The sequence below is a fragment of the Canis lupus genome, chromosome 33, assembly GCF_048164855.1.
Source record: "Canis lupus baileyi chromosome 33, mCanLup2.hap1, whole genome shotgun sequence".
NCBI classification, from domain to species: Eukaryota; Metazoa; Chordata; class Mammalia; order Carnivora; family Canidae; genus Canis; species Canis lupus.
Genome location: NC_132870.1, coordinates 13139731 through 13283909, shown reverse-complemented (window position 1 = coordinate 13283909; position 144179 = coordinate 13139731). Strand labels below are relative to the sequence as shown.

The 144179-nt window shown below is 35.0% G+C and overlaps 1 protein-coding gene across 2 annotated transcripts; it reads right to left on the bottom strand.

Annotated features, from left to right (window-relative positions):
• Positions 1-61391: 61391 nt before the first annotated feature.
• MMRN1 (multimerin 1) lies at positions 61392-134212 on the bottom strand. Of its 2 annotated transcripts, XM_072810794.1 has the most exons (9): positions 134057-134209; positions 119370-120192; positions 100039-100158; positions 96662-96768; positions 84959-85063; positions 83485-83658; positions 75338-77326; positions 63476-63628; positions 61392-62228 (listed from the first exon to the last, which is right to left on the bottom strand). In XM_072810794.1, the coding sequence occupies exons 2-9, from the start codon at positions 119942-119944 to the stop codon at positions 61807-61809; spliced, it is 3645 nt and encodes a 1214-aa protein (XP_072666895.1). In that variant the 5' UTR covers positions 119945-120192; positions 134057-134209; the 3' UTR covers positions 61392-61806. The 2 variants fall into 2 exon arrangements, with proteins under 2 accessions (XP_072666895.1, XP_072666896.1); XM_072810795.1 differs by lacking the exons at positions 61392-62228; positions 63476-63628 and adding an exon at positions 73820-73989 and having other exon boundaries at positions 134057-134212.
• Between the last annotated feature and the right edge of the window lie 9967 nt (positions 134213-144179).

The window sequence follows — 144179 nt, the reverse complement described above, 5'->3', positions numbered from 1 at the left end:
TGAGAATAATAATCATAATCCCAATCATAAGCCTAATAACACGGGGGTGATTAAATATCACTCTCTGGGGAAGAAATAGATGAATTCTGTTTCATAAAGGGGAAAAAACCCACATCTTCCTCAAATATGGCATTAACTATATAGCTAAAGTTGAGTTTCAAGTGGAGGTTGGTAAATTGCGGAGAGATAATTATCTGCTTCTCTGAGGTATAAACACTTACCACATGCAGAGGTGGTTATATTGAGTAAGCATCTAATTTGGTATTAGCACATTTTAGCTGCTGAATAGATATGATCTTCCTTTTGTTTCCAACCGGCTAGCAACCACCTAATTAGATTCTTTCATCACACCTCCTATCCACCACTACCAACAACCCCTTCTGTCGAGATATACTCTCTATCTTTTGAATAGCCGACCTCCATGAACCTGATGGCCATCAGAAGGTTCATCTAGAGCTGGTGACCTCTAGTATGCCTGTCTCTGCCTTCAGCCAGTTCCACACTTAAAGAAAGTATAAAAAATTACTTTTTTTTAAGAACAAAAATACTTGTCAACGGATGTACCATTTCCTCTTCCATGTGTTTGCAATGTACTCTGAAAGTCAATAAATGGATGACTGTAAGGGAAGGAATTCTATTTATTTATGTATGTATTACAATCCCATTCTCACATATTTTTCTTAATTGACCACTATTGTGGAAGGAAAATAATAAACTGATCTCATTTATTCATGTCATCTCTTGCAAAGATTTTTATCATGTTTTAATTATAACATATATTGTAGTGTTTAATTGTGAGCATAAAATCATCCCAGAGCGGCTACCAAACAGGCACTTCAACAGGTTTAATTTGCACTAAGGCAGATTTGGCATAGGACAAAATAAATATATGCCCATTTTTGTCACTTCCTTCAAAGATGAGCAATACTTCAAAATAATATGCTTAAAAGAAAAGTTACCCAGGCAACTAAATATTCTTTTTTCAAGCTCTTTCAGGTGAAGGTATTAATTAACTTGATTCATTCACTTTAAATTGTTGGTTCACACACCTGAGAAGTCAAAAAGAAAACGTGAACAATAACAATTAAAAACATAAATTTAATGATTAAAAATTATAAGTAAATTCATTTAATTGGTGCAGTAACCAATGTTTATGTTCCAGTTCTCTTTCTTTATTTCAGGATGAATCACATGGTGGAAAACCCCGGTAAGTTCATACCTTAAGGAACCACAAGTTTCTTTCTACTTCCTTATTACTAAAGGAGAAGTCAATTGCTGCACATTTGAGAATATCTGTATAAGCCTGAGTAGTATAATTTAAAAAAGAAAATATTATATGACCAATTTAAACTAGGCCATAGAAATATGAGCAAGGTTTTGTGTTTTTTTTAAAGATTATTTATTTATTTATTCATGAGAGAGAGAGAGAGAGAGAGAGAGAGGCAGAAACATAGGCAGAGGGAGAAGCAGGCTCCCTGTGGGCAGCCTGATATGGGACTCTATCCCTGTACCTCGGGATCATGCCCTGAGCCAAAGGCAGAGGCTCCACCACTGAGCCACCAGGCTTCCCCAGGTTTTATTTTTGGAACTGAAGCAAACTGAGACTAAAAGAAGGATGATTGTTGGGGCTCCCAATAGTTCAGTCAGTTGAGCGACTGGCTCTTGATTTCTGCTCAGGTCATGATCTCAGGGTCTTGAGATTGACTCCCTTGTCCACTCAGAGCAGAGACTGCTGGAGATTCTCTCTCCATCTGCCCCCCACCCCAATGTGAGCATGTGCACACTTGCTCTCTTTCTGAAATAAATAAATAAAATAAATAAAATCTTTAACAACAAAAACAATACAACAAAAGGGTGATTGCTTTACCCAGTGCCATAATATAAATTTCTAAAAAGAGCACTGAATTCTGATCCTATATCTCCTCCTGTAGACCTTACTCCTCAATGCTTGCCAAAGGGTTATCATATTAATTTTCAAGGATATGGGTCAGGTTTTAGAAATGCAGCTAAATTATTAGATATAAATTCAGCAAACTAGGATCCTAAAATCCAGCTTAATAAAGAAAGATGAAAGAAAGAAGGAGAAAGAAAAAAGAAAAGGAGGAAGAAAAAGAAGAGAGGAGATCAAAGAGAGAAAAAGCAAGGTGTAGTACCAGTGAAGCATTGTATGAGCTTGATGTTTGCCAGCTATGTAGGAAACAATGCACGACATATGTACTCAGTGTGCACAGTCTGTTTCTTTGTGAGGTATCCAACATTCCTGACTATTCTGTGTTTTTAAAATTTCTTTCTCTATTCTGCTCAGCATTCCAAAACCAAGATGTGAGACAGGTTCAATGTCATAAGACTTTAAAATCACTATCTTATCACAAAGAGAAAGACAAAAGCATTAAAATACTAAGGGCTTCAGGGCACTAGGTCTTTTTAAAAATCAATAATTAATAATGACTATAATTACATATGTAAATGTTAACTAAAGCTATACATTAATGTGTAAATTTAAAAACTGTCAACAATTTTAATTGCTTAAGATTTTTAGACTTGACAAAATATTTGGTATCATTAATTGTAATCTCAGTGGCCTTACAATTAGGGTTGCAGTTGGGATTGAGCTTTATTGGAAAAGACTTTATGTGTGAAAAAACAAAAAACAAAAAACAATTCCTTATGGAAGGAGTATTAGAGTTTATTCCTAGTAGAAAAAAGACTACTTAGAAAAAAAAAAAAAAGACGACTTAGGAACTGAAATACTTTCATATTTTCAGAGTGCTTTTGCATCTTTTGTCATTTTGTCTTTCCTCTTACTATCATTACTTTAGCTATCTTATGCTAAAATATTTTTAAAATAGCAGAATCTAGCCTTGACCTGAACACTGTACTTACATTATTATTCTTTTTCCATATTTAAGATTGAAATAAGAGAAGCTCAGAGGGAGAAGCAGGCTCCATGCAAGGAGCCTTGATGTGGGACTCGATCCGGGTCCCCAGGATCACGCCCTGGGCTGAAGGTGGCACTAAATGGCTGAGCCACCAGGGCTGCCCTGAAATAACTTATTTTTTTAGATAAGCCCCAAAGTGCACTGATTTATACATCTCAATAATAAAATATGATGGTGACTCTTTTTTCTATTACAAATTTTTATTTAAATTCCAGTTAATTGGGACACCTTGGTGGCTCAGTGGTTGAGCATCTGCCTTTGGCTCAGGGTGTGATCCCGGGGTCCTGGGATGGAGTCCCACATGAGGCTCCCCAGAGGGAGTCTGCTTCTCCCTCTGCCTATGGCTCTGCCTCTCCCTCTGTCTCTTATGAATAAATAAAATCTTAACAAAAAAATTATAAATAAATAAATAAATAAATTCCAATTAGTTAACATGTAGTGTAATATTAGTTTCAGGTGTGTAATATAGTGATTCCATGCTTCTATACAACACCTGGTGCTTAACACAAGTGCACTCCTTAATCCCCATCATCTATTTAAACCATCCCCCAACTTCCCCTTTGGCAACCATCAGTTTGCTCTCTATGGTTAAGAGTCTGTTTCTTGGTTTGCCTGTCTTTTTTTTTTTTTTTTCTCCCTGTGTTCATTTGTTTGTTTCTGAAATTCACATTGAGTGATATCATATGGTATTTGCCTATCCCGGTAACTCTCATTCTACACACACTAACATCTAGAAAAACCTGTAAAGATTATCCTTGATCTCAGTCATTAGAATTTTTTAAAAGCTTATAAAACATTTGAACTTCCATTTGTGAGTTCTTTGGATTGGTTTTAGTATAAGTTAGGCTGTACAGTGGCTTATACAAAATGCTTAAAATTTATGCTTCTGGAGATAGATATTAGCACATGAGTCTTTGACTTCTGTTTTTCAACATCATTTTTCCACTTTAAAAGCATAACCTTTTGATGTGTGCAGGCACAACATATCTGTAATTATATAATTACATGATGCATATGCATAATATTGAAATTATAGATGCTCCTCTAGTTAGCTGACAGTGTAAAAAATGCCTCCATTCTATCAGTTCATTGGAAGCAGCCAGAAGATTAAAATGTTCACTAGTATTGTGAACAAGTATTCTTAAGTCATTTACCAAAATGACTAGTCAACAGACTAATGTTTATGAGTGTGCTCCAACTTATTTCTCTTTAAGAATGTTTTCTCAGAAACATTTAAATAGCTGTCCAATTAAGTTCAATATTCTGCAAATGTATTTATATTAACTTCCAGCTAAAACATAGAGCATTAGTTGTTAGAATTTTTGCTAATTCTACAAATAAATAAACATATAAGTAAATATTAGTTGACTACTTCTTTGCTAATTCTAGGATTAGAATTGAATACCAAAAGCAGAAAGGCTAGACTGAAATATGATCAGAACAAAAGGGGTAGTGAAATTCCTAGCCAAATTTTATAGAGCAAGAATAAATATATTAAATCAATGTTCTGGTTCAGTGACAGCAGTATCTGAGTGTCTTTTGATCTTCATTCAAGCATTAGACTTTTAAGACAAAAATCTTAATGTGGTAGTGGTGGTATTTAATTTTTAAATTAGACTCAGTTCAAAGAGGTGGATATTAGGGAGCCTCAAATGTAGCTTTAAATTTTTTTTTATATCCTTTTTGGAGATTAGAAGAAACAAAGCAGGATATGTGTATGTGCCCTCTGCTGGCAAATTTAAGATCATAGTCTCATTCTAGAGACAATAGAAACAAAATCCTGGAAGCAGAACAGCACATTATATTCAAAGACATTTTACAGAAGGCACAAAACAGATTTGAATTAATTAAGGACATCTTTTGAAAGGACTGGAGGCAAGTGTGGTATTGTGGCCTATAGCAAGGCTAAATGAAGTTATTGGAAAATAACAATGTTTATTTGTAGAAAAATAATTAAGCCTAAACATCTAGTTTGTTTAATTCTATTAAGGTTCTGGAAGAACCTTAAAATAAAACTAAATTACTTTATGAGATTAATTAAAGCTTTGTAAACCTCTGACAATAATTATTGTTCATTTGTATTTGAATCTTAAATACTATCTAAATTTGTTGTTCTTAGAATTAATAGAATATTGATCCTTTTAACAACTGAGCTGACCTAATATTTCCATCTTTTAAAGTCTCAGAAAATAATGCATAAAATGAATCTGTATAACCTCATCGATTTGAAGAAGCAAGCTTTTAACAAAGAAAGATACAGAAAATAAAATTAATCTACTTCAGAAATTTTGTAAAACATCAACAAATGCTCCCAAAACTGAAAACACTTGCAGAGAAAATAAATGAGCAATAGGGATGCGGTCAATGCATTAGTGTCAACTCCAGAGAATATGACAAATGGTGTCCTGAAAAGTTGATTTGGGGCCTGGTGTTGGTTTATCTTCTCATCAAGTGTCTGGATGATAAAGTACAGAACATATCCCTTAAATCTGAAAGTGGCATTAAAGAGTCAAAGACTGATTTCATCCCAACTTAGAAAGGAGTGTCTGGGAAGTAAAAAGTGCCTCCGGAGTTAATCTACCCCAAATCCCTTATTTTGCAAATGAGGAAACTGAGGCCCAGAAAGATTAAGTAAAGTAAAAAGATTGGAAGAAACTATAATTGAATAATGAAATGCAGATACAGATACAGAATCAGATATGGATTTAGCTCAATAAAGACAATTGTGGAACTCTGCATTGAAGAGGGAAAACAAAAACATCCCATACATCTGGCAGAAAAATGGCTCAGGGTCAAAGTTCACAACAAGCTGACCATGAATCATTAATCTGAGAGTAGAGTAGGAACACTTTCTTTAAAAAAACTAACCTAACAATATTGAAGAATTAAAAGTAATTCTAAAGGAGGGAAAATATATAACAAAAATGCAATAAATGTATTTAAAAAGGACTCTATTCTCTATGCTGCCGACAATTAGTTAAAAACTTTGATTAGCTGCTTAATGAATCTCTCCTCCACCTTCTAAATATATAAACAAATTAGTTAGGTGACCATCCTCCATTATTCATTTTTTTATGAATAATGCAGTATTAAGTGGCACACATACTGAAAGTGGGTTTCCTCTACCAATGAGGGGCACACACAATGATACGTTATTTTTATTTTAAAATTATATCACTTTATAAATTTGAAAAATGGTCATAAAGCTAATTAATGACCATGAGAAAAGAAATTAAGATATTTAGAGAATTAAGGTTAAGGAAGAAGAAATAGAAAAGGAGAAATGTAGTGAAGCCATGTCATCACAGAGTTTTATGACTAGCATAGGAAATATACCAATTCTTTCATCTTAAATATGCACAAGACAGGAATGGGAAAGTTAAACAGTGTGATTAAAAGTTAGCAAATGGCAGGGAAGTGGAAGCCAGGTCTGAGTGATCCACCTCTGTTAATAAAGTAGCAAGCTCTCTTCTATTATTGCAGCTAGAATGATCAGATTGAAGAACAGGGGACTTAATTCCAAAAGCATTCTCTCTACCCCCCATTTTTTAAAGAGAAAAACAAAAAGAAAAACCCTCAACAACTCAATGTTGTTGAGTCTAAACAACATTTCAGCATCTAAAGTCTGAAAAATCAAGGGAAATTAGCTGATGAAATTTCTTTTCATTTTCATTTCACCTGCATATTTATTTTCTTAATGGCATTGGATATTTGTCCTTGCTAATTATAGCTGTAGTTAAATTTTGAACATTAGATGAACTTTTCTGAGAGAAAATAATGGAGTCTATTTTATAGAAATACATTGAATTCACTATATAGCCATATTAATAATCAATGAATCAGAGTGTAGGAGACTACAGCACTGATATTCAACAGTTGGTTTGTTTCTTACTGGCCTAGCACCATGTTTTTAGACGGAGGGAGAGGGTGAGGAAGGGCAAAGGGAGAGAGAGAAGCTTAAGCAGCCAGCATGGAGTCTGATATGGGGCTCAGGTTACTGACTCTGAGATCATGACTTGAGCTGAAATCAAAGTCACTTAATCAACTGAGCTACCCCAGGGTCCCTGGCTTAGCACCTTTAACAGACAACCAACCTATTCAGGTTTCATGTTTCTGTTGCCGAAAAATTAAAAAAAAAATAAAAGCATAAAAGAATTATCTTCCAAAAAGTAATGTTATGGAAATTTTCAATTATTTTAATGTATGTGGAAAATGCATACATAATAAACAAAATCTCCAGAACAAAGGAACATGTCATAACTGATGAGTATAAAATCACAAAGGACCATTTGCCAGAAGAAAGGGTGGTGCTACAAGATACAATAGTGTCTTAGGATGATGAAGTACAGCAAAGGATACAACACAATTAGATCAGAAAAAAGACCATGTGAATGGAGTCTGAGCTCTAATAAATATAACAAAATATGATCAAGTTATGAACCAAATAAAAGGAATGGGAACTCAAGGAGTGATAGTGCAGTGTTCCATGGCAAAAGCATAAAAAAAAAAAAAAAAAAAAAAGACAAAGATATAACTAATTCATGGTATTCTGTCTTTGTGAAGATGTTGGAAAGGCCGAAAGTAAAATTTGAAATGTTCAAGAACAAACAGATTCTCATGGAACACATCCACAAGCTGAAGGCAGACAAGGCTCGCAAGAAGCTTCTGGCTGACCAGGCTGAGGCCCGCAGATCTAAGACCAAGGAGGCCTGCAAGCACCGTGAAGAGCGGCTCCAGGCCAAGAAGGAGGAAATCATCAAGACTCTGTCCAAGGAGGAAGATACCAAGAAATAAAATTCCCTCTCTCGTCTGTACATAGTGGCCTCAGCATGAATCAGATCAGTTATTCAATAAAACAAAACTTTATCTGCCAAAAAAAAAAAAAATAAGATCTATTAACAGCAGAGATGCCCAACTGAAACAGGAGCAGATCTTCACATTTGTGAACTATACGGGCCATTTGCAATGAATCATAAAGTGTGGTAAAATCTAAAGAACACTAAGCTAAAGGGAATTAATGGCTGCCACGTGGAATTGCAAAACAAAAACACAGGTATAAGCCTTCCACTTAATAACATATACAGAGCTGAAGTTTCTAGAACATAGTTAGGCTTCCTCTTGGGACGGTCATTTCTTTAGGAGGAATTTGGATGGGGAGGCAGGCTCTATACTACTATACTTTCAGAAAGAGGAAGATGACAAGTCTTACCACCAGTGAAATTTTGCTAGTGTGAGTGAACTAATATTAAAGTGCCTTTTCCAGTTTGCTATGTGAAGACAAGTGAATGCTTTTTAATCTTACTTCAAATATCCCAGAAGGGGGATCCCTGTGTGGCTCAGTGGTTTAGCACCTGCCTTCAGCCCGGGGCGTAATCCTGGAGTTCCAGAATCGAGTCCCGCCTTGGGCTCCCAACCAAGCATGGAGCCTGCTTCTCCCTCTGCCTGTGTCTCTGCCTCTGTGTGTGTGTGTGTGTGTGTGTGTGTGTGTGATGAATAAATAAATAAAATCTTAAAAAAAAAATCCAAGAAATACTCTGGGAACCACAGCTGGTCATTACAATATTGGAATGTTACAGACAGTTTTGTGCTTTATTAAGATTAAGGATTCTGGTTTTATTTCCGTTTTCTTTTCATTATTGAGGTTATTTTGGTTTTCTATGAAATTCAGTAGTGCAGGGTAGATACTCACCATAACACTCACTGTTAGTGGATTTTCATGTTTCTTAAAAAAATAAATGATAATGTTCACATGGTATAAGCTTCTATAGTCTTGGTGAGTTTTAATTTTTAAAAATTAGATTAATTTTACCAAGCAGCCACATATAATGGGGGGGGGCGGGGAATCAGAGTCAGTGGATTCAGGCAGATCTAGTTTCACAATAAACTTCTCCTTGGTAAATACTCTAGTATCAGAGAGCTTTAGAACCCGAGTTCTGTAGATTTTGATGAACAGCACCAATTCTTTCTGAAAGTCAACAATTTGTTCCTGCATTGCTCCCTACAATATTTATTTGACTGTTTTTTTTTTTATTTTTTATTTTTTTTATTTTTTTATTTTTTTTATTTTTTTTATTTGACTGTTTTTGAACAGTGATTGGATCCCCTCCCTCCTGGTCTAGCTCTGTCATTATCCAAACACCCACTACCTTATTCCCTGACAGCAGCACATACGTAACCTTGAAGAGTGGTCTGGATGTCAGTTTACACATCGAGCAGGGACGATTCTAAAGGGTAGTAATGAAAACTGTATCTTTATAAAAACTTATAACCAGATATAAGTTAATACTTCTCCACACTTCCTCTGTGTGGACAGTTGTGGGTAAGAGGATGGGCTTGGGACGATGTAGCTGGCTGCTCTCAGGGCACAGTGCTGGAAGTTCTCCCAAACTTTCTGCTCTTAATTTGAGGCTCTATGTCCTGGCAATTCAAGAAAATCTTTACTCCCTTCAGGAGAGACAAAATGAAACTCATACTGTACTACATTCTCATCCATACTACTTTAATCAGAAATATAATGAAGTCTATAATTATAATTAACCCATCTATCCTGGTCTGTTTGGGCTACTAAAACAAAACTATCATAGGCTGGATGACTTAAACAACAAACATTTCTCACAGTTCTGCAGCCTAGGAAGTCCAAGATCACAATGTCAGTAGATTTTATACCTGGTGAGAGCTTACTTCCTGGTATACAGGCAGCCACCTTCTCACTATGTATTTGAAATACATAATACAATGTATTATGCCCTCACATTTCTGCAGGGGCAAAGGTCTCTTTTAAGACACTAATTCCTTATAATGGCTCTACCCTCATGACTTATCACCTCTCAAAGGTCCCACTTCCCAAGACTATCACACTGGGGATTAAGTTTCCATATATGAATTTTGGAGCAAGACATTCAGTCTATGGCATTACCACTCCTATTTACTTCTTTTCATAGCCTCTAGATTGCAAATCATGTCTTTCCATCTAATCGTAAGGTTTTCCTCTCAATGTTTAATGGGTAGAGATATTCCACAAATAAGCAGACAGTCTGATTCACCTACTTGGGTTAAGGTGCCCATGCTCTGGCTTGATTTAAAGTCTTGCCAAGATCATACACAATTCAGTTGTGCCAAAGCTCTGAAATGAAACTTAGCTGCTCTTACCAGAAAAAGAGAGAAAAGATGTTGGGAAAACCTAAAAAAACATAAATGCCTTCACTTTCAGCTTCTGGCTGCTAAACTTGAGTCAGTACTATCATTTTCTTCTTTGTCTCTTGGAAGGTTGAAAATCTTCTCTTTCTTTAGTGCATATACTTCATTCTTTTCTAGGTGGTAAACCATGAATTTTGTCATTTCCTTTTTTATTAAATGGACCACAATCAAAGCTTTCTCAAAATGGCAAGGAGTAAATGTATCTTAAAGATAAACCTGGATAAAATATTCTTCCTTCTCGATCAATATGCAACCTAGGATATCATAATAGTTCTGAGTTAAATGAATATGAATTGTTGCTCTAAAGAGATATTCTGTAATAAGTACAGCAGTAACAGATTTCCATTGTCTAATGAAATTAATCTTCCATGTAAGGGTGTTTTTTAGTAATTTCACTATTAAACACAAAGATGATATAGATTAGAAATGTTTGACTTTTATTGATTTCCTTAGAAACACAATGTGAATAAAATATTATTTAAGTATATTTTAGGAATAGGAACTACATTTCAGTAAGATAGGAGTTGAGTGGCAAAAACTAGTTTTTGTGGTATCTAACCTTGAAGACAGGTCTGGATGTAAGTTTACACACTGATCAGAGACTATTCTAAAGGCTAGTAATGAAAACTATACCTTTATAAAACATAATCAGATACAGGTTACTACTACTCCATGCAGTTGCCAGGCAGCTCAGCCAAAACACATTCCAAATCTTCTCAGAGAGCTGAGAAAAGTGATTATTTTAAATAGAGGCTATTATTAATGTGTTAACAATTAGTGATATTGGTAAAGTCTATCATTTTAATCATAAACAGAGTGACATAATTTGTATTTAGAGTCTTAGTCAATCAGTAGTCAGATATTGAAATAAAATGGGTATTTTAAACTGCTTCCAAAACAAATGATAATTTCTAATCACATTTAATGTCAATAAAAACTTATTTTATTCATAACAGTCTGTGTATGAAATGGAACTCAAAAAGAACTACATTTCATTTTAGGGCTGAAAAGAATTCATGCTATTCAATATTTTCAGATAAAAATACAAAACAAAAATAGTGACTGTGAAAGAATAATCTATACCTCATTTTTAAAAACATTTTATTTATTCATGAGAAACAGAGAGAGAGAGAGGGAGAAGCAGAGACACAGGCAGAGGGAGAAGCAGGCTCCATGCAGGGAGCCCGGCATGGGACTCGATCCCGGGTTCCCTGGATCATGCACTGGGATGAAGGTAGCGCTAAACCCCTGATCCACCCAGGCTGCCCCTCTATACCTCATTTTGAACAAATTTGACTATTAAGATATTTCCAACTATAAGAGAAATTCAAAATGCAAGATTTAAATGATTTCAAACAAACAGTATTGTTACAGACTACATTGTGGAGGATTACTGCTAGATTCATAAAGAGAATGGAATTCTACCTTTGCATTAATTCCCTCATACTGAAAACATTAAAAATATTAAATGATTATGCTGCATTTGAACTTCTTTTTATTTCTTTGAAGTTTTTTGCATAAAACATATTAAAGCATTAAGGACCTATGAACTTACTCTTCCAAAGACTATCCTCTAGGGTCTTGAGACTGGACAGTTCACACGGCCAGTAGTGATGCATAGAGAAATCTTACTGGCTTGGAAATCTTAGGAAAACCATTAAGTTTGCTGGTTTCATATTCCCCACTGGTAGGATACTGGTTCTCGAAAAGTTCTCTTTTGGTTTATACCTAAGATGGGAATACAGTTGGGACATGGGAATGGCAAATGAACTGTAAAAGATAACTGTAAATCACAAGTGAGAATGAATAAACTTTAACAAAACATTTTTTTTTTTAAGTAGGCACCACACCCAACGTGGACCTTGAGACCAAGAGTCACACTCTGGACTGAATGAGCCAGTCCAGCACCTCCTAACAAAACAGTTTTAAAAAGTGCATATAATTTTTTAGCATTAAAAATATCATTGACTGGATGGCTTAGACAACAGAAATTTATTTTCTCACAGTGCTGGAGGCTGGAAGTCCCAGATGAAGATATGGGCAGGATTGGTTTTTCTGAGGTCTTTTTCCTTGGCTGGTAAATGGTAGTCTTCTTGCTGCGCCTTCACACAAGTCAACCCTTGATCTGTATTGTCGTGTCTTCATCTCTTCTTTTTATAAGGACACTAGTCATATTGGATTAGTCTTCACCCATATTACCTCATTCTACCTTAATTAGCTCTTTAAGACTGTCTCCCAATACAGTCTCATTCTAAGGTACTGGTGGTTAGGATTTCAACATACACATTTTGGAAGGGACACAATTTAGCCCACAAAATAGTGTATTTACAATAATATCTGTTCATAAATGCATTAGCACAAGTAGTAATATATTAAATCTTTGATATATTAGAAGGCAATAAAATAAATCTTTCTCAGAGAATCACCAGATTATATACCCTCACATGATGTTGGAGGTAACTTAGTCCTTCTGCCCATTTAACATGGGAGGAAAGAGGTCCTTGCACATGGCAGTGATTCACTCTGCTATGTCATTCTACTACATTCACTCTGCTATGTCATTCCATAATAGGTGCTATGTACCTATTATCAGCCTATTAATCAGCACTTGCTGATTATCTCAATGCAATTTATCGTACATGTATAGGTTTCTGACAGTGTGTCGTGTACTATGGAGTGTGTGGCAGACACAAAGAGAAATAGCTCTAGTCCTCGTAGAGCTTACAGTCTTGTAGAAAGTCAAAATATTACAAAATAAGCATGCCAAAAATTTAGAACAAAATCGCAATACATAATAGAGAAATACATAGTGTTGTAAGAACCTACAGTAGAGTGACTTACTTGACTTAACCTGACTTACTTGACTTAATCAAGATGATTTTTCAGCAGAAGTCAACTTGAATTGAAAGCTGGATGGAAGTAGAAATTAACCACATAAGGAAGGGCCCGGTCTGCAGCCTCTGTTATGCCTTCGACCTTTCTTGACTGCCTTCCTCCTCATCCACACAGTGTCAATCACACTGTCTGACTCCTGCCATTCTCTGAGCATGCTGGGCTTACTACCACCTTAACACTTCAGCCGTCTTCCACCAGATACCTCCTTAGCCACCTCCTTCACATGTATCAGATCTACTATTCTCGGTGAAGTCTATTTTCCATAATATTATATCCTGCTCTAATCCGTCTTCCAGTATTGCTTTATCCGGCTCTGTTGTTCTTTTTTCTTATCCCTGCAAGACTTACCACTTTTTTACATTATTAATAATTTATTTAAATATAATGCTTATTGTGTATTGATTGACTCCTCAGCTAGGATATATACTCTTGTCGATAGCAGCAACTTTTATGTTTGGTTTGCTGATGTATACCAAATACCATGGACAGATACAGAATAGTCATTCAAAATATATTTATTGGTTGAATTAATTGATTTATTGATTGCTGAAGGAAAGCTTGTGTCTGGAGAACAAAGGTTAGAGAGTTAGTACTTAGGGGTCAGACCTTGCAGAGGCTTGTGACATTTTTGTAACTAAGATACAGTGAAAAAAAGGGGGTGCAGGAGCCATTAAAGAGTTGCAAGAAAGGGACAGAAGCAGATTTAAGTTTTGAAAAAATATCACTGGTGTTCCTTGCTGTAATAACCCAGGCAAATGACAGCAGCTTGGACTAAGGAGCTAATAGGCAAGGTAGATAGTAGAAGAATGAGTGCAGAGAAATTTAAGGGGTAAAATGTTGATTACATGAAGAAAGTCTGTGTAGTCAAAAATGCATCCAATTGCTGGCTTTCTAGCCCAAACTCTTTCCATTACAGAAGAGACAGGGAAAAGAACATAGACTTTATATTCAGTAGGTCCCTGTTTTACACCCAAATTTCATAACATAACTATGTGACTTTGGACAAGTAACTTAACCTCTTGACCCTCAAATTATTTTCTATCTAAAAGTAGTAATAATTGGGGATCCCTGGGTGGCGCAGAGGTTTAGCGCCTGCCTTTGGCCCAGGGCCCGATCCTGGAGACCCGGGATCGAATCTCACGTCGGGCTCCCGGCATGGAGCCTGCTTCTCCCTCTGCCAGTGTCTCTGCCTCTCTCTCTCTCTCTGTGTGACTATCATAAAAAAATAAAAATAAAAAAAATAAAAGTAGTAATAATTGCTACATGGCAGACTTTCTGGAAATATAAAATTAGAAAATGTATGTCAAGCACTTGGTAACCTATAAACAGAAGCTGTTCTTAGTAACATGTTTATCTGAAAAGTATCTTTCTTTTAAAAAGCTGTTTTGTAAGGTTTAATTTGTATTTTTTTTCAAAATGTCAGTCATGTATATTGCAATATCAAATGTCTAATTACTACTACTGTAAGTGAGAGAGTCTATTATAATGTCACCTTAACAATACACACCATTTGTAGTGAACTATTGCAGCAATGGCTCCCAATTGTCTCTTCTCACTCTGACTCTGGGCTTGGCCACATGATTTGTGTTAGCCAATACAGTAGCAAATATGACTTAAGCTGAGGCTTGAAAACCACTTGCACTGTGGAATTTCCTCTCTTTGCTGCTCCTAGGATCACTGTGATCAACCCCTGTAAAGAAGTTCAGACTTGTTTTCTCAAAGATGTGCCCACAGAGAGCTAAGGGGAGTTTTCTCAGATGTTGTTCTCAAGGCCATGTACACTGCCAGTAACCAGACATGCTCATGAGGTCATTCTAGACAAAACAGCCCCAACAGAGACACTACATGACCACAGAGATCACCCAAGCTAGTTCGTTTTGGAAAAACTGCCCAATGGATCCACAGATACATGAGAGAGAATAAAGGTTTGTTGTTTTAGGCCATTTTTTGTGTAGTTTGTTATGCAGCAAAATCTAATTGATATATCATTGTATCTTCAAGTCCCTAGCAAGATGCCTGGAACATAGTAGATGATCAATAAATATTGAAGAATTTTGAAATCTTTATTTAATGTTTATATAATACTATATGGTTGGATTAATCACTGAAAACTAGTGTTTTCTGTAAGAAACAACTTTTCTTCCATATTTACTAGAACATGAGTTATCTGCTATGATTTCTTTCTTTTTACCTTGGTAACTGTGAAAAATATTATTTTCTTAAAATTGCTTATGATTTATATGCTATGAAAATATTACTTTGGCATGTGTTAATTTAAAAATTTTAGTTTGAATGAGCTAATTACTAGTTATCAATGTCAGAGAAATATTTTATATACATATCTACATATTCACTTAGAAATATGTATATATACACGTGTGTGTCTGTATATATGCATATATGTAAGCAGTTAAACTTTATACTGTGAGGATTTAAAAAAAATTCTGTTAGATGGTTTGGAGACTAGTCACAGTAAAGACAGTAAGTTGGTTAAAACCAGACTGAAGAGAGTCTAGGTGTTATGTGTTACTCTCTGACTCCATTCGTAACTACTCACCTTATTCTTCACATTACAGCTCTAATGTTTTTTTGTTTTTTTTTTTTGCTTCAACATTGCCAAGCATGCTTACTGCAGGGTTTCTGCATTTGCTAATTTCAATAGCTGTACACTATCCCCAAATAGTCATATGACTTGCTCACTCACTTCCTTCAGATTTCTACTCAGAAACCACTTTGTCAGTGATGGCTTCCCTGGTTAAGCTATTCAACTTTGCATCTGCCCTTCAGCATTTTATATTCCATCTCCCAGATTTCTATTTTCTCCTTAGTATCCATTATTTTCTTGCATACGTGCATCTCTCTTACTTATTTATCTCTTTATTGTCCAGAACACAAGCCAAATGAAGGTAGGAATTTTTGTCTGTTTCATTCATTATTTTATCCTTGGCACCTAGAACAGTGACTGACATCTAGTAAAAGCCCACTAATACTTGTGGAATGAATGAAAGACAGGGGTTCTAATTCCTAGGTATTTCAGAGCATCTGTGAATTAGCTGAAACTTATATAGAACTTGGATGTAGATGTAAATATAATTGCAGTTTTGTTGGGAAAGTGCCCATAACTTTCAGCAGATTAGCAGATTTATTGGTGCAAGAACCCAAAATGCTAGAAATAATTGATGTAAAGAATTTAAATTATGTTTTTCAGGTGTAGAGTCAAGAGTTATTGAAGCTTTTTGAGAAGGGTTGTGATGAGAGTAGAATGGAACTAACAGAAGATTAATCAGGAAGAATGATGGATTCAAGTCAGGAGAGATTAAAGGTAAAGAGACCAGTCAGGAGGTTATTGGAGTAAGTAAGACAAGAATTAATGAGGTCCTGAACTGGGAGCATGGTTTGGGAATGAAAAGAAGCGTTCCATCTCATTATGTGCAAATATTGTCTGTACTGTTACTATGTTAGTGTGATAGCATTGCTGAAATCGAAATCAAGTATCATATTCAGAAAAGTACATTCTTATTTTAAACTAAACAAAACTTCAAATAATGGGATGTTGTGAGCTGAAATAACCTCACTGCATTAAAGTGAGAAAGCTTTCCCTAACAATTTGAATCTTAATCCAAAGGTCATCTTTTCCTTCTGCCTACCAATACCACCATGAGTACATTTGTTTATGAGAAAGATGAGGAAGCATTATTTGCTGAATCCTGTTAGAGATACTGGAATAAGACTAAATAGCACATTATTTACCAGTTCCGCTCCTTTGATTTGACTAGCCATAAATGCATTCAAATATATTCATTTTCAGCTAGAAATCTAAAATATCATTTGGAAAATATCTTAATGGAAATTATTTGAAATGTTTCCCTGAAATGTTCCCTGCAGCAGAGAGGGCATATAACCTTGAGAATTGGCTTTCACATTAAATTAATTCCATGTCCTATGTTTTATGTGCATTTTGTGTTCACATCAATAGTTTATCTGTGTAATGTTGATAGGAAACAATACTTAAAATTATTCATTGGCTTGATTCTGATGGAAAAATTGTTTAAGAATACTGATGCTCGGGGATCCCTGGGTGGCTCAGCGGTTCAGTGCCTGCCTTTGGCCCAGGGCATGATCCTGGAGTCCCGAAATTGAGTCCCGCATCGGGCTCCCTGCATGGAGCCTACTTCTCCCTCTGCCTGTGCCTCTGCCTCTCTCTCTCTCTCTATGTCTATCATGAATCTATCTATCTATCTATCTATCTATCTATCTATCTATCTATCATCTATCATGAGTCTATCATTTATCATGAATAAATAAATAAAATCTTAAAAAAAAAAAGAATACTGATGCTTTCTTCATAAACCCCCAGCACAATGCTACCTACTCGATTTGGGGAAAAAATGGTCTTCATAAGAATTAGTTTCCTTTTTCTCAAACTTTGCAAAAGGGCTACAAAAAGGTGAACCATGAGCTGCTTTAAAATTAAAAATTAAATAATAAAATGTTATCTGAGAAATCTGCTATTATATGGAAATTCTTAGTACAATAATATAATTGTGCAATTGGGAAACAGATGCCTTTCACACCGGATTTCTTTGCAGACATATATGAGTTTGATACCCTTACTGCCCTGTTCCTGCATGCTCAAGTCAGGTATCTCTTCCCTTCCATGAAAAAGTCCTAGTTTACAATCTTGTCCCTTAAACTTACCTATAAAACTGCTATTTTTCTCCAATTCCTGCAATTTAATAGGTGACTGATCCAAAGCATATGTACCTCATTCTATGTCATGGGTGTTTTTCTTTTCTTTCCTTTTCTTTTCTTTTCTTTTCTTTTCTTTTCTTTTCTTTTCTTTTCTTTTTTTCTTTCTTTTCTTTTCTTTTTTTTTTTTTGTCATGGATGTTTTTCAAAATGTGGATTCCTTCTGTGGTATTATGATTTATAACAATATATATTGAAGAAATACATATTTGATCTTCCTTGTTTCTAGCAGAGAGCTCCTAAAACTTAGGATTTCTTAAGTGATAGAAATGATAAAGTTGTTTTGATATATATAACAAGCCCTTTCAATCACACCTGAATCTGTGTTATTGAAATGACTTTTGGACACCGAAGAGCAGGGCTGATTCCTGGGAGAACCAACCTTGTGAGTAGAGGGTTGGAACTTTCAGCCCTATCTCTTTGATCTCTAGGGAAGGGCAAGAAGCTGAAGACTGAACTGGCCATCAATGGTCAATGATTTGATCAATCATGTCTATGTAAGGAAACCTCCATAAACACTCAAAATAATAGGGTTCAGAGTGCTTCCAGATTGGCCAACCAGAGTGCATCCGTATGTTGCTGTGTCGGGCCCCAGTCTTTATGGAGACAGAAGTTCCTTAGTTTGGACCTTGTCCCATGTATCTCTTCATTTCACTGTTGGTTTATATTCTCTAAATATCCTTTGTAATAAACCAGTAATCTTGTGAGTGAACTGATTTCTTGAGCTCTGTGGGATACTTTGGCAAATTAATCAAACTCAGGTGGGTTTTGGGAACCTCTGATTCCCAGTTGGTCAGAAACATAGGTAATAATTTGGACTTGTGTTTGGCACCTGAAGTTGGGGCAGTCTTGTGGCATTGAGCCTTTGTGAACTCTGAAGCTATTTCCAAGTAGACAGTGTCAGAATGGGGTTGAAATATAAGACACCCAGCTGGGCCAGAGAATTGTTTGGTGGTTTGTTGAAAACACACATATCAGGGGGTCCCTGGGTGGCTCCGCGCTTTAGCGCCTGCCTTTGGCCCAGGGCACAATCCTGGAGTCCTGGGATCGAGTCCTGCCTCGGGTTCCCGGCATGGAGCCTGCTTCTCCCTCTGCCTGTGTCTCTGCCTCTCTCTCTCTCTCTCTCTCTCTCTGTGTCTATCATGAATAAATAGTAAAATATTTGGAAACAAAACAAAACAAAACAAAAAAACCCCACACACATCAGAATTGGATGTAGAATTTGGTCTCCCTCTTACTTGTGGCCCTTCTTCTCCTTGTTCATTGGCACTTGTCCATCTCAGCCAGCTCTTTGCATCAGTGTCCTAACTGCTGTCTTAGCCTTCAACATTCAAATGTATCTTCCTTGTTGCTGGAAATCTGATCACACTATTCATTGACTTAAAATCCATCAGCAGGTTCTCAAAACTATAGGGTATAATTGAGATTATTTATGCATTCACACACACCCCTGATATTCTGACTTTGCCTTACACTTGTCTCATATCCATTATTTTCATAGGTTATGTATTTTCCTTCTTGTTTATGAAACACCATGCTGCTCTCCCCATGTGCACTAATTCTTCAGCCTTTGTTTCACTGACTCTATCCTCTTTCCTAGGCAAATTCATCCTTTTCTATTTCTCAGTACTGTGTATATTTCTTTTTTTAATACTTTGCTCTCAACATAAGTATTTTTTATTTTAATTCCAGTATAATTAGCATACAATATTATATTAGCTTCAGTTGTACAATACAAGGATTCAGCAATTCTATCCATTACTCAGTGTTCAGCACAATAAGTATACTTTTATCCATTCTCCCTTCCACCTCCCCTCTAGTAACCGTAATTTGTTCTCTATATTTAAGAGTTTGTTTTCCTATTTGACTCTTTCTTTTTGCTTGTTTTCTTTCTTAAATTTCACATTTGAGTGAAATCATATGGTGTTTGTCTTTCTCTGACTTATTTTACTTAACATTATACCCTATAGATCCATCCATGTTGTTGCAAATGGCAAGATTTCACTCTTTTTTATGATTGAATATTATTCAACCATAATATATAATATATAATATATTCTGAATATCAATATTACAAATATGAATATTTTATAATATATTATATATTTAACCTATATATTATATATTATATATAATATATATTATGGAAGCAACCCAAGTGTTCGTGGGAATATATATATATATTGCTTCCGTAATTTGGCTATTATAAAATAATGTGGCAATAAACATAGGGGTACATGTATCTTTGTGAATTCATGTGTTTATATCCTTTGGGTAAATACTCAGTAGTGTGATTACTGCATCATAGGATAGTTCTATTTTTTTAAGGGTAGTTCTATTTTTAATTTTTTGAGGAATCTCCATAGTGTTTTCCACAGTGGCTGCACTAGTTTGCATTCCCATCAGCAATGCACAAGGGCTCTTTTTTCTCCACATTTTTGCCAACACCTGTTGTTTCTTGGATTTTTGATTTTAGACATTCTGACAGGTGTGAAGTGACATCTTATTGTAGTTTTGATTTGCATTTCCCTGATGGTGAGTGATGTTGAGCATCTTTCAATATGTCTGTTAGCCATCTGTATGTCTTCTTCGGTAAATGTCTGTTCATGTCTTCTGCTGTTTTTAAATCGGATTATTTGTTTTTGTGAGGTCTTGAGTTATATAAGTTCTTTATATAGTTTAGATAGTAACACTTTATCAGAAATGTCACTTGAAAATATCTTCTCCCATTTTATGGGTTGCCTTTGAGTTTTGTTGACTGTTTCCTTCACTGTGCAGAAGCTTTTTATTTTGGTGTAGTCCTAATAGTTTATTTTTGCTTTTGTTTCCCTTGGCTCAGGAGACATAGCTAGAAGGATGTGCTATGACCAATGCCACAGAAATTACTGCCTGTGCTCCCTTTTAGGACTTTTGTGGTTTCAGGTCAGGTCTCACATTTAGGTGTCTAATTCATTTTGAGTTTATTTTTGTGCATTGCATAAGAAAGTGGTCCAGTTTCATTCTTTTGCATGTAGCTGTCCAATTTTCCCAGCACCATTTGTTAAAGAGACTGTCTTTTTTCAGTACTTTGTGTATTTCTGTTGAAGCATTACATCATCATATACTAATGACTGGACAATTCCTTAGTCGTTTTTTACCTCCAATCCTAGAATAGTGATTAGTGCATAATTTATTTTTGCAGAGACTATACCTTCAACCAAATAATGATTCTAATAATTGAAATTCTAGGTTACATTCCCGTAGGTAGGAAAATAAATATTTTTCAACCGTTCACTTGTGTTTAAGAGAGTCTAATCACTGCTATTTAACTGCCACATTTGGGAAACCTCAATCCACCTTTGGCTGATTCATTTTCTGAGTTCTGGCTCTCATAATGAGGCCATGTGGACATCTAAGAATGAAAAAGGATAGAAGGAAAAGTTCTCAGGGAAAAATCGAGGAAATTGCTACTTGGCTTCTATAACCTCATGCATGATGACTTCTGGAACTACAGACAGCTGGGCAGGGAAAGTACTGGCTCTCAAAGGAGATAAACAAATGCCAACGATTTTAATCCTTGCTGTGACTATGCAGGTAAAAAATACAACAGAATAACAACAAAAATCCCACCTCTCAACAAAGAAGTGACATTTTTTCCTCTGTACCAAGGAAATTTCAGCGGCCATGACCGCTACCTTTATCCAGATACTGCTTTTCCTAAATGCAAATAGTAGACCATCCCAGGAATTTCTTGGCAGCCTGACAAGAGAGGCATCTAATCTCACTGTCTACTCAAGCTAACCATCTGGAAATGGAATCTGTTTGCTAAGATGAGCCACCTTGTGTGTATGACATCCAGACAGACTGGCAGAGTATCCCTGGCTTAAAACCAGGGTCCTGGTATAGTAGGCCCAACTGCTAGAGCTACAGAAAATACTCTAAATTTCTGGAATGGAGCCCTAATACCTATGAACTGATAGACTGAATTTCATTTGTTAAAGGGTCATGTTTAATTTACAAAAAATGAAACAATGATTATTTTAGAATAATGACATTCAAATCATTAATGAGTATATAAATCATACATCATTTTTAACTTTTAAACATATTCCTTATATTTTTGCATAAAACCAAATTTAAAATGTATTACCAATAATAAAGCTACTTTTTTTAAAAAAAGATTTTATTTATTTATTCATGAGAGACAGAGAGAGAGGCAGAGACACAGGCAGAGGGAGAAGCAGGCTCCATGCAGGGAGCCCAACGTGGGACTCGATCCCGGGTCTCCAGGATCATGCCCCAGGCTGAAGGCGGCGCTAAACCACTGAGCCACCTGGGCTGCCCTAAAGCTACTTTTTAAAGACATAATTCCACTAGTTTTCTTTTTATTACTATTTTTATATACAGCAAAGTGATATACCTATAATGTGATCGATATTTTCGTATCTTTATAATAAAGAAGCAATGAAACTATTCCAATAAGAATTCTATTGAAATCATTCTTATATTTTTCCTCCCTCTCCTCATGAGGATTTGAGGGAACGATGTGAAAAAAAGATAAAGCATGTACTACATTCAGTGCTTCCTTTTCTCCTTTCTCTTTCAGTATTCCAACTGGCAGCATTTGTAAATCATGCTTCATTCAAGATTTGAGAAAAATAAGAGGGGAAGAACGTAATTCATATACATAAACAGAATAGTATATTATTTGACCTTGAATTTTGCCCAGGATGTATTTTATTATGCTATCATCTAAGTTTGAAAATGAGTCTGTGCAGTTCTAAGAAACAAAATTTAGAATAGAATTACCAGGGTATCACCCAACAAAAACATCACTAATTAAGAAATATGTTTATTTAAAAATGATCTAGCTCTACTCCACTAGGAAGGAAAAGATTCATTCTTGGCTCTTGTCCTCAATATTTTATAGATCTCTGCTTACTTCTGAAAGTCTTCTCTATTTTTAAAAACTTGAGACCATATTACAAAATATTTTGTAACTGCATTTCCATTCTATTTACAGAGCTTAGCATCTATACATATTAGTTAAGCAATACTTTTCTTAATAAGGAAAGAAAGGAGTGTTTTGTTTGAGGCAAATTATGCTCAGAGACAGAGATTGTCTTTGCCAATAATTTATCACAGGTTCGCTGTGAGAATTATAATTTAAAGCTACAATATTTTACAAGCCAGTAGCATAGAGGATAATATCTCTTAATAAGCCAATAAAGAAATAACATACTCCAAACTAATGATAGGTTAATTACACTCCTGCTCCAGGCAAAGGGGAGATGAAAGATCTAAATTCCAACTTCAGTTGAGCCATACCTTTCTACTAGTTGATTCTCAGTGGAATTGGCCCTTCCAACTAAAAGCTGGGGATCTGCTGCTGGTGTCGGTCCCTCACTGCTGGGTACACAGTTAGCAGATGACGGACCTCGAGTGGCAGGCAAAGTAAGTGCCCTGAAGGTTATTACTCCAAGGACCATTACACAGTTTGTACACTGCCTACGAGGAGTAGCCTCACCAACATAGACACAGATGTCCCTTCTCCTGAGACTACTGCATGATTTAGCCCCACTACCGACCAGGAGTGTCCTGCCCGCCACAGAGAAGAGTGCTGCCAGATCTTTGAAGAGCTATTTAGCTCAGCAAAGAGTAGACTGGCCCAGACTGAACACTCTTGGTTAGTCCTCACAAATTCTTGGTGTTTAAAACCAAAGTGTCCGTTACATCAGAAGAGCTCTTCCATACATTATCGATAGTCTTTAGTGGTGCCCAACTGAATCAACATTGAGCTACTGAGTGCTTATCAACAATAGATGTTGATGACAACATCTTGACACAGCTCGATGTCAACAAATTCATCCTGGGATCAAAGTAATTTCGCTTAAGTGGGAAACAAGGGGATTTGAAATCATAACAAAGCAACAGACAACAGGGAGGGAGGAAAAGAAGAAGGAAGAAAGGAAAGAAAGGAAAGAAATCTAGATCTGAAACCAGGAAAGGATTTTTACCATTGTGCTCCAGTGCCAAAACCACAATACCTTCAACGGGCAATGGCAGAAGTGATCATGTTGACCAGTCTAGGGCTGGCATCTGTGATTTTTCTTGGTACCAGCCACTTCAGCAGCAGCAGGAAGCAGTGGTGACAGGGTTGGTAGGAGACGTGGCAGTGGGTAGTGGTGCTGATACAGCCGATAAGAATGCTTCTTGTGGGTTACTTAACAAAGAAGGTCTCACATAAAAGCATGCAAGAATGACTTCTGGAGGACTCTGCCTAACATCCACAAAAGTCTTTGAAGAAGCTAAAGATACTACTGTATTATGTTTCCAATGAAACAGTTTTACTTACACTGAATATGGCACCATTTTTATACCTGGACCAGAGTAACTAGAAGAAATGGAAGTTAAATTTATGAATTTGTTTTTCTAAAGAAAAATAAGTTGATAAAAATGTGACAGTTCCAGAAGTAATTCCTAGGAAAAAATATATACTTTCAGGGACACTGCAAAGTCCAAAGCCAAAAGAACCAATCTCCAGTTTGAGATCTCATTCAATAGTAATCAATGTAACATAATTGTGAGAGATACAAAGACCCTTTGAGGACTCCTAAAATCACAGTCTGTTTTTCTCTGCCCTAATCATTTAATAAATGTAATAGTCACATGAAGTCTCCTAGAAAGGCATTGCCTTTCTGCTTGACGATGTGTTACAGACATTTTTCTTATAGAACATGTATTCATTCTTCTCCTTTTAAAAAAGTTTATAAGTAGTTATAAGTTTATTAAAAGAAAATAAAATCTTTCTTGGGAAATCTGACGGCTGCTGATTAGGACTACACTTCACCCTTAAAAAGGGAGAAAGGATTGGTAGAGCAGATGGAAACATTTTACCTTTTGTGTACTCATTTCAACTCAGGTGAGTTTTATAGCAACTAAAAGCAATTTCATTTGAACTTCTCAGTGACCTTTATGAGATTAGGTATTGGCAGCTTGAGGTTACCTCCTAGAGGACCTGGCCATATTTCAAAAGCACCAACATAATTGGCACCCCTTCCAATAACCTTTTGAAGAGTCATAAGGTTAAGTGGAAACAGGGACCAAACCAAACATCTACATTGGTCTTTCATGGACAAGGTTAAAGTCTTTTTTGTTTGTTTTTGTTTAATTTTGGTTTCTTTTGTGGTCATTTTTCATTACAGAGTGGTTTATCCACAATTCTGCCAATCTAGAAACTTTTATAAATATGGAGACAGAATAAAGTCAACTGAATGTTATATGTATTACCTGTATTATTTACAAACATCGAAAGAGACGTGGAGAAATAGTCAAAATCTGACGACAAAAATGCCCATTTATTAAGCCTCTTCATAGTCCACGTACTACAGAACGATATAGTTAAGCGCTGAATGTGAGAAGAGCCAGAAAAGCTTTATTCTTTTCTATTTTTCTGTGCTGGTAAGTTGTACAAATAGTATGAAAGTCATGGGGTTGACAGTTTATCATTCTGTTCCTCCACGATTTGGTAATTAGTGGAATATACCAACAGTAAATTAATTGGAAGTATTTTTTTTTTTTTTTTAATCCTAGGCATAGGGAAAGTGAAATTGTTCCTGCTTCTGGCCCAATGTGTTTTGCCATCTGGACTGCCACTAACTGCTGGAAGTGCCCCCTTCCTCCCAAAATAAAAAAATCAAAGATAAATGCTTCTGAACACCACCTTATGCCTGTTTAAACATCAATTTCTGACCCTACACAGTAGTTTCCCCACCCCTCCCCCTCATTCTCTTCATTTCCCTCCCTCCAACTATCCTGACAAGGAGACAGAAAGAAGGAAATCTTACATGTAGAACATTTCCTTTATGATCTCCAGTGCGGTGCCATTAAATAGTACCCTTTCTGAGTGGGTCTAATTGGCCAATATATGGTGCTTTCTATTGATGCTTTTTAGTTACTACAGAGTTCGATATATGTATATAATTCATCACGCAAAGGTCACTTTCTTCTCTCTCATTGTTCCACTGTTTAAATTGTTATTCTATGTGAATTTCCATGTAATTAACCAGTTTGGTTGCAATTTCAAGCACTTCAGAAAGACAAAGGGAAAACTGGAAAAAAAAAAAAAAGCACCACATTTGTGAACGGTTTACATTCAGAAGCATTACTTGTCATTTCCCTAGACCACCAGATGTCAGCCTAAATTGAAGAATGGAAAAGAAACCGTGTATCATGTTAGTGTCTAGTGTGCCAGATGGAGTTTTACACAGCCCTGCAGGAAGAGTTAGCCAGCAGCAGTTAAAATTCAGTGTTAGAAATAGCACAAGTGACACTGCATGCACTGTAGCGTTTTTTGATTATGGAACTTAATTGTATCATAGATCACTGATAGCTTAATTTATGAGGATTGATTTTGTTAATTCAAGCAGTTCAAAAGTCACTGTTAAAGCTTCAGTCCATTTAATTGTATCTGACTTAAGCTTTACTCATGCTATCAGAAGATAAATGGCTGCATAGAGGTAATACATTTTTATTTTTCCTGCTGTTTGTCCATTTATTTCTACAAGTATCGTTGACTGTGATTTACATTTCAGTGAACAGTATTAGATACACGGGGTAGACTTTTCTTTTTGCTTTTCATTGAGCTAAAAAACCAAATGTTAAACTAATGTTAAAAATGTGTCACTTTTGATTTCACTACCACAGGAGTACCCAACACCATAGAAAGTTAAGATTCCCCTCCTAATATTACCATCCATTTCACACTGGGAGATTATAGATGGTACTTCTTAGCACCAAATTGTGCTTTGGGCTAATCTAATAGAAGTGGTCTGCTGTATTTCTTATTAATATATGCAACATTAAACATGTAGGGAAATTCTAGTAACGTATGTGCTAAGAAAAGCAGTCAGGAATACATTTATAATGATTTTACTTATCTTTTGAATTTAACATAGGAGGATGAGTAATATATTAAATTGAGTAACAGAGGAATGAATTTTGAAGATTGAACCTGCGAGAGAAAAGAGAAAGAGAGAATGTGTATAATTTGCCCTGATGGTTTATTTAGGATTCAGTCTTGCTCAAGCTATCTCTCATCACTGATGTATCAATGAAATGAGGCTTTTCTCCCTGTCTCTTCACCTTCTCCTTGAATTTTTAACCCTGACGTTTATTTGAACACCAGCAGCCAGGCTCTTATCTTTTTTCACCCCACCGAGCTATGAAAGCCAAATTCCCTTTGAAGCCAATGATAATGATAATGATAATAAAACCTCACATTTGCTTAACATTCTGAAAATAAAAGAGCTTAAAATACTCAACAGACGTGATCTTATTAACCTTATAATAAAGTCCTTTTTGACATAGTAAATGCGAATTTCAAAAAGGTTAAAGGCCTACTCCATGGTTGCACAGTGTATCGATGGCAGAATCAAATCAAACTTCTTATTTTATCTCAACAGTAGCTTTGACATCTGAACTTCATTTTAAAATCAGATCAGCAGGAAAGAAGAACAAAATAGGAAGCTGGCTTTTTATTCAGTTTTACCTAATCCTTAATAAAAAGATCTTTTATGGTGGCTTTGTAGAAAATAAAATCTGAAGATATAGGCTTGATCATATCCTACATATTATGTTTGTATAGTTTGAATCTCAAACATCTGATCTATATGTCTTTCACTTTATCAAATATCACAATAGCTTGGAAGCTTATTAATCTCTAGCACATTACAAATAGCCTATGATGCAGATTTTGTATTATTTCCAAAATTGGTAATCTTCAGATGGTAGAGATACTAATATCCTAAAGAAAAGAGAATATTCTACTTTCCCAGCATAGCTGCAGCACACGTTAAGGAGAAGTAAAGAATAGATTTCATTCGATATTTGTAATTGCAGAAATAAATTACACAGAAAACAGAAGACAGAATGCCTAATACAAGCCTATCCAAATTATCTACACCAGTAGATGTGGAAGTGACATAATGTGCCCTATCACCATGGCTGCAGTTAGAGAATAAGTCTGAACTTCTGCTTCCAGGCACATAAATGTAACAGCATGTAGTGGTTTTGGTTCTGGTTTTTGTTTTTTTGTTTTTTGTTTTTCTTGTCCAAAGTGGTACAAGAGATTTTCTGGGTGTTTTTTTGGATTTTTCTTTGCCTATCTATGCTCTCAACAGTCTCAAGTAAAAAAATTAAAAATAAATAAATAAATAAATAAATAAATAGGGATCCCTGGGTGGCGCAGCGGTTTGGCGCCTGCCTTTGGCCCAGGGCGCGATCCTGGAGACCCGGGATCGAATCCCACATCGGGCTCCCGGTGCATGGAGCCTGCTTCTCCCTCTGCCTGTGTCTCTCTCTCTCTCTCTCTCTCTGTGACTATCATGAATAAATAAATAAAATCTTTAAAAAAAAAAAAAAAAAAAAAAATAAATAAATAAATAAATAAATAAATAAATAGCTTCTTGCTCTGCAGAAGCCACAAAATAGTTGACAGTAGCAGTTGAACTATTCCAATTTCTGCCAAGTAATTGCTTATTGTTTAAGTCATATAAAGCTTTGAGAATTTCCTCTAGGACCCGCTCACTTCTGTATTCCACACAGCCTTGATGCAAATGAGGACCAAGATTGTGGGGTTCCTTCTACCGCTTTGGACTCAGATCAGTAACAGCCCAAGTCCACCACAGATAGGAAATGAGCAATGATTTTCCCTCCCTGTCAAGAGTGCATAATAATCAATGCTCTTTTTCTTCCAACTCTCTATCTAGTCTCTCAATCAGACAAAAGACTTCTCAGAATGACATATATCCCTTTTGTTCTCTGCTCACGAACCTTCCCCATTACGCATCTTTGAGTTTATAATCCGCAACTTGCTTTATCCCCCTTTCCATACTCAGAGCTATTCAGCAAACATGTGCTGTTAGGCACCGCAGATGGGATTCAAGGGGAGTTACTCTTCCTGTCATGCACAGTCCAGCAAGGACAGTGGACATGATGAAGTTACTGCTTTATCAGTGTAATAAAACTGTGTTAGAGGAAACTGGCCAAAGGAACAATCTGTTCTTTCCTGGATGAGAAAGAGGTGTTAGGAAAGATCCCACAAAGTAGCCTTGAAGCATGGGTAGGATGTTTCAATGTGAACAGTTTATTCTAGGTGGCAAAGGCACATATTCATAAACATGCAGAGGATGTCTGAAGAAAGGTGTGTGTAGAGTGTCCTGGAGGAATGAGAATCTTCAGCACTGACTTTATCTAATTGTTTTACTTCAGCTTATAAACTTTCTTTTAAAACGCCTTTATTGGGGATCCCTGGGTGGTGCAGTGGTTTGGCACCTGCCTTTGGCCCAGGGCGCGATCCTGGAGACCAGGGATCGAATCCCACATCGGGATGCATGGAGCCTGCTTCTCCCTCTGCCTATGTCTCTGCCTCTCTCTCTCTCTCTCCGTGTGACTATCATAAATAAATAAATAAATATCATAAATAAATAAATCAATTAAAAATTAAAAAATAAAATAAAATGCCTTTATTTACTACAATTCTTATCTAATACCCATTAAGCATTAGACTATGGGGGGATAAATACATCTCATATATCTTAAATCACTCCATTTTTTCCCCATTCTTTATAAACCTCACCACATTTTGTATTAATTCATTACCTTCCATGACTTCGGAAAAATTGGCAATTCCAAACTTTACTGCCAATTAGGGTCACTAAAAGAGATTTTTAGATACCCATACCCAGGGGCACATGAGTGGTTCAGTTGGTTAAGCATCTGACTGATCTGATTTTGGCTCAGGTCATGATCTCAGGGTCACTATCTTAGGGTCCTGGGATGAAGCCTGGCGTTGGGCTCTGTGCTCAGTGCAAAGTCTGCTTAAGATTTTCTCCCTCTGCCTCTGTGCTTCCCTCCTCTCTCTCTCTCTCTCAAATAAATAAGTAAATAAATAAAACCTTAAATAAAGATATCAATACCCAGAGACCTCTTTGGACAGATTAAAGCACATATTTAGGTGATTTTCCTTGAGAATCTCTAATAAGGTGATATAAGGAGGTCTGGCTTTTTCTATTGTTCATAGCCAGAGCCACTGAAAAGAATGATCAGGGCAGACCCCTAATACTGGCCCAGGGCCATCAGTATGGAACAGATTAACATCCATCAATCTCTTAAAGCTGGAGCTGCTTCTATCTTTGCTGAATAAAATTCTTACAGTATCTTTCTCTGGGTCTCCATGGGCTTCAGAATCAAGTTAAAATTCTTAACAGAGCATACAAGACCCTTCATTAATTTCTCGTGAGATGCATGTTCATTCTCATCTGTCGCCACACACACACACACACACACACACGCGCGCGCCTGCACACACACATGCACACACATACACACACATCCCCAATGATGTGACACACTTGATGTTTTCAGAGTGTGTCAGGATCCCTCACAACTTTCAACTTTGAACATATTTTTCCTTCTTATCCGAGGGTTATTCCCTCATTCACTTCACACCTGTGCAAGACTAATGTTTTTTTAGGCTCTATAAGCAAGTGTTTTTAGCAGTGCCCCCCTTCATCAGGATGGATTAGTCCTTTCTTTTCTCTGATCTCCATACAGAGACCTACCGCAGTACTTTTTTTACTATAATTGCTAACTTTCATAGAAGGTGAGCTCCTGCTGAGTAGACAGGAGGTCATGTTTACTACTGAAATCCTTTATATGTATGCTTGGCATATAACAGAGGCTCAAATGTGTATTGGGGAAAAAAGAATTATATGACTTCCTTGAGACATGTTCCTATTCCAAAATATTTCCAAATCCCTACATTGTCACTGAATGGTTTTTAAACTCTTGGTACATTGATGAACCAAATTTGTGTAGCATATTTAGCAGTTGCCAGACATAAGCTATCTATTCGTGAATAAAACTCCTTTAATTTAGGATTATGTATCTGAAAATTATTCTATATATTTTAAAAAAAATCCCTGAAAATGCAAACTCAAGAAATGCTAAGTTGTGTAGTCATTTCTTCTTCATATGAATAGCAATTATGTGGATAAGCTTTTCTTTATTTGGAGGGAAGTTGCAAGATGAGAAACAAAGTCCTTTTCTTTGCATTTAATTCAGTTTCTATTTCAGCCTTAATAGAGCAAAGGGAAATGTGAAAAAATAAATTTATTTAAATTGGATAAGCAATTGACAGGTCAGTAAGAAAGAACCTAACTATCCTTGGAAGATCCCTTTCCTTCAAAATTTCTCCCATTAAAAGAGTAAAAGAGCATTGAAATTGCATAAATAATGCTAATTAATATTTAATGAGTGATTGACCAAATGCCAGATGTAAACCTACCGTGAGCAAACCCAAGGAAATATCTTTCAATGGTTTTCACAGCCAATATCTTTTGGGAATCATTTTGAAATAGGTTGTTAAAATATTCCTAGTTTGTATAATTAGGCATTTAACCTCTGTTTCTATATTTAGGTGAGAAGTAAGAATCTTTGGACTTGTAATCAATGAAGTAAAAATTGTCTTGTGAAAGTACAACATTGTGTATTTCAAAACTACTGGAAGCATAAGATAATTTAAATCCTACTATGCCATTTTGACTGCTGTACAGAAATATTCCTCTAGTGTAATAACACTTGAATTTAGAGCATTTCCTTTCTATTTCATCACCATTGATTGCTACTTGCTCTCCTATTACCAGACTGATACTGCCAAGATGTTAAAACTAAAATTTTCCTTCTTAAGTGTTGACAACCTTGGTTTTTCCACTTCATACTTCTTCCTCTCTTATCCTAATTTTTTTAGGTCTCTCCACACTTGTAGTTTCCCCATCCCTTTCAAATATCTTTTTACTTATTATGTATTCCTGATAAGAGACTATTGTTTTATTGTCTAGGAAGTCAACTTGAAGATGGAAATTCCATTTAGAAAGTTGATGAGAGAGTGATCTTTGGAATAACAACTATGGAAAGGAAAGGAGGAAAGCAGGATTGAGCACAGGGAGGGGTTGAGTGACAGCAACACAGTCAAAGCAAAGACTTTAGCTCAGTTGGTCAGCTGGTCACAAGAGGAGCACCGGGGCTAAGGTGGCCTGTCAAAATCTCCTAAGTTTGCAGCCAGGCCTTCATATGTCCATCCAGACCACTTATTAGTTCTGAGCTATCCCTAGAATAGCAGCACCATCTTGGCCAAGGAAAGGCTCTTCACCTGAGCCAATTCCAGGACTTACAAAGAAATCACCAGTGGGTGGGGAAGAAGTTTTTCCTGAAAGGGAATCTTGGTGGCACATCACAGTGCCCACTGCAAGACCAAATAGGCTCAACTATGGCTTTTTGGCAAAGAAAGCTAAACCAAAACTTAACTAAAGTAATTTAATGACTTGCTGACCAAAGGCTTTTGATAATACCATGATGTTTGACATTAAAGGCCTTTTTAAGTAAACAATTGGAGGGACTGAATTAAGAAAAACAATAACAACAGAACAAAATGGAGTGGAATGAGAACTGTGTGAGGTAGTTTATGTATAGGTATTCATTCTATGGAACAAAGTGTCAGTGAGAAACCCCAAGTACCATGGTAGCCAGAAGAATCTTAAAGAACTAGTTTGTCAATGTCTGTTTGAAAATGGTTGATGTGGTTACAGTATAAATCTCCCTCAACTCCACCACTCTTACCAAAGTATTTAATTAAGTTTACTTCATGCATGTGTCCTGAATGAGTGATGTCATTTTAGTGAAGATTAAGATATAAGCTTGAGATTCACAAATGAATTGACATAGTATGTGTGCAAATAAAACTCTGGAGATAGAACTGACCATTTAAATATCAGCTTTTGAGAATGTTCTTCAATCTTAGCAAATATTCTCAAATAAGTCTTTCTTAAATCTTGGGAAATTATACATGTGCACAAAATAGGGTTCAGGTTTATCTTAGTGGGTTTCAAGGGAGTGATAAAACTCCAGATGATACATGGATTATACTTATGAAAACATGCCTGGTAGATCTCACATAGTTAATGAAATATTGATAATATAGAATTTAGCAAAGAAACGGCTTTTGAATTCATCTGCCTCCGAAATACTGAAGACACATTAAATATGTTAGTAAAGGACATTTTTATTAGTATGTTCAAGCCACACTCAGCCTAGAAAGATTTTCTTTTCCCACATAAATTAATACTGAATAACCCTCAGCTGTGGCTACAGAAGAAGGTATTTTGTGGGAGAAATGTATACACAGGACTTGTCAATGGTGTGTACACACTTGATAGACCCTTGCTGCCAGAATTCCTTTTCTTACATAGACGTTAGTATCAACAATTTAAGAAATAGAGAAATATTTAAGAAATAGAGCAATACAAATTGGATTAGTAAGATTTGAGAAAGAAAATCATTGCAGTTTTGAGATTGAACCTAGAACAACTGGAGAGAGAGAAAATGAACCAAAGTAAACTCGCCACTTAATCAAGTACCCACTCTGCACCAGGACCTGAGAAAGGAGTCGCAAATCTTCACATGACTCTGAATGGTATAGTCCCATTTTGTACCCTTGGGTCCAAGGGTTAGAGGGGTTATGCTACTTGGTGCAATTTCTAAAATTAGAGGATACACTCTTTTAAATTCTTTTAACATTATTTTTCTAAAGAGGCAGAATAAATAACTATGTGACACCCCTTATACAAACTTCTTTTTTATTTTATTTTTACTTTTTAAAGATTTTAGTTGTAAAGCATCTTTACACCCAACATGGGGCTAGAACTCACAACCCCAAGATCAAAAGTCACATGCTCCACTGACTGAGCCAGCCAGGAGCCCTGCAAACTTCTTGTGACTCTAGTGTATGACTCTTCTTGTGACTCCACCACCCCCACTTTAGTACAACTCAGCAATACTTTTCCATCCTCTCTTCAAAGAACTATTCAGTCTTTTTTTTGTCTGTGTCCCTGGACTTTCTGTCTTTGTGACTTTATCTTGTTCCATTCTGCAACTCAAAAACATTAGGTGAACGAGTGAAAGAAACACTAGAATAGTTTCCTATCACAAAGCCAGTTTCAGTATCTTCACCAAAAGAAGATATTACCACACGGTTGAAAGAGAGCAGATATTTACCAATCAAATCAGGGCTGTCCCCTGTAGGTTCTAGTTCACAAAAGCTTGAATCTCCAATTACTCAGAAGTCAGGTCTCAAATATGTTTTCCTTCTAAGCAGGTTTTCAGTAACAGATCCCGTGCCCATAGGACTCTCCCTTGGGCAGAAGCAAGAACAAAGGCACCATTGTTTTCCTCTTGAACAAGATTCAAGGCAACAGCCCTGATTTCCTTGCTTCTCCAAGCCCTGATTTCCAACAGTTCTCCAAGCTGTTTGGAGTGACAGGAGGAAGCAGAGTGTATCTGTGGTCCTCCCACCTGCCACACCACTCCGAGTCAAATGGGAACAAAACTTTGGGTGTCCACGTCATGCTTTTGAAGTCCAGCCTACAGCTCTTAACAAGAATCTTAAAGAAAAAATCTTTCTTTTGGTTATAGTTATGTAATTTACCTAGTGCTATTTCTTGGTAAGTATAAAGACACATTATTCTATCTCAGAGGGTGGACATATTCAAGAAATATCAATAAATGCAAATTAACATTTTTCCACAGATCAGAAGGAAAAACAAATGCTTTTTTTCTTTATGTTTTACAAATGTAAAAGTTCTATGTAGCATGCCTTTCTTTCTTATAGAATGAAATCTTGACTGAGCTCCCACAAATGTGCATAAATGGCTGCTGATGGGATGGAAACCCCAGCCTCACACAGGGAAGGTACATGTTCTATCAATGAACGAACTATAGCCTTTAGGAATTATCACTTTGTTTATGTGCATCGTGGGCTTCCTTGCTCACTTCTGCTAAGTGGACTTCATATCTTCTATCCTTCCAACTTGTTTGGCAGCAGTTGCCAAATGCCATGCTTTCCCCTTTGTCATTTCCTGCATTTCTGTGTGTCTTGCATTTAATTTACATTATTCATTATGCTGTAGTCTTTTAAATTTCTTTGTCATTCTAAGGCCAAACTAATAATAATCTGTTTCTCTCCGGTGTTCATGTTTTTATAATCTTTCAACACTTCTGGTTTTAAAGGTTTTTACCTGTGCTTAGTCACCTTCACTCTCATTTCTCTCTTTTTTCATACTTGCTTTTGGGTTAGCATTCCTCGACTGTGATCCCGCTGGGCTACCGCCTGCTACAAAACAGCACAGGAATCCCCTGGGAGTAGCCTGTCAAAATTGTCTACTTGGTGATCGTTTACAATGCTTGGCAGGTGGTGTGTGACTGAGCACTGCTTGAGCAGAAATATATTAAGCTGCTACGTGGCCACATTAGAGTCACCTAAACAACCAATTCTAGATGATAAAGGAGCAGAAAAATAAAATTTGAAAAAAAGTGAAATTACCAACAAAACCAAATGGAATAATGATAAAATGTCCAAGGCTGGGCCAAAATATCCTTGTTTCTATTGTTCTGGGACATATGTTTTCTCATGCTATGAACTAATTTTGTATACATATGTGAAACAGCATATAGTATGGATATAATTGTGTAAACAGTGATTTTTCAAAATATTTTCTAATTCACATCTTCGTGTTTCTGTTCCCTGTTCTTTCCCAACATTCACTATAACTGACCTAGATACTTCACACTGAAAGCATTTAGTAGAAAAGAAAACATATGGCATTATGGGAACGAATGGAGAAGAGATAAAAACTACTAGGAATGTTAAGGGGGCTCCTGATGAGTCCTGGCATTCTGTTTAAGGAAAGCAGGTCCCCACAGTATAATGTTCTACATTTGGGCCTTAATAAAGCCAGAAACTATTATTTTATATACAGTAAATGAAGAAGAGTAAGGATTTCAATTTTGGAAAAACAGCAAAGCAACTATATGAAAAAGGAAATTCAATTTGAATATTTCTTCTCCTATAAAATCAGTAATTATATTTAATCACAGAAATGTTTGATTTTAAAGGCAGCCAAATAGAGAATAACTGTTGTTAGTGAGGACATGGGGAAATTGAAACCCTCATACTTTGCTGCAGGGAATGTAAAATGGTGCAGCCACCATAATACACAGTTGGGCTGTTCCTCAAAAAGTTAAAAATAGAATTACCATATGAACCAGCAATATCATTGGAGATGTATACCCTGGATAATAAAATAAAAACAGGTATTCAACAAAATATTTGTACATGAAGGTTCAGAGTAGTACTATTTACAATAGCCCAAAGTAGAAACCATCCAAATATTTCAACCAATGAATGGATAAACACAGTGTGGGGTACCCATACAGTGACATGTTTTTAGTAATAAAAAAAGAATGAAGTATTGACACATACTACAATAAGGATGAACCTCAAAAACATTATAGTGGATGAACTATATCAGATGCAAAAAAGTCACATATTGCATGATCTCATTTATATGAAATATCCAGAACAGATAATCCACCGAGACAGAAAACAAATTAGTGGTTGCCGGGGGCTGAGGAGAGAGAGGAACAGAGAATGACTATTTAGTGGGTACAGGTTTCCTTCTGGGATGATGAAAATGTTTTGGAACTGAATACGGTTAGGTGTTACACAACATTGTGAATCCAGGAATAAATCCTCCTGAACTGTTCACTTCAAAATATTATGCTTTGGAATCTCACCTTAATTTAAAAAGAGAGAGCCAAATAAGTCTTTTTATTGAGAACCAAGAAAAAGGTAAAAATTTTCCTTTTAATTTTTTAAAGATTTTATTTATTTATTCATGAGAGACAGAGAGAGAGAGAGAGAGAGAGAGAGAGAGAGAGAGGCAGAGTCACAGGCAGGGGGAGAAACAGGCTCCATGCAGGGAGCCTGACATGGGACCCAATCCTGGGTCTCCAGGATCTGGCCCTGGGCTGAAGGCAGCTCTAAACCGCTGAGCCACCTGGGCTGCCCTGTTTAATATCTTTTTAATACATTTTGTTCCTTTTAATTTCTCATATCTTTGTGCATTACTCAATCCCAGGACTCCAGGATCATGCCCTGGGCCAAAGGCAGGCACTAAACCGCTGAGCCACCCAGGGATCTCCCCCTTTTTCTTAAATTTTCATAACAATATGTAGAAATATGTATTTTCACAAAATTTCAATTATCATCTTATATTTGAATGAATAAATGAAATGATTGTTTTATATCTTTTCCTTAGACCTTATTCACCATTTATTTATTTTAAAAATATTCATAGGGTTCCCAGTATGTTCTGCTCAATTTTAGTATCAGTTGGTTCCTCCTGGGGAGATTTTATTTTTATTAAAACAATGTTTTATTACCTTTATGAATAAAAAGAAATAATCACATCTAGTTAAAATCTATTTTCACATAGTCATAAACTTTAAGAATTGCCAATCCATGTTTTACCTTAAAAAGGAATACATTTGGGGATCCCTGGGTGGCTCAGCGGTTTAGCGCCTGCCTTTGGCCCAGGACGCGATCCTGGAGTCCCGGAATCGAGTCCCACATCGGGATCCCGGCATGGAGCCTGCTTCTCCCTCTCCCTGTGTCTCTGCCTCTCTCTCTCTCTCTGTCTATCATAAGTAAATAAATAAATCTTAAAAAAAAAAAAAAAGGAATAAATTTGAGACTGGAATCCAGCCTAACCTATGATCCTCTCCCATTCTCATTTTTTCTTTCTTACTTCCTTTTTTTTAAATTACTAAAGTAGATGTATAGAAATTATTTTTAAATGATAGCTACAGAAATTTAAAATATTATATTCGTTGATATGTTATATATATGAACATAGCTATGTGGTATACTTTAAAGATGTTCCATCTTTTCTATCTTTAGAAGAGCAATGACTTCCTAATTTACTGTAAAGCAGAATCCTGCTTTTAAATTTAAGCCCATGTTGAAGCTCAATATAAAAAACAGATAAAAATGGAGCTTATCTATTTGAAGCTGCCTCGTCTTTACCCTTCTGCAAAGGCGCCTCTGACCTTGGAACACACTTTGAAAACCACTACTTCAACCAGTTCAATATATTTAATGACATTTATTCTTCCCCTATTTCTATATAATTTGTTGGGCCTGTTACTACAAGAAAGGAACAAATTGCTCATTTTCAGTGATACATGGACTCGGGGATTCCTCCAGAATACATTTAGTAATTACTTCTAGTGAACTAAATTGTACTTTAGTGGCCTGAAAGAGATCATGAAGTTTAGAAGAAAAAAAAAATCTATGTCTCATTCAATTATTTTTGTTAGGTTCTGGACACTCTGGGCAGTTTGAGTCTTTTAAGCTGCTTCATTGTTGTAGTTTGTTTGTTTTATTCCCTTTAGGACCAGTCAAGGATCAGTCTTGGTCTCTCTGTTTTTTCACTGTTAACCTCACAGATCATCTGCCTGCACTGTCTTCATCTAAACACATATGACTTCAAAACAGATTCTTGGAAAATAGAAATTTTCTATCCCATACAGGAGATACCGAATTCTTACAATTGCATAAATTGGTACTATAGTAAATTCAGGGCATCCAATCTTGATGAACAGACTCCCACTGCTGACTGGCAGTCATTCTGTGGGTCGTCCCCTAGGTATTAAGTCTCTATTATGTGTCAAGAGTTATTCTATGCTCTGCTGATGTAGCTGTAAAGAAACAGAGAGGGATTTTTTTTCCCTCATGACACTTCTATTCCAATTGAGGAGGCAGACTATAAGCAAGTTAACCAGTATAAAAAATAATTTTAGTTACTGTTCAGTGCAGTCACCAGGATGATATATGATCAAGGTATAGGAGAGGGTCACTTTTAGGTCAAGGCTAGAAATGGCATCCCTCTTAGAAAAGGTGACATTTGAGTTGATCCAGTAAGACAAAGAACACAAGGAAGGCATTTATAGCAAATAACTAGATTTGCAATAAAACAAAGGTTTTCAAGACAAGGACAGAAGGCCAATGAGGTCACAGCAGAGTGTATAACAGTAACAGTAGAGGCTGCAGGACTTGTAGCCCATAAAAATAATATTATTCTGAGTATAAAGGAAAGCCCTTTAAAGGTTTTCAGTATTTTTTTCACTACCAGAGAAAGGGATTACAAATAAGCAAAAGGTAGGATGAAACCCAATGATATTGAATTAGATCGGTGTCAGTAGCAACTAATGAAAAATACATATCTACAAGGAGATAGTTATATAAATACATGTAAATGTAGGTGTGTAAGGGTTGATATACATATATTTCCTAGCTTCAAACACTGAGAGGTTCTAGAAGCAGTGTCTAGTTCATTATCAAAGAGTACATCTAATGTCCAGACCTGGATCTTTAAATGCATTCTCCAATACGAGAAAGCAGAGCCCCTTGGAGAAGCCATGGCAGGAAAAATACAGGATGATTCTAGAGCATCTTGCAGGGCCAGAAAAGTACAAACCTGCTAAAAAAGGGGCAGTATGGAGGCTATTAGTGACATTTAGAAAAACAATTTTGTCAGAAAGGTGGGGGCGACAGCCAGAGCTGAGCAGATTAAAGAGGGAGAAGGAGGTGAGAAATTACAGACAACAATGGAAAACAGAGAAAGAGTGAGTTCCTGAGAAGTAGTTGTTGAGAATTGGATGTTCAAACAACCAATGGGTCCCTCAGTAAGTGTGAGATGTTGAGCAGACCACAGGATGAACTGTGGGACAGGAAATGACAAAGGTCAGGAAAGGCCCATATCAGAGGTGACTAGAGTGTAAATATCATAAATTAGACATTAGGCCAGTACCAGACTAACAACAAATGACTGGTTTTATATACTTCAAGTGAAAAACATTCACTATAAGTTAACAAAATTCAAAGCCAATCTCTCCATCTATCAGAGTCACAGATGTCAAAGAAGCTCTTAACTCCCAGTTGTACTTTAGAATTTTGGGAAGCAAAAGCAAGTTCTTCTGAATGCCTACTGACTTTCACATCTTCAATTTGTTTTTGTCAGTCAAACAATTTTAAAGGATCCCGTATTAGTGGAAGAATCCTGTGTCAATTTTTTATAACTGCTGTAACAAATGATCGCATACCTGACAGCTTTACATAGCAGAACTGTATTCTCTCACAGTTCCTGAGATCAGAGTTCTGAAATCAGCTATCACCGGTCAAAATAAGGTGCCAACAGCAGGGCAGCACTCCCTCCAGAGGCTCTAGGGAAGGATCTGTTTCTTGCCTCTTCCAGCTTCTTGTCACTCTGGTGTTCTTGGCTATGGCTGGCTCATTCACCTAGTCACATACTGTTTTCCTCTTTACCGAATACCCCTCTTTTCCCTCCCATAAAGAATTGTGGCTGTAGGGACACCTGACTGGCTCCGTGGTTGAGCATCTGCCTTCAGCTCAGGGCGTAATCCCAGGCTGGGATGAGTCCCACTTCGGGCTCCGACAGGGAGCCTGCTTCTCCCTCTGCCTATATCTCTGCCTCTCTCTGTGTGTCTCTCATGAATAAATAAACAAAATCTTTAAAAAAAGTTGTGGCTGCATTTAGGGCCCATCAGACAGTCCAGATTATTCCCACATCTCAAGATCCTTACCTTCTACATGAGATCAATCTTACAGGTTCTAGGAGTTAGGTTTGGGAGAGAGGCATGCTATCTGGCCTACACAAGTCCTCAGAGATCACTTAGTGTAACATTTTCTGATGAAGGACTAAGAGGCAGAGTTGAAGCAACTTATTTGGGCACACACTTCATCAGGGACAGGGCTGAAGCCAGATGCCAGCCTCCTTGCTGGAGACAGCTCACATTAAATTAGAAGCAGGTGACACATTTTCCTGTTTTCTGAAACTGGGCTTGTACAGGCAAACTTTACACAGAGAATGGGGATCAAAAATTTAGAAAGAAAGAAATAATAAATCACGGGTTTTGGTTTCAATGATAACCCTACAAACTCTTTTTCACAGTTATACAGATGAAGCTTCTCATTTATAGCACCAATTCGTAATTTAAAACCTTCTGTCAGAGTCAGAGTTGAGTATCTTCCATTAATGTTTATCAACTGGGATTTGGGATAATTTTCCCAAGGATTCTGAAAAATTTTCTTCTAAAGAAAAACAGTATTTGAAGCAGTGGTATAGATTTGCATTTCAGTGTATTAGTCATTCAGAAAATTAAATATTATTTCCCGTCAATTTCCTGGAGAGACAGAGTTAAGCATTCTGTGGCCAAGGTACTCCCTGGTGAGGCTGCAGGGAAGACTGGCAGGGTTTTCAGGCTTCTGAAACCATTTTTTACCGTCAGATTAGCATGCTTTTCCCCCCCATTTTATTTGTTTACACTCCAAAATAAGGTTTCCTAGCCAAAGGGAGGGGGAAAAAAAGCTAAAAACAGTGTCTTAGATGATTCAGTCATACCACTGGGAGTACCAGTGTGGTAAAATTGCTGTTGCCAGTCATCATTGCAAACTTTTCCAGCCTTCACATCAGTCCTATTAGGTGAAAAAGCATACAGTATAAGAGAAAAACGTGCAAATTTAAGTTGAATATTCCAGTCATTCAAAGCTGTCAGAGGGAGGGATGAAAAGACAAAATTGGCATTTCTTGACAATAACGGGGTGAGGCCTAAAGCTGTTTGAAACAGTTGTGAGTATCTATTGAGGAAGTTTTTCCAAATATGAATGTGTTCAGCCCCACCACACCACTCTTGAAAGATGAGCTTTGACAAATACCATGTTCTGATTCTTGTTTCCTGATTTTATACTCAGGAAAATTCTGCATTTCATTCCTCTGCATTCCACCAATACTTGTTATATTCAATCATTTTATTTTTAGTAATTCAGTGGTATGTACACTTATTTCATGGTCTTCTACTTTGCTTTTCCTGATGTTGTGCATTCCTGAAATGTTCTGTGCCCATTTGAATATCCTTTTCTTGTCTTGTGGAAGACTTATGCCCGTTTCTCTTTTAAGCTGTATTTTACGGGAATCCCTGGGTGGCTCAGCAGTTTGGCACCTGCCTTTGGCCCAGGGTGTGATCCTGGAGGCCCCGGGTTTGAGTCCTACATCTGACTCCCTGCCTGGAGCCTGCTTCTCTCTCTGCCTCTCTCTCTCTCTCATGAATGAATGAATGAATGAATGAATAAATAAATAAATAAATAAATAAATAAATAAATAAATATCTTTAAGCTGTATTTTCCTTGTTGGTTTATAGGAGTTCTTTGTATGTTCCAAATATAAATCCTTAGTTGGATATATGTATTGAAAATAATCTCTTCCATTGTGTAGGTTGCCTTTCACTTTCTTAGTGTCATTTTTGTACGTGGGCCAATGATTAATTTTAGTATCAAAGATTTTATTTATTTATTCATGAGAGACACAGAAAGAGAGAGAGAGGCAGAGACACAGGCAGAGAGAGAAGCAGGCTCCATGTAGGGAGCCTGACATAGGACTCCATCCCAGGTCTCCAGGATCACACCCTGGGCTGAAGGCCGTACTAAACCACTGAGCCACCCGGGCTGCCCTACTTTTAGTATCAAATAAAATCTCTGATATTTTTCTCTTATGGTAGGGCTTATACAACCATTTTTAATGCTAGGTATTAATCACATGATCAACCAGCCGCATGAATTTAAATGACTATTTTGAAACACCAGGTTTATGGAGTAACATCAACCTTAAAATAATGAATCTTCAGGTACAAACCCCAATTAGATTTCATTCCTAATTATTTTAATGGGAGTTATGTGTTAGTGTAGCATAATGGGGAAGAGAGTGGATTTTGGCATCAGACATGGCTCATATCCTCCCTGTGATATCCAGTTCAGACTAGTGGATAATCTAAATTTTGTGAGTGCCTCAATAATTTCTTATGTAAAATAGGAATAACAATGTTTACCTGGTAGACTCATTTTGAGTTTTACATTGTTATATATAAAATGTCTTAATATGATGTTATTCCAAGATGCCACTTTTGGAAGCATTTAAAAGAAAAAAAATGTACCAAAATGTTTTCAACCTGAACTATAGTAGGATCTGGTAAAGTTTCTTGCTGTCACTAAATATATGAATCAAAATGTCCCTCTAGCTGTGGAATAAATACAACTCACGTGAAAGTGAGAATTATAAAGCACCATCCAGGTGATGGATGGATGCTCACAATTTTACTTTACAAATGACACTCGGTCACTTAATCAATTTTTAAATTGCTTTTTGAGAGATGAAAAATAAACTCATATATCATAAACATAACAATGTCAACTGAAACTATACTTCAGAATTATGGCCTTAAAAGGAGAATATAACTTAGATGCCACAATTCCAGAGCCACCTTTATTCAATAATTAAATCCCACGGATCTTAATGGTACATTTAAGACAAATGGGAAAATTTTCGGCAATATTAGCAATAAGATGCTATATAAACTCCATGAGTAAAGAATAAACCTTATTTAAGACAATAACATATGTTATATAGAAATGTGTGAACCCATGATCAAGTGTGTCAAATACAATTGACAGGCCCAACAACGTGGAAGCTGACAACACGCGGTTATCAGCATACCTGAGCAAATGATTGGTACAATACTCTGAAAGAGGCAGCCATCATGCTGTGGAAAGATCAAAACACAGATAGAAATTTCTCATTAAGGTTGTTAGGTTGGAGGCACTTGTGTAAGTGTGTTGTCAGCTCTTTTTAAAATGCTCTTGCCTGGGGAAGGCAAATTGCTTGGTACCAAAGTAGAATTAAACATCCCATACAGGCTATCTATGAGAAATGATCTCTGTATTCTATTATTATTTCTTTAATTCACAGTTAGTGTTTTCCACTTTAGACAAATACTTATAAAATTTGCTTGCTGACATAAATAAGTTTTTTTGAACTCAATATCTCCTCCAAGGAAATTCACTCAACTGAAGCATTTATAGGTACAGATGATATAGACATAGATATAATGTTAATAAATAATATTGTATATTACATATTAATTTATGTTAATAAATAATATTGTATACTACATATTAATTTATCATTGTAGATAACCAATACATATATAAATGATATTATATATAATATATATGTCTTTGTTTGCTAGGGCTGTCATAATAAAATTCCATAGACTAAGTGGCTTAAACAACAGAAATTTATTTTATCTGGAAGCAAGAAATCTAAGATGTTGGCAGGTTTAGTTTTTTCTAAGGCCTCTCTCTTTGGTTTGCAGATGGCCACCTTCTCACTGTGCCATCACATGATCTTTCCTCTGAGAGAGTGGCCCTCTAATTACAAGGACATAGGTCAAAGGATTAGGCTAACCCTAAAGACATCATTTTAACTTAGTTATCTCTTAAATACAGTCACATTCTGAAATATTGGGGGTTAGGATTTCAACATATGAATTTGGGGGGGCACACAGTTCAACGCTAACAATATATTTTATATGAATTATGTGTATTATCATATGATTAATAGAGTTTGCTTATAGTTGTTAACCTTTATCATTAGGTTCAGTGTTTCATTTTCATTTCTAGAGGTGTCTTAAATAATGTGACATGGCTCTAGACTCATTTTAGATCTTAGCTGCCACAAAAGTGGGGAAAGATGCCTATGCTCTTATCTCAAATGACCTTTGAGTGCCACTTCCAGGAAAACAAAGTGTTAGGCCCCCGGTGGCTCAGCGGTTTAGCGCCGCCTTCAGCCCAGGGCATGATCCTGGAGACCTGGGATGAGTCCCATGTCAGGCTCCCTGCATGAACCCTGCTTCTCCCTCTGCCTGTGTCTCTGCTTCTATCTCTGTGTGTGTCTCTCATGGGTAAATAAATAAAATCTTAAAAAAAAACAAACAAACAAACCTGAAAGTGTTGAGAGGTGGACATTGGCAATCTCAGTATCAAGAGTCTGACAACCCGGACAATTCCTGTTCTGGGTTACCTCCCACATGACATTGAATTGTTCCTTGGAATACAGCATTCCCTTTGGGGTATGACACTCTGAAAGAGGCACTGAGGAACAAAAATAAGGCCATAGAAATTATCTTCTATGTGACTCTGTGTAACAGAATTAAACTCATTTGTGAGAATAACAGGAAATGCATTTTACCTTAATATTGAGAACAATGTATGTGCCTTAAAATAGAATGGGCTTCTCATTATGTAATAACCCCCACCACCCAATAAAGTATTTGGAGGCAGGATAATCTCTAGACCACCTTCCATGAAATACTCTTCTCTTTTAATTTCTGTTAATGTAACTGGATTATTTGCATATTATCTAAATTCTGCATGCAATTACTGATTTGTCTGTACCCAGAGAAAAGAACCCTGTAGATATGTGCAAAGCTGCATGCCCTTTTAATATCTGAAGGCATCCAGGGTTTTTGGAAGGTCAAAGACTGTGAAATACAATAGGCTAGTTACCATATTATTCTTCTTAATTTAATAATTTATAATTAAATTGATTTACTATGAAATTATTATTTTAATTTATTATTAAATTTGTTTATTTATTACTATTATTAATTTAATAATTTAAAAATCAGCCTGAGAACTTCTTTTTAATGACTTCTTTTTGTATTATGCAGTTGTGTTCTCCTCAATATAAAAGACACTATATACTGATGCACCCTGTTTTTTTCACCAGAGAATCAACTGTGCAGTCCATTGTGTGGCATAAGAGCTATATCTTACCATACTAAGCAGATGGATTTTTTAAAAAAATATCAAAAATGTTGCCCCACTCTGATTATATATCTACTCTTTGTATTGTCTCCTAATTCATGACTGATCAAATGACTAGACCAAAGGAAGAAATTTTTATTCTCAATGATACAGAAAGGCCTGTGCGAGGGAGCCACTCTCCAAGACAAAAGCAGGCATAAGAGGGAAGAAGATGGGCGATGAGGGTTAAGAAGTGTGACTGAATTAGATTCCCCAGGGTGTCATGTTCCCTGCATAGGATCTCAAAGTCAGGAGTTAGATTTCATCTGGAGGGAGCCAGTACTAGGAGAAAGGGAAACGAAGTTGACACCTGTCTTCCTGGCGGGTTGATACTGTTACACCTGACAAGTAGCTTGGTCCTTTCTTCATATTGAATGTTAAGGTGAATTTTTCCCCAATATTTTGTTATAGTTAAGTGAACACATATCCTAAAACAATTTAAAAATATTATCATGGTATTTTTTTCTCAAAATCTGGCCTTTTTATATAGTTTCAATCTATATTCATGTTATAATTCATGCCAGTGTTATTATTCTCAACTCTAAACAGAACAAGATATTCACTTATTTTATACAATTGCATAAAATAAGTGGAATTCTGAATTTCAGAAAATAATTTCCTATTACATTTCCCCTTGTCTATACTCTCATTTTAAATATCCAGTTTTTTCCTCACAGACTGACTGCTTTACTAGGGGTTAATGACACATTTGCATTTCAGAAGTAGATGGGAAATCCAGAGAACAATACCATTTTCTCTTGGTGCTTTTTTCCCCCCAATATTTGTTTTTCAGATGTATGTGTATACATAAATGTATATACATATATATATATGTATATACATGTGACAGAAAAACCATAGTGTCTTGTTAATTCATTGTCAATTTTCATCGTGTTGCTTTTCTTTCTCTCTACCAAAATCAGTAATCCAATAGCACAACTGAGTCAGTCTTAACCTAGTTAATTCTAGCCCCATCCTGCTCTACCTATCTATACTCTTTGTCAGTGGATGTTGGGTTGTTTTAATATGCTTATTCTTTCATGAATAGTCCTTTACTCACAATACCTTTTTACAGTGGTCTACTACTCTGATCTGTGTTTTATCTATACAGAACACTTCACACACCAAATGTGTAGGGTTTTCACACCGAGCAATTCTATATTCTCTGTAGACACCAACTGGGTGTCTTACAATTTAATTCAATTCTGACTAACTACTCAAGGTTAGTGCAGATCCGTAGGTTAAGGGTTCAGTCCCACAAGACTGCCTCCCCACCTTTAGATGCCAATCACAAGTAATAGGTCCCCAGATTACCTACATTTCTGTCCAACTTGGCTACAAACTGGGGGTCTCTATGACCTCCTCCTTAGACTTGATAATTTGCTATTGTGGCTCACAGAACTCAGGAGAAAAACTCTGCTTACTATTACCAGCTTATTATAAAGGATACAGATGAACAGTCAGATTTTGAGGTACATGGGGTGAGGAATGGAAGGGTCACAAGTGCAGGCGCTTCTGTTTCCATAAAGTTTGTGGTACACCACACTCCCACATGCAGATGTGTTCATCACCCTCGAAACCCTTTGAACCCCTTTGTTTAAGGTTTTAATGAAAGTTTCTATTATCTAGACATGATTGATTTAATCGTTGATCTTTAATGATTAACCCAATCTTCAGCACCTCTTCCCTCCTGGAGGTCAAACAAGTGGAGCTGAAAGTTTCAACCCCTTAATCACATGGTTGATTCCTCTGGCAACCAGCCCTCATCCTGAAGCTTCTTTGTAGGTTCCAGCCATGAGTCAGCTAACTAATATAAACTCAGGTGTGGTTGAACCAGGCTTATGAATAACAAAAGAAACTCCTCTCAACCATATCACTCAAGAAATTACAATGGTTTTAGGGACTTTGTGCCAGGAACCTGGGATAAAGACCAAATATTCATTTCTCATTATATCACCCACATCACAAGTGGATTTACCCACTCTGTGAAATACCTAATCAGAACATTTCTGACCTTCTGCTTCAGTGACAGATAACTATATCAAGCATGCAGGAATCCAAGTGGGTTAAGTTTGAATCCTGTGATTTACCTGTAACATAGGCAAGGAACTTCATCATGTAAAAAAAGCTTTAGCAGGACAACAAAGATAGAAGGAAATCATGAGTGGGAAATTGATTTTAGCACTGGAGTATTTCTGTTCTACACTGGCTTACTCAAGAGATTCTTTAAAACATATTTTCTATACCTTTGTCCTTAAATTTGTTTCAGGCAAGATTTGAAGAATCTCAAAATATTTGTTTCAAAGAGATGTCTCTTTGAAATTAAGAAAAAAATTTTTGTTAGATAATAAATTGAAGTGGACAGCTCTGAGCAACACTATACTGACACCCAAAAAGTTTGTATCACATCGTATTTACTTCGAGGTTGTTAAATAATTCTTGCCATCATTTTTTAAGTGAAGAATTCCAGAAACGCTACTGGTGAATACTCCAAGACTACTGACCATGTACCAATTGGTATTCTAAATGTTGCATATTAATTATTTCAATCCCTGCACCAAAGCTGGGAGTTACAAATTATTATTATTACTTATTTTACAGAAGATAAAACGGAGACTCAGAGAGATTAAGTTACTAACTAAAGGTCACACAGCAAGTAAGTGGCAGAGCCAGGTTTTGAGCTAAGCATCCTTGCTTGTGACCATTATGCTTTCTGCCTCTTAAAACCTTTTAATCTGCCTTCCTTTCGTGTCTTTTCCAGCGTGCCAGAGAAGGGCATAAATGTTTTTATCCAACATTTGAAAATTCTTACTTTAGATAGTTCAATCAAGAAAGTTTAGTGAAGGGATTTTACCAATATTGAACCAAACAATTTTTAGTGATATAAAATGATTTCCTTAATTTTCGTGCAATTTTGATGCATTAGAACAGCTTGTGAAGTTGGACAGCTTTAGCTTCTACCTCTTCTATGTGATTTTTTTTGACATTTCTGATTCATATAACACCTAAATAATCTATGAAAACTATAATGATACTGATTATTAAAAAGACAACCATCAAGCTAAAAGTAGATTTTACAAATTTATTCATGTGAAGATTTTGCTTTAGCTTAGCAATGATTTTTTTCATATTCTTCTATAACTGACCAACTTTTTTATATCCCTGCAAAGTTAAAACATGTCACTAAACATAAACAAAAGTGGTGAATTAATACAGCACCTGAAATTCAACAAATAATTTTCTGTTGTATTTTCTTCTTCCCATATCTTCATTTCCCTAAACACTGATGTGTTAGTTCAGGATGAGGTAACAGGCTATTTCGTTTCAGAATTATAACTGGGGCTCAAGGTGCAAGAACAGCTGGCTGGGGGCCCCAAACAGTTCACCTTGGGCTACTGGCTGCTGACAAAACCCAAATGCAAAGAAAGGAGTGGTGGTAAAACAAGAATGGAATTTAGTTCGGTGAGACCAACCCCGGAAGACAGTGGACTAACGTCTCAAGGAATGTCTCCACAAAGTGTTGAAAATACTTCTAGGTTTATATAAAGAAGGTTTATATATGGATCAAAGGTTGGTGAGTACTTGCAGGTGGGCAGTGAGGGTCAAGTATTTCATTGTCTTGAGGTCAATCGCGTGGGGACTTGCTGACATCAGTGCAGTCCCTATTGCTGGAGGGGGTTGTTTCAGTTCTGTCACAGGATGCTTAGCCTGCCCTGTCTTTTGCCTGAGGTAAGAGATAAACTGGGAAGAAGAATTTAATCAGTTAATAAGTACAGACTATGGTCAAAATAGAGGGAAAGTCTGCTTTCAGATGTATGCAATCCAGCCTGCCGGACTTATCTTTTATCTGTTTTTTTTCCCTTCAGTTTTTCAATGTCACATGATGCTTGAGCAAGTTTTCTCTGGTGACATCTGGTGGCATTTTTTGCCCTATTCATTTTCACTAGCTTTCTTATTCTACTAATTCTATTCATTTTGTTACTTTTCTTTTTCTTTGTTAAAACTCAAATCCAACAATAAGGAGTTATGGAGAGCTTGCTGATCACCTCTACTTTTCTGTGCATCCCCCATTTCCCCTTCACCATCTTCTTCCTAGCATGACCATGCTAGCTGATCAGTTTCTAAGTGCTAGTCATTGTGTTTAATGTTTTACATGCATTGTCATCCACATGAGAATCCTAGTAATAAGTAGGAACTAATTTTTATGGTTATTTGCAAATAAAGAAAATGCACAAAAAAGTTCAAGTCAAATGACCGAAGGCTGGAGTTTGAACACAGTCCATCCTCGCTCTTCAGATCCCCCATCCTTTATAGATTGCCTCTCACATAAACCATGTGTGACCTTTGGGTTTGACCAACTGACAGCTGATTTTGATGCTGGCAGGCCAGTTCCAAGAACCCAGAGGGGATCCAGCATGACCAGCCAAGAGAGTCCAAAGCTTTGAGCAGGATGGAAATCAAATGAGCTGAGAGGAAGTGGGAGCCAAGTTTATTAAAGATGTAGAGAGGGGGATCTCTGGGTGGCTCAGCGGTTTGGCGCCTGCCTTTGGCCTGGGGCGCGGTCCTGGAGTCCCGGGATCAAGTCCCACATCAGGCTCCCTGCATGGAGCCTGCTTCTCCCTATGCCTGTGTCTCTGCCTCTTTCTCCCCCTATGTCTATCATGAATAAATAAATAAAATCTTTAAAAAAAAAAAGATGTAGAGAGAGTGTAGATGTGAACAAGAGTGTCTGGAAGACTTAGAAAGGAAAGAAGAGTAAGTCTCTTCTTTGCTCAGGGTCTGGGTATTTTATTGAGGGTGGTGGTCTAGTGCACCCTTCTTGTCAGGCATCCAGGAACAAAGACAAGTGTTTAGGTGTTCTCCATAAGTCACTTGTACCCTGGAGGCAGGGGTCCTGATGAGTCAGTGGTCTTGGAAGACGTGTATGGTGACTCTGCCTAGTCACTCCTTAGATGTTATCTATTGTTCTGGAAGACTCCAAAAAATCATTAAATTTTTGACCTTTACGTGGAGAACATAATTTATTGTATAAGGCGTGTGGTGGCAGGGGTGTAGAACCTAGTAAGAATAGAAGTAGGAAAAGGAGCAAAAAAAGTGGATTTTTAGGGGACTCCTTTAGTTTCCCTGTCTCAATTTCTGGCCTTGTTAGGAAAGGAACACCTGATCTTCTTGGCACCTAAATCTGTGATTAATCTGGTCAGAGAATTTGACATAAGGTAAGAAATAATGAAATAAAAACTTTTAGCAACACACAAATAGTCAAACTGTAGTATATAAATGATTCTTATAGCCTTCTATTTGGATTTGATCCAGTTCCATGGATTTAATTTAATTGCTACACTGAACAGAGGATTACAGGGAACTGCAGTTATAGGGAAAGGTAGTTTTTATGAACATTTAATATGACTTTTACTATATCACACACCTGTATATATAAATCAAGCAATTTTTATGACACCTTTCTGTGGAGGTAATTTTAGTTACTCTCTTAGGCAACATATTTGTGCACAACGAAAACATATGTCCTATGAACACTTCACTCATACATTTATTTTTCAAGTCAAGCATTCAGTAAACAAATAGTAAACAAATGCCTGCTATATGTTGGCCACTGGGCTGAACCTTGTGAATATTGCAAACATCAAGAAAAACAAAAAATAACAAAGAAGTAGGTATTGCAGATTTCTGATTCTGGGATTCTTTTTCTTCCCTCCTCCCCTTTTAAAAAAAAATTCTTCAGTAGCTATGCTGAATATAAATACTAAATACCAGTGTTTCTTTGTCATGAAAAGCAGTATGTATAGGGTTTCAGAAATCTTTTCTTTTTAAAAATTTCAGTCATTTGCAAAGTAGCTTTGATTATTTAGAGAGGTCTATAAATTATCCTTTATTCAAAATGTCTATGATTTTAATCATGTTATTTTAATTGCAATAGGTTGTAAATTTGCAATAAAATAACAAGAAGGGAGGCTGTAACAGATGTCCTGTCAGCACATGTGATTTCATCGGAGACAATCAAGCATTCATCATGCTTAATCTTCATCAATTGAAATGTCCTGATTTTCAGTAATGTGAGCTCTGTACACTCAAAGGCTTCTGATACTTAGGAATAAATTTTTTGACTGGGACTTTTTTTTTTTTTTTTTTTTGTATAATGGCTAATTTACCCCAAGGACTTCTTTATTCACCATTATAAATAATTTTTTTTTTAGGGGAGCCTAGGTGGCTCAGTGTGTTAGGCATGGGACACTTGGTTTTTCAGCTCAAGTCATGATCTCAGGGTCCTGAGATCTAGCCCCAAGTGGGGCTCCTGGCTCAGCAAAGAGGGTGCTTCCTCTCTCTCTCCCTCTGCCCCTCCCCTGCTTGTGTGCACACATGTGCATGTGCTCTCTCTAGGAAATGAATAAATAAATAAATCTTTAAAAATAAATAAATGATTTTATTTAGTTGTGTATTATGTTCATATTACTTGATTAAAAGGTAGCTATTGTTTTTTATAGATAGAATCTTTTTTTGTTTTTGTTGCTCAAAACAAAAAAGTTTTGTTTGTTTTTTGCACATGGCAGATATTTCACCTACAGAAGTAAAATATCATCTATTCTTAAACTAGATACAATTTGTAAATAATGATGTTAAATTATTTCTTTGAGATATACTGCTCAGATAGCAGTTTATTTAGATAGCTATAGAATCCTATGAGCAGCACATTAGCAGTGATACCTTCATAAAGAAAATACAGGTAGGGCTGCTTCAGTACTGTATACAACGAAAATAAATTTCATTGAAAACACAGTACTTCCTGGGATTTTGAATTATTATTGGACCTTAGAAAAAATGGGGTAAAAATAAACATGGCAAAATGAACATCAAGGTTTTATAATCTATCCATTCTTTAGATAATGCTTTGTGGGAAAGTGTGTAAGCAATGCAGAGTGGAAAGGAAAAAGGACAGGAGGGAGCAGAAAAGAGAACGAAAAAGAAGAGGAATACAGAGATAAGCAGAGAAAATACAGTCAGATCAACAAGATAAACAAGAGGGGAAGAGAGGAGAAGGAGAGGCAGGGAGGAAGGGCAAAGGGGAAGGAGAAAGAGGAGAAAGGAGTCACAAAAGAAGCAGTCATGAAAGTTAAAGACCAAAGCTTTTCCTTTCCAGAGCAAGGCCAGACATTCTCTGCGGACGTTCAGAGGCTCACGTAGAGAATCAAGCTGTTGGGTAATGGAAAGGTGATATCCTGCCTTGAGGCTTGCTTTCATAGAAAAGAGTGGATGTGTGTGTGGGGGGCAGAAATGAATAAAAGTTCCTGCCAATGGGACCTGGGGAGAGGCAGTTAGGTCTTGGCTAGTTCTCAGGTACTGTGTTTGCCCTTTGTCTGCACCTGGAAGCTTCCCGGTGACTGGGTAAATGCAGTGGTTTGAGAGGCTCCTGAGGAAAGACAGGGAGAGTGAATCTAGAGGTCCTAGTAAGATGTAAAGTGGGCAGAAGTGGAACAGAATCACTCTTATTTCTTTGCTTTTTCCAACCAAAGGCTTGGAAAACAAAGTAGTGTAACTTCCAGAATGTCTTTCCATTCAACCTGAAAAATTGTCATTTTAATCTTGGATGGTGTTCTGTCTCAGGAAGGGAAAATCAGAAGAATGTGCCTCTGATACTTGTTCTGAGATTTTATAAAAACCTCCCCTTCCAAGCTCCACTCCCACAGTTATTTATTTCAATGTTTGTTTACAAGCATTCTCTCCTTTTTCCAAAAGAGATGCAGGTGAAATTGATGAAATTTTAGTTCAGGTGGAAGTTTTCTCTTTTAAGAGCTGTTTTGGAGAGAGAGAAATATGTATTATTACAACCATTTTCTTTCCTTTTTTAAAATTTTATTTATTTATTCATGAGAGACACAGAGACAGAGAGAGGCAGAGACACAGGCAGAGGGAGAAGCGGGCTCCACCTAGGGAGCCTGACATGGGACTCGATCCCAGGTTTCCAGGATCACGCCCTGAGCTGAAGGCGGCGCTAAACCTCTGAGCCACCCAGGCTGCCCTAGAACCATTTTCTGATCAATTTTTATGCTGAACCTACTTTATATTAATGGAAACCTGAATTCAGTGTATATTCATTTTAAAGCCGCTACTCTAAGAAATTAAAAAAAAAATTCTATAGCATTTTCTTCACTTAGAGCTCAGAAAACATAAAAAAATCTAAATTTGCTTACTTCCTACATTTATTCAGCAGCAATGCCTGTGTAGAAACTTAGCAATTCCATTACTGGAGCTTAAGCTCTATTTATTAAAAAATGTACCCCCTTTCCCCATTTATGACTTTTATTTTAACTTACAGAGCTGCTTCATAGGACTTCAAGAAGTATGCTGAACAACATATGATAATCATGTTATCTTGGGATTCTACTAAAAGAATATGTGTGGGGTGTTAAGTTTCTCTCTTGTTAGACAATTTGTCTGACAATTCGTCATATTTAAAGAAACAAGGGAAGGAAAAATAAGAACACATTAACCACAAAGAATCTTGGGATTTAGGGAGTAATCTGTGTTCCTTTCCTTCCTAGTTTGTGGGGCTATTGTTACAATTACACAGACTAGCATTCCCCAAAGTCAAAAGGCCAATATGTCTTAAAAATTTTTCAAGACAAATTCACAAGATTTCAAAATGGCAGCTGGGGGGTAAGTAGAGGCAGTAATTTCCTTATCATAAATTTCTTCTGGGGGCCCCTGGGTTGAACATAAGATTCTTTTTTGTTCATGGGTTGTGGGTTGGAACCCCATGTCAGGCTTCGAGTTCTGCTCCTCCCTCCACTCACTCTCTCACTCTCTCACTCTCACTCTCACTCTCTCTCAAATAAATAAATAAATCTTTAAAAAAAAAATCAAAAAATTTCCTCTGCTAGTCTTCTATGTTATCTGGGCCAGAGAGAAGTTGATGAAGTGATAGCAGTATTTTACAACTCAGTTGCTTTTCACTCTTTATCTATCTCTCACCACTGACCAATTTGGCTCTTTTTTTTTTTTTTTTTTCCCAATTTGGCTCTTGGTTTTTCTTTTTCCTTCTTCCTGCCTTTCTCCTCTCATTGACACTCACCTCCTCCCACTCTTCTTCCTCTTTCTCCTCCTTATTTCTGATTTGTTCTTTTTTCTTCTTCTTCTTCATATCTCTGCTATTTTCTGGCAGCTACCAGAAGCAAAAGGGAAAGAAAATACATAGGAGTTTTCTCCCTGAAGTTTGCATTGCTTTTGACTTTATAATTGTAGGGGGAAATGATGTTATAACTTGTAAACTGTAGTGATGTAAGAGAGATTAGTAACTTGAGGTCTTGTGTACCTCAAAAAGAAAATGGCAGACCAAATTCTGCCTAATTCTTTACTCTTTTTTTTTTTTTTTAATTCTTTACTCTTGAAAGTGATAATTTCCCCTGAGGTGGTAACTGGCCCTTTTGCAAATAGTTGTCTCACAAGGTCACTTGCCAAGATAATTTTTCCACTGGTGTGAAAAAGATGTATCTTGTTGTCAAAATTACATGAATATATTAAGGTTACATCTGGAGCATGTAGTAGCTATTTGCTACATCCCAGAATGAGAGCATTTCAAGAAAATTTCATGTTGTCATCATAGACCTAAAACTTCTAACAAAGATAACATTAGCCAAATACAGATGTCACCTTTTAATTTTCTAGATTAAAAAAGAAGAAAAATTGGAATAGTTTTGGGATTGATGATTACAAATTCAAGTAGGTCTCCATTAGTCTGAGTAAATTAATTTTCCTAGAAAATTTTCTAAATTTCTAAAATTTAATTTAATGAATTTAAAGTATTTCATTCTTTCCACAACCTCAGCACATTCTGTGCATTTACTAATATCAATGACCTTCCACTAGCTGCAGTGCCAAGAACATTATCAATAGGCCTCAAGGAATTTTCAGAGGCTATATAGGCATCTTAGTCTGTCCATTTTTCAGAACAGACTGCAAAATCAGTTTTCAGATAAATCAGTTTTCAGATATCAATATTGCTCTATAATATCTACAATGTATTAATATTTTATGGTACTCAAGAATGTTTAGGTTATATGGTGTTGTTGTTTTCCCAAACATGTTCTACTTTGCATATGAGAAGCCAAAATGATACAGAAATGCTGTGATCATTTTTGGTTATTACTTCCATTCATTGCAGAGGGTAGAGTTCAGAGTTTGCTGTGAATGTGGAGACAGCTGCGTTATGGACTAAAACCCACTGATGACCTCTTAGTGTGCTGACGATCTAAAGGAAATAACATTAGAGCATATGAAATAGAATCCTGATTCAAAAGATTTAATGACAAGATTCAGAAAGGACAAGGAAAGTCACATTAAAAAGACACGTGATCTCTGGAGGGTCTTTTAAATTTCATCTACAGAATAATTTCCACACTATTTAGCTGGCTCCTCAGCAGGATTAAAGAGATCTAAACATATTCGTTAAATAGCAAATCTACAATGATGAGAGAGGGAGTAAGGGATAGTAGGGAATTGAAAGAGAATGAGACTATGGGAGGCATCTCTGTGGGATATTCTCTTAACAGCAAGATAACTCTGTGATAAATCATGAAAATCAGTGCATGTGAATATAATCTATGAAATTAAGGTTAAAAAGTGTTTTTGATGTATATTTGATGTATAAGTAGCCACTATCTTTGTCAAAGTTTAATATTTCTCTTATCATATGTTATCCATCTAGCAACCTCAAATCATTTTTGGAAATGGCTAGGTAATATGAATAAATGAATTTTTCCTATACTTTTTCTGACAAATTACTGTCATCCTAATCTACAGATTTCATAGAGATAAAGAAATAGACATGTGGTTCCCTTTATACAAATTATGCACCATCTAATGATTTAGTGGTAGTGATGGTGGTGGCAAAGATAAATGAGGGTAAGTAAATTAAAAAAAAAAGTTTAGAAAATATTTGTAATCATATCCTGGTAAGAATCTAGTGAGTTAAAAAAAAAAAAAAAAGAATCTAGTGAGTTATTTTTTCATTAGTGGCTGAAGTAAGCAAAGTAGAGTAGTATTTAAAAAAAACAAAACAAAACAACACCCACCCTCTGGGTAGTGTCATGTAGTATTCTCACCCTTAATTTGAATAATTTGAAACAGTATTTATTTTAATTCAAAAAGTAGAAAACTCAAATAAGTATTTGAAACCAAATTTTTGGATTTAGTTTCAGATACACAGAAAAGACACTGGAAGAAAAACAAAAACAAAAACCAAAACAACTAACTCCCAGATTATGTCATGGAGCATTTTCACTGTGATCTTCAGTGGGCTTGATATGAGTATTTATTTGCATCTAATAGGAAATCACATTACAACCAGAATCTACTATAGAGTGACATTTTTGAACTATGAAAATAACATTTTAAAATATTCTAAATATTACTACATTCAATGCTTGGTAACTGTAAGATGTTTTGACTAAAGCCTTTGACAATTCATGAAGCAATCCATGAAAAGAAGTAATGAAAACTCCAAAATTTGGACTTTTTCCAGAGTTTAGGATTGTTTAATTAGGATGTCAGCCCAGAGAAATGAATGCTACTTTGTTGTTGTTTTCTCTAAACACAAACACAGTATAGCTCATTGAAGATTCTCACTGAGCTGTGATAAAAGCTCTCAAGGGAAGAGGCTTTATAACTCTCCTTGGCTTGTTGATGAAACCTCAGATTTGAAACCACTGGGGCAGCAAACATCTTTGCCTCCGACAAGGGAGATCCACCCAACTAACTGTACAGTCTAAGAGGGCAGCCTTAGCATTCTAGCTTTAATGTGTCCTGCATGCGCCTTGCAAGGATAGAGGACACAGGAACAGTTTGAATAATAAGAAAAATTTTGTTACATTAAAGATCTTTTTTAATGAAGATGAAGAATATTCCTCAACTAGTTTTTTTTTCAACTAGTTTTTAATATGAAAAAGTTGATAGTAAAAAAAAAAGAAAAAGTTGATAGTAGCAGTAATTTTTTTTTAAAAGGTTGTCAACACATTTTCTTTAGACTTGAATGAAAAGTATGTGATCAAAACTTTAAGTTTTATAAATATATATTATAATTTATATATGAGATAAATATATATTTATGTTAAATATATTAGATCAATGAAAATTTTAAGTTTTATGACTGAATGCATATATAATATTATTACAAATATATTTATAAATAACACAATTATATATAATGTAACTGAGCTTCTACAAACCAGAAATTAGCCTGGGTGGCTCAGTGGTTTAGCCCCTGCCTTTAGCCTGGGGCGTGATCCTGGAGTCCTGGGATCAAGTCCCTCATCGGGCTCCCTGAATGGAGCCTGCTTCTCCCTCTGCCTGTGTCTCTGCCTCTCTTTCTCTCTCTCTGTGTCTCTCAAGAATAAATAAATAAATAATCTAAAAAAATGGAAATTCATTTGATTCAGTAAACTTAAACTTTGAAACAGATTTACAATGACAAAGAAAATCCCCTCTAAGGAGATTAAATAGGCTAGTCAACCGAAAATCAAGATGGCTTATATTAATAAATTTAAATTGTTATTTCTTAATGCTCAAATGATACTAGCTCATTCTTCCAAAAGAAGAGTTTTGACTGCTACAAAAGAATAAGGAAGAACAACTTAGGCACACCTGGCTTTGAATATGAACTTTTTCAATTCCTGGAGTGACACAAAGGAGGCAATGGGAGCTTGGTCACAGATGCAGAAAAAAAGAGGGGATTGTTATTAAAGATACATTTCCCATCCTTACAGAGCTACTTATGATTTCAGTGGTAATAAATGTCAGCATGAGTCTGGATAATGTATTTCAAATGCAGCATCTGTCTGTACTGATCTATTTGATATTTATTTTTATGTTATTTAAAAATATGATTTATCCTGCCTGTCACAAAGTAGGTATTTATTAAATAATTGATTAAGGAATGGATATGAGATTGTCATCAGTAACTAGAGTCCAACTATACTTCAGGAGCTTGCTGGGCAGGAGGATCTGGCACTAGAGAAGGGCTCCAGAATTTAACTACAAAATAATATCCATTAAGTTGCTGTCTCCATAGGAGAAATCAAGAAAACCCCAGTGCTGTATTTTTTACACATGGATAAGTATGGTCATGACAATTAGAAATACATTATATTGGGTGGATTTAAAAAAAAATAGCCAAACAAGATCACAGCAACTTAAAAGTTGCTACAATGTCTCTTTGCTATTGGTAGCAATTTGTCATATGTATATTTCTAAAATATGTATAAAAATAAAGAATTATATTAATAATTAAAATTCCAAACACCAAAGCATCATTTAATGCTAAATGTTCTTAATTATCTAATTAAAAAATCAATTAACTAAATTGTGCATGGCAGTGTCAAATATTGTCAAATGGTTTACTTCTGTTCTGCTAATATATTTTTTAAGATTCCATTCATTTATTTATTTGAGAGAGAGAAAGAGAGCTTGCAAGTGCAGGGAGGAGCAGACAGAGAGAATCTTCAAGCAGAATCCCCACTGAGTGCAGAGCCCAATGCAGGGCTTGATCCCAGGACCCTGAGATCATGACTTAGACCAAAACCAAGAATCAGATGCTGACCCAACTGAGCCACCCAGGCACCCTTGTTCTGTTAATATTAAAGTACATTTAAAAAAATAAAGTACATTGAAGTCTTTGGAATCTATATTGAAAGTACGTTTGTAAGACAAAAATTGTTTCATCTATGAGTACTTGAAGAAATACAATGAAAAACATTTTAGATTGTGATGCAATTTTAGGCAAGGACTAAAGAAACTATCAAAACTTTCTAAATATTTTTGAAAATGGCACATTAAAAAAAAAAAAGAAAATGGCACATTTACGCAAAATGGAACAGAAATTGCAAGTCACCAATAGATAGATAGATACTTACCAGTATCTAGCTCACGTAATTCCTTGGTAGCCTGAGTCTCTTACCTTGTGAGGCTCTATAAGCTATTTCGGCTCAAAATGAGACATGTTGATGGGCAATACTAAAGTTAAGGACACTTAAGTTGTATATTTCGAAGTTGCTTAGAGTGTAATTCTTAAAATTTCTCATCACTAATATATATATATGTATATACACACACACACTCGTTATAACTGTGTGAGGTGATAAGCATTAATTAAATTTATTGGGTAATCATTTTGCAATATGTACATGTGCCAATTCATCATATAGTGTACCTAAAACTAATACAAAATTATATGTCTATTATATCTTAATTTAAAAAAAACTCACTCCATAAAAAAGTGATATATATATATATATATATATATATATTAGTGATGAGAAATTTTAAGAATTACACTATCTATTGGTGACTTGCAATTTCTGTTCCATTTTGTGTAAATGTGCTATACTTTTCTGCAGGGTGGGCCAAGTTTTATGAAGCTACAGTTTGAAATATTCTCCTACATAATTATTATGAGATTATACATGTTGTTGCATGTTAATTCCTTTTTACTGCTTGGTAGTCTACTGCATAGATACACTAGAGTTTGCTTAACCATTCATCTGCTGCTGGACATGTGGGTGGTACCTAGTTTTTGGCTATCACAAATGAAACTGCAGTGAACATTCATTTACAAACAAGTCTTTGTATGGACATATGCATTCAACTTTTGGCAAATCTGAAATCTTTTCAAGCTTCTGCTATAAGAAAATACCATTTTCACCTAGATTGGCAATATTTTAAAAATTGTCAATTTTGATGAGGGTGTAGAGGGAATAAAGAACACTTTCTCATGGGCAAAATGGGACTTTGGATCGGCACAAACTTTTCATGGGCAATTTGATAGTACTTATCAAAATTTTAAAAAATGTGTTTATCTTTTATTCCAGAAATTCCCCATAACTTGCTGTAATTACCCTCTGTGTATCTCTGTTTCCTGGTAGTGGAAAGACAATAACACTTAATATGTATCTCATAGGTTTAATATGTAATTCATAGGATTATAGTGAACATTAAATAAATTAATTCATGAAAAATGCTTGCCATGCCAAAATTCTTTTCCATTATTATTTTTACTATTACTTATAGGAACCTATTCTTCAGAAATACTTTATCAAATATGTAAGAAATGTACCTTTAAGGGTGTCCACTACAACAATATTGTTATAATAAAACACTATAGAAATGCCTGAGAGGCTCAAGGGTTAAGCATCTGCCTTTGGCTCAAGTCGTGATCCCAGGGTCCTGGGATCCGGTCCCCGTATCAGGCTCCCCACAGGGAGCCTGCTTCTCTTTCTGCCTGTGCCTCTCATGAATAAATAAAGTCCTAAAAAAGGCACTATAAACAATCTAAAAAGATTATTACATAAATTGTGGTATATCTGTTGGAGGCAATATAGACAAAGTGTGACAGCTGGCCCTGGAGGAGACCTGGCCTGGTTCTCAATCCTGCCTCAGTCCTAGCTAGTTGTGGAGCTTGGTCCATTCCTTAATCTCTCAAAGTTTCAGTTTCTTCATCTGTAAAAATGATAATACTAATATCCTCTTTATAAGAGTTTTTGTGCAGAATGAATGAGACATCACAGGTAAGCTCTTTAGAAGAGAATCAGGACATAGTGAACATTCGTAAATCATAGTAATACTTTGGAATGTTATGTGCCCTTTATAAGAATATGAGCAGGCTTGCATGAACTGCCTCGGAAAAATATTCATTAGAGGAAGCCTTTATTTTTTCTCTGGAGATATTGTACAATGGAGGCAATAAAATAGAGATGTAAATGTTTAATTATTTGTCAGTTATTACTTTAATTGGCTTCTTATTATAGGTGGATAACAATAGGTAAGCATATTTTAAGTTTCAAGTACAACTTTCTTAATTTTGATTGCAAATGAAAATTTAAATATATAAAGTTGATCAACCCAAGAGTGAAGAGTAAAAATCAAAGTTAAAAAAAAAAAAAACAACAACCCACTCCTTGGTCTTTGAGTAATTTATTTGAATTGTGAATTTAGGAACTATAAACAAAAGGTAAACATTTTATTGGAAAGACTACAGTGACCAACACAATTGAATGATTGCCATTTAATCATATTACATTACAATAAAGTGACTTAACACAAGAGAATAAAAGTCGTTATGTTATTAAATGCACTTCATTGTCTCTGCCACTAAATCTCTTTAGGAGCAAGAACTTCTTTATATACAGGTTATCCACAAGATATTCAAATAATTTTATGACATAAACAAACTTATGGCCTCATTCAGATTAAAAAAGAAGTTAATTTTCATTTCATGTAGAAAAGCCAAAAACAGAGCAGATGTGCATGCAAAGATAAGTAAAAACACTGGTTCCTTCTCAGTAAAGGTGATAGTCTGTCTTTCATACTAATTTATGTACGGTATAATAAGTAACCACTAAATGTAGTAGCAGGCGGAAATTTGGCTGGAATTGTTCCTTTTACAAGTCGCAACCACACTTCCTGCCCATAATTTAATTCTAATAAGGCATCCCCAGTTAAAACCCTGTCACAGCGTATTTCACTGTTAATATTTTCTGATTCAAATGCAAGCTTGTCTATTCCATCAACCACTAAAAATCCAGAGATATGGGCACTAAATGACTCAATGGTATACTTAAACACATACACCCCAAGATAAGGAATTCTGAATTTTCCAGTTCTTGGAGTATAGGAAGCTCCATAATTGACATCCAAGTTATTAAATAGGATAGGACCAGGTATTGTCATTCCATATGTGTGAGATGCAAAAAATGCTACCATCGGTGCATATCTGTATGATCCTTGGGAAAAATCTGTTGGAGGAAAAAAATGGAGTCAGGTTTCATGTATTTTTTTTTATCATGTTTTGTCTTTCTTCACTTCTTTAGCATTTTATTTCAGTTATAAAAAGGGTTATCAGAAGGAAAACAGATCATTCATCAGTTTTAACAAGGGTATAGGTGTCTGGATTCTTGCCTCTTCTTTTGGCTGAATTACCTGAAATCATTTGCTCTCTGTGAGCCTCAGTTTCTCTATTTCTGTCAAGATAGAATGATAATAGCGCTTGATACATCTCACATGGAAATGCCTCAAAGATTAATTTGCATGTTGCTTTGATCTCTCCAGAGATAAAGGAATTCAAAGCGCTCTATGATTATTATGGTATGCCAGAGTGTTTTAAAGCCCCTTGCAGGAATTGAAGCTGACATGATGCAGAAACAATTTTTCCAGCACCTTGTCAAACAGTTCCTAGAGGCTAAAACGGAAACCAAACCAAGTCATACGTACTATAGAGAAGTAGACAAAAGCAATTTTCCATGTAATTAATGCCAAATGTACTTACAAAGGCTGAAATTTAAATAATAGGCCAAAAATTTTACTCTTTGCTATGCAGTGTATTATTAAGAAAAGCCTGATTTGGAATATGTTTTTGCAGTCAATAAAGAAAATATATTTTAAATGTGGCACATATTTTCTTATATAGAAATCAGAAATGGTACACTCTTTAAGCTAGTTTATAACAAGCAATATTTATGAAGGGAAATGGACAAAAAAAGTATTTTGTCCTACTCAATCCATTTGAGCATGTTCTAAGAGTCCTCACCCAGGCAAAATGACACTATTAGCTTAACATTCATGGAAGACATGCTGCTAATTACTTTTTAAAATCTTCATTTAAATAATCGTATCTGATACAAATCAAAGATATATTTCGTTATCAACTTGTTTCAAAAAGAGTTTATACCAATCAGTTATATATATATCTATATATCTATATCTATATCTATATATATCTGTATTTTCTTTCAAAATCCACAAGAAAAAAAAAAAGACTGCTTCTGTCATATCAGTATTGAAAATTTCAACAAGTGTATGGATTTGCCTGACAGACATTTCCACCTGTAAATCATGTGTATTATTCAGTCAATTTCAGAAGTGAAAGGAATTAATCCTCACATGAGTCCAGATAACCAGGTTTCAATATTCATTTGTAAGTATTTTCAGAAAGTGTTTATGTGTAGGATACTGAGCAAATCCAAGGATGCATGTACTTTCATACCTGGAGCTAAAGCATTTTCCTGTACCAGCTTGATAGTGCAGTTGTCACCAGTGAAAGGATGTCGGCAAGCACAGACAGAGCTAGTTCTTCCATTTATACAGGTGCCCCCGTTTTGGCATGGGGAGCTACTACAGTCTGAATACTCCTCTGTTACTGAAAAAGAACCAAGATAAAAGAGGGTGAGAGTGACCTATTTTCTCGTTGATCTTATGGTTTGCAACAGAACACTGAAAAACACTGAAGTAGAAATAAGAAAAATGGGTCCCCAGCTCCAGGCTGGCTGCCAGCGTAGTCACAGGACTTCATATAAACCTCTTAACTCTCTGAGCTCCTTCTACTGCTTCTTTGAAGTAAGGATCATTTTGTGATATTCAGAATGCGGATAGTCTGTTGCATGTCTTTGTGTGAAAATGTTAAGATTTTGGTCAACTATAGAACAGAAAAGGGTTTCAGACACAGATTTATATATTTTTGGAACTGATACATAATAAAGGTAATATTTCAAAGCACTGGAGAAGAAAAATGTTTATTCAATCCATGGTGCTAATATAACTGAATACGCACAAAAATATGCTTTCCACATGTACAAAAATACTAAATGTAAAAACAACAAAAACAACAATAACCCATATGATTGTATTACAATCAAGTAAAAGGAATATCTTCATAGAGCTTTAAAATTTTGGAGAACTCAAAGCAAAACAAAACAAAAAATCCAGAAGCCATAAGACAAAAGTCCTGACCTTTGACCACCTAAGAATTAAAACACATTTGCAGTGAAAATCACCATTATCAGGTTCAAATATAAGTGACAGAGTAAGAGAAAAATGTTTTGACAGACACAAAGATCTAATGAATAATATCTATAACATGAGAAGTTCTGACCAATCTAAAAGATTGTGGGGAAAATAGTGAAAAATGGGCAAATGATAGGAATTGGCCTATTACTGAACAAAACCACAAAAGTTAATCAAAATTCTTAAAGCCTATTCAACCTCATTGCTAATTATGGAATAATAAATTTTCACCACCAACATTTTAATATCAGGTGCCAACATTCAAAAAGATATTCAGTCATGAAGAAAATGGGCATTCTCACACAATGTTGATTAGAGCTTAAATTGTTAGAACCTCTGAATGAACAATTTAACCATATTTATCAGAATTAAAATTAGCAGGCTTGGAGCCTGCTATATCCTGATATACTCCAGAGATGCCTATATATACAAAGAGAATTGCTAAAAAATGTTCTTTACGGCATAATTTGCATTAGTGAAAAATTGTGATACACCTAAATGACCATTTCATTGTTAAATAAATTATAAGTATTTTTTTCCCCTGGGGAATATTAGACAGCAGTTTTAAAGAATGAGATAGATCCCCCAACACGTTGGATTTACTGAAGGCAGCAAACTTCAGTTCACACATTAGATACTCAATAATTCTAATTATTTAGAAAACCTCAAATTATGAATATGGTTATAAACATAATACATAATTATATAAACCGAAAAAAGATCGGGGAAGAATACATTTCTGGCCACAGTTACCACTATGGCGCCACCTCGTGACAAAAGTGTAAACAGTTTAAAATTAATTCACTCATTTCAAATCCTATTGTTGATGATTTTTAAATCTAGGGTTATTTGTTTTGTTTAACATTTTTCTCAAGCAGTGAGATCTGTAAATATTTTATATACATTATGTTTCATGTTTAAATAATTCAAATTCACATAGAATGTGACCAAACTACATGCATGTATTATTAGAATTTTTTGCAAAGAAAATAGGTATTATTTATGCAACTAGAAACTGGTTTACATTATTTTGGTATATTCTCTGCAATATTCCATAAACTATTTTGCTCATTAAGACACATATGGAAAACATTACATATGTGCAATATCTTTTCAAAAATGTTTCAAACTGGCTTATGTTTCTTTAACATCATTTCCTAACCAAATGAATAGGTTATTAAACCATTCCATTTACTGTTAGCTATCATTCTAAAACCTAGCCCATTACTTCCTAGCTTTAAAAACTTCAATGATTCTTTATTACCTATGGAAATGTGAATTATTGATGTCAAAGCACTGGCTTCATTTGTTTTCACATTTCCTGAATCTAGAACAGTGATCGACTCACAGGGTAGTGTTCATTTACTGTGTTTCCCTTAGGAATTAATCAACTATACTGTGGGGCTAGGGGGACACTGAATTATTTATCCAATCTGATTAACTCTGTAATTCTTATTTTCCCAGATGGGGAAATGATACTCTCACCTGTAGACTCTGCCCCATGCATGAATCAGGAATCAAACAGAAATGTACAATTTTGTGTTGCTATTGGCTCTACTATGATTCTACATGACCAGGTCCTTTGCCTTCTGTTTAATGTCTAGGATGCACCTTTTGTTTTTTTCCCCCCTCTATTCCATTACCTCTAGGAATGGGGTATTTCCTTGTTCTCTTTGAGTCGTTTTAGAGGATGCCATTTTGCCCTTTATTCTGATTTTTTTGCAGGGTCATTCATCTGGAGAAAGGGTTCACTTGAGTTTGCTTGGAGCCTGCTATCTCCTATTGCTGTAGTAGCTCAAACTATGAGAGTACACATGGTTTGCCTCTGGTGCACCTCTCATCTTCCCACTGAATTCCTGTCCAGGGTGCCTCACATATTTGTCTGCACCTGCTTCTGTCACTCATATTTTAAGTTCCTTTCTTGCCTTCTTTGATATTTTAGACAGCTCTGGTCTCCAAGTCACTGCCTAAATAATTCACATTATGATACATAAAATTATGCCCATGGCTCCGAACACTGGGTATATTAGAATAGACTAATTAGAGCAGGCTACGGTAACAATTGCCAGTATGATCTTGTACTGAAATGAAGTGACCTTATACTTCTGTTAACATTATATAGGCATTAAGTGTTCATTGTCTATTTTTTGCATCTGTATTACATTGTGTCGTAACAGGTCTTCTATGTCCCGATGTCACTGAAATTGTCAAAACATCTCATATTTATTTAATTTATCTTAGCATGAATTTACAATCATTACCAACAATTACATTTATCTTATTAAACTTCGACATATTACTTGTCCATAGAAACTGTTCTTTGTTTTACTTCTGTGTACAATGTTTTAATTAACTCTCCCAGCTTCATCATTTCCAAATTTATGTTTTATGTGTTCATCCAAGTCACTAATAAAAATCAGTGTCAAGCATAGAGCTTTATAGCAACTAAAGACGGTTTGGCATTGATTTATAAATTGAAACTTTGTACATTTTGATATGCAATCAGCTAAAAATCTACATTTGTACATCATCCAACTTATATATTTTTACTTTATTACTAAAATACTTAAAAATGGTTAGGCACCTTTATAAGTTCTGCACATATTTGTACTCAAAAGGCAATTTTTTCTTGAATTAACAACAAAAATCAGACCCCCACAAAAGCATAATTTTCTTTTTGAAATCGTCTCTTATCCCTGTCATTTGAATTAATTATGTTAATTTCCTCAATTATTGTCAGATGCTCAGAAGTTCTCTTGTTGAATTTATCACACTCCACTGTAATTGCTCCCATGTTCTTCTGACTTCCAATTAGATTGTGAACTTTTGTGAAGTCAGGGCTTGGGTCCTCTACTAAACTGTGTGTCATTACTAACTAGCGCAGCGCCCCACATACCAAGTACTAAAATGTCTTTTTAAAGATAAATAAAAAAGCACAGTGTTATGTATGGAATTGCGGAATCACTATATTGTACATCTGAAACTAATGTATAGGTTTTATATAATATATTTTATTTTTATTTTATTTAGTATTTTTATTACATAGTCTTGTTTTACCACCAATATTTTCTTTTTTTCATTCTCTAATTAAACAATAACATTACAGAAGGCAGATCACCTTGATCTCTGCTTAGAGCAGAGTGGAGTTTCCAATAGATTAGTGAGGAAACCTAGCATTGCCCTGGGCCAGTTTTGTCAGACATGGAGAAACACATTATATACAAATCCACTACACTACTTTGCTCAAGGTAACATGTCCACACAACATTAGGACTTTATTTTTCATCCCAATTCTGATGCTTTCTAAAATCATTTCTTCCAATCCTCTGGTATCTCTTCAGATCGCATAAATCTTTCGCCTTTTTAAAACGATTTCTTCCATTTATGGATACATTAACTTTCAGCACTATGCTGTGTCCCCATTTATCAAAATTGTTCCTATCAAATAAGGTTTATCCTTCCATTGCTCTAAAAATACTCTGTATGCTCCTTTCCAACAACTTCAAGAAATGTGAATAATTATTTGTTTATATTAAATTTCTAAATGTATTGTTCTAATTACTCATATTCTGTCCATGCCATATAGATGGATAGAAATATTGTTTCCAACAATCTTTACTACTTTTTCCTTCAAATGATTAGTTCTTATTTTTGTTCTTTTTAAATCACATCTGTTGTTCTTAATATTGCTTCTGGGATCTTTTTTCTCAGCCCTTCAAATATATTTTTTTCTTCTTTTTTCAAATATAATTTTAAAGCTCATTTAATCATATAAGCAATCATTACCAAATGTATTAGCCCTGTCCCAGAAGATTTAGTCTAACCTTTGTCATTAAATTATCATTCATATATCATTATAAGCCATGACCTAGGAAATGAAATGTTTTTATTTGATATTATCAACTCTTTTCACCTTTTTCTTAAAAGTTAGAACCTTTAATCAAAAGCACTATTTAAAAAATGAAAAATACATAAAATTTGTTCAACATCATTAGTCATTAGGAAAATACAAAATAAAATCACAGTTAGATACAACTACACACCTATTAAAATGGTAAAATAAACAATATTGAGAATGTCAAGTATTGGCAAGCTTGTGGAACAATTCTTGTACATTAATTACCAGTGGAAATGGCAAGTGGTTAGCCATTACTTATTAAAGCTATGCTTATTTATAAGCAAGATATGCTGTTACTATATATTTATTCAAGGGAAATGAAAACTTGTATACTCACAGGAACCTATGTGTGAATGTTTATAGCAGCTTTATTCATAATCACCCCACACTCGAAACAATCCAAATACCTTCAATGGTAAATGGATGAATAAACTGGGGTATGTCCACGCAGTGGAATGCTACTGGGTAATAAAAAGGAATACATGTAACAACATGGATGAATCTCAAACATATTATTCCATGAAAGAAGGCAGACTCAAAAGACTTCGTACATGCATTTCATTTATAAAATATTCTGGGAAAGATAAAACTGCGAGGGATGACAACAGACCACTTATTGACAGTGACGGGGTGTGTGGGTAGAGTCTGACTACAAAGATACATAAGGAAATTTTGAGATGTGATGGAAATGTCATTTGTTTTGACTGTTGTGGTGATTACATGACCACATTTGTCAAAACTCAGTCTGCCATATCCTTCCACATCCCTAGGTCTTATCACTCCTCTTCTCCCTCAGTGATGTCTCTCTTTCTCTCCCCTACTCTCATCAAATATAGGAAATCTCCATGTTTTTATCTTCTTTTCTCTGTCCTTAGCTATCTAATTTACTTCTGTGTCCTCAAATATCTCTTCTGTGCAAGTAACTTCCAACTTTTACCTGCAAGCAATTTTCTGGTTCCAGGCCTACATTACTAACTAATTTATGGACTTTTCCATAGAGATAATGGATCTTTAAACTAACGTATCACTGACTAAATTTGTCTTCCTGTAAACATTTGAACTTCCTCCTTAACGTTCCTACTTCCATTAGAGGAAAGATCAACTTCCCATCACTGATGCTTTATTCAAACTTTGATGTTACTCTTCATTCTAAGACTTAGTATTTTCAATTAGCTGTTCTGTAATAAATATATATTCACATTTAACTGACACTCCAGCTTCTATTTCTGTCTCTGCCACCTAGTTGAGATCTTCATCAATTCCTGCCAGAGCTGTTATAATGATTTTCTAACTGGTCTATCTGAAGAACAAAAACTTAAAAACGCACATACATGATTAGCCATATTCCTGCTTAAAAATGTTAGTTACCAACAGAATGAATCTAAACATAGTACACTCAACACCAGACATAAATGATTGATTGAGTGAATACTCAGCCCAAATCTACCTCTTACATGATATTTGCCCAAACACCTAGCTCTCAATAAGAAACTCAACTCATAATAATGGAGACATATAACACTCATTAAGTGCTTAGTACATGCTTTGGTATATTTCTTTCATATTCAACATAGTCATAACAATGTGATGTTCATAGACATATGAAAAATTTTTAAGAAATTAAAAATACATAGAACATAATAACAACCAAATATCACATTGCTGTATAGGTACATCCTCCACCATCAACTCTTGTTAAAATAAAATTACAAAGTTTCTGAACCAGGGCCTTGCTTTCTTTCCCTTTTTAGTCCCAGTTATTCGAGCTCACTATTTGTCCACAATTAAAGTTTATCCTATCATCTTATTTAACAATTCTGCAAGCTGCTCTCAGCATACTCTGGTACATCCCACAGTACAGACTCCCTTACCTTTCTTTGCTTTTTCCTTTATACATAGAATTTATTACCTTTTAACATATAACATAATTTATATTTTTATTTATTATGGGTTTTTTTCTCTATCACCGCAAGAGTGTAAACTCTAGGAAGATAACTTTTTTTTTAAAACACTGTGATATATGTGAGGTATCTAGAACAGTATCTGATTCCATTTAGCACTCAATTATATTTGTTGAGTTGAACTGAACAATTATGAATGATTACTATTTTTAAATAACAGTAATAACTCTAAAGACATCTATTTGACCCTAAGAAAAAAACTGCTTAAACATCTTTGAGCACATTTTGAGCTAATATCACGCTGAATAATATAAATTATCTTGTTGTACTTTTATTTCACCTTTAATCTAGGAAGGTATTTTTAAAAGATGTAGAGGTAGATACATAATTTGAGGGGTTTTTTTGTTTGTTTTTTTGTTTTTTTTTTGCTAGGAAGGGAGGTTTTTTCCATTACAATTTGAGATTTTCAAGCATATTTCTTAGTTTACATAAAGTCACTGAGTTTAGATTTTATTTTATTTTATTTTATTTTATTTTATTTTTGAGTTTAGATTTTAAAAAGTAGGTTCACAATATGTGATTTACTCATCCCAATAACTTTTCATATTTGATGGGCAATATGACACAAAATAATACCACATGGGCAATTTTGAATTTATAGTGGTTTTGATGACTAGGAGAAAGATATCTAGATATTCATTGTATTTAATTGTAGATTAGTTAATAATCAAATTTGGTTTCGACTCCTGAGTGCCAAAGAAATAATCTAATTGTTAAGAAATAGCTGTGACTCTTGTTAAAGAACCTCAGCCTGTTGAGTGTCTACGTAAATGGGACTTGGTGTTCTGTTCCATTTCCTTTGTTGTCAGACCATGTGTTATAAATTTTGGCTCCTATTTTTCTCTTTTAGATTGCTTCTATCCTCAGCAATGATAATTTTAAAAAGTTGTGTTTTATACACTACCAAGTCTTATATAGAATGTGGTCTTTCTTAAAAGGAGTGGTTAAGGAGGCAATTACGAATAAAAGAGGTTTATTATGAGAGTTAAGTATATCTGGTAAATGCTGGGAAATGGTCACAATAAAAAGTCAGTAGTCTCACGAGCAGCAAGTGCTTGTCCTCCGCAATGTCGCTGCCAATGTGTTACAGCACGATTCAGCTCCTCTTAGAAGGCAAGCAGCCAAACCCTCTCTGCAGGGACGAGTTGGCCAATTGCTGTACAAACAAACCTTCAAAGATGAAATAAAACCCTCTCCGTGTCTATGGGAATATTGTTTAGACACAAATCAAATATTTAGTGATTCAACCGGAACAGCTTATCAGCAATGGCCTAGGAGGAATCATAATTAACATAACCGAATGTTAGGGATGCCTCACAGGAAGTGACAGGGATGAGGACTCTGAATTTTGCCCTTCTACATCAGTCAAAAAAAGATCTTGTGAATAATTTATGGTCACTTTCAATGACAACTGCCCATCAGCCATATCACAGAAAATCCAAACTGAAAAGTAGCACCTTTACTTCCTGGTAAGTGCAGAAATGAACAGCAGTAGTGGGATCCTCAAGAAGGGAAATTCTCTTGGAGTATTGATTCTAACCATCTGGAATATTCAGATATGGCCAGACTCTGAGATAGATCTGATGCACTGAACAGAAGGAGAAGGAAGAGAAAGGCTGGTGAACATACTCCATAATCTCTTTGAGAACAGTAGTTGATGACTGAGCCCTGAGTCTAACAGACCAGGATTCAGGCTCTATCACTAACCAGTTGCATGACCTTAATTAAGCAGAATAGGTCACTTCATCTCTGTGACAGTTAGTTATATTCAAAAAACAATAATGATAGCTACTTCCTAAGTGTTGTTAAATGAGCTAACATATATAGTATAATTTGTACAGCACCTATGATATAGGGCTAATAAGAAATATCCAATATTATGTTACTATAATACTACTATTATTAGGCTTCAAAAGAAGTTACCAGTATTAAAATTAAGATTAAATTTTAAAAACTAAATTCATAGTTTTTTCATTTTATTAAATGCACTTACTATTCTACAAATGATAGTGGTTCTAATCTGAATAATATTGTGCAGTTCATAAGGTGATGATGAATTATCTTCCAATGTTAATTAGGTAGGGGAGTAATATGGCTACATGGTATTTATAGTGTAATAGCAGAGGTCAAAGGAAACACAGCCAAATTTAGCCAATGGCACATACACCTGGTATGAAACAGGGTATCAAATGAAGGAGTTAATTGCAATTGGTTTATTCTTTTTTTTTTTTTTTTTGAGAGGGTGAGAGACAGAAAGAGAGAGAAAACATGAGCAGGGGAGACGGGAGAGGGAGAGAGAGATGCTTAAGCAGGCTCCATGTTCAGCCCAGAGCCCACAGTGGGGCTTGATCTCACCACCCTGAGATTATGACCTGAGACAAAACCAAGGGTAACTGACTGAGCAATCCAGGTGCCCACAGTTTGTTTAGTCTTACAGGAGAACTTACTCTGAGTCCACAGGTTCCATCACCAGGCACAGACTTCACCAGCTCAGATGGCCAATGAATGCTGTCAGTTTTATGGCCCACGGGAGCTGGCTTAATGAGCATGCATATCTACACACCCACTGAAAGGGTCCTACACATTATGCTGCTGGTTCTACATAAAGTGAATATCCACCAGGTCATGAAATTAGGCCAATATATATTTATTGCCCTGACATTGTTGGCAATCTTTCCTGAAATAAAGAACTTTAAATTAATTATTAATTTTGGTAGATAAGTCTATAAAAATTTTAATTTCAATACATAAAAGAACAGGAATCAATTTTATCAGGGCATCATTGAAAAAAAAAAGGGAATCAGAACTAAGTTAATTATTAACCCATTAAGCCCAATATTGAGTCAGCTACTATATAACATCCAAATACAATTTTTATAAACTCTTAACATGAATTCTTTATACTATAAAAGTTTATAAGTTCTTATGTCCTACTAAACCTTTTACCTCAATTAGTTTTGAAGCTATCTAAATTTTATATTTACTCTACAGATCCAGGCATTTTTGGTTTAAGAAAAAAAAATGATGTGGTTTGCCTGATGTATGATCACATGTGCTGCAGTAGAGCTTCACTGACTCATTTGCAACATCCATGGGAAGACTAAAGATTGTAATAAAATGGAAAAAGAACAAGTTATTATGTTTCCTAAAATTATTATTATAAGAACATCTCATATTGGACTACTACTACCTTTCTCTAGGAAACATGTACATCTGAATCATTTGTTCTGTGATTCCGCATTACAAGATCAGTCTTCCTGGGTCAGACTAATTGAAAAGAAGTCATAAATAAATACAGTAATTTAAGTAGTCAAGAAACAATGCAGCTTTGTATTAGTCTGTGGTTTTTGATATTATTGAAACATTCAGAGATTAAATATGGAGTCATATTATGTCAGGACAATGATCACTCTTCTGTAATTAGAAAGTAATAAAATAAAAAATTCATCTAGTTGGACATATAATTTAATAGCAGACTCATATGAGAGAAATATTGCCATTTCTTTTAGTAAGAATCAGTAGCTATTCTTTTCATTGCAGAAAGATTATTTAGTATTACTTATACACCAAACATATTCATGAAACACTTCTTTCATACAGAAAGACTTCTGAGTGTTTATATGTACTGCATTGGATTCCTCCTTCCACCCAAATTTATGCTTCTCCTCTGGTGTTTACAATGTCTATTAATGATACCCTTTCTTTTCCCAAATCCTAAACTTCAGAGTATTCTAGATCACCTCCTCTGCAAGTGCCTTACCTTCAGACTGTGAACAGCTCACGCTTTTTTTACAATAATGCGCTCGGTAACATATTTCTACTAATGAGCTCAGCAAAATACCTACTGCAATCCCATCACTGAAAAGAAAGAAACAGAGACCCCGAGAGGTGAATTTGCTTAAATTTACAGAGAAATCACTGAAACAACCAGGACCAGAATCATGATTTGCTGTTCTTTGGATCACCAATTTTTCCACTCTCCTGCTGCTTGTTAATTTTACTTTCACATGTTTCACATTTGTCCCCTCTGTTTCAATTTACTCTTCTTTGGATCTGGCTCTTACTGCTCTTGCTAATACTGTCCTAACTGGTATCTCTAATTTCATTCTTTGTAGTCGTGCTATTTACTACTGCTAGCTTCATGTTTCTGAGACACAGTTTCCACCATGTATAACCGTGCTCCAAATTTTCAAAGATCACTCTTACAAAATCATGTCTAAATGCCTTAGTGTTATGATGGGTCTGCTCAAAATGCATATATTGAAATTCTAGGGCACCTGGGTGGCTCAGTGGTTGAAGGTCTGCCTTTAACTCAGGTCATGATCCCAGGGTCCTGGGATCGAATCTTGCATTGGGCTCCCCGTCTCTCATAAATAAATAAATAAATAAATAAATAAATAAATAAATCTTTAATTAAAAAAAGAAAGAAAAATTTCTAAACCCCAAAGTTATTAGAAGGTGGGGAGGTAGAGTCCTCATGAACAGGATTAGTGTTCTTTTAAAAGAGACCCCAAAGAGATCTCTCACATCTTCTACCATGGGAGAACACAGCAAGAAGTCACCAGCTGTGGCCCAGAAAGAGGGCCCTCACCAGAATATAACCATGCTGACACCCTCATCTTGGACTTTCTAGTCTCAAAAACCACAAGAAATACTTTTTTGTTCTTTGGAAGCCACCTGGTCTTTGTATTTTGTTATAGTAGCACGAATGTTTAGCCTGGTATTTGTGGCTTGCTGTGATTTACACAAATAGAATTCCTGCTCACTTTTGTGCTCATTCATTCAGTCATTCAACAGATATTTATTGAATTCCTATTGTATACCAGACATTTTTTCAGAGAATGCCAAAATGAATAAGACTCTGTCTGGTCATTTTCATCAAGAAACTCATTATCTAATAGTTTTCCTTAATCACATATGAAAGCATAAATGTTCTACGGGCAAGTTTGATTGTATTATAGGGGATGTGTCAGAAAAAAGTTAAGAAAATGTAGACAAATATTTAAACATAAGCACTTGATGCCTAATTACATAATATGGAATCAGATTCAAATAGTTTTTTAGTGACCTTTGAATTACTTAACTATTTGCCCAAGTTCAAGAAAGTATCTTTTATATCTTATGGTCTTGATAAACCCCACATATCTCCTAAATACCCTTTAAATAGAAAGAGAGATTAAAAATTATTATTTTACCAATAGCTTACCAGGAACTAGAATGTTGTCTGTATTTCTTTGGTTCCGGCCTATCAGGACAGTGGTAAGATTCACTGTTGGTTTTTTAAGTGAATTGGGTTTCTTCAGCAATGGTTTTATTTGCTTCTGAGACCTGACAACATTTGCAAGACTATCAGACAGCGTTCGATTTATATACCAAGTTAAATTAGATATGGCAATTTGAGTTTTTATTTCAGTTATTGATTCCACAAATTCTGTGAGACCTTTCTGAAGAAGCTGAATATCTGGTAGAGAACTTTTTATCTGCTTAGGTATGGTTGTATTCAGTTCTGAGATACGTGTAGAGGCATTATGGCACATGACTAAAACTTCATACAGAGTTTTGTTAAGTGAAGTGAAGTGAACTGAGAGGTGAATAGATTTTGCTTCCAGTGCCTTAAATCTGGAAGTTAGTACCTGCATTTGAAGAGCCTGGTCTCTCTCATTTGTAGCCACACCACCTTTTTTTAGTGACATGTAATAAGGTATGAGTGTCTTAGTAATTTTTGTCTCAATATCTTGCAACTTAGTTTCAAAATTTTTGGAAATCTTTGTGGCTGAGAGTATTTTTTCCTCCAAATAACTCATATTTTGCTGATATTTTATCACTTGGGAAGTGGTTTCATTGAACATTTGATAAATCTTCTGAAAGCTAGACTGACTTAGTTTTTCATCTTTGGGAATATCTGCAAGGACCTTGGCAACTTGCAAAACAAAGTTGTATCTCTGATTGTCATTGACCAACATCTGAATAGAATCATTCAAATATCGGAGTTGAGGAATAAATGTCAAAATAGTTTCCATATTTTGGGTACATTGATGATGGACTTCAGGATTATACTGTATTGTACTTAAAGTCTCTTTTAGCACGTAGTTATCTTGAATGAAATCAACAGCATTATTTATAATAGTCATTGTGTTATTTAGGCCATCTTCCATTTCTAAGGCATATTCATTGATACGTCTGTCCAAGGCATCACTACGACTCTGAACTTCATTCTTAAGTAAATTGTGTCTTTTTGAAAGTTCTTTGATAAGAATATTTAGACTGTTGACAGAACTAGTCAGATTTTCCACTTTTTTTCTTGTAGCTATTGCTTCTTTTGGTTGTTCATGTACCATTGTCTCTCTAAATGGTGCTCCCTGCTCAAGCAACGGTTGAAGGATCTCCATATCATAAGTCAAATCATTTAGCTGCTCATTCATTTTATCCATCTTATTGTCCATTGGAAAGAGAACTTCAGCCAATGTTTGGTTTAAAACTTGTAAATTCTCTTCTGTGTCCTTAATTTGAAATTTAAAATCATTTCTGCACTTGGATAACATGTCTTCACATTCACCCCTGACAGATTCTTTCTCCATCTCCAAAGCAATGGTGAGATTGTTAATCTTGGTGTCTTGGATGTGCAAATCATCAAACATTTGCAGCATCATCAAACCCTGCTTCTTTATATTCTCATGTAGAGCAAACATGTACTCAGTGACATTTCTGCTAACTGATTCAGCAGTTGGAACACCCTTCTGATCTGATACTTGTTCAGTTGATAAAAGCTGCTCATGCACTTCCTTCATTTTAGAAAGAGTCTTGTTGAGGGATTCATAATACAAAATGTTCCATGAATGTTCCTGTTCTAAAGCACCCTCTAAATGAGTTTGCTTTGCTTCTAGTTCTTTAATAGGCTTTTCACATTTAAAAGTCATTTCTTGCCTTATATTCACAATGTGATTTTTTAGGTCTAGTATATCAGTCAAAGTGGGCCTGTTTTCCTGCATTAAAACAGACTTTTGCTGGACTGCTATTGAAACCACAGATTCATTAACTTGTCGGATTATTTGTCTGGTGTTTTCAAGGTCCTCTGATAAGCTCGATATAGTCTTGAAGAGCTGTGCTACAGTCTCTTGCATGTCATTTTGAAAAATTTTAAATTGCTCTCTTACTATGTTCTTTACCAGATCATTGATGCTTTTGGATTTTAGACCTAGAGAAAGAAATATTAAGCAACAATAAATGATATATCATTTTAATTATGTAAAATTCAGATATCTCTAAAAAGATAAAAAGTTGGAGATTAAGAAGTAATAACATGTAATAATAAGAATACATCTTTACTACACTTCTGAAATTTTACAAATTACAAATTATAGAAGGTGATGACTTTCTTAATTGATAAGTCTAAGGGGAGAAATCAATTGTGATGTAGAACATACCAGAACCAAAAACAAAAGACATGAAGGAACTGCTACTAACTTTAGTTAATAGATCCTTGTACATTATGATTCTAAGTCTAGTCTTACTCTGGTATGAAAATAAATGGCTTTGGGCTTTCTGGTTCAGTAAATAATACCTGGTGTTAGCTCATGACTATGTTATTAAGTTGCTAGTAATTAGGTTTCAGAGCTTGTGTTTTGAGCTCATAAAAACTAATAAATCGACTGCAGAGGAGAAATTTAATGAGATTCCTAAATAAGGAACAATATGAAGTAATAGTTACAAGATTCAACAATAGTTTATAGCAACAATAAAATAATAATGAGAGGTTTGGGGATCACAAAACAAAGTCAAATGAAAATAGGAATTCGAGATTTGCTTGATTACCATAATATGACATTAATTCTTAACAAAAATAAAAGGAAACTTGCCATTAATGAAACACATATTGGTATTTCCAGAATTAGAAAGCATGGACTGATCATAAATCAGAATTATGGACGCTCTAAAAGTAGCATTAAAAAAAAGGAAAAGAATCCTGAAGTACTCAGAACTCAGAACTATTCAGAATGGGAAATTAATATTTAAAAATGGAAAAAAACCAACCAACCAAACCTGTTACATACAAATACAGAAAATGGGAAAAAGTAAAACAAATGCTTTAGGTGTATTTATAGAACCTAGCTATGAAGCACATATAAATGGAAGATATCTCCACTCCAATCCAAAATGTAGCTAATGACTGTAATGTAAAATACCGGTAACATACTACAAAGCATTTTGAACAGGAAGGTCTGCATAAATGTGAAATGAATTATGGCTGTCCTAAAGTCTATTTAAGAAAGGTAATTGTAGAATAAAAATATACAGTCTCTACATATCTCTATTTTGTAAGCAAGTTTTAAAAAGAATCTGAGATGCACTAGAGATTTGCATAAAAAGTACATGAAAGATCAATTATAACAAATAGAATGATGTATTGCTTGAGCATCCTGATATTAATCTGGTACAAAGAGGAAGCTGTAAATGTTTACATGAACAAATATTTCCCTGGAAATCCTACAGGTCAATATTGCTAATTGATCTTTAGTGAATAGTATTTTCAGAGTAAAAATATAATATTTTACATTTCTAGACATAATGAAAACTGAAATACATTTATTTTTTAAAAGATTTTATTTCTTTATTCATGAGAGACACAGAGAGAGAGAGAGGCAGAGACACAGGCATAGGGTAGGGAGAAACAGGCCCCTCACAGGGAGCCCCATGTGGGACTTGATCCTGGGTCCCCAGGATCACGCCCTGGACTGAAGGTGGCGCTAAACCACTGTGCCACCCTGGCTGCCCCTGAAATACATTTAAAAGTCCAAAAATATAAGTAAGTGAAAATCAACTTGTATGTAATGGAAAAAATAATAGTAAAAATGTGAAGTATGGGAACACTAAATAATGACACAGCACCAAAGTACTAAGGAAAGGTTAAAGTAATTAGAAAAATTTAAGCAGTCACAAATAAGATAAATTATACTGATAGAGTCCTAGCCTTTGTATGCAATAGTATGAATAATCACACCAAAAGACTTTTTTTTTACACTAAAAAACTTTTAAAAAGTATTTTTATTTCCTAATTTTACTTAGCATTTAGTCAGTTACCCATTTACATAACAAATCTTCACTGAGCATATTCTGCATACTACACAGAAAACAAAATTTGGAAAATTAGATTTCTGATACTATAAATAGAATATATTAGCTTCACTCAGTATAAGGTGCTACTAAATAGCAAAGTTATTTTTACTGCACTTCCCACAAGATCATTTAGTCATTTCCTGTTGGTTAAAATGGTCTTAAATTTTCATGAGAACTTGATGAAATACAATAAAAAATTTAAAGTTAGGGATCAGATCATTTTGGAATTTATATCATTTTGCTTAAAATGTTTTTCAAGATTGAAAACTTAAGTATAACTGAATTAAATAATTGTGGACAAAAAAATAGCTGTTTAAATTCAGCCAACAAAAACCAATGTGATCTGGGGTACCTGTGTGGCTCAGGGGGTAAGCATCTGACTCTTGGTTTCAGCTCAGGTTGTGATCTCAGGGTCATGAGATCAGCCTGGTTGGGCTCTGCATTCAGCGGAGCATGAACTTGAGATTCTTTCTCTCCTCTCTCTTTGCCCCTTCCCCAGCTCATGTGCACACACTCTAAATAAATAAATAAATAAATAAATAAATAAATAAATAAATAAAATCTTTAAAGAAAAAAACCCAACTATGTGATCTGAAAGTCAAAATAAGAATGATAGGTAAAAGCACTGCAAATAGGCAAAACTTAGTTTAGAGTATTTGATCAAAGTAACTAGGAAAAAAGTAAACGGCGACTATGGAAATTAGGAGGTGCTTTAGCTACTATATTTTAAATCTTTAATGGAAAAATACACTGGATAAAGGGTAAAATCACAGCAGTGTCTGAAAAGAAATCAAACAGACTATTAGCTTTAAAAACAGATCTCTCTGGAAAAGGAGATTTTCAGATAACATTTCTATAATTTATTGCTAAAAAATTGTCTGCAAGAACCTGATTTTGCAAAAATACATCAAAGTGCTTTATGTCAATATCTGAAATGGGGACATAATTTTAACTTTATTTGATTCTCCTTCATGTGACTCATAGGATATCAAACCCATAGATATGTTATCAGACACGTGGGCGTGTCCCTCTGTGGTTGTGAATATATGGCCTGTTAATAACACTCAGGTACGTCTTAAGGAATTGGGACAATTTCTGTGGTTACTAGTAGATAAGCCGGATTCCTCACTGTGGTTGTAGAGTAAGAAAGAGAAGAGGCTGTGGTTTTGTTAGGCCAAGTGCAGCACCCTGGGGTGAGTTTAGTTTCTGTTATCTGAATGAACATTCATTAACTACAAAGCTCTCAGGCTTGCTTTCTTCCTTCTTCCTTTCTTTTTTCTTTCTTTCTTTCTTTCTTTCTTTCTTTCTTTCTTTCTTTCTTTCTTTCTTCTTTTCTTTCTTTCTTTTTTTTAAGATTTTATTTATTTATTCATGAGAGACACAGAGAGAGAGAGAGAGAGAGGCAGAGACACAGGCAGAGGAAGAAGCAGGCTCCATGCAGGGAGCCCGATGCAGGACTCGATCCCAGGTCTCCAGGATCACGCCCTGGACTGTAGGTGGCACTAAACCGCTGCGCCACTGGGGTTGCCCCCTTTCTTTCTTTTTTAAGATTTTATTTATTTACTCATGAGAGGCACAGAGAGAGAGGCACACACACAGGCAGAGGGAGAAGCAGGCTCCCTGTGGGGAGGCCGATGTGGGACTGGATCCTTGGACGGAGATCATGCCCTGAGCTAAAGGCAGAGGCTCAACTGCTGAGCCACCCAGGTGTCCCTCTCTGGTTTTCATAGTTGATTATGCTTAATACACAACTAATGCCTTCTATTGAGGGGAGAATTCTGTTGTTGCTCTTATGAATGGATGTTTTTTTCTATGTCATTACCAGAATTTTTGTTAGTAGTTTCACAAAAAGCTGTTGACAGGCCTAATTCTCTCTAATTCTCTTTGGTTATGATAACCAAATTTTGCTTAAAATTTTTCATTATGGCGGTGTTAGTCAATTATATGCTGTTTCTATTTGATTTCTTTCTCATGTTAGCACTTCAGAGAAAATATATTCCTCTCTCATGCTTGTCATTGGTAAGTTTGGCCATAGGGGGGACATGCCAGAAATGTAGGGCAGGGTCTTGCTTTCAGGGGCTTAATAGCATCAAATATTTACATAATTTAAAAAAATCATGGGGACACCTGGGTGGCTCAGTGGTTGAGCATCTGCCTTCGGCCCAGGGTGTAATCCTGGAGTCCCGGGATCAAGTCTCGCATTGGGATCCCTGCATGGAGCCTCCTTCTCCCTCTGCCTGTGTCTCTGCCTCTCTCTGTGTGTCTCTCATGAATAAATAAATAAAATCTTAAAAAAAAAAATCATGGTTGCTGTCATACTGGTAGATGATATGGAAACCTCCACCTTATCTTTTACCTGCAAACCACAGATGAAAAATAAAGAAAAAATAACATTATAGTCATGGGGTTGTACAATGAGTATATGTTTATGTATAAAACAAAGTAAAAGGGAACAGTAATCCTGAAATTTGGAAACATACAATAAATCCGGAGAACTGAGATATTCCTAGTGACAAAATTCCTTGCCTAAAAAATCCAGGTCCTCCTTGAAACTCCTTTGCCTAATTAATTCCTCCTGGTCCCTAGCTTCTTAGTTGAGATGGTTTCTTTTTGTAGAAGTCTTCTCTGGTGTCCTTAGCTTGGATTTGTTGAAACTATCAAATGGTCACATTGTACCCTGTGTATAACATTACTATACCAATTACTCACTATCTACATACAGATCCCCATGGTAGGCAGAATAATGCTGCTCTACTCAAGATGTCCACACCCTAGATTCCTCAGCCTGTGAATATGTTACCTCACCTGGCAAAAGGGCCATGGCAGATGTGATTAAGGCTAAAGACCTTGAGACAAGGAGATTATCCTGGATTACTCAGGTCTGGCCAATGTAATAACTGAGCCCTTAAGAGAGGAAAAGGAAGGTAGAAGAGTGGGTTTGAAATATGCCATTGATACGGAAGAGCTTACTTCTTGTCTCATGAAGTAGAAGAATGAATCTTGCGGACAATAGAGTGAGCAAAGTGATAGAAATTTATTAAGCAGAGATACAGAGAAGGCTCTCAGAAGTGAGTGGGGTCCCGACAAGGTTGCCACCGAGGACTTTTAGTGCCAGTCTTTTATTGAGAACCTAGCCAGGGAGTCCACGGCCTTGAGATTCTTGTGCAGTCTAGGTTTGAGCAGGGACTATTGATAATCCCTTAATGACACATTTCTTTGTGGTCTGGTGTTTTTGTGATTACTTAGTAGCCATTATAGGGAGATACTCCCTAACATTTTGGAGCTAGGGAGCCAGGTTTATTATTTTTCTGTTTTTACTAGCTTATCTCTGTTTTCTTGGGATGGGTAGGAGCCTGACCCGGGCCTTTTGGTGTCCTTAGGGTTTATGGGAGCCCACAGATTTCTGGGATCTTGACCCTGGCCCTTTCCCTTATCTTTCCCTGCCTAGTCCCATCTGTCCCTAAGTCATTCCTACATCACCACGAGCACTCAGCAGTGTTGCTGGTGGTTGAAGATGGAGGAAAAATGCCATGAACCAAGAAATGTAGTGGCCTCTAGAAGCTAAAAATAAGCCTCAGTTTATAGCAATCAAGAAAATAAGACTTCAGTCTCACAACTACAAGAAAATGAACTTTGACAACAACTGGAATGAACTGGAGATGGATTATCCTATAAAACCTCCAGGAAGAAATACAGCCTGCTGTTTTAAGAACACAAAAGTTGGGCAAAACTGATTCACATTTATAAAGAAATTATTATTTCTATTACCTTAGATGTTTTAGGATATATTTTATTGATTATACTCCATAAACTAGATAATTTCTGAGGTAATAACATACTTTAGATTTATTCTCAATATCTTCATCAATATTATTAATACAACCATATTATCTAGTGCCTTGGTAATCCTTTTTTAACCTCATCTTCATCTTGAACTGGAAACCCCAATGGAAGTAAATTAATTACGGCTAATTTTAACTATAAAGAAATAAGTTAAGCTGTAATTAGTACTTAATAAAAATAAATCAGATGAAATATTGAGTAAAAGATTGGCTATGCAGTATAAAATTATTTAGATGTTTCAAATTATTATAGAAATTGATTTACAAATATCTTATTCCAAAAATATAAGTCTCAGACTTTTATACCACCTAATCTAAAGCAAAGATTCCAAAATATGAGAAAAGATAAATGAGTCATTTAATTTTTGTCTCAACTGAATGAATATTTTACTTTTACCTTTTAGAAAAGATTGAAATTCTCTGTCTTTATCTTCATTGATTTTTCCTTCTAGGGAGGAGTACGTGTTCCTTACATCACTCACAGCCAAAGAAATATTGTCAATCTTCTTCTGGAGAAGGGTCAGTTTCATTGCCTGGTAGTTCATCTGCTCAGTCATCTTTTGTGTCACTGCTGCATGTAGAAGAAAAGAATATTGGAAGTATTTTTAAAAAAGTATATATATTTATATACATATATATACAAATAAATCATGTTTTGTTCTATATATTTGAAAATACAGACTGCTGTATATGCACTTAGCAAATGGTAGCCTGAATTTTACACCAAGGGTGAATATTTATACTATATAAATATAGAATGTATAAATATAAAATATATATATATTAGACTTCTAAAATGCTTTAACTTTGCCCGGAATCTTCAGTCTTTTTTTTTTTTTTTTTTTAACTTCAAAGAGTTATTGTTATATTCTTAAGAGATGAAGAAACCAAGGGACAGAAAACCAAAGTAACTGGTTTGAGGTTGCAGAGCTAATACCTCATCTTCTGCTTTCAAATCCAACATTACAGAATTAAATATGTGTAACTATATATATGTATATAGTCATTTCTACAGTCTAAGGATTTTATTTTTCACTAAGGTATTCTTTAATGAATGATAAAGATTCAGATTTAGTTTGAATCATTTAACATAGCAATGATACTTTCCATGCTTTTATGCTTGCACTTCAATAATTCAAGGAAGATTTTATAGTATTTTATGAAGATATTGAGTTCCAATCCCTTAAAAAAAAAAAGTACAGTTTTTATGATATATTCATCTTTATTCCCCCTAAATCCCATTTCTCAATTTGAGTGCCCTATTTAGTATGATTAGATCTGCGGCAAACACATAGAGATGTTTTCAGTGGTAACCAACCTTATGTCTCTAAGAAATAAAGTTAGGCCTAAAAGAAACAGTAAAATATTTATGATTAGAAAGATGAAATATATGTAGCTTGCCAACTTTGGATCAACGTGAAGTTCTCAGTCACAATTCTTTTTCCTAGTCAGTAATCCACAATCTCGGTGATCTCTTATCAATCAATGGACAGGAGCTGTCTCAGCTCTTTTAAATGATCACCTCATTCCTTCTACCTCAAGATTCTTCCATGATTGTACTCTTTAGAGGAAAAAAGTTTTACCTTAATTTGGGAAACTGTGATTTCCTTACAACTAGTATAACAGCATTTTTAATTGTCTTCTGTTTTTGTACACAGGGTTTCAAAATTTACGTGGTCTCTTCAGGCTGGGAACCTATGGCTCATCCACAGTTTCTCTCCCAACATGGGGTACCCATAGAAAAGGATTCAGGGGTACGCTAAGGCGTCAGCATCAAACATTTGACAGCCAAGTGATTTCTTGTTTGAAAGTTGTTATAAATAGTGTTGACAATAATTGGGTTAGGGGTGTTAGTAGTGATAATCTGTGACCTGGATCACCACAGTCTTGCTGCTGCTGTTTCTCAGCTGTCTCTCTGCCAACAGCAGTGTGACTCTCAGCTTGGTTGCTGTGTATCAAGTGCTGCTCTTCTTGGGCTGGATGAACACAAAAAGAGAAGAGAGGGGGTTAAGCATGGGGACTGCCTCATTTTTTTCCCACTCTGAGCAGTGCTGTGGCTACCATTCATTTATGGTGGGTACTGAAGCATGATGGTTTGTGATGATTGCTGAGTGAGCTGCGCCGCCCCCACCCGGAGGGTAATGTGCTTCCACTTTGTGTTGGAAGTGCTGGACTCTAATTCTGTTTGGAAAAAAAAGAAAGTATTCTGGTCTCCTTTTAGGAGAAAATGGATGGTAGTTAGTGGCAGCTGTGCAAACTGGCTGATGTAACCTGCCTGCAAAATTGAGGGGACTTTAAAATCAGCTGTGTTAAAAGCTATAGTGGCTTTATAAGTGGACTGCCACAAAAGCTGTCTGTTTAACAATGCAATTTCCAACTGATGTCTCCTTGGAAATAAAGGAAAGCTACAGGTTCCTTGGTGAAAGAATATCTGTTTAAATAAGTGAGTTGTTCCTAGATTTTTAGGAAATACATAGACTCAAAACATAAGGACTACAGGTAAAAGTAAACTCTCACATGGCAAGTCTCAAGGGAATCAGTGAAATTTCAGAAAAATAGAAATTCTTATAAAACTACTCTGTGAAAGAATTGGTTCCCCTTTCCCATGAACCAGGTAATATTTCAGATGGAAATATAGTTTTTCATTGGAGAACACAATTTAGAGCGAAAATTTATTAAACATTTTGAACACATCAAGTAAGGTAGGTCTGTAATTTGCAGACTTTTAATAAACAAATGTATTCATTGAAGTCTGCATATCAGACATGAGAAAAGTGTTTGGTGTCTTACTATCCTTCTTCCCATGTAAAATTATGTAGCAATGAAACTGTACCTTGGGCACATGTTAATTACGCTTCCTGGGGCACCTGGGTGGCTCAGTGGTTGAACATCTGCCCTCTGCTCAGGTTGATTCTGGGGTTCTGGGATCGAGTCCCACATAGGGCTCCCCACAGGGAGTCTGCCTCTCCCTCTGCTTATATCTCTGCTTCTCTCTCTCTGTGTCTTTCATGAATAAATAAATAAAATATTTAAAAAAAATTATGCTCCCTAAGGCATATGTAGCTTTGACAATAGTACTGAAGGATCTCTACTCCATAGAAAGAATAATGTATTTGTCATTAATGCGAGTCTTTATTGTTAGACTGAATTTTGCATTGCTTTTCTTCAGGGCATTGAGGTAAACTAACAAATTTTCATTCATGTTCACAGTTTTTGTTTTGATATTGCTTCTTTTTTCTCTTCACTGTATTATAAAGTCCTGTATAATTATTGATTTATTTGGAAGAAAATGATCCACAGCTTGGGGAAATTATACTTATTTCTGGGCTGCAGTAAGTGGCAAAAAGTGTTCATTTTCTCTTAGATCCTAGCAATAAGGTTCCTTTAGCCTAAATTCAAATTAATTCATATAAATATATCTATCAAGTAATTGCATAGATTTTTTATCAAGTTTCCTCTTTAGATGATGTACAAAGCATTTTTCTGGCTATGCAAGAGAGTGACTCAAAAGTGAAGTGATGGTTCTCAAAACAGGGTCCCTAGATCAGCAGTATCAGCATCACCAACTTTTCTGAGTAACATTTTTTTTCACCTGCAAACTTCTGAAAATACAACTTCTAGGCCCCATCCTAGACCTGCTAAAAGGTCTGGAGTGGGGCAGTAATTTGTGTTTTAACAAGCCTTGCTGATGTTTCCAATGCACGCTGAAGTTTGAGAACCACTGGAGTAAAGCATGAAGGTCTTCCTAGCAACTGCCTACCTCACTCCCTTCCCTATTTCTCAAAGCAGTGGAAGAAGGTTCAGAATACGGGCAAGTAGTTACAGCAAAAGGAACATGCAGCTTCAATAGGATGAACAGGGATCCCTGGGTGGTGCAGCGGTTTGGCGTCTGCCTTTGGCCCAGGGCGCGATCCTGGAGACCCGGGATCGAATCCCACATCGGGCTCCCGGTGCATGGAACCTGCTTCTCCCTCTGCCTGTGTCTCTGTCTCTCTCTCTCTCTCTGTGACTATCATAAAAAAAAAAAAAAAAAAAAAAAAAGGATGAACAAATGATCTTCACATTTTATTACTGCTTAACTTTTTGATCAAATCACAGGAAAACAAAACCAAAAAGTAAGAAAACAAAAAGAGCTGGTGCATTTAAAAGCCTTCCATAAAACGGTAGACAGAAGGTACTTTGTTAAGAAGCAATGCACGATTGTAGTAAAAGCAAAGACTATATTGTTTTGTGGGATACAAACAAGGTGACAATTCCTATTTCCTTTTCTATTTTTAATTTTTTAAAGATTTTTTAAAATGTATTTATTCATGAGAGACACAACACAGAGAGAGAGAGAGAGAGGCAGAGACACAGGCAGAGGGAGAAGCAGGCTCCATGTAGGGAGCCTGACGTGGGACTCGATCCCGGGACTCCAGGATATTGCCCTGGGCCAGATATTTTTATATTAAAATTGTAATCTAGAAATTGATCTTCATAGACTTTTAAACAACCACACTTGCCTGTTGATAACAAGAACATATGTTAAAGACATGATCTATTTTTTTTAAAGATTTTATTTATGTATTCATGAGTGACACAGAGAGAGGCAGGGACATTGGCAGAGAGAGAAGCAGGTTCCATGCAGAGAACCTGATGTGGGATTGAATCCCAGGACTCCAGGATTACTCCCTGGACTGAAGGCAGATGCTCAACCACTGAGTTGGGTGTTGAATCATCCAGGTGTCCCAAGACATGATGTATTAAAACTCTAATAAATGACAACTTTGAGTCTCCAATCATGCTGTAGAAAAGTAGGCCTTATATAAAGGAAGTAATTTTAATAAACATAATTGAGGAATTTATGATATATTATTGAAAACATTGGAAAAGAGACAAAAGTTTAAATTTTGGAAGCACTTCATATGAATGTGATTTTTTTGAAAAAAGAAAAAATGACAGAAATTTTTATCAATAGTGGGGATGCCTAGGTGGCTCAGTGGGTTAAGCAACCAACTCTTATTTCAGTTTAGGCCAACACCTCAGGGTGGTGATATGGAGCCTTTCCCACCACTTCTCTCTCTCTTTAAAGAAAAAATATAATTCTGGGACATCTTTTGATACGTAAAACATCAGTTGATATAAAAAATCAATTAAATATAAAACGATGTAATTCTGGAATGGAAATTAATTTGATTTTATTTTCAATAAATTTTGTGGATTTTTACATGATATATAAACTTTGACTCAAATAATGCTCTAAATTTTTGTCTTTTAAAATTAAAATGACTAGATTTATTGTTCATGACAATCAATTTCTGCTAAAGTTCATTTGCAATCAAGAGGAAAATATATTTTTTTAAGATTTTATTTATTTATTCATAGACGCAGAGAGAGAGGCAGAGACACAGGCAGAGGGAGAAGCAGGCTCCATGCAGGGAGCCTGATGTGGGACTCGATCCCGGATCTCCAGGATCGCACCCCAGGCTGCATGGGGCGCCAAACTGCTGCGCCACCGGGGCTGCCCTTTTTTTTTTTTTTTAAGATTTTATTTATTTCAAGAGGAAAATATTAAAGAACTTTGTGGAATTAGTCTCATGAAATAAGTTTTTGAAATAAAAATTTTCAAGTAAAGCAAAATTTTTGAAATAATAAAAAAATTCCACACTTTATCAAATAGTGTTAATTACAAAATCTATAAAAGAAAGGAAAATGCTTAAGCAATAAAATTAAAATTTTAACATTATATAATTTAAATAATAGATTGTTTTAAAAAAGAAAATATTATAGAACTTACTTAATATAATTTCTATATAGATGTATCATTGCCATTTATGTTTAGAATTTGGACAATAAGCCTTGTTTTTAAAAAGTAGAGAATTGCTTTTCAGAAATGACAGTTTTTTAAAAAGGCTTGCTTTATTTATTTATTTATTTATTTACTTATTTATTTATTTATTTGAGAGAGAGAGAGAGAATGAACATGAGCAGGGTGGAGGGGAGTAGCAAAGGGAGGAGAGAGAGAATCTCAAGCTGACTCCACACTGAACAGGGGCTGCACTTGATCTCACAACCCTGAGATCATGACCTGAGCCAAAATCAATTCAGATGCTTAGCCCACTGAGCCACCAGGTACTTCCAGAAATGACATTCTACTAGAGATGTCAATCTTTTTTAACTCTATAGGGGAAAAAAGTCACCTTGTTAAACTGGAGATAATTTGAAAACTGAGAGACATTTCTGACATGAAAAATATATATAGAGTATTTGAAATAAAAATTAACAAGTGATCAATTACATTAGAAAACATCAATTTTTCTAATATGAAAATAATATTTATATGACAAAACTCAAAAAATGAATGTTTACATTCCTTGATTTATTGTGCGACAAATTTGACCAAATGACATTTGCAAAACTCTATGACTGAATTAAATAAGACATTCTTACAATTTTCATGATTTAGTTAGTAATAAATACATTGAATACTTAAAGATATACATAGTATTTAAGGGCTAGATAAAATTTGAATGCGATCATTGTTAATTCAGTAAAGACTAGTAGATAATTCAGCAGGATGGCACTATCATTAATGTTAATAGAAGTGATCAACTTGCTGAGTCTTGATACCACTCAATGTCTCTAAATCTGATGGAGAATTCTTTAAAGGAGTTTAGGATGGTACTCTATATTAAATCATCTCTCTGATAGAGATATCATTTAGCTGGTATCACCCATGTAAAAAAAAAGAGTATGCCAGTAAGTTTTAGAAATTAATAAATTATTATTTTTTAAGATTTTATTATTTTATTCATGAGAGACACAGAGAGAGAGGAAGAGACATGGGCAGAGGGAGAAGCAGATTCCCTGTGGGAAGCCCAATGAAAGGCTCAATCCCAGGATTATGGAATCACACCCTGAGCCAAAGGCAGATGCTCAACCACTGAGCCATCCAGATGTCCCAAAATTAAGAAATTATTTAAGAATTACTAGAATAATAAGATGAATGATTTGTGTCATGGTTTCTTTTACCTTATATTTTATATTTTATTTTAAATTAATAAATATATATTTATAAATATTCAATTATTAAACATAATCACTATCATTAAATATTTAATTATTTAAATAATCCACAATATTTATTTTTATGAAATATATTTATGCATTGAAAATATATGCATTAACATAAAAATAATACATTTTTAACCTTTGATTTTTATATTGATTTATATATTAACTGATATTATTAAATTAGTTGTTAAGATGTTTGAATATGGCCCCTGCTCCTTCTCACTCCATCATCATAATCAAGAGACAGATCAGCTTGGGTGCTCATCATCTTGGAGTGGAGTAACACAATAAAAATCATGACAGCATTTTAAAAAGGGTTTATTTCCAGAGGCTAAAAATACTTTGCTAAAGCTTAATTATAAATAGTAATGCATTATTTTTAATTGTTGTATTATATTCCAGTGAGATCAAGTCTCTGTATCTCACTCTTCGTATTACATGTTGCAAATTTAATGTAGAGATTATAACATTACTTCACTTAGTATCCTTTCTCATTTGAGAAGGACCAGCAAATCAGAATATCACACACACATAGAAGGAGGTAGAGGGTATTTTAAGTCTTCTAGAATCATATCTGACTGGTTAGTTACTTCCTTAAGTCACAGTTCTCTCAGTGTCATGTGGTCCAGGCAAGATCCTAAATGTGCAAGAGGGAAAAACAAATCTGGGCAAAAAGTAAAAGGGTAAGAATAAAAAGGAAGTAAATGAAGAGGATTCAAGTCTGATTTTCTATTTCCCTTAGGGTCAAAAGTATTTCAGACAAATACCATTCATGCAATCTGGAAAAATGCTATTTACTGCATTGTAAACAAGGGGATAGAAAGTGACATACTAAAGAAAGGCAGAAGATTAGAAATAAAAACTAAAAAGACAAAAAATAAACCCTGTAGAATCAGTGACAAATGGAAGAGAAAGCAAATAAAACTGTCAGAGAAAAAAAGAAAGCTATTTAAAGAAGACAAAGAATTATACATAGAGGTATCAAGTGAAAGCTTTTGTATTCTTGCTTACTAATCTTCAGTAATTCACTCCTCATTTTATGAAAACATAATAGACATGAAATAAGAAAAATTAAATTTTCTCCATATTTTTGTAGTTAAGATTGATTTTAAAGAAAATGTAATTGGAAAAATACTTTAAATATTAAATGACAAAAACTACTGTGACTGTGTGTGTGCGCGCATGTAAAACTTTCCATTTGTTCTTAACATAATTACTTTTAAAGTAATTGTTTTAAGAGGAACCAGGTGAGGAAATTGTACTCCTAAGTAAAAGAAACAACTGTTAACCATCACACTAAGATCCTTGAGATCCAATTGTCATATGAATCTGTTTTCTGAAATTCATTGGATCATGGGTCCTACCAAGGCTGTTAAAAACTTGACATGCCTGTTTAACAAATTCAATAGTTTATCTTTTCTTAGCTCTGTTTGTCGCCTGGAGTTCAATACTTGCATTCATCTCAGCTTATTGCATGGGTTTTAGCCGATGGAGATCCGCTGATAGGATCGCTGACAGTGGAGTCAGTTACTCTCCTGTGATAAAGTTCCTGGTTGATCGATGCTCTTTTATTTTTTCATTTAGCACTCTTTCTGTCTTCACAAATGTATTCCCTACCACAAGGACTGCTATACATTCTAGATTTCCCAGGCAATCTTATCTCGCAGTTCAGCACAGACCTTTGCTTTGTTCTATAGAGCGGATTTCTAAGTCTCTTTTTCTTGGTTCTTTCTGAAAGATAGGCACTGGGACAGAAGGACATTTATTTAAGTCAAATAACTTTTAAAGATCCTTATGCACTTCAGATTTTTAAAAGTTTTATTGGTATTCAGTTAATTAACATATTGTGTATTATTGGTTTCAGAGGTGGAGGTCACTGATGCATCAGTCTTATCTAATACTCAGTGCTCATTACATCACGTGCCCTCCTTAATGTCCAGATTAAAAAAAAAATGCAATGTATTTAAAAAATAAGATTCTTTTTTTTTTTTTTTCTATGTCCTCAATACAATTACTCTTTTTTCCCCCCCGTATGCAAACTCTGACCATGGTGGATCAAGGACTTAGAGAGCAAGGTCAGCGAGTGTCAAGAGCAATAACTTCCTTATTAGGTGCTTTTTCCTTTCTTTCCTTTTCCTTTCCTTTCCTTTCCCCTCCTCCCCCTCATCTTCCCCCCTCCTATTAGACAGATGTTATCCGTGAGTGTTTTCTTTTTTTTCCCTAGACCTTTGAGGCATATAGAGGAGGTCATTAATGGTAACTCAGAAATGAGGAAGCTTGCTCTTAGAACTAGAAACGTTCCTGTGTGACCAGATCAGTTTCCCACTGATCCTGCAATACCAGGTGAATGCTCACTTGGTGATGTTCAGTACAGATATAAAGATTTATTGAGATTTGGCAATCAAATCAAAGAAAGCAATTTGAGGCAACAAAGAACTAAGATACATGGTGACTTTTGACTAAATGTATCATAATTGAGTTAGATGCTTATAGGAAATCATGTTCTGTCTTAAAGGGAAAACATTAAACGCCACCAGAATGAATTAGATATACAAATACACAGGAAATATAGAGACTATTTTCTGTTTTAAATAATTATATTAATTGAAGCAATATTTTAAAATAATTTTACTGGTGTAGTCCCATATTAAAATAGTAGCTACAATAGCTTCTAAAATTTATTGAATTATTTCACAGCATTTGTAAAATGAAATATTTTTATATATTCATAACATATGGCAGGGGTCAGTTTATTTCAAGAACTGCATGATTGCATTTTTCAGCATTCATAATACCTGTGATACATTTTATAAAACATAATTTTCCTATATGGAGCATCTGACTAAAGCTGACTGGACATTTTTTTAACAGATTTATGAAGAAGCTTTTCTTTCCTCCTCTCTAAACTAACATTATTTGAACTTAAATTCCTGTCTTTTGTGTCATTAGAGCAAGCCACAATTTCCTCGTTCTACTTCAGAACATTTTAGAGACATCTACTGGAAAAGCACATTATTGCAAATTTCATAAAATTGGTTTAAAAAGTATATTGTTGCTGATGTTCCAAAAAAATTGTCTTGTATCCCAAATCACAAAATTAGGTCCCTTTCTGAATTCCCTTTCTGAAATTCTTTGATCCCTAGAAAGGTATAACAAATGTAAAATACATCAAAACTATTACTTTGCTAATAGACTTAATACTTCTTCCCTTTTTTTCTCAACAATATGCTATTCACTTAGACTTTTAGAAATATGTGTCCTCTTGATAGTATGACTAATATTCTTAATATGTGAATCTAGAACATTTTGCCAGAATTTTTATTATCTAAATTGTAGCAAAATGAGCATGTATGGAAGTTCAGTAATATTAGAAACAGCATATTGTGGAGTAAGAAAACAGGAGGAATTGCCTCATGGATTTCTAATCACAACATCCCTTTCTAACAGTTGGAGATGGAGTTATAGAGGGGTGGAGGGAGAAAGAAGAAGAAAAATGTAGAGAAGTGGAGACGAAATAAAAGAAAATACAGTTGCTAGCTCTTCCATTTTATTCCTTCTATGGATCTTCCTTGTATATTTAAAAAGATCTCCCTTCTGCACTCTCAATGAAAAAGAGATTGTTACTTTTCTTTTATGACATTTATTTTATTTGTGGGGATGAAAATTTTGGGGAAGTAGGGATTTGTAAAATTTATATAGTATTTTATAAATTTTCCATGGGTAAAATAATCTCCTGATGTGAAGGACTAGCACTGAAGTAATTATCACAGTAGCTACATGACCAGTTATTCCAAACCCGTGAGGGCTCTGAAGAAGTTTAAAGAATGGATGAGCCACACTGATTATTCTTGTCATATTTGGGGCTGCTTGTCATATGAGACAATGCTGGAGAGTGTTGTCAAAGGAAACCTGACAATTTTCACTTCCATATAAGAACAAAATTATTGGCACATATATAAAGTGTGATACGGTGAGTGGGTGGAGGGTAGACGATTTGGGATGTAGTAGGGGAGGAATCAGAAGGGGGAAAATGTGGAAAGGAAGGAAGGAGGGGAGGAAGGAAGGAAGGAAGGAAGGAAGGAAGGAAGGAAGGAAGGAAGGAAGGAAGGAAGGAAAAGAAGCCCAGGATAGATGAAATAATCACGATTGATTCAAGGGACAAAGTAGTTCTTGATATTACCAGTGCATCAACCACACTAATAAAAAATTCAATAGCTTTTATGTATTGCGATAAAAGTGAAGAGCGGGATGGTCAGAATATCATAGGGAGCAACAGTAGGTTTTATTGGAATCACCGTTATAACGAATTGATTGTATGACATGACACAATGGGCATAGCTGCCATCAGGAAGTTATTCCTACCATAGATTTCAATAGAAAGATGATCTTTCTACCACAGCTTAATCAGCGGATGCCTGAATCATGAGTAATTCTAATTACACTAATGTAACAGAAAGTCATCGTCAGATCTGTTCTGGAACATTTTTGTTAATGGATATAAAAGATAATGATTTGTAAATCTAGTATTAAAAATATCCATAGGTTACTTCCAATTAGAACATGAGATGTCATTAAATAATCAGAGCTAAACTATTTGAATTAATTTAAATATTCTGTGTGATACTTTGAAAAAAAAGAGGATGACAATATATAGTAGATATTCAAAACTGTCAACTAGCCTTGTTTCTTGTATGTACATTTATAATGATGGAATTCTATGATTTTTCCTCACAGGTGTATACTGTCCACCTTAGTGGACTGTAGATTAGTAGATATAAAAGGACAAAGTATAAGGTAATGGCAGTTCTTATTAGCCGCAGCTCACGGCATTCTTTGACATAAAGATTTTGTTTTCTGCCATACATGAATGTTCAGTTCCTTAGGTGCAGTAGGGTGTGTAATGACATTCTAAATTTCTAGAAAAGTATGCTGTGAACAAACACTTGAATCTTTAAGAAATAATAATTGAATTAATATTCCTAAAATGAGGGCACCAGGGTGTCTCAGTGGTTGAGTATCTGGCTTTGGCTTCAGGTTGTGATCCCGGGGTCCTAGGATCGAGTCCCACATCGGTCTCCCCAGGGCGAGCCTGTTTCTCCCTCTGCCCATGTCTGCCTCTCTATATATATCTGTCATAAATAAATAAATAAATAAAATCTTTAAAAATATATATTCCTAAGATGTCCTTCTTTGTAGAAGAAGGAAAATTAAAAAAAAACTGGTCTTAGATTTTAGAAATACAATTCTAAATACTGTTCAGAACTTTTAACCATCTGTTATATATAGATCATACAAAAATATGTTTTACCACTGTGAATATATTTGTGCACCTAACAAAATTCAGGAATCATTTGAAAGTGAGATCATATTTGGACTTTTTTAGAATATGCTAAATTACCTTGTTTCTAAATACTTTGGGTATAGATGATATTTTATTTAAAAGTTTACTTTACCTGATTATGAATGAAGTACATATTCATACTAGACCCTGAAAATGTATTAAATTTGTATAACATTTCTGAAATTCAGGCCAGACCCAGAACAAATAACATTACAGTTGAATTTGCCTACAGATTCTCCTGAATGGGCTAGAAAAACCATTTATGACATCCCTAACGAAACCGCAAGTTTCCTAGAGCTTTTGTATTACAACTTTCTTTTTTCAAATGTGAATCATAATGGTTTCTCCACACTTACATTAATTTTTAATCACAGTCTCTCATACTGCTGATTGAATTCCTCACCACTGCTAATGGTCTTCCTTGTAATATTCATTCATTTAAAATATGTATGCTGATGCCATATCTTATTTTTCAAAGGAAACCTGTTTAAAGCCAAAAGCAAAATAATAGCCACATGGATGTTAGCCCACAGCAGGTTACCATGTGTTTGATTAGCCTTGCCACCAGAAAATCCTTAAAATCACAGTTGATAAAATGGCTCTGTTAGGATTTAAGAAGAAAAGCACAATTATTCATGCCACATTTGTATATTCTTTTTTAATTCAATATATTTTTTTATTGAAGTTCTATTTGCCAACATATAGTATAACACCCAGTGCTCATCCCATCAAGTGCCCTTCTTTAAAACTGAATTTGTTCACATACATAATATTATTTCAAATAATTGAACTGGAACAAAACTAGAAGGTAGTTTTTTTTTTTCATATAGGGTCATTACTAGTGATTATTTAAAATACAAAATTAGGATTTCTGATATTTTAATGAGGCATGCCTCCACAGCATATAGTTAAGAAAAAGTGAGATCTCCACTTACTCATCATCTAAAACTAACATAACAATATAAGAATATATAAGATATCCCATTATGAGATTTAGGATATTAGAGTAGCTACAAAGTTAGGAAGCTCCCAAGAGGTAACAGTTTTAATGATTTGGCCACCTGTTCATTAACTGTGGTTCAAAAGGGAAAATACAACTCTTCTTCACTAGAATTATTTGCTTATTCTTCATAAGTTTTATGCTTCTAGGTGTTATTATAAAATTACTATTAGAATATACCTTTTAGCTGACATTTTGCTCCACTGAATCCAGGACAGCACTTCCATTCCAATGAGGTAACGATTTTATGTTGCATCCTGTAGACAGGATTAGATATCTTCTGAGATCTGGAGAGGAGAGCAATTATTTGTCTCACATTAAATTATCAGTTGGGATAATTAAAGTTTTGGAGACAATGCCTAAAATACAAGAAGCATTCAGTAAATGTTATCTGTGATTATTATTATAATCTTCATCAACATTATTATTATTATTATTATTATTATTATTATTATTATTAGAGAGAGAGAGTGGGTCGGGAGGGGAAGAAGTAGGGGGAGAAGGAGAGAGAAAATCATAAGCAGGCTCCACACAGTGCAGAATTGATGTGGGGCTCAATCTTATAACCCTGAGATCATGACCTGAGCTGAAATCAAGTCAGACGCTTAACCAACTGAGCCACCAGGTGTCCCTCATCAGTATTATTGTTAAACTTACATTTCTTTAAATAAATTACAAAAAGCATGAAGAGTTATGCTATTTGGTATTTTAAGTTTATACCTATCCTTACATTCTCCAAACATAGTATAGCTTTTCCCTTGATAATACTTTTTACTAAACCAATATTAAAACTTATTTAATCTTATTTTTAAAATAGTTTATGAGGAAAATTTCTTTGATTTCAATTCTTATTATTCCTTGTATCTTTATAATTAAAAGGATTTGTTTTCCCCCAGATCAACATCAAACATATCAACATCAAACATTAAAAACTGTATATCAAAAAAATAAAATAAAAACTGTATATCAGTGATCTCATTGAAATTATGATAACCACTATGATTTTTAACCTGCACTTTTTCCTTTCTCAAGTTTTAACATTTGGGATCCCTGGGTGGCGCAGCGGTTTGGCGCCTGCCTTTGGCCCAGGGCGCGATCCTGGAGACCCCGGATCGAATGCCACGTCGGGCTCCGGTGCATGGAGCCTGCTTCTCCCTCTGCCTATGTCTCTGCCTCTCTCTCTCTCTCTCTCTCTCTCTCACTGTGTGGCTATCATAAATAAATAAAATAAAATAAAAAATTAAAAAAAAAGTTTTAACATTTTTATTTTTTTTATTTTTTTTATTTTTTATTTTTTTTAACATTTTTATTTTTAATATTATTTCTGTCATATGGTATTTGTCTCTGATAGAAAGAAATGGGGAAGAGAGAGAGAGAGGAAGAAAGGGATCCAACATGAGAAAATATTTCTGAGAAGAAACCATGGAAGCAGGGGGTCCCTGGGTGGCTCAGTGATTTAGCACTTGCTTTTGGCCCAGGCATGATCCTGGAGTCACCAGATCGAGTCCTGTGTCGGGCTCTCTGCATGGAGCCTGTTGCTCTGTCTATGTCTCTGCTTCTCTCTCTCTCTCTCTGTGTATCTCTCATGAATAAATAAATTTAAAAAATTAAAAAAAAAACATGGAAGGGAAATGAAGAAATGGTAACATTTTAACATGGCAATCAATAAAATGGTGAATAGTACTAAATTGTAGGCCCTTTATATGTAAATATAAATCACAAATACAATTTGGCCATATTATCCTTACCCTGTGACTTCAATATTTAGCTAATATTTATCAAGTGGGCTTATGAAATGACTATATAATATCTTGTTTAATTTTCTTATTAATTCTATGTGGAAAATATATTATTCTCCTGGTATGCTGATGAAGAACTTGAGGAACAGAGAGATGAAATAACTTGCTCAAAGTCTCGAATCTAAAAGTGATCGAGGTGGGAATTTAATGCATACTGCTTGGGTTAGTCTCTGTTTTATTATCTAGAGTGTGTCCCGTACAACTATATGGAGACAACAATAGTCAGTTTCATGGATAAACCCTGATCATGTGAAGGGAATGTGCTGGAATTCACTGGGCTTTAGGAAACTTGGGTTTTAGTTTCCGCTGTGACTTGAAGGGTAATTCAATATGGGTAAGGTTATTTCTTAATTGTAAAATGAGCTATAAATTCTTTCCATTTCTAAAAATAGGCTAGATAAATTAGCATTTATCTGTGTTTATTTCAGGAAATTATATTCAGTAAATAACTCTTGTCAGTGAAATATCTCCAGTCCAGTAGCCAAAGCTGAATAGAAGGTAAGGCTGTTTGGAAAAGGACTCTTTAGAGATTATTAGGATGAACTCAAGCAGTTAGCTGCATTATTATTAGAGTCCCTGCTTTAGCAAACTGGATCCCTGATAAATGTGGCTCAGACATAATAAAAGAAAAAGTGACAAACACTGTGTATAGATTGAAATAATGAATGAATGGAGAGACCCATTCAAAGATAGAGAAAGATAAGAGACGAGAATAAAGATACGTATTTCTGGTTCATTTAAAGGGAGAGAGAGAGAAAAAAAAACTCACCTTGAACTCAGAAGGGCAGTATAATGGGGTTACTGTGGTAATATTTTCATTACTGAGGAATTAACAATGCATTCTTTGTATCTCCTGTCGATGAGGAAATTGCCACAAAGGGAGTAAATGCTGAAAGCAGAACTGGAGCTCAGCTCTCCCAAATCCCTAAGGTGTGCTTAGCTCTCTGGATCATGAACCTTAGCTATTCCTCCAGAGAGTAAGAAACACCTTGATTTTACATATCCTTACTGTGCATTGTTCCTGATTGCCACTGTGTCAGATTCATTGCCTGAATTATTTGTATGACAATTTGCATAACATGAGCCATCATGGCCTGAATAATAATTTTAGTTTTTATTTCAGGGTCTTCTGAAACACCCTCAGATAAGCTACTGTGACTGTGTGAATGCAGAGAATTTATCAGTTACTCAGCCCCACATCTGAGGACAATTTTTAAATGTCCTAAATAGGTTTTTTTTAAAAAAATGGAAATTAAATAACATGAATCATTAAGATAGGCATATAAAGAAAGGCCTCAGTTAGCTGTTTTATCATGCACCATTGCAATTAGTGGCTTGCCAAGTTATGGACTTCTCTCTTACCTAGTATGAAGCTGAAATTATCAATAAAATCTTAAAACCGTGTATGAATTTTATAAGAATTCAAGGACTGGATTATTGATCAGGTATATAATAAAAGTAATAGTAAAAATGGAAATAAGCATGAAAGTTAACATTTATTGAAGACTCACAAATTACCTGTCCCTTTACTAAGCATATTACTGCATTATCTCACATATTCAAAAACTCCTGTATGAGGCATGTATTATTGGTATCTGCATTTTAACTTACCCCAAATCATGCATATAATTTACTGTGATGACCCCACCCTGACCCTATTATATGTATATACCTGAGATGATTAACTTTCTCTATATATTCAGAGACATACACGAATACGATATAAGCAGTGGCTATTTAAAAAAAAATGTCACATACCTCTGAGGACAGGATCCACTGGTCCAGCCACAGGGTCCTCTTCCATTTGGAATATAAGTGACTTGGTTGTCTAGGATCACTGTAGGAGATAATCTGGTATGTACATAAGCACACCAATTCCTAAGGAAGAAACAATTTTTGTTAAAAGAAATCATTGTCAAAAAGAATTCTTTCCATTAAAATTATTTTCATAGGCCTGCATCTACTGCTATCAGTGTTATGGATTAGATAATTTGAAAAATTGGTATCTAGCTTTAAAATATCTGGAGACAAGAGAAAACATACTTGTTAATGCATTGCTATAAACATGAAAAGTAAAGACACACTACAAGATGAAAGGAAGTTAATAAAAAAGAGTTAAACCAGAACTTGTATTGTTCCGCTGTAAGGTTAAGTCAAAATCCAAGATTTCTCTTATGGCAAATACCAGTATTAGTACTTAAATTAGAGACCCAGACCTAGGTCCATTACTTCTATTGAACAGTGTACAGTAAGACAAAGGAAAATAAATAAATGCGGTGAGAATAAAAAAAGACAAAAAACGACTGTTACTAGCATCAGATGATATGACTTTGAATAAAAAACTATGACATAGTCTAGATGCAAATGATTATGAGTTTAGCAATGTAGTTAAGATCAAGTTACATTTTTTATAATTAATCAAAATGTATAGCCACGTAGTTAACATTAGTTACAGTTCAATGTACCAACAATAAATTTTAAAAAGGTACTTTTTGAACTTGGCCACAGCAACTTCTTGCAAGATACATCCATGAAGGCAAGAGAAACAAAAGCAAAAATGAATTATTGGGACTTAAAGCTTCTGCACAGCAAAAGAAACGGTCAAAAATACTAAAAGACAACCGACAGAATAGGAGAAGATATTTGCAAATGACAGATCAGATAAAGGCCTAGTATCCAAGATCGATAAAGAACTTATTAAACTCAACAGCAAAGAAACAAACAATCTAATCATGAAATGGGCAAATGACATGAGCAGAAATTTCACAGAGGAAGACATAGACATGGCCAACTAGCACATGAGAAAATGCTCCGCATTATGGACATCAGGCAAATACAGATCAAAACCACAATGAAATACCACCTCACACCAGTGAGAAAGGGGAAAATTAACAAGACAGGAAGCAACAAAAGTTGGAGAGGATGTGGAGAAAGGGGAAGCCTCTTGCACTGTTGGTGGGAATGTGAACTGGTGCAGCCACTCTGGAAAACTGTGTGGAAGTTCCTCAAAGAGTTAAAAATAGATCTGCCCTACAACCCAGCAATTGCACTGCTGGGATTTACCCCAAAGATACAGATGCAGTGAAACGCGGGAACACTTGCACCCCAATGTTTATAGCAGCAATGTCCCCAATAGCCAAACTGTGGAAGGAGCCTCGGTGTCCATCAGAAGATGACTGGATAAAGAAAATATGGTCTATGTATACAAAGGAATATTACTCAGCCATTAGAAAAGACAAAAACCCACCATTTGCTTTGATGTGGATGGAACTGGAGGGGATTATGCTGAGTGAAGTAACTCAATCGGAAAAGGACAAACATTATAGGTCTCATTCATTTGGGAAATATAAAAATTAGTGAAAGTGAATAAAGGGAAAGGAGAGAAAATGAGTGAAAATATCAGTGAGGGTGACAAAACATGAGAGACACCTAACTCTGGGAAACGAACTAGAGGTAGTGGAAAGGGAGGTGGGCGGGGGGTTGGGGTGACTGGGTGATGGGCACTGAGGGGGGCACTTGGCGGGATGAGCACCGGGTGTTATGCTATATGTTAGCAAATTGAACTCCAATAAAAAAAGGTACTGTTTTCAATAGCAAAAATAACATTATTCTTGTTAAATCCAATGAAGAAGTATAAGATATAATATATATAACTTTTAAGCTTTATTGAAAAGCCTGAAAGATATTACTGCATTATCTCAAATATTCAAAAACTCCTGTATGAGGAGTTTTTGCCTCCATGTATGAGGAAACTCTCCTCCTGTATGAGGAGACTCTGCCTCCTAGAGCCCGCACTTGCTCCTCACCCCACCCTGGCCTGCCCATCCTGTGCTCACCCCTCTCGAGGTTTCCCAATAAACTTCCCCCAGTGGCAAAAAAAAACAAAAAACAACAACAAAAAAAAATCCTGTTAATGGATGGTAACAGCCAAGGTATATGTATCAATCCTCCTCAAATTAATCTACAGATTTAGTTCATTTTCAAGTCAAACCTTAATCTGAGGGCAGCCCGGGTGGCTCAGAGGTTTAGTGCCTACCTTCGGCGCAGGGTGTGATCCTGGAGTCCTGGGATGGAGTCCCACATCAGGCTCTGCATGGAGCCTGCTTATCCCTCTGCCTGTGTCTCTGCCTCTCTCTCTCTCTCTGTGTGTGTCTCTCGTGAATAAATAAAATCTTAAAAAAAAAAACCTTAATTTGATATAAGTTTCATAAGCTTATTTGATTTTTTTGTGTAATAAACTAAAAAACATGAATTTCAGAAATTTCTGGCTCTGGCCATAACAGAGCATGGGAAAGATTTACTTTCCCTTGGTAAAATCTATAAAGCTGGGCAAGATATATGAAGCAATAATTTTCAGATGTTAAACAACAGACAATGCAGAGAAATGATTTTTTGAGAGAAGGGACCAACATAATGTGAATTCTATATTAAATCTAGTTTTCTGCCTGCAAACAATTTTCAAACTACATCACAAAGGGGTGGGCCCCAAAGAGAGAGAGTACTGGGTAAAGGAAATAGGGATCTGAGTTTGGGGCTTACGGAGGTGGTTAAAATATGTGGATAAAGGTCATAGAATGAGCGAGAGTAACAGAGATGCCATCTTAAAAATCAACACAGGATTTTAAAAAAATCTTGGGTTGAATACTGTGCAGTGCTTGCAAAAAGTAGTCTTTGCAAGGCCACCAGAGAACAAGTATTATGAAGCTGCATGAGCTGAACAGAGATACCAGATTTTACCCCATTGTGGAGAATTCTGATCACCAAAGAGAGAGTTCTTATTAAACATTTGAGTATTCACCTGAAGCTAACAATGACTGCATCCAGTAGGGTCAGGCTAATCTAGACTCACCCCAACAAAACTTAAAAAAAAAAAAAAAAAAACCCTTGATATAAATAACTTCATGCCAGAAAAGAAGTCAATGCTCTTTAGTGGAAGACAAGAAAATCTGTTCATAACATAGCAACCCAGCATAAAAAACAAACCATGATAAAAACTGGACATGTGAAGAAGCTGGAATATAGGACAAAACCTGAGTTAAAATCCAATACACAGGGACAAAACTAAGCAGAGATGACACAGATGTTGAATTAGTAACCAATGACTAAAATAGTTATTGTAAACCTTTTCAAGATTATCAAGGGAAAAAATGAGTATAGTGTATAAACTCATGGCAAATCTCAAAAAAAAAAAGAACCATTAAATAGAACAAAAACATGCAGGATATGAATAAAAATGGACTGGATTGGGCTTAATAGAAGTTTGTTAATTTGTTTTTTTTTTTAAGATTTTTAATTTATTTATTCATGAGAGACATACAGAGAAAGGCAGAGACATAGGCAGAGGGAGAAGCAGACTCCATGCAGGGAGCCTGATGTGGGACTCGACCCAGGAACTCCCAGATCATGCCCTGAGCCAAAGGCAAATGCTCAACCGCTGAGCCACCAGGTTGTCCCATTAACAGAAGTTTGAACCCTGGACATTAAGATCAATAAACTTGGAAGCAAGGCAAAAGAAACCATCTAAACTGAAGTTTGGAGGAAAAATGATTAAAGTAAAAATGAAAAGAAACTCAAGTGGTCTAAAATATATTAGTTAAAGTTCTAGAAGAGAAGCAGAAAGATCAAGTTTGAGTAAATAGTTGAAGAAATAAAGGTTAAATTTTCTAAATTTGGTAGAATATCAGTCTTCAGATCTAAGAAGCTCAATGAATCCCGGAGAATGACCACAAAGTAAAACTTACCTTAAGCATGTTATAAATTCCAGACAAAAAACATAAAGAGAGCAAAAAGCAGACAAAGCAAATTATGAAGAGAATGGACTACCTCAACTTGGTAAAGGACATCCATGAAAAACCTACAATTAACATCATACTAAGTACTGAAAGAATGAAAACTTTCCTTTGAGATCAGGAACAAAACAATAATGTTTGCTCTTGTAAACTATTTAACATTTTACTATAGGTTCTAGTCAGGCAATTATGTATTTTCATTTCTTCTATTTAGAAAATTATTTAAAACCCACAAAAACGCTACTAAAACTTATAAGCACATACAGCAAGTTTACAATATACTAAAAGCAGGATGCCTGGGTGTCTTAGTTAAGTGTCTGCCTTGAGCTCAGGTCATGGGGTTAATTCTTCTTCCTCTGCCTCTGTTCTCTCTCGCAAATAAATAAATAAAATCTTTTTAAAGACCCCAATATACAAAAAGCAATTGTATTTCTACACACAAGCAATGAACTACTCAAAGATGAAATTAAGAGAACAATTCCATTTACAATAGCATCAAAAAGAAGCATATGCTCAGGAATAGATTTGACAAAAGAAGTACAAAAATTACAAAATATCATAGAAAGAAATACAACCTAAATAAATGGAAAGCATTCACTGAATGGAAGACTTAATATTATTAGAATGGTAATAGTTTCTAAATTGATCTACAGCTTCAACACAATCCCATTCAAAATCCCTCCTGCTATTTTTTGCAGAAACTTAAAGCTGTTCTTAAAATTCATGTAGAAATGCAAGAAACTCAGAATAGCCAAAACACCATTGAAAAATAGAGGGCTCATTACTCACACTGTCCAATGTCAAAGCTTATTACAAACTACAATAATTGAAAGTGTATTTGACCAGTGTAAGAATAGTGCTATCGATCAATGGAATAGAATTCAGAGTCCAGAAATAAACCTTTATTTTATTACATTTATGGTCAACTAATTTTTCACAAGGGTGCCAAGCAATTCAAGAGGGAAAGAATATTCTTTTCAACAAATGATGGTAAGACAAAATGGGTAACCACAGGCAAGCAGGGAAAGTTGGACTCCTATCTCATACCAGATCTAAAAAATCAACTTAGATATTGATCAAAGAGTTAAAGTTAAGAGCTAAAACTGTAAAACTATTAGAAAAAAGCAAAGGCATATATCTGCATGAACTGGGATTTCTTGCTAGCGTAATAAGGCAAGAAAGAGAAGTGAAGTCACCCTGACTAAAAATTAATAAGTAAAATTATGTTTCCTTGCAGAAAACTTGGGTTTTATGTAGAAGATCATGATGAATCTACAAAAAAAAAAAAAAAAAAAAGCTATTGGAGATAGTGAATTTAGCAAGATCTAAAGCAAATATACAGGAAAATCAATTATACTTATATGTACTAAATAAAATACTTAACAGTATAAAGTTTAAGAATTTTTATTCATGTGAAGACACCAGAAGTGATGAGAAAAGAAGAGTCTATGGGGCCCCTGGGTGGCTTAGTCAGCTAAGTGTCCAGCTTTTGGTTTTGGCTCAGGTCTTGATCTCAGGGTCATGAGATTGAGCATCATGCAACTCTGTTTTCGGCAGGAGGTGAATATTCTTTTTTTTTTTTTTTTTTACGAGGTGAATATTCTGAATATTCTTAATATGAATAAGAATATGCTTAATATTCTTCCTTCTCCCTCTGCCTCTGTCCCTCTGCTCTCTCTCTAGAAAGAGAGAGAGAGAGGCTATAAATCAGAAGTTTAGCATTCAGAATATGTAACAAATTTTCATCAATAAGTATGATAAGGACAGGAAAAAATAGAACAATAGAAAAGTGGACAAACTATTTGAACAAACTTTTTATACAAGGAAATACCAATGACCATTAAACATATTTTTTTAAAAAAAGGTCCATTTTGTTGGTATCAAAAAGGTGCAAATTAAGATCAAAATGGAATAATATTTTATGTTCCAGAATAATCAAACATTGAGAATTTGACAATCTCACATGTTCAGAAGATAGAGAATAGAAGGAATCTCGTAAATACTGTTGATAGAAGATAACCATTTTGAAAAACAATTTGTTAATATTATGTAACAATGAGCATGTAAATCCCTCTGACCCACTGGTTATACTTCTTGATATATATTTTAGAGAAACGACTGCAGAAGTATACCAGTAATCATATATATTTATAGCAGCAGGCATTATTCATAATTATCAAAAGCTAAAAGTAACTCAAATGTCTATTTAACATGGGATGGAGAAATATGTGCTGAAATATATACACAATGGGCATTATTCACTATGAAAAATGAATATATATGTAATGTATATTGTATATAATATAATATTATCCAATAGTCCAAATTTAGCTTATTAAACTTGTGTGACACAAACAGGTTACAGAAGAAATATAATATGATGCTTTTTTTCTTATATAAAGTTAAAAAATAAAAGTCAATAGTATATTGTTATGATACCTATATATTTGGTAAAATTATATTTAATAATGCAACAATTTTATATGAACCAAATATAGCATAATTTAAAATGTTATGATCACGAGTAAAATAAATAAATCCTGTCTTATAGATTTAGCTGACTTGCTGTTCTGATACTCACGTCTTATCAATTAGACCATACTGCATCTATAACTTTTCTCAAACCAGTTTCTAAGAAACTTTCTTTATATCCATCCATGTATCCTTATTCTCTTCAACATATAAAATAGGATAGAAATAGCTGGGAAACTTTCACCACATCAAAGTCATTTGCCACAAAAATGTCATGATCAGACAAAAATAGCCTTTATTTTGTATTTTTAGTATGTATTTTTAGATGATATTCAAACATTAGAAGCCATCCAAAGCAATAGAGATATTTAAAGATATTTCTTACCTCAAGGAATTTTAAATTGTAAACATAGATTAGTGCTACAAATGGAGTTGTATGGGATGAAGAGAGAATTAAATAATACCTATTAAATAAGAGTAGACACAAAATATTATTTGCAATTGCATAAAAATAAGTTATTAAACAAATTATATGAGAAAATAAATTATCTAGCACAGATGGGTGAATCTAGTTGCTATAGGCAGAAGTCTGGAAAGTGTTTTTATTGTGCTTATAATGTAACATAAATCACTTTTCTAATTTTTATTTATTTTATTTTATTTTTAAAGATTTTATTTACTTATTCATGAGAGACACAGAGAAGGGGCAGAGACACAGGCAGAGGGAGAAGCAGGCTCCAAGCAGGGAGCCTGATGGGGAACTCGATCCCAGGACTCCAGGATGACGCCCTGGGCTGAAGGTGGCGCTAAATCGCTGAGCCACCCAAGCATCCCCTCTTCTCTAATTTTTAAAGGTAGGCAGCAGAATATCTATATCTATCTATCTATCTATCTATCTATCTATCTATCTATCTAAATACTGTTTAGAAAAAGAGCAATCAGCTTCACTCCTGGTGCAATACCAGCTCTTCTATCAAAAAGACTCTGTGCCAATCTATGGAAAATTCTTAATAGCTATAGGTTAATTGAATGATTAGATCTGATTTTTTTCTCCTTATTTTTTTTCTATAGTAAATAAATGCAGCTCGTTATGTTTAATTTATATTCTACCCTCCCACTTAGGATGAGTTTTTTTTTGGGGGGGTAGGGGCAGGAATGATTTACAAAGTATGGTATTAAAACAAATGTTCTATGTATGGCTGTATAATCTAATTGCTACAAGTAGAAATCAGTATGACATACATGCCTCTAAGTCAGTAGAAGATTTGAAATCTATTTTGCCTAAAAATAAAAATCATAATTAAAATAATACAAAAATCAATCTAAAAGACCAAAGGGGGAACAGTTTTTCCTGATATTAGAGCCACTGAAGTTAGTAAGCTTCTGGTTTGGAGTATTTAGGCTTCTTGGGACCAAATTTTTTTTTACAAATAAGGCTGACTCAGTCATTCATCCACCCATGGCAAAAATATTGAGCACCATATAGTTTATTGTGCATGGATCTTTTGAATGAGAAGTTTGAATATTTAGTTCCATAAAGATAAAGACCTTTTGGCACATTTTATAAAAGCAGGGTGATCCTTGCAAAAATAATATGAAACCAAGTACTGGCAAAAGCAAGAAATATAATTAAGAAAGGTTTCAAATGGACACGATCACAAAAAAAGGGGTATTTTAAAAAATTAATTAGATTTTTTATGCAAATCCACTGATTATCCTAATTATAGAGAATCACTAACTTCAACAGAAGCAGTTAAAGTCTGTCACATGAATTGGCTGCATGACTGTTGAGGGCGGTGTATGAGGCAGGAAAAATAAAGTACTGCCATCCCTATGTATTCTGGGCTTTGGAAAAAAGGATGATAGATGGATAGATAGACAGATGATAGATATAGATATTGTTTGTGAGAATAAATCCCAGTGTCACCTGGAGAGATTTTTTAAATTCTCAAATTCTGAAACAATCTCATGACTGAGAGAGTTGAGTAGGGAAAAAGCAAACCAGCAGATCGCTCATGGCCCGGCAATCTTTGATCCGGTATAAATTGGAAGAACTATCCACAGCCAAGGAGCCCCTGGTGTGACTCATAATTGGGTTTATGCTACTGATGAAATAAGCTCATTAAGGGATGTTGAAAATGTAAATAGAAAATTTAAAACCAAATTATCAGAAAATATAAGTTTCAAAACAGAAAATTAAGGATGGTAAAATGGTGACAGACAGTATAAAGGCAAATCAAATGATCCCAGACAAGCATTTTGCTGAATCTAAAAATCCTTTGTACCTTTCCAGACTGATTATGGTGGATGATGAGCAGTTACTTTGAAGTGTTTAGCTTTCCATGGGGTCATAACCCTCCAAACAGCATACTGCCTTTGGGATTCTCTATAAGAGTAATAACACTGTTTCTTTTGTGCAGCAACGTGTACTGAAAAAAAGCTTGTATTGATTCTTTGGATTTTCCAAGTTAATAGGTAAAAGATTTGTTCTAGGAAAAACTAGGCAGTTTTGGTTTTTTGTGAACACCCCCCTAGCTTGCAGAGCATACAAAATAGCAGGGAGAAAAAGGATTCTAGTTTGACTTCCACAACTCAAAGTCTTATGGATAATGAACTAAGAGAAGCTTTGTAAATAAACAATCTACTGTACTTTTGATTGAAATGTTTTAGAAACCCAGTCTTCCAGGGAGCTAGTAAATAGACTAAATTTAAAAAAAAATGTTCCATTAATTAGTGATTTGTGATTTGCAGCATACCCTGACCAAACCATGACCCAATCATATCCATTCTTATCCTGAACCAAGAGTGGACTGAGCAACAAAGGTTTCATTTAAATAATGACCACAACAGATATTTTCTTTAAGAAATAAAAGATAACAATCAACATGTCCATTTAGACTAGTCCTTAAAACTCATATTAATAAATTGCTTGCAACCATATTCATAAAAGGATGAATGTTTAAACTTGGATCATGATAATCTGTGGCTCAAATTGACACAATAGCACAAAAGGAACAGATCCTGAGGATATTCACTAGACATCAAGGTAAGCCAGCAAAGTCCTCACCATAAATTACCCAATGGTATGTAATTTTTTTCTAGGTAGTTGGGGAAGATTCTGTGTTTGGGGAGACTTTATGAAGTGAAGGATCTTTATGATTTTGTCTCCCGCAATCTCCTTATTGAGATAGATTTAGGAATTCAATGAGGAACAAGAGGGAACTCAAATTAAAGCATTCTCAAAGAGGATTATTTTGTAACTCTCCTATCAGTCTCCGACACCTCACCTAACATCCACCTATGCCTCTAACTTGAGAACCTTCTTTACCTTGTACCTAAAGATGACTACAAATTACAAATGATAAAAATGTATACATGTATTAATGAGTTCATAAGTGCCTCAGGGAAAGGGCTAAGTTTTCTATGGGATTTAATTTATAGATGAGAATATTAATTAATCCTTCACAAAAAAACCCCAGTTCATTCATGTTGCCACTAATTTATCATATGAAGAACCTTTTTGTTTTTATTACAAGATGGTGATTACATGGATATAGATTCCAAAAAAACCGTACCTGAGCTAAGTTTGACCATCACTGTTTAACAGCGAAATTATGGTGTAGTACACTAAACCCCTCAAATACAGAGCAATTAAATTCCCACCAAATTCAAAGGTGATAAGTGAGATGAACATATTCTAAATATATGAAAAGCAGTCATGTGTTTTTAGTGACAAGTGTTTACTACTTTTATAAATCCAACCTACTCATTTCTCAATAACATATGGAGTCAATTTCTTTTCTCTCCTTTTGCCTTTCTTTCTTCTATAAATTAGTAAAAAGTAATGCACTTTAAAAGGAAAATAAATGTTAAAGTTAAGAATATATCCTCACAAGTCTAATTTCATTGATGTCAATAATTAGGAAAGAAAACAATCAAACAAAGCCTTATTTGGTTCAATTGCTATTGAACTATTGTAAGTTCCGGAGGATAAACATATGTTCTACGTTTGTAAAAAGAGAACAGATTTACCAGTCAGGATAAATGTTCTCTCTAGCACACTATCTTAATTTAAGAACATCATTAAAATTTCATGAATAACAATAGCCAAAAGACAGAAACAGAGTGCATATGACAGATGAATGGATAAAGAAATGTGATATATAGGTATCTATCTATCATCTATCTATCATCTATCTATCTATAATGGAATATTGTTCAGCCTTAAAAAGGAAGGGAATTCAGCCACATGCTATAATATGAATGGATGAAAAGGGAAAAAAGAAGGAAAAGGAAGAGAAGGGAAAGGAGGGGTTTGTCTCAACTTCATAGCCATCACAAACACAGGCTTTTTTCACTTCTCTAAGTCAGACTCAGAAGGTCATTTCTGATGATGAAGGGCTACCTCCTGAGCAAGATTTTTATTCTCTTTTACTCCACATATGCGGGCAAATGAACAAGAGATTGCATTTATGTGTCTGGAGTTTTTGTCTCTGTTTTTTCTCCTGAATGAAGCAGAAGAGGAAGAGCAGAGACTGGTATACCTGCATAATCGAAACAAAATAATAAGGAAAAATTTCCCTAACTAGAGAGGGAACATCGTTGTTGACTTATGCTCAAGTCAGACTGCTTACTTTTAGATTTTGACTCTACAACTCTTAGCTATTAGCTTGTTCATTAAATGTGGTTTCCTCATCTATACAATAAGTATAATAATATAACCTATCTCACAGGGTTGTTGTGAGACCAAATGAATTAATATAATATATATAAAACCCTTGCTGCTGCTGAAGATTACAAGATTCAGAGAGTTTGTAAGATTTTTTTATAAAGGGAATACATGTCTGTATATCTATCTATATATTTATATATCTCCCAATTTTTGTCATATATGCAAATAGAGAGACATGGCTCCTTTTTTACTTCTTTAATAACCTGATAAATTTATCTTAACCATAATTGCTTTTATATATATACATACATGTATATATACATATATGGCACCCCAAGCACCCTAAAATGTTTCTATAGTCTTAAAAAATTATGAACATAAATACTTCCCAAATGTTATGAAATCTTTATTTTATGCCTTTATTTTTTAATCAAATTATAACAAGAATACCTTTATCAAATTATTAATTTGAGACACTAGAATTTACATGAGTAAATAAATGAGAAAGTACTCCAAAGGAAATATGTATATATACACAATATGAAAGAAAAAAATAGAAATTGAACGTAAGTACTTAGATTTAGTAAAAAGATTCTTGATATGTAAATCACACATGAATAAAACATTAGATTTTTTACATTTAGTTTGGCTAATAGTCCAAAGGTAATTTCATATAGATACTAAGCTCCTTAAGAAAATAACTTGTTTTCATCTAATCTCCTTAAGAAAATAACTATTTTCAAACAAATAAAATTTGTGTTTGTAATTCATTAATATTTTAGTGCAAGTACCTTTATATTGTCCATCTTTATCTCAAAATTCCACATAATATTTAAACTTGGATAGAAGTATTAGTTTTATAAAAGAGTCATGTAAATAAATGTTTAAAACAAATTTTGAAAGGCAATCATGCAAAGCTCAGATCATAAGGAATTTCTGGTATTCTAATATTTTAATTTTCTGGTTAAATTAGGTTTTAAAAAGAAACTCTTTGTTTATATACCAACTTTTGCAATTAAAGTCTTTTGGCAGGCATCATTAATTTGCCTTCCATCGTGGGCAGTGTATGGTAAATGTAATTGAATTTCTGATGATAGATGACTGTACAGTGCCTCAGAGTCACAAATTATTGTGTATATACAATATTCTCATTTCATTTTAGGAGAATGAACCGAATGTGTCCATTCCAGGGGATATGTATGGAGTTTGCTTTTTGATCCACTATTTTTTTTTTTAAGATTTTATTTATTCACGAGAGACACATGGAGAGAGAGAGGCAGAGACACAGGCAGAGGTAGAAGCAGGCTCCATGCAGCGAGCCCGACGTGGGACTCAATCCCTGGTCTCCAGGATCAGGCCCTGGACTGAAGGCGGCGCTAAACCGTCGAGCCACCCGGGCTGCTCTTAATCCACTATTTTTTAAAGTTTAAAGTTAATGATATATTTTTAAGAGACGCGTTGAATTAGAAATATATAACATATATATATATATAATTGTATATTTATAAGTAATAATTCTTAAAGTTACTTAAATATAACCTTTTTCATAAATTTGTTGTATTTCACCTAACTTTTTTATTTTTTGTTTCTTTTCCCCACACTGTGACTTCAGCCTATTTGGAGACATTGTAAACTGTTTCTACTCCAGTAGGTGTCAGGCTCTCACAGTGTGCAAACCAGAAAGCCTCAGAAAAGGCAGGCTAACAGATGCTATGATGCTTAGCTCTATACTTACTCTAGTTGTTCCTGTAAACTAACTCTTTTAGCATTTTGTCTTAAATAATAGATGTTTAAAGTAATATTTTCATATTAAAAAAAGCCCAAAGGTGTGGAAATACAAAAGTTTCTCATTTAACCACCTAGGACTATATAAGCACTCCTTAAAATCTAGCATGTATAATAGAGTATGTATTTATATATTCAATAGTAATTTAGAGAGGAGAAATATGAAAGGAATGAAATAAAAGGAAATGATTAATGAGAAAAAATTAAGACACAGAATGTACTCCACTGAGTGTTAGTTTTCACTGGCAGTAATCTAGTAGATGCATTTATTTCCCGAAGAAATTAAAAAAATATACTGTAACATAATGGTGCATTTCTCTTGAGAATTTTATAGCTTGTGAGAGCAATCCCTTTGTATTCTATTAGGTCTGATAATAACTTTGCAAAATACACATGACATAGATCAAATGTTTGTGTCCCACTAAAATTTACATGTTAAAATCCAAATGTCCAATATAATAATATTGGGACTGGGGTCATTGGGAGATGGCAGTGCCTCTTGATGGGATTAGTGCCCTTATTAAAGAGGCCTTAGAGAGATTCCTCATTCCTTTTATCATGTTTGAAATCTGGAAACCCAGAAAAGGGCTCTCCCTTGCCCATGTTAGTCTCAGATGTCCAGCATTCAAAACTGTGAGAAATAAATTTCTGTTGTTTATAAACCACCCAGTCTGTATTATTTTGGTCTAGCAGCCACAAGGAACTGAGACAACATATAAATTTAACTGATCAAATTTTTCACACATAAAACCTACCCATAATTCAAAGATATAAGCAGCAAAATGCACATTATATTAGTAGAATTAATTTAATGGTTAGTTTTGCAATTTCAAGCATTATGTTTTTAAATGTGGTGCTTAAAATGTTTATTTACAAGTGGTCTAGTGAAAAAAGAACAAGTGGTCTAGTGAAAGATCTTGGAGAACTTACCATTTTATACATTATATTAGAAGTCATAATTCATTTAAAGTAAACTACCTATTTGTGCATAAAGCAAGTTATATAGCTTATGGGAAAAGAATAAAGTTCTAAAAGAAAGGTCATTAAATTTAGCAAATAAAATGTTCATCTTGCTTGATATTCAACTTTTATTTTGCTTCTGGAATCTTTCATTAACATTTTACCCTATTGATGACCCTTATGTATATAAAATAGCATAATAAAAAGTAGAAAACTCTCTGACTAGCCATAGTTGCCGCTAACTTTTGGATGGATGTGAAGTTCAAAGCAGAGATTAAGACTAGAGATATAAATTTGTAAAATATAGAAATATGGACACTTGGCTAAGGGGAGTTTTTTGTTCATTTTTATTTGTTTGTTTGTTTTAAAATACAAGGGAGGGGAGAATAGAACAGAATAGAGAACCCAGAAATGGAGAAATGGATCCACAACTCTATGGTCAACTAATTTTCAACAAATCAGGAAAGAATATCTTGTGGAAAGAAAAGAAACAAAACAGATGAACAAAGGGGAAGGGGAAAAAAAGAGATAGGGAATCAAACCACAAGAGACTCTTACCTACAGAGAAACTTGAGGGTTACCAAAGGGGATATGGAGGGTGGGTTGGACAGATGGGTGATGCATATTAAGGAGGGCGCTTGTGATGAGCACTAGGTGTTATATGTAAGTGATGAATTACTAAATTCTACTCTGAAACCAAAAAAAGAAAAAAAATAAGAAAAGCAATGTTCCCATTTTCAGGGGATATATGTTCTATTGTGGAAAAACAAAAGATACAACCATCTACATAAATAAATCCAATATTTTCATGTGAGTGCCATGAAGAAAAAGATAAAGGTGATACAATAAGAACAGCAAATTTCCATATGGGTAATTAGATGTAATCAGGGTAATATCCCTCTCATCGAGGAGGGATATTAAAGCTAAAGGTGTATGAGGAAAAGAATTCTCTCTTTCCATATACTGAAAGAAGAGCATTCTAGCAAGAATGAACAGGAAGCTTCCTTGAGATGCATACAAACTGAACAAGTTCAGTACCCAGGGAGAGGGCCTGTATGGCTGGAGGAACGGAGGTTGAATGAACTTAGAGTGTGATGATGATGGGATCATGGAGATAGGGGTCATAACAAGCAAGACTCTGTGGGCCACAGTGAAGATTTAGGATTTTATTCTAAATAGAATGGAAATCTACTGAGTGATTTTTAGCAAGTGTGCCAAATGCTAAAGTCCACAGATTTGAAGACAATATCTCTGAAATCAAGAATACATTTTAAAATCATTGGTATTTTTCACTCACTATTGTCAGATAGTAGTTATTGCATTGCTATAGAGACACCTTGACCAGTTTCATTTATCTTTTCATTTTAAGTATGCAAGAGTGACATGTATATATAGAAATAAAAATAACCTCTAAGAGATAAATCTAAAAATTGTAAGAAATAGTGATATATTTTTCTTATTAGTATGATAAATAATATCACAAAAGATGAAGTCTTACATCAAAAGAAATGCATTATTTCAATTTAAAAGTTTAAACACCTTAAATTTACACAATGATATATGTCAAATTTATTTATTTATTTTTAAGTTTAAAGAATCTCTTGCTTGTGTGGAACATGGATTACAAGGGGCAAGAGTGGTCACATGTGGACAAGCTACGATTCCTATGGGGGATAATGATGGCTAAGAAAGGAGAGTATAGGGAAGATAGAGAGGGATTGGGGATATAGTAGAGGGAGTACCAATAAGACTTCTTGATAGATTAGATAAAAGCTGGGAGGGAAAGACAAATGTCAAGGATATATCCAGGGTTTCTAGTTACAGAACTAGAGATTTAATGGATGGTGAAGATTCACATATATGTAAGCAGGGGTTGGAATTGTGGGAGAACTTAAATAGGCAATGACATCTATCAATACCTCATATTACTTAGTATGCTCTTAGGGGAGGCTTACTCACCTTCAGAGTAGGCCATTCACTCTGTTACATACTCCTGTAAGCTTCATTCAGAATGTTTACTACCCTTTGGATTCAATATCAGCATTTGTGATTCACTGTTTTTCTTTCCAATGTTCTTACCTCTGGACTGTAGACTCCATGAAGGCAGAAGAGGTGGCAGTTTTTGTTCACTATTTTACCCTCAGCACAAGTATAATGCTGGAGACAAATTAGGTCCTCAGCAAATAATTGTTCAATGTATAAATATGTTAATTCTATTTTTTTTTATCCTGCTTATTTCAAAGTGCTTGATCACTGACCAACAACCACTCTACCAGATAGGAAACCACAGCTCTAGGGTAACCAGGAATTTCTGCAGCACTAAATTGAGAGAAAGTACAAGATGAGACAAAAATATGCCAGAAAAATCTTTAGACAGAGGTATTCCTTTTACTTAGAATCACTATAAAATTCCAAGGGCAGTAAGAAACAAACACAACGTAACAACAACAAAAACCTAAAATGAATCCGCTAGATTTCATCATAGAGAAATAAGAATATTTCTTTGGGGAGGATTCCTCTTTGTATTCACATATTAATCTCTAAATTTTGCATCCAGCTTGTTAAATATTTATTGTGTACCTATTATAAACCAGAGACTTTGCTAGCATTCATAATATGTCTCCATAAGAAAGGAGATCACAAAGTTCACTCTAATTATAATACACTACTGTAAGTGTAGTGATAGAAGAATTCAAGGAGAGCTCTATTAAAGTTAGAAGGGCCACCTGACAGCCTGAGAAGGCTTCCTGGAGCTATTATTATTGGGTGTAAAGGAAGTAGATGATGAGAAAAAACCATGTTAGCCAAAGGGACAAGGGACAAGCAGGGTACAATGATAGGTTTAATGAATAGCATATTGTAGACCAGAGACTCACAAATTTTACTGGCCAGCAAGTCACAGAAGACAATGCTGGGGAGGTAGGCAGAAGTCAGATCAAGGATGACATTGTATAACTAATTGGGTAAGGATCTGGGCTTTATTCCGGAAGCAAGGAATATCCTCTGAAGACTCAGAAGCAGGGAAATAAACTCGTAACTCTCATTTACCCACTTGGGAGAACAGACTGCACTTGCTAAAGGAGTATAGTGTAGGGGTTGAAAGTTATGTCCCTGAAGCCAGCCAACCCGAGCTTGAATCTCTGCCCTGAGATTGACTTTTAAGTGATCTTAGTTAAATTACTTAATCTCTCTTAATCTTCTTCATGGAGTTATGATAGAGATTAAATAATTGAAAAGTGCAATACAGAGCAATACAGTGCTAGGAACAGGTGTCATAAAGTGTTTGCTATTGTTATTATTTCCTAATCAAATGAAAAAATGAAAGACTTCATCAAAGCTTCTTTGCGTCAGCATTGTGTCCATAAGGCATGGAACTGTTTTCTCTAGCACCATTTCAATTGCATGGCAAACAAGTAATAAATCTTGGACCTGATGGAAAGCATTACCAAAAGAAAACCTCAGGCTTTCCAGGGCCTCAGGCTATAGAATAAGTACAGTCAGTACTTTTCTCTAGAAAAAATTTAAATTATTTTCATTGGAAAATCCATGGAGTAAGTTCTCTTCAGCGGGTTACACCTTAAATATCGTTTCCTCCTAACACATATTGAGTTTTTAAAAACCTGAAGATATGTTATTGCTTACTTTTTATAAGATACATCCATGCAGGCAGAATCATTCTTAGTTTTACAATTTTATATATCCTTAGAAACTAGAATAGTCTTAGGCACATAATAAAACAATTAGCATTTATTTAAAAGCTAGCATTTCTCAAATGATCAATTACTAGTTCTAATTATGAAGCAATTATATGCCACTTTCTATATAAAACTTAAGTGACATTTTAGTGTGAATTTTCCCTTTCTTGTTTTGATTATATTTCATATTCTATTGAAAAATCTCTTGATGACAGCATCTTTCAAAAATTCATGATCATTTTCAATGAGTGCCTAAGAGTTCTATATAATTGGTTTGAAAATAAAATTATAGAGTCTAATAAAATATGACTAATAGAAATGATCATATAAGTGGCATGGCATTTGCTATCATTATTTAATAGACCACATTCTGTTGCCCCTTAACATGAAAATGTTTAATTCATATCTGTCAAAATGTCTGTTATAGGGAAAGTTTATCCAACCCTAAGTTGGACATTTTGTAATCTGTAAGTTTGGATTGTTCTAAATTCCACTAAGTATTTAGTTTAAAGCAGTTTTACTTATATATTTTTAAAAATTCTATAACCTCTGAATACATTACATTTGAATCTATTGACTTCTTTCCAGTATCTCCTTATATTTATATCAACAACAACTTTGACACAATACCTTTCACAGAGCAGGTGTAAGCTCCTATCATTAACTTAAACTATGTTATATAGTTAGTATGATCTTTAACTTAACTAAGATCCCAAGGCATTATCTGATGTCTTGAAATTATTTTATTCCAGGTAAAAGGTATTTGAAAGTTTAGTTTCATAACACTAAACTACTAGCATTCCAATCAGATCACTCTGAACATTAAACGAATAAAAACATTGACCTGAATTTCTCACAATACTTTTTTTTTTATTAGTATGATTTTTTTTGGTCCTTTTGCACGTCTTCTTTAACAATCCTTTTTAAAGTTTTATTTTTTTTACTTCAACAGTTCACATAGCATTTGCTTGAATTTTAAATCAAAATCAACTTGAAAAATTGGCTTTTCTATTCATCACATTCATGATAATGGCATAACTCAACATAACAGTACTAGTAAACTATGTTTCTTACCACCTGTTCTTTGAGAAGGAGGCATCTAAGTATATCTGATTAATCTGAACCTTGCACAATCACCCCATGAAGTTGGTATTTTTATCTGTACTTCCTATACTATATTTGTATTTTACATATAAAAAAACTCCTCTGTTTCAGGGAGCTCAATTAACTTGCTCAAAGTCACAAAACTAGGCAATACTGGAGACATGATTCCACACCAGCTCTCCTTGGCTTGATCTTCATAACTATACCCTCCATAGCCAGGCTATGTCAGTTTTTAAATCCGTTCATTTCCCAACTGTATTGTCATTTTTTCTTTCATGTTGTGGGTGTCCTGAGCACCGCCAACGTATCCTTGAGTTGAATAAACAACTAACAGTCACTGTGGTGTTACATTGTTAGTGAATATCTCAAGTAAAAGCCCTTTTATAAGTGACTTTGATTGGTTCAATTAAAACAAAATTGCTCCATTTTTTTGTTCATCTTTTTTCCATTAGATAAAGTAATGCTTAATTACCTTATCTAACTGAAACGTGATCCAATTTCATCTTGAACATGAAAACATTTTCTGAGAGTGAGACAATTTAACTGTTAGTTTACAATCTTTACAGACTTTACAGTTAGGGAGAGACAAGAAAAGAAAAGACTGTTTCTTACTTTCCTCTTGTTGTTTCAAAACTTGATTTTTGAGAGTTGGTTTTCTGGCTTCCACTGCTGTCACCTCTGCTGAGGTAGGTTTCCCGTGGTGATCGATTCCCCATGCTGCCTTCAATGGAATTGGGAGCAATCGCTTGTTGGTTCGACTTTCTGATGAAGGTCTGAAGAAATTTCAGTGTAGAGTTGGTAAGGACCACTGACTCTGCTCTTGGATTCAACTGGAGGCTAGGGTTGACTGGGAGGGCAGGAGTCTGTAACTTCAGCAGCCCTTCTGTCTTCCCTGTGGATGTGAGAGTTTGGCTTCTCATAGCCTCAGGAGGTGTGCCTGTCTCTGAAGGAGGCAGTGTGGATTTTAGAAGACTCTCTTCAGAGGTTCTTGCCTCAGGAATTGTGGCTATCTCAGCTGATGTGATCTGAGGGGTTGGTAGCATTTTATTTTGAGAAACTGTAGCAGAGGCTATGTTCTCCTGGGAGCTTGCATCCTCAGGGGTAGTCCAAGTGTCCGTGGTGTCGATAAGCCCAAAGCCCCCATTCCATAAACTAAAAAACAGAATAAATAGCCCTGCTCCCTTCATCTCAGTAGTTTGAAGTGAGAAAGCTCATGTGAAATTGGGAGATATAGTCCTCCTAGTCTTTTCAACAGCTGCTTCCACACTGAATCCGCTAAGACACGGTTTTGCCAATTTGAGATGTGTAGAGGAAATAGGTCTCTGTGTTTTGTAGTGGACTCAGGAAGTTTGATTTCCTGTTTCTGTAGGTTTTGTGTGATCTGTGACCTCTGGTAGGATGGATCTATGGAGGTGGTGAAGGGTTTCTGACGAGGCTAAGGGTAAATGGGAAAACAGGCAATTATTATCAGGAAAACCAATGAGAAAAACACGTCCTTTCCTACGTCCACTCATGTTTCATTTGTTGCTGATTTTGAAGAGAAATTTCACATTGATGACAGGGAGTATGGAATTTTGTTTGGATGAGCTGAATCAAGGAATTTAACATTTTGTTCTACTACACAGGGAAATTGAGAAAAAATATGTGACATTCTTTTCCATTGTGCCCCATCCAGAGAATCACATTTTGTTCAAGTGCTTACACACATGCACATACATAAACAAAAACTCATTGATAGAGTCTCTAACCTTTTATGCATCACAAGCCAAATTATGAAAAAATATTTATATACCCCTATTTTTATAAATATAGTTCAACCAAAGCATTACTTGAAGTTATTCTCAATGGGAAAAAAAAAAGTTATTCTCGATGATGAGTGATAACAAAAAAGAAAAGTATAAATTATTGAGTTATACAGGTATACATGGAACTCGTTTTAAATTCTGCTCTCAGAACTTCTACCAGAACCAGTTAATGGAATGAATAATCAGAATTTTGGGTAATAATGGATGAAGAAAAAAATGAAGTCACATGAAAATAAATTCGAATGGAATCATATATAATGCTTTTGTACTTTTGCTGTGGTGCAAAAATATATTAGCTGCAGATAATAGAGAGCTAAATTGATCAAAGACTTTCTTATGGTTGTTTTCCTAGTAGAGATGCTTCATGGGATTTATGATTTCACTACTAAAGCAAATCTCTGATTTTCAGGCTTCAATTAAGCTCTCTCATCTGTAAAAAAAAAATTCCACAGCAGACTCTTTGGACATATAAATAACATGTTATAACAGTTCATCCATCCATTCATTCTTTCAGTAATTACCCAACCATCAGTCAGCTTCAGCAAGGTACTCTCTTAGGTGCTGAGATTATAAAGCAAGAGTATTCTTGGCTCTCTATTTGCTTATGGTCTATTATATTATCTGAAAGCTAAATCTATGTATAACTAATCTTTCTGCTAATTTTTGTGCCAGGCATTAGGCTCTTGCTGAATATTCATAGAAGTTTTTCTTTCAGAATTGGATAACCGGAAACCTCTTGCCTGTTGGGTTATATACTATTGTAGATATATACTTCAGTCCCTAATCCTGTATACAGAGCACCAGGCCTAATTTTTCTCTGAATTATTAACTAGTTGGTCTTAATACTTTTTCTCCCCTTAGTTTTTGCCATTTATTTCTACAAGTAAATTGTTGTCAAATTAGAGACACATAATATGAGGTTATTTAAACTAAGACACATATTAATCAGCAGCAACCCCAATTAACTTTGGTATGAACTACAAGGCTCTGTTTCTTGGATATACTACAAAACAATCCTACAAGCCTTGCATTAGTAAAAGAGCAAATAGTTCCAGCACAGACAATCCAGACAGCAATTCATCACTAAAAAGGGCAACGAAACTGCCTAATTTTCATAATACAACATGTTTTTTTCAATACTAAGGAAAAGACAATACAGCATCTCTATCTGTAAAAGACACAAACAACTAGCCTTGGCTTAGAGCAAACTAAAAATTCAGAAAAATTAAAAATTTTCTACTTAGTGTACAATTTAAAATCCATTCTTCTAGATTAGGAAAAGTAGATGAATAGACTATCCTGAAGTTTAAAAAACAACCAGAATAATGGCACACAAAGATTTTTTTTCTTCTTTCATGGTTTGTAAAACACATCTTGATCCTGTTCAGGACAAGTGAATTTCAGTGGTAAAGGGTCACTCATTGGATCTATAACTGGTAACAAATAGCTCTCAAACGGTAATAAAAACTGAACCGAGCTAAGCAATTCATTTTGCTCTTGTAAGGTATTGACCAATAATGACTTTTGGTTACCCTCTTCCTAGCTTACAAATGACCTTGTGATCAAAAGGCTAAAGGTTCTGTATCTCATTATCAATCCACCAAGCCATCTTTCCATGTAACTCCCTCGAGAATCCCGAGCTCATTTAGAGGTTTTAGGTGTATGGATCATCCTGTAATTGGAGACATAAAATATCTGTACTCCAGAGACTGTCAGAGGCCTAACCTCAAATTCTGCTTTCTCAGACTCATTAATACTCATCAAATAACAATTAAGAAAAATAATATCCCTGCGATTACTGCCTAGAGAGTACTCAATCCATTCTTCTAGCTATTTTAAATACTATCTGTGGATTAAACTATACCATCAGAGTTTTATATACATGTATCCCATCATTTTGCTACACCTCCCCATTGCCCACTAGCTTGCTTACAGTATGTTTTACCTTACTGCCATTTATTCACTTTGAGTAATTTTATAAGAAAAGAACTATGAAACTCATTATATTATATGCTATTAGGAGGATTTTTTGGTCATTTTTCATTGTATCATAGACATAGGATTGAATACATATTGCAAAATGAGTTCTCTCTAGATAATGAGATACTGGGTTCATTGTGTTTTTCTTTTTCCCTTATAATATGCATTAGTCAATTTTCTAATCACTAGGAAAAACCAAAAATAGTTTATTATGTTGAAATAAAAATATAAATGAGTTAAAAGAGAATCTTAGATTAAGGATTTCATTGTACATGTTGTTATATATTACTTAAAGCCACTTTTATGGGTGTAAGAGTATCTTTTTCCTTTCTTTAAAATTTCAATTCAGTCTGCCAACATATAGTATAACACTCAGTGTTCATCCCATCAACTGCCCTCCTTAGTGCCCATCACCCAGTCACCCCATCCCTCCACTCTCCTTCCCTCTACAACCCTTTGTTTCCCAGAATTAGGAGGCTCTCATGGTTTGTCTTCCTCTCTAATTTTTCCCCACTCAGTTTCACTCCTCCCTTATAGTCCCTTTCACTATTTCTTATATTCCACATATGAGTGAAAACATATAATGATTGTCCTTCTTCATTTGACTTGTTTCACTCAGCATATGGCTGTAAGAGTATTATTCCTTGTAGAATGTTGGGGTGTAGAGTAACTAGATTAATAGGATTTCTTAGCAGCTTCTTTGTTTTCTTTTCACATGAGAAATTCTTATTTTTAAAAATAGTTTAAAACTTTAAAAATAATATTTCATTATAACCTTATTCCATAAATTGTCAGTGTCAAAAATAATCAGAGAAAACAATGTTCTAAGCCTTTTTCAATTTTACGTTGCTTGAAAATATTGAAAATCTGTTGAATGTATATATAGACAAACGGAGTTGTTCATGGGCTAGGGGAGGGAGAGAAACAGATTTAAGTGAGATTTTGATAAGCCATACAATGTACTAGATAAGTTAAATTTGGCATATTATTTAATTATTACATAGAATACTTAATAGGTAAGTATTCTACTCTCATTTTGCTGATAAAAAAATAAGCTTAAGGAAGTTAAATAATTTCCTAGAGTAACACACTAGTAATTGACAGAGCAGATATTTATGTCTTATTCTGATTCTTTCCACCATCTATTATAAACCCCATAAAAGACGTAGAAAACTTCTAAATTCACAGAAATTTGAGGAAAATAATTGCCGTTGTCTCAAATTCAATCCTCAATGATTTTTAACTTCTTTATTTTTGCTTCTATCTCACAGCTAAAATGTGTATTGAGGTACACTAATAATTTAATGACTTCAATTAGTTTAAGGAATTAGAGGGGAAATTTTGTGTTTTTATAAGTTTGCTTTTAGTCTAAACTTTTCTGTTTGTTTGCTTTTTTTCTCTTTGGTTGGGTGCCTTTTTCAATTTCTGTGCAGTATTGTAAGGGATGACATTGCCTTATTTTCGGCAGCACAATACTACACTTCTTTTATTTGTTAGAATGGAACCTCCCCAACATCTAGAACAGTGCTTAGTTGGCATTCAATAAATATTTGTTAAATAAATGAATGAATGGATGAAACTGTGACTGTACTTCAGTAAAAGCACCTGTCAGAGGGCTAAAAAGGGGATCTATTTTTCTAACTCATAGCCACACAAGAGAAACAAAAAACAGTCTAAATGAGCACAATATACTTACTTTACAAATAGAATTTCAGAAGTCTCCTAAAATACCCCTTCAACCAGATTGTCTTTTGTAAATCTGTCCTACAAAAAATTTAGAAAGCCCATTGTTTTTACCTCACCTGTTTTCAAAATATATTTTAAGTAGGTTATTTTGAAGCTATCACAGGCAAATGAAGATCAAAGCAAACCCTAAGAGCTGTGTAATAAAGGATAATGAAGCAGTGGTAACACTAGAGAACAATCTAAGGTATGTGAACAAATTAAAATGAAGAACAAAATTTAGGTCTTAGTGGGTTGGTAGGAAAACATAGTTTGTCTTAATATTAGATTTTTAACTTTATAATTAAGAACATAAAAAACACATTGATAAAACAAGATCAAATATTCCTCATAAGCAAATGTCTATATTGATAGTTTGCAACATTATCCTAATGCTTAATTTAAATTTCCCATGTAAGTAGAGCACTACACTTCAAATGAATTAAGACTAACTTCTTTTGAGAATTTTAGAAAGAAAAATATTTCATTTCCCAATTTACATCTGTTGAGTGACTTCTCCCAAAAATATGGAATAGATATAATTTTCCATTATTCTTCCTGCTAAGTACATCTAAAAATCCTGCACAGTAGTTATAAAACAAACATAAGAAGACTCAGAAAGGTAGAGAAATAAAGGTAGACTGGCTCGGATGATCCCAGGAACAGTACAACACTGAGTTCTCTGAATTTTCTTTTTGTCTCTTTTCCAGTGCTGGAGAATTTGTCAAACTAGAAACACCAATGACACAAACAACAAAAGCCCCAAGAAAGCCAAAAAGGACTTAAAAATGGCCAGCTCAGAAAGACAGTAATCTATTCAGACAATAGCTGCACTACCCCCACCAAACACCACAGAAAAAATGTGATCCCATCTCCACCCTTGCCAGCAAAGACTGAACGAAGAGCCTTAGACTTCTACCCTCATAATGTTGCAATAAGGTGTCAGCTCACATCCCTCCCTTGGGTGTCAGAAAAGGCCAATACAGAAGCCAGGAATTTCATCATTGAAGGAGCTCTATTGACTAGTCAGTGCTATCACCCTACAAGGGCTGGGTAAAGGGCAAGAGGACTGGGGAAAAAAAGAAAAAAAGCTTTGAGGCATTCCAGGTCCTCACTAAGTACACTTCAATGGTCCCCAAAAGACTGGAGATAAGGCAAAAGTTCAGAGAGATATCTTCATGGTGAAAAAATTCATATCTAGAAAAATAAGACAACCCACCAAAGATTTTTAAAAAGTGGCTTCTTACTACAAAGTATGAGGTCTCCCCCGTGTAATAATCACTTCTTCACCCCACTGATGAGGGAGGAATTCCCACCCTAGGGTTAAGGCGGTAGCTGACACCGGATGGATAAGATTGGCAGCAGTTCATATGACAACATCATCTATCAAACAGGGCCACACATAGGTAGCACTCAGAAACAGAGTGAACAACTAGGGCTATATGAAACAGGCTTTGTAAAAATGAGAGGGTGGGCTGTCTCCTGGCTTTGATGGGAGGATGCACTTGGCTTGTTTAAATAATTCTACAGCTTGGCAGGGAATTGAAACCCACTACTTAGAGACAAGCAGGAAATGTGCTTGGTCCCTTTGATAAGGAGGATTGTTTAACCAGAGTCCCTTATCCACCAGAACAAAGTGGGGAAGGCAACTTGTGGTTAGGCCATCTAAGGCCTTCTGTGTTTCACATGTCAAGGCAGTACATAATATTGCACCTTAATTTTAGACCTTATACCACATACAGTTCAGAAAGCCTTTTTTCTGTGTTGTAAGGGTAAGAACTCTCTGGAGTTTTGTCTGTGTTCAGAATGCTTAGTTTGAAGGAAAATCCTGATCATGCTGTCAAAGTATTTAAAGGCTATGTTCAGTTAAAACCAATAAAAGATAAAACAACTTTAGTCTAGATTAGATCTAGCTCAACTACAAATTGATGACTCAGCCCCCACACTAAAGGCCTGACAGGACTAAGGTTATGCTCTTATCTGAGACAAAGTTTATTTACTACAGTTCTTTTACACGTAATGCTTCTCAAAAATTATGAGACAAATGAAGGAATAAGAAAATATGACCCGTAGTCAAGAAAGAAAACATCCTCAGACAAATATTCTGGAAAGATTGAGATATTAGGTATATTAGAAAGACAAGATAACATAACTATGACAGAATGTGGTAGCGAATGCAGGCAATATGTCTGACCACAAAGAGAATTTCAGCAGAGACAAAATTGTTAAAAACATTAAATGGAAATGCTAGATATAAAAAAACATGATATCAAAAATAGAAAACTCATTTGATAAGTTTAATAGCACAGTGGAAATATCAAAGAAAGTAATTAGCTAATTTGAAGACAGGTCAAAAAAAATTATCCAAACTGAAAGACAAAAAAGGTAAATGTGTAGATGAAAGAAAGGAACAGTGCTGGAGATCTGTGAGACACTTTCATAAGTATGACATACATATAATTGGAGTACATAAAGACAAAAATAAAGGAGAAAAGAGAAATTAGAACAAAAGATAAATTTTGAAAGGTAATAGATAAAAATTCTCCAAAATTGATAAAGCACATCAATTCAAACATCAAGAAGTTCAGAAAACCCCAGGAAGGAAATTATGCCTAGGCATATCATAGGTAAAATCCTGAAACACCAAGAATAAAAAGAAAATATTGAAAGCACTCGATAATTTAAAAAAAATCATATTACATAAAGAGTGGAACAGTTATGGCTGACTTTTCATTAAATATAGTCAATGTGAGATGAAGCCAAATGACATCTTTAAAGATTTCAAAGAAAAAATGAAATCTGTTAGTTTAGAATTATACAGCTAATAAAAATATCTGTCAAAGGGGAAATAAAGATATATTTATTAGGCAAACCCTGAAAGAATTAGTCTCCAGAAGACCTGTATACCAATATATTGACAATTTAAATGAAATGTATATCATTAAAAGTGATAGAGACGTAGAAACAAAAATCTAAAAAGCTCCATTCATAAAAACAACTTTCCAACAAAGAAAACTCCAGGCCCAAATAGCTTCCCTAGCAAATTCTAACAAAAATTTAAGGAAGAAATACCACAAGTTTTCACGAAGTTTTATCAAACATAGAAGAGGAAATAATATATCCCAGCTCAATTTATGCAGCCAGAAAAACACGAATACCAACTATTACAATGCCAAATATTTCAATAAAAATAAAACCACTGACTAATATCCTTCACAGACATGAAAACAAAATACTCTAACTAAATTGCACTATGTAAAAGGCTAATATATCATAACCACATGGAGATTATTCCAAGAATTCAAGGTTGAGTTACATTTAGAAATCAAGCAATGTAATTCACCATATTAGCAAAAGAAAATAAGTTAACTTTTAAAAAGTATGTGTATGTGTCTAAATAAGTACAGCAAAAGCATTGAACAAAATTAGATACTGGTTTATTTTTTTCAGAGATTTTATTTATTTATTAATAGAGACAGAGAGAGAAAGGCAGAGACACAGGCAGAGGGAGAAGCAGGTTCCATGCAGAGAGCCTGAGGTGGGACTCGATCCCGGGTCTCCAGGATCACGCCCTGGGCTGCCGGCGGCGCTAAACCGCTGAGCCACCAGGGCTACCCTAAATACTGGTTTATATTAAAATACCTCTGCACACTAGAAATAGTAAAGCATCAACAAGACATGTGCTGATAACATCTTTATTAATCATGAAACTTTAAATGTTTTTCCCCCAATATAAAAAACAAGTAAAAATGTTTGCTTTGACAACTTCTATTCACTATTGTGCTGGAAATCTTGGCCATTCCAACAAGGTAAACAAAAGAAACAAGCATAGTGACTAGAAAGGAAAAAGTGAAATGCTTTTATAAGATGGCATAACTATGCACACAGAAATTCCATAAAATCTTCAAAAAAAAAATCCTACAAATCAGTGAATTTAGGCAATTCACAATATAATGGGTGCAAAATAGTCCAGAAATTTTTTAAAAGAACTGAATTGAATTGCTCACACTATCTGATTTTAAGATTTAGTCTATAATAATCAGAACAGTGTAATATTGGTGTTTCAAATAATGTAAGGGTAAGAGAGTTTTCTCTTAAAATAGAACACTTGAAGAAAAGAGTGGGCCAAGGAATCAATCCACAATGATTTTGAGAAAAAGCACTGTCAATTCAATGATGATGATCATAATAATAATAATAATAATAATAATAATAAATCTTTTAAAAAATATTTTATTTGAGAGACAGAGAAAATGAGAGAGAGAGAGAGAGAGAGAGCAGGAACAGGGGGGAGGCTTAAAGCGAGAGGGAAAAACAGACTCCCCACTGAGCAGGGAGCCCAATGTGGAACTCTGGAATCATGACCTGTGCTGAAAGTAGATACTTAACCCACTGAGCTACCCAGGTGCCCCCTACCAACATCTTATTAACAAAAGATACAGGAGCAAATAAATATGTAAATTTTAAAAATGAAATTTCACCTCTAATACACTTTAAACTTAAACTTAAGATGGATCATATACTAAATACTAAATAAAAACTAATCATAACCTTTAAGTAGCAAACAGAATAGCTTCATGATCTTAAAAAAGATTTCTTTGATGGGGCACAAAAAGTATACACCATAAACAAGGTGATACATTGAACCTCTTCAAAACTAAAAGCTTCAGCTATTTAAAGGACACAATTAAGAAAATGAATAGCAAGCCCTACACTGAATAAAAATCATAAGCATTTATATATTTAAACAAATTACTCATCCAGAATATAAAAGAAATTCCTATAAATCAATTATAAAAATACAAACAATCCTATTAATAAATTGGCAAAAGCCCCTTGAACAGACACATAACAAAAGAAGATGTACAAATGGCCAACATATACCTGAAAAGGTGCCTGATATATTCAGTTATCAGAGCAAAGCAAAGCAATTAAAACTATAATTAGGTGCCATTTCTCAGACATTAGAAAAACTAAAAGTAAAAAACAAAAACAAGGTTTTTGTTTCCAAGTGCTGGAAGGGAATAAGGTAATCAGAATTTCACGTATTTCCAGTAGAAATATAAAATGGTACCACCACTTTGGAGAATTGTGTGGCAATTATGAAGTTGAAAGTGATGTGGGAAATAAAGGCAAAGGAAATGTAGCTTAAATTGAAATCTCCTACAGCTGGCCATGCACTGAGAGGTCCCTGAGACATGAAGAGCATAACTTTCCTCAAGGAATTTGTGGCTGCCTTTGTGCCTTTATGTTTAAAAGTAACCTTACCATGGCAGCAGCTGGCCTTGCTTTCATATTCTTTGGAGACTGGGACCATCCCTCACCGACACTAATTAAAAAGTATATAATCAATCACTTCTCACAATCTCAGGATAGCTCTTTCTGCCCACAGATGTGGTCCCGTGAGTAGGGAAGAGGGTAAGTGGTAGGCAGGAGAGAGAGGAAGCCCCTGCCTCCCCTGACTGCCTAGGAAACTATTCCTGGCAGGTGAAGACAGTAAGACAGAGGGGAATAGAGATAAGGGAAGGGCACAAAAGTCTCAAGGCCACAAGTTTCCTAGTCAGTTCTCAATAAAAGACTGCCATTGACAACCTTCAGTGGCAACCCATTCGGGACCCCTCTTGCTCTAGAGAGCTTTTTTCTTTCTTCTCTGTTCTCACCTGCACTTAGTAAACTCTCACTTCACTTCACCCTTTGTGACCACGAGATTCATTCTTCGATTTCGTGGGACAAGAACCCTGAAATCCTGCAACAAAGTACAGGTACCTCACCTGTGACAAAGGAATTTTACACTGATGTACTTACCCAGGAGAAATAAAAACATGTCCACAAGAACATTCGTTCAAGAGGATTTAGAAAAGTCTTATTTGTAGTAGTAACCCCAAACTGAGAACAATTCAAATGTCCATCAAGAGAAGGTATAAATGAAGAGTGAAATGTCTAATAGTAAAATACAACTATAATAAAAAAGAATAAAATGCTGATGTATGTGGATAACATGAATGACTTCCAAATTAATATGTTGAGTGAGAGATTTGAAGCAGAAAAGAGTATCTATGTTACAGTTCTGTGTATGTGAAATCGAAGAACAGGAAATACTAATTTATGGTAAAAATCAGAAAGTAGCTTCCTCTGGGCGTAGGAGGATTTATTAGCAACAGACATGAAAGATCTGTTTGGGATAATGGAAATATTTTACATTTTGCTTTGGGTTGTGGGTACTAAGTATATACAATTGTCAAAATCAATGAATTGAATACTGAAGAGCTGAACATTTTATGGTGTGTAATTTACACATTAATTTTTTAAGTGTAAGAAAAATAACTTAATAAGCTTGAAATCAAGAATGTTTGCCTCTTTTCAGCAGCGAGTTGATCTTTTTTAAGTATACAATCTTTCCTTTTCTAAATAAAACAAATCTAATTCTTACATCCATCTGTGAAGCAGAGATGATTTCTAGGACAGAGGGTCATCTTAAGTTGGCTTGATATTTACCAAAAATTTCATATGCCTGGGACATGAAATGGAGGATAAGAATACAGTGGGACATTAAGGAAACTTCAGTGTTAGAACCAGGACTAAAATTTAGGTTTTCTAAAACCAAGTCAGTAGTCTTTCTATACTTAACTCTGTCTTCATAATACATTCTCTTAAAACCACATAAGCCCAGATAAATTTAGAGTTTAGACTTGTCCTAATTTTATTAATGGGGGAAAATGTTAAAGTACTGTTTCAATAACATATATTTACACACACATACACATACATATACATATATATGCACATGTCTAATTACATATATCCATATTTATATTTACTGTTAAGCCAAAATATTGGTAAAAATGGTTAAATATCAAAATCATAGATTTATGAGATGCCTGAGTGGCTCAGTGGTTGAGCACCTGCCTTTGGTTTGGTTTGTGATCCCGGAGTCCCGGGATTGAGTCCTGCATCAGGCTCCCTGAAAGAAACATGCTTCTCCCTCTGTCTATGTCTCTGCCTCTCTCTTTGTGTCTCTCATGAATAGATAAATAAAATCTTTTTTTTTTTTAAAAAAGAGCATGACTTTGTAATAAGACAGCAATTACAAAAAGACCTAATACTAAGTAGTTGAAGATAAATCCAACAATTATGATTATTGTTTTTTATCACAACAAAACCCACTTATGGTAGAAAAATGAAAAGCCAATAATATTTCTCCGTATTATAGAATTAAATTAAAGGAGAATGCTTGTTCTACTGAAATGTCATTGTAACATATAGATATCATCAAAATATGAAAGTAATCTTTCTGCAAGGGTTACTTTTCTTAAGCAGCAGGAAAGTGGTTAATATAACCCCTCAATTTAAATAAATTTAACTTAAATTTGGAGATATATCAGCTGCTGACAAACCCTCATTAGTAATAAATTTAGGAAATGGCCAGATGTCGTAAAGAAGTGTTATAATCAGAACAAAAATAGCTCACAAAACACTTCATTTTCATCGGAAGTATTCTTAGTAACTTTGACACATAACTTATTATACCAAATTCCTTCATTAGTTGTATCATTACTGTTCAGTTCTCAAAAGCTAAATTATAAATTGAAAGGAAGCCTTGTGGAAATGGATTCAATATATAATTTGCAACAATACATCAGTAGATGGAAGAAGGTGGGATTATGTATCAATGCTAGATACACCATTACTAAAGTTGTAGTAACAGTGCAATCAGAATGACATTTTACATTCGCCCTGAGCAACACTGACAAACACAAAACACCTTTCATTAATATTCCTTTCTCAGGCCTTCATTAAAAAAGGAAAGAAAAGGCATATATAATTTATTCATATATTATCATTCACACAAAACGAGAACACTTGTTTTTAGAGTTAGAAGAACTCATTTTAACAAAACAAGTACACCCGATATTAATTCTCAAATTTTAAAGATTTTGTATGTCATGACTTAGAAACCTCGACATTCCCTTGGAGACCTTAATACCTTAGAATAAGCAATTACTAAATTTAAGAAATGTGTTATAAATGTATAGCTTCAAATTTACATATGAAATTTTTAGTTTGGAAGTATGTATCTGCTAGATTAGAATTTACATTTGATTTAAATTTAGCTAGATGCTAGCAACACAACAATAAAATTAAGAAATTACCTCTCTCAGTAGTTACAGTTTGTTGCTTATCTTACAGTATGCAAATCTGCGTACCACTGGTTAAATTAAAGAACCAGAAAAGGGTATTATCTGCTCAAAACATTCCTAGGAATATAGGCACAGAAATTCTCCAGATTTTCATGAAAAAGCCAACAAATAACCTTCCCTTAATTTTATCAGTGCTGCTGCCTCCAAATCCCAAGAGATAATAATCTCCCCCCTGAATACATCTAGCCTAATAAAACACAATGTTTCTCTCGTATTTTCATGAACCGCTTTCTTCTAAATCCTTTATTCTTTTTAGAACCATAGGCAGGGGGCATAGAAAGAAGGCAGCATGTCAAATGGCTGCAGGTTTGAACCCAGGATCTTTTTCTCATCTCATTCCGTCATGTACCGCTGGTATGGTTTTAGACATGTGTCTTGGTCTAGACAAGCTTCAGTTACCTCCTCTGTATTCTTCCTCCAATGATTACATGGCTCAGGGCCTATGAGACCATTGTATACAATGTAAAGTCATATATTAATAAAAGTTGGAATATTATTATCTCACAAAACCAGAGCTATACTTTACCAATCCTCAGTTTAATTTCCATTACATTTCCTCTCCTCCTACCAAGACAAGAGCCTGGACCCATCCATCCCTGCTTGTTTTAAACTTTATTCTCACTCTACACACTAGAAAGCCTTCTGTATGGCTCCCCTGTTCTATTAACTCTCAATGGACAGATGTTAGGCCAATAGAAGAACAGATTAACACTGATTTGCCTTCTCCTGACAATTATGATTGTTAGCTCATTATGCACTGATTCTGTGCTAAGCATTGCATCGAGTGCCACATAAACTAAATTAATCCTATTCAATTTCTCTAAGGCATGTGACATGTGACTCACAATCTCCATTTTACCAGGAAATCGAGTAACTGGCCAGGGTATTTACTGGAAAATGACAGAACTGCCATTTGAATCCAGATCCTTTAAGCCTACAGCTTAAACTAAACCTTCTCTCCCAGGTTAACCTAATCTCACATATTAATTTAGATTCTTAACTTTTGTTAACAATAGAAGTCAACTTCTTGTTACATTAGGGAAATAGTAGAAACAATGAACACAGAGCTTGGTTTCAAAAGAAAGCAGCCATATTTGCAAACATACTAATTGTCTCTCCCTATGGCTTCTACACCCAGAGCAGAGTATCTGTGAAATTAAAGCAGCAACATACAACCACCAAAAAAGTAACAGTTTCATGAAACAAAGACTATTGATTTAGTAGATGAGTTAGTCTATCAACTAAAAGAATAGCCATGCAATTGACTGTACCATGAGTGATAATAACATTACAACAGTTTCCAATGAAATGTTTTTCTTCAGGCTATTTTCATAAAAAGCGTGAAATTTGACCAGAAGATTTTATCTACACACATGCCTACTGGATTACAATGTTTTGGAAAAATTTTAATGGAAAAATGCTGTAAAATTCTTTTTCATTGTATGTTACAGAAGTGCTAACACTATTAATAACTCAAAGGTGACCAGTAATCTTGTTAGAAGCAACAATAAATAGCAAACTTCTCTCTATCTTTAGGATTTTTTTCTTTCAGGCAGAATGTTGATTAAAAAAAGAAATCATGGGTCGTTCTTACCTTAATATCCTTTGCACAGGATATATACATGTGGAAACTTCTGTGGGACTCTCTTTAGGCTGTCTCCACAAATATTCACTTGTTTGCTGAAGCAGAGAAACAGGAGCTTAAGAAGAGCAGGGGGGGAAGCACCCTTAGGAGGGCCTTGCCTTTATTCTTTCTGTGAATGCCTAGCAACAGAAGCCCAGAGACCAAGAAACTAAGATGCCTGAGGGCACTGACCCCGGCCCGCCTCCTGTCCTTTCAGTGTTGCATTTAATCCTAGATTCTTACTAAAAAGTGTTACCCAAGATGAAGGTTTAGTCACCGCTGTGATTAATGTGTTCCAAATAATGCAAGGCCAAGACTTTTCTCCAGTTTCTTGATGGCAATATATTTCGTTAATCTGTAATATTTAAGCCTGTACGAAAGCAGGCATAAGATGTAAATCATCATTTTTAAGAGTTCGACTTTTAATTCTATCCCATTTAGAAACAAGAAAAACTGTAATGGAAACTAGGGTAAACTGCTCTAGCTTTCTGATGAACACCATTATTGCAGCCCTGGGCTGCATTCCTGAGAGCATTTCAGAGCCAGCCACACCTCACTGATAAATCTAATTCTTTGCTAGAACATTCTATCGTTTCTTCTACAGCTCTTGTAAGTGGGAGGAGAATGAGTTCTTCCAAGTTTGCATCTCAGACAAAATTTTTCTAGAACATAGATTTCAGTCAACTGAATCCGCTCAGTTCAGCTTCTGCCTATTTTAGCATTTGTCACCTTTCTTCTATAAAGTAAACAAATCTTATGCAAGCCAAGGTAGGACCCCTGCTCTGTTGTCTTTTAAATCCTCAGAACCAATCTTACACAGGGTAGGTGATCAATAAGTATGTGGGTGCCTGCCCCTGTAGCTAAAAGCAGTGGAAGCTTTGACACAAGTTTGAGTTCTTCCTCAAGTATATTTTGCTCCCTTAGAGATTTTTCTCTACAGTCAGCTGAGATTCCCTAACCAAACACATTGTTCATTGTTGAAAAACAGTCTCCAGGAATCTCTGGGTGGCATGGCCGTTGAGCGCCTGCCCTTGGCTCAGGGCATGATCCTGCAGTCCCGGGATCGAGTCCCACATCGGGCTCCCTGCATGGAGCCTGCTTCTCCCTGTGCCTGTGTCTCTGCCTCTCTCTCTCTGTGTCTCTCATGAATAAATAAATAAATCTTAAAAAAAAAAAAAAAACAAAAACCCACAGTCTCCAGATTTTAGGGCATTCAAATGTGTCTGTGTGAAACATTTTTGAAAGTTTAGATGCACATGGGTGGAAATGTCATTATAACTAAATTTCAGTGAGTTTTTTAGTGTCTATTTTTGAGGGACAAATTATATATCTATTATATAGAGATATATAAACAAAGACATTTTTAGAGAAAAAAGGAATAACTAGAACACAGTGGGGTTTTTTTCTGTTTTGTTTTGTTTTTTAATGAGGCATGTATTCCATTAGCTATCTAACTTTTGAGAAGTAGGTAGAACCATAAAATACTATCATTAATCTCTCACATGAAGTAATTCAAAATTCTATCCAGAATTCTATAAGAATACAATGTCATAAAAAAATAAAAAAAAATAAAAAAAAAAAAAGAATACAATGTCATGAGGAATATTGTATCTAGCTCTTCTCTATGCTCCCCAGGCCTGTCCTATTTATAGTCTGGGTAGAAAACTCCTGAAATACCTTATAAATGTATTATCTCATCACAAATAGAATGAATTGAATCATGAGTCATAGATAAATAAAAATATTTTTGCTTTGGCACTAAATGACTTAAACATTGCATTGTAAAATAAAAAATTATGCTTGGATGGATATAATTTCACATAAAATTGAAAAAGAGGCAAAAGCATTTAAAACAATAATTGTTCATTACAAGAAAAATATAAAATTATTTTCACAGAAATATATAAACAGAAGTATGTGAATTCAACAGAAAATACTGTGTGAGCATATGTGTAGCATTAGGCATGATAAAATTGAGATTCTACTATTTAAGGTATTCTAATAAAGTTAGTATCTTACTCAAATTTTTTAAAAACAAGAAAACTCATTATTTTTACATAATTTAGTATATAGTATATTATATGTAATGTCTATGTGGTGTTATGTATATATCGTATCTATGCATAATGTATATATGTATATATGCATAAGTACATGTATAGCATATAGAATATATAATTATATATATATAAACAAGAGAAAGAAATATATATATATATAAACAAGAGAAAGAGAGAGAGTGTGTGTGTGTGTGTGTGTGTGTGTATCTCCCAAATAGCTCTAATACAAGGTAAAGGAATAAGCACTTCATTTTTTAAAAAAAGATTTTATTTATTTATTTGAGAGAGAGAGAGAGATGCATGAGCAGGGGAGGGGCAGATGGAGAGGAAAGAGAGAAGCAGACTCCCCACTGAGTGCAAAGTCTGACAGGCCACAAGGTGGGGCTAAATCCCAGTTCTCAGAGATCATGACCTAGGCTGAGGTCAGATACTTAACTGACTTAGCCACCCAGGCACCCCAAGGAATAAGCATTTTAAAGAGCCAATAGAAAATAAAGAGACATGGGAGTCATTCAGAGGTTACTTTTCTTCCATACTGATTTTCATAAATTTATGTGCTGGTATGTGTATGTAAGTAGAGAGAAACAGAGAGAATCTCCTTGTGGAAAAGAAACTTCATGAGTCAAAATTTTTCTTTTGATCTTATTATTGCATCTCCAGAATAATTGTTGAAAGCAGTTTTCCAAAGTAATGTCAAGTTAGGGTGCCTAAGTAGCTCAGTGGGTTAAGCGTCTGCTTTCTGCTCGGGTCCTGATATCAGGGTCCTGGGATCAAGCCCCGCATTGGGCTCCCTGCTCAGCAGAGGACTCAGAAGCAGGCTCCCTGCTTCTCCCTTTCCCCCTGTTCCCCCCACCTCTGTTCATGCTCTTTCTCTTTCTCAAATAAATAAATAAATAAATAATCTTAAAAAAAAAAAAAAGTAATGTCAAGTTTTCTGAAGCCTTCTCAATCCCTAAATATCACTTTCTCTACTGCAGCCAGGGGTAATTTACATAAAAGTCTAATCAGATTATGTGTGTTCCTGTGTTCAATTCTTGACTTTTCCACAATGCCTAAAATGCAACCCAGATTCTCAGGACACTAATGATTTTACTTCAATCTCACCTTACAGTACTCTTTTCCTTGCCTACTGTGTCCCAGTCATGCTGATGTTCCTTTGGTCTCAAATTTGCTACTTTGTCATTGAACATTTGGGAGCCCCTTGCCTAGAAATCTGTCTTCCAAAGGCTGCTTTATTCTCATCATTAATTCTCAATTAGTTCTCAACTGTTCCTTCTTCCTTACAAGTATCTCCTTCAAATATGTATTTCACAATTAGTTGTTTATTTAGTATTCATTTCCTTCCTACCACATATCACAATTAGCTGTTATTTCACTTACTTGTTTTCAATCATTCTCCCCCAAAGGGAGAAATTCCATGATGGCAAAGGAACACATTAATCACATTCATTTGTTTTATCTCATTGCCTAGCATGAGATTTAACATACAGTAGGTTCTTGATAAGAATTGTAACTGAGTAGATGAAAAGTAACTTCTGAATTCCCATAGCTTTTTATTTGTACTTCTCTTTAAAGATTTAATCCTTTCTACTTGTGTTAGAGCTATTTGGAATAGAACTGGCACATTAAGTCCTCAAGTGTACAGGGCAGGATGTGCTCTTCCTCCCTTTCTTTCTTTCCTTCCTTCCTTTCTTTTTTTTTTTTTTTTCAGTTGTCCATAGCACCAATCTGCAGTCTGCTGTGGTAGATGCCACCGAGGTTCCTCTTCAGGAATAAAGAATTTATTCCCCCAACTGCTGGAAGAGAGCCTGAAACTGTCAGCTTTCTTTGGGAATTATCTCAGCTGAAAATAACTGCCTTGCTCAGGGCTGGACCTTTTCTCAACTGTAGCCCACAGCAAGTGACCAAAGTTGAAATATAAAAACTCAGCTTCCTCAGGCTGACTACGGATAATTCTGAATGGATTGACCTAGGTCTTTACTGGAACTAAAAAGCATCTCAACTTGTCTCCCAGCCCACAACTACTCCCTCAGCCTTCCATAACTGTTGCTCTCAGGAATACTTTCTAGTAAACACCCTTGGAAGTAATCTCCATTTTTTTTAAAGATTTATTTATTTATTTATTATTTATGATAGACACAGAGAGAGAGAGAGAGAGAGAGAGAGGCAGAGACACAGGAAGAGGGAGAAGCAGGCTCCATGCTGGGAGCCCAACGTGGGACTCGATCCCGGGACTCCAGGATCATGCCCTGGGCCAAAGGCAGGCAGCAAACTGCTGAGCCACCCAGGGATCCCCTAATCTCCATTTTATAATCTGTTTCCCAGAGACATTGAACTGTAACATCTGCAAATATCTAATTCCCCCTTTTCCATAGTAAAGGACCCCTTATTTTAGCTGAATGAAGGCCACATGTCCTAGTATTCCCTGCAGTCTACTACAGCCATGTGACTAAATTTAGTGGGTTGTAATGAGAGATTGTGTCGATCTGCCAGAAAATGTTCTTAAAGAATTGCATTTGCATCTTTCTTTGCCCCTTCTTTCTTTTTGGATGAAGTATCTGGAGTTCTGACAATCACCTTGAATCAAGAGAATAGCTTGGAAACAAAATCCATGTGGGGAGAAGTATGAGCATGGAAGAGCCTGGGTCCTTGACATTGTGGTATATCTCTCTGATGCTGGACTGACCATGTCCAGACTTTTTGAATAGAGAGAAAAGTAAACTTCTATACAATTTAAGCCACAGTTAATGGGGATTTCCAGTGATTGGCATCCAACCTAAGTGCTAACTGAGTAAATTACACAGAGCTTCAAACATTGTTTTGAAATTTGAATCAATCAGTCAATAATTATAGGAAAGTGATCATTTTTAGGCAAATTAATATGATTGAGAGATAATGGGAGAACATATCAAATCTATCATAAGTTAACTTGGATATTTCAGTTTTTCCTAATTCTTGAGATCATAGTACTTATTTACAAAATAATGAGACTAGTATAACCCATGTTTTCAACCTTGTGTCCCTAAACTTCAATGAAAACCTACACTATATTTTACATTTAAAGCATACCTGTGGGGGCACCTGAGTGGCTCAGTGGTAAAACGTCAGCTTCTGCTCAGATAGTGATCCCGGGGTTCTGGGATCGAGTTCCACATCAGGCTTCCCTCAGAGAGCCTGCTTCTCCCTCTGCCTATGTCTCTACTTCTCTCTCTCAGTCTATGTCTCTCATGTATAAATAAATAAAATATATTTTTTAAAAAAAGGCATACTTGTGAAGGTGGAAAAATGATTCCAGTTGTGGGAAGTTAATGTCATGGTACTCAATGTCAGTCAGAGATCAACCTCCATTATGAAAAGTTTACATGTGTGACTTTAATATGTTAGAATCTTCAAATCCCCTCTCCTTTGAACTTGAAGGACACCGGAAAGTTTACCATCAGTCAGCATATGATTTTTGGGAAAGGAGAGGAAAGTTAATTAAAGTTGTGTCCTTTGTTCAGTTAAGTTTCAATAATGTATACTTGAAGATAACACAAAATCATATTTTCCGGGTATTTGATAAATGGGGCCATCAGTATCAACTCATTTTCTACATTCTTTACACCAAGTGATCTGCTACTGAAGAATATTTAATAAAGGAAGGCCAAAACTCAACAAATACATGAAGCAAAGAGAGATGCTATCATTGATTTTGAACTAAAACAGGAGAGAAATTTTTATTTTTTATAAAAATGCATGAGTAAGCTTCAGAGAAATATATGAAGGGGAAATTGAAGCTTTGTAAAAATTCTGCTACGGATTCATATGACCTAAATCAAATGCTGTTTTGTAAATGTATTGCAATAATGTTGGAACTAAGGCTTAACATTCCTAATAGTAATATGCAAAATAAATCCTTATTTGAAAGGACACTGGGCCTCCACTTATCCCTGCTGGGACCATTTTTAAAAATTAATTTATTAATTAATTAATTAGAAGTATTAACCTGGAGGTCACTTCAAGACCTCTGCTTTATTTTTTTTTACATTGGTTTTAAGTTCGATTTGCCAACATATAGTATAACACCCAGTGCTCACCCCATCAAGTGTCCTCCTTAGTGCCCATCACCTAGTTACCTTACCCCCCCACCAACCTCCCCTTCCGCAACCCTTTGTTTCCCAGAGTTAGGAATCTCTCATAGTTTGTCTCCCTCTCTAATTTTTCCCACTCAGTTCCCCTCCTTTCCCTTAATGCCTTTCACTATTTCTTATATTCCACATATGAGTGAAAATATATGATGATTGTCCTTCTTTGATTGACTTATTTCACTCAGCATAATATTCTCCAGTTTATTTTCTATGCTGTTGTCACCTGGGCTGCTTTTCCTATTTTCTTTCCTGTAGTGATTTTGCATAAAGTTTGAATATATCTAAGCTATATGTATGTAAGCTAAGCCCTCTATGGTTTAAAAAAATAATAATAAAACAACAGATCTACAATTTAGGTAATAGTATAATGAATTAGTTGATTTAGTAATAGCAGCAATAAAATTAATACTAATGCATTAATTTTGAACATCTTCATTTAAAGTCACACACAGTATAGAATTTGTGCTTGTAATTATAATTAACTGCTTAATTCTCTAATTTAGTAGTCAAGAAGACAAAAATATTTTAGTAATAAGATGATTTAAGGTGAGACCACATAGACAGTAAAATTGTCATTACTCTTTAGGAAGTGCCATTGAGTTTGGGTATTGGTGCAAACAAGTCACAAAAAGACATTTTGAAAAATCAGAGAAATTTGGTAATGAACTATGTTAAATGAACAGGAATAATCTGATATACTTATCTGTGATAATGGTTTTGCAGTTACATGAGAATATGGTTCTATTTTTAGCAATGCAAATGAATGTGTAAGGGTGCAATAAGTAGATCTGGAATTGCCTTAAAATATTTCAGGAAAGGAGAAAAAGAATAAAATATCCATAATTTTATAAAAATCTTGATTCTCTGGTTTTGGTATGGGAGTTTATTTTATTATTTTCTCTTTTTCTAATACATTTTTACAAGGATAATTGAGTGTAAAAGCAATGAAAAATTGGTGGCTAGGAAATGCATTAAAAAAGAAATATGTTTAATAGTTTTTAAATGCCATCTATTTTGCTTATTTACGTTATGCTCTTGCAGAAAATGATTTGAACAGAAGAAGCCCTCCATAGGGATGAGTGTTGTGTGTCATTGTTTCAAGATCACTTGATTACCTTTTTAGAATGACATATATGGCCATATAGCTCTGGCCTAGCCACATCTGACCATGACTCTACTTCTTGCTCACTGTAAACTGCATGCTGGCCTCCCTGAACAGTTTTATGTCAAGGCCTTTATGTAAGCTGTTTCTTCCATCAGGAACACTCTTTTCCAGGGATCCTCATGCTTGCCCCCTCATTCTTTTAGGTCTTTCCTTAAATGTTGGCTCATTGAGGCTTTCCCTGATTATTTTATTTATTTACTTATGTTTTGAATTGAGGTATAATTGACAAAATTGTAAGATACTTAAAGTGCATAAGGTGATGATTTGATATGTGTATGTGTAAGGATTCCTTCCATCCAGTTAATTAACACATCCATCACTACACATAGTTATCTTTGTGTGTGTGAGAGAGAAAAGATTTAAGTTCTATTCTCTGAGAAAATTTCAACTATGCAATACAGTGTTATCAACTATAGTCACATTATGCATCAGATCTGATCATTTTCTTCAAAATGGGAACACCCACCTGCCTTGCCCCAATATTCTGTATCTGTTTCCCTGCTGTATTTTTCTTATTCAGCACTTATTATTTCATCATGTACTCGACAATAAACTCATAATTGTATGTGTTGCCCACCCCTTCTCCATAACACTGTAAATTCCGTGAAGGCAGAATTTTGTTCCTACTGCAATCTCTATAATATTTCAAGTACTTGCTAAATAAACTTATAGGGCAGATTTTAAAAATAGAATGGTACAAATACAGCAATTGTTATACTTTCATTTGTGATTACCAGGCAAGGATTCTGAGACTGAGGGAGTATCGAAAGAAGAGCAGTGTGGTTCAACTCAAGTGTGGTTTGGCTCAAAGTCACCAGAAAGCACAGAAACCGTCTTCTTTTTTTTTTTTTTTTTTTTTAAATATTTATTTATTTATGATAGACAGAGAGAGAGAGGCAGAGACACAGGAGGAGGGAGAAGCAGGTTCCATGCAGGGAGCCCAATGTGGGACTCGATCCTGGGACTCCAGGATCATGCCCTTGGGCCTAAGGCGGGCGCTAAACCGCTGAGCCACCCAGGCGTCCCAGAAACCATCTTCTTGTTCAAAAATATCTCATACAACATTCCACACCATAAGATTCCACTTGGGTCAAAAGTTGTGTTTTAAAATAACATCTTCAGAAAGTTAAATCTTTTATTTTTTCAGACTTTATGATGAATTTCTTAGAAAAGATTTCTGTGACAATCAAGAAATGACAAATATTTTCTTTTTTTAAAGATTTTATTTATTTATTCATGTGGGACACAGAGAGAGGCAGAGACATAGGCAGAGGGAGAAACAGGCTCCATGCAGGAAGCCCGATGTGGGACTCGATCCTGGGACTCCAGGATCACGCTCTGAGCCAACTGCTGAGCCACCCAGGCATCCCAGTGACAAATATTTTCATGTGAAAATGATAAATGATGAAGGCCTTTTTATATTTACAATGGAACATTATTCAGCCATCAGAAAGAATGAAATCTTGCCATTTGCAAGGACGTGGATAGAGCTAGAGAGTATAATGCTAAATGAAAGAAGACAGTCTGAGAAAGACAAATACTGTATGATTTCACTCACATGCAGAATATGAGAAACTTAACAAAAAGCAAAGGGGAGGAGAGAGAGAGAGAGAGAGAGAGAGATCAAGAAATAGATTCTTAACTATAGGGAACAAATTGGTGGTTACCAGAGGGGGTCAGTCATGGGATGGGTAAACTAAGTGATGGGGAAGGAGAAAGAGAATCTCCAGCAGACTCTTTGTTGAACAAGGAGCCTGACTTAGAGCTCAAATCCCAGGACCATGAGATCATGATCATGAATGTTTAACTGATTGAGCCTCCCAGGCACCCTTTGGCATAATTATTTTTATAATTATCCATGTATCAGTAGTTCATTCTTTTTTATTTCAGAGTACAGTTTTATTCTGTGCATGCACTCCAATTTGTTAATCTTTTTATCTATTGATATACATATGATTGTTTCAAGTTTTTTTGGCTATTAGATAAAGCTGCTCTGAATATTCATATATAAGTCTTTGTATGGACACATGCTCTCATTTTTCTTGGGCAGATGTATATTTAACTTTTAAGAAACAAACTATTTTCTGAAATGGTTGCATCATTTTATAGTTTCATCAAAAATGTGTGAGAATTCCAGTTGTTTTACATTATTGACCATCCTTGATTTGGTCAGTCTTTTTAAATTGTAGACATTCTTAAATATCAAAAAATATACTAAAAGAGTTTAATACTTGTAGATTTCTTTCTTTAAAAGTTTTACATATATGTTTGTTTATGTTAGATTTTTAAATATGTTTGTCTGTTTCTGGTATCAGAGTTGTGGTGGCCTCACAGAATAGATAGAAAGCATCCACATCTCTTCAATGTTCTGAATAGGTCTGTGTAGTATAGATATTATTTTTTCCTTAAATGATTGATAGGATCCTCCAGTGAAGTCATCTGTGCCTGGGATTTCTTGTCAGAAGATTTTAAACTATAATTTCAGTTCAATTTCTTTAATTAATATAGAGCAATTCAGGTTATCTGCTGATGTGACTTTTTTCTTGAGTGAGACCTGGCAGTTGATGTCTTTCTAGGAATTCATTTATTTACTCTAGATTTTTGAAATTATTGGCCAGAAGTTGATCAGAATATTTTCTTATTATCCATCTTATATCTGTAGGTTACGTAGTAATGTCATCTCTTTTATTCCTGAAATTTATTCCTCTATTTTCTACTTCATTGATTTCACTCTGATTTTA

What these genes read in the sequence shown, in the direction of transcription:
- MMRN1 (XM_072810794.1), bottom strand. Translation starts at nt 119,944, where the DNA reads ATGAAGGGAGCAGGGCTATTTATTCTGTTTTTTAGTTTATGGAATGGG. An exon ending in AGTGGATCCTGTCCTCAGAG is followed by an intron (nt 96,769 to 100,038) that starts GTATGTGACATT and finishes TCTCCTCTCCAG; the next exon opens with ATCTCAGAAGATATCTAATC. An exon ending in ATTTCAATCTTTTCTAAAAG is followed by an intron (nt 77,327 to 83,484) that starts GTAAAAGTAAAA and finishes TTCTTTCTCTAG; the next exon opens with GTCTAAAATCCAAAAGCATC.